The 144,179-nt window shown below is 35.1% G+C and overlaps 6 protein-coding genes across 16 annotated transcripts in view; 4 read left to right on the top strand and 2 right to left on the bottom strand.

Moving 5' to 3' along the window:
* Positions 1-8,830: 8,830 nt before the first annotated feature.
* LOC149773721 (putative inhibitor of apoptosis) lies at positions 8,831-56,488 on the top strand. 9 transcript variants are annotated; one of them, XM_089946119.1, is made up of 11 exons: positions 8,833-8,965; positions 14,943-15,117; positions 24,993-25,884; positions 28,847-28,998; positions 29,572-29,632; positions 40,156-40,302; positions 40,869-41,041; positions 41,954-42,044; positions 42,322-42,438; positions 42,975-43,190; positions 55,747-56,488. In XM_089946119.1, the coding sequence occupies exons 3-11, from the start codon at positions 25,611-25,613 to the stop codon at positions 55,941-55,943; spliced, it is 1,428 nt and encodes a 475-aa protein (XP_089802245.1). In that variant the 5' UTR covers positions 8,833-8,965; positions 14,943-15,117; positions 24,993-25,610; the 3' UTR covers positions 55,944-56,488. The 9 variants fall into 9 exon arrangements, with proteins under 9 accessions (XP_089802247.1, XP_089802245.1, XP_089802248.1 ...); XM_089946120.1 differs by lacking the exon at positions 8,833-8,965 and adding an exon at positions 14,630-14,767; XM_089946125.1 differs by lacking the exons at positions 8,833-8,965; positions 14,943-15,117 and adding exons at positions 17,148-17,315; positions 54,173-54,324 and having other exon boundaries at positions 55,747-55,885.
* Positions 56,489-70,269: 13,781 nt separating this feature from the next.
* On the top strand, positions 70,270-99,033 carry LOC149773722 (baculoviral IAP repeat-containing protein 2-like). 3 transcript variants are annotated; one of them, XR_016417335.1, is made up of 13 exons: positions 70,270-70,558; positions 70,848-71,110; positions 75,970-76,077; positions 81,005-81,076; positions 81,634-82,011; positions 82,538-82,689; positions 83,762-83,822; positions 84,194-84,340; positions 84,927-85,099; positions 85,507-85,597; positions 86,272-86,388; positions 86,813-87,028; positions 98,098-99,033. XR_016417335.1 is itself a non-coding variant. In XM_089946225.1 (12 exons), exons 5-12 carry the CDS (start codon positions 81,786-81,788, stop codon positions 86,902-86,904), a joined length of 1,059 nt encoding a protein of 352 aa, XP_089802351.1. In that variant the 5' UTR covers positions 70,270-70,558; positions 70,848-71,110; positions 75,970-76,077; positions 81,005-81,076; positions 81,634-81,785; the 3' UTR covers positions 86,905-93,085. The 3 variants fall into 3 exon arrangements, 1 of the variants encoding a protein (XP_089802351.1); XR_016417336.1 differs by lacking the exon at positions 98,098-99,033 and adding an exon at positions 87,716-93,085; XM_089946225.1 differs by lacking the exon at positions 98,098-99,033 and having other exon boundaries at positions 86,813-93,085.
* LOC149773723 (uncharacterized) lies at positions 96,575-107,028 on the bottom strand. The gene is made up of 2 exons (XM_089946257.1): positions 106,690-107,028; positions 96,575-96,637 (listed from the first exon to the last, which is right to left on the bottom strand). Exons 1-2 carry the CDS (start codon positions 107,026-107,028, stop codon positions 96,575-96,577), a joined length of 402 nt encoding a protein of 133 aa, XP_089802383.1.
* Positions 107,029-113,339: 6,311 nt separating this feature from the next.
* On the bottom strand, positions 113,340-113,711 carry LOC149773724 (ATP-dependent helicase wrn-1-like). The gene has a single exon (XM_089946258.1). It carries the CDS (start codon positions 113,709-113,711, stop codon positions 113,340-113,342), a length of 372 nt encoding a protein of 123 aa, XP_089802384.1.
* Positions 113,712-113,728: 17 nt separating this feature from the next.
* On the top strand, positions 113,729-118,984 carry LOC149773725 (uncharacterized). The gene is made up of 7 exons (XM_089946226.1): positions 113,729-114,148; positions 114,557-114,816; positions 115,207-115,515; positions 115,678-115,947; positions 116,120-116,398; positions 117,279-117,410; positions 117,641-118,984. The coding sequence occupies exons 5-7, from the start codon at positions 116,260-116,262 to the stop codon at positions 118,000-118,002; spliced, it is 633 nt and encodes a 210-aa protein (XP_089802352.1). The 5' UTR covers positions 113,729-114,148; positions 114,557-114,816; positions 115,207-115,515; positions 115,678-115,947; positions 116,120-116,259; the 3' UTR covers positions 118,003-118,984.
* An 18,451-nt stretch (positions 118,985-137,435) lies between these two features.
* LOC149773726 (baculoviral IAP repeat-containing protein 8-like) overlaps positions 137,436-144,179 on the top strand; it is a 19,903-nt gene continuing 13,159 nt past the window's right edge. Inside the window, exons 1-4 of the mRNA XM_089946174.1 lie at positions 137,436-137,526; positions 139,938-140,094; positions 142,603-142,673; positions 143,447-143,593. Of these exons, the coding sequence (XP_089802300.1) occupies positions 143,476-143,593 (118 nt within the window). The 5' untranslated portion in view covers positions 137,436-137,526; positions 139,938-140,094; positions 142,603-142,673; positions 143,447-143,475. The remainder of the gene's footprint in view (positions 137,527-139,937; positions 140,095-142,602; positions 142,674-143,446; positions 143,594-144,179) is intronic.

Raw genomic sequence — 144,179 nt, forward strand, 5'->3', positions numbered from 1 at the left:
GGATATTTTCCAGAGGTAGACACAAAAACACAGATGTAATTTATGCATCCCAGGGGTATACACAAATTCATAAAGTGATCAGGAATAACTGTAATATTCTTACTGTGTTTAACAGAGTTGATACTCACACGTTACGAAATGTTCATCAGACCTGGTGTAGCGGTGACATGGACATGAATACGTTTAGAAATTTCTTTAGTGTTGCTCAATCAACCCCGCACGGATTTATTACAATAAATTTACATGATCCTCGAGCACAATATCGAGTCGGTCTTGATACAATTTTTGGATAATAGCAGCAGAGAGGGCACGCCTCCAAATTGTCACCGACGATATCGCGTTTTTCCTTCAGGGCATCACTGGTAATCGCGATACCTCGATTAGTCAACGGTTTATCATGTATGTCCTGCTGTGTTTTGCGATTATTCTCACATAAAACATGAATAATTCTATAATTCTCATCAAAGTGAAATAGCCATTAAGAAATATAGAAAATAATTCGTTCCTTAAAGTATTTCAACAAATGTCATCTTTGACGGGAGGCGGTCATAATTACTGTTCGGGTACACTGTTGTTCTTCTTGGTTGAACGCCATTTTTCAGCACATTATATACTTTACATGGCAGCCAGTATAACTGGTGGAGGAAGAATACACGCTAGAACTCAGGCAAATGCCATGTGAATATGAATAATAATGTGAATAGCACTTGTATCTTAAAGTTGTGAAATCAACACTAAATAGTAGAAACGCATTATCCGTCAGCTTTTTTGTTCATCTGTTTCAATTTCATGAATTATTAGAACACACATCTTCAAATTAACGTCTGTGTATTAGATCTATAGGACTACTCAGTATGGTTCTGACACAGTATAAGAATTACATTTATATGTAAGGGAGAGAGAGAGAGAGAGAGAGGACCTCTTTAATCAGTTTAAGTTTATTCTGAATCCGATAGGGGCCATAATCGGACCTTATCGAATCTTGTCCTTTTAAGACAAAACTAGAAAAAGATACTGACAACTACTCGTCGTCATATTTTAATATTAGAAAATAAGGTGCCTATTTCAATTCCTATAATTTGCGATCATGAATGTGTACCTAAGTAACGTGTTGTGCTATTTTATGATTTCAAACTATGTTTTGTGTTCTCAATATTCCAACATTTTATATTCCATGTTTTTTTCTACGTTTTATCTTGGGTATACGAAAACGTCTGCTCTGCATCAGGTGAAAAGTAGTTTTTCATTACTTCGCAAAATTTTAATGAAATTCCTTTTGTTCGTCTCTCGCTGCTGTTGTAATCTTTTTACATGTTGATTTTGTAAAACCGATCTTTTACACTGGTCAACAGTGAAATCATTACTGACTTGAAAAGGCCCTAATCTGTAGTATTTTGGTGTGCCGAACACGAATATAACCGTGAAAAATTTGTATTGGCTCTCGTTTTGAAGATATTCATATACCTCATTTTCTATGTTTCACTGTGTAAATTTCTCCAGTAGGACTGCAGCAACATCCGGAATAATGATGTAACATTGCATAATACCATCATGCTCACATCATCCACAGTTGATTGCATCATTTTCTGATGCAATGCAATACTAATGCCATGCGGCTGCTGAAGTAAGTTGACGTCAGCAGTGTACTATACATGTGTAGGCCTATTATACTAATGCCAGGCGGCTGCTGAAGCTGACGTAAGCAGTGTACTATATAAAGCCCAATCAGATAGGTTCAGCATTTAAAATATTTTAGACGTTGTGCGAGACAGTTCAAGCTACTGTTACATAAAACTTATTATTTTATCCATTTACGTACAATAAAGAACAGTAATGCCTCGAAAGTGTGTTAATACCGCGGACAATTTTTGCTATATTTGTGGGGAAGTGACATTTGCCAACCAGAAGAAAAGTATCAATTCTCAAGTGAAGAAGGCATATCATCTTTACTTCGGATGCAAGGTTGGTGACCAAGACAAGCCTTGGGCTCCGCATATATGCTGTGCTACATGTACAACACAGCTTTCACAGTGGTTGAATTGCAAAAGGTCATCAATGCCGTTTGCAGTCCCAATGGTGTGGAGAGAGCCAAGCAACCACCTAAATGACTGTTACTTCTGCTTGGTTCCTCCTCTTTCCGGCGGAATAACGAAGCGAAAGAAGTCGAGAATAGTCTACCCAAACATTCCGTCTGCATTGAGACCAGTTCCACATGGTGAGGGACTTCCTATTCCAGAACCTCCAGCAGAATATTCTCTTGATTCATCTGACGAAGACAAAGGTGAGTCGACCTGTTCTTCTCCTGGTCCATCAGCATGCAGTGATCCAGATTTTCACTGTGGTGCATCATCAACCCCACACAGAATAACACAGGAAGAACTAAATGACCTGATTCGTGATTTGGACTTATCAAAGAACAAGGCAGAATTGCTAGGATCAAGACTCCAACAATGGAATCTTCTAGAAGAAGATGTCACAATTACTGCATATCGAAAGCGCCACCAGCAATTGGAGCCTTTCTTCAGAAAGGAAAGTAATCTGATATTCTGTTCCGATATTGAGGGCCTCATGAATGCTTTAAAAATCACTCATGACCCACAAGAATGGAGACTATTTGTGGACTCTTCGAAACTGAGTCTCAAGGCTGTGCTTTTGCACAATGGAAACGTTCTTCCATCTATTCCAGTAGCGTATGCTGTCCACATGAAAGAGACATACGATAACTTAAGGCAGCTACTGAATTCCATTGAGTATAACAAGTACAGCTGGCACCTCTGTGGTGATTTGAAGGTAGTTGCCCTTTTAATGGGACTGCAGCAAGGATATACAAAATACATGTGTTTCTTATGCGAGTGGGATAGCCGAGCAAGGGAAATGCACTACATGAGGAAGGAATGGACTCACAGGCAGAATGTAGCCATTGGAGAGAAGAATATCCAACACCCAGCTCTGGTTGAGGCTCAGAAAATCTTGCTACCACCCCTTCACATCAAACTAGGTTTGATGAAGAACTTCGTGAAAGCCATTGACCGGACTTTGCCAGCATTCCGATACCTGCATGAAAAATTCCCTCGACTCAGCGAAGCAAAGATTAAAGAGGGAGTTTTTGTGGGTCCTCAGATTCGAGAGCTTTTCAAAGATGACCGGTTCAACAACTTGCTGGAAGGTGACGCGAAACAAGCATGGAATGCTTTTCGCCTAGTTTCTACAAACTTCCTCGGAAATGTTAGGGCAGAAAACTATAAGGAACTAGTAGAAGACATGTTGATGAAGTATAAGAAACTTGGCTGCAATATGTCTCTAAAGATTCACTTCCTTCATTCCCATTTGGATTTCTTTCCTAGCAACTGTGGTATTGTTAGTGATGAACACGGCGAACGTTTTCATCAAGATATCGCAACAATGGAACAAAGATACCAGGGAAAATGGTCCACTACAATGATGGCTGACTACTGCTGGACACTCCTCAGAGATGCTCCCGAACAGCTGTACAAGAGACAGGCGAAGAAATCTAAGATGTAGTCAATGACTTGATTTTTTATAGGTAGGCTATTACAGTTGACCTTTTACTATTGGAATGCATTTCGTTATGTCAACATTAATTTCTTGCAGATTACAAAAAAACTAGAGCCAATTTTGCAATTTGACTGTCATATTCGTGTTCAGCACATAAAAATTGATAAGAATTGACTAATTTTATTTCAGTAACATGACTTTTGTAAAAATTTGTTGTCCAGTGTTATCATTTGCCACTAACTGCTAAGGAAGCTTACGATGAATCTCTTTAACTGGCCACTAAACACTGATTTTTATGAGTACAAACAGCATTCTCTCATTATGTCGTTTACAGGGCAGACAAGATTAACAGCTAATGGCATTCTTCAAGTGTTAATTTCATTTGAAGACAAAGGAATACAGTTGCCTTCCGATGATGACTTATGAAGTTAACGATCAAAGGATATATTATTGGAGTCAGCGAAAGTTTCCTCAAAGAATGTATCTCTAGACAATCAAATTACCTGGCAAAAAAACAATAATCTTTTTAATAAAGTACATAAATCTGTATTCCTTTCTTGCACAATGCAGGACAAATGCTGGAAGAAATGTATTGAAATGTACGTCCCGACCACAATAATATATTTCACTGATATCATTAATAGAGAACTCGAACTCTCTCTCTCTCTCTCTCTCTACAATCTCGCTAAAATATTGAGTATATCAAGGGATTCATATGTGTCAAAACTGTCTAATTAATTTGTTATTATTATACTTAAAACATGAAGTACTAATATACAGGTATAATATAGTGGCTCAAATAAAGTGGTGTGGAATTATTAAGTTCTTTTCTACAACACCCTCGACAAAAAGATATTTATGGATAGTTCATTGCAACATACTTCATCAAAAAGTGTATACTTTTTACACTTTCTAAACGTAATAACAAAAATGGGATGATGACTCTGAGTTTCACAAAAACACACCCACTCGTGTTACAGCAAAACATTTTAAATAGTCCATATATATATAATAGTCATTAACTGTGTATTACATAGGTTCCAAATATACTGATGCTGCAATATCGACCAAAACTTTCATGACACAGGCATTTCGTCTCGTGAACCATACTACGAACTTTATAATTGTTCATAAAGGATTTTAACTGGGTTTGAGTTTGATCTTGTTCTTTTATGCGCAACATATGTCTACTGCCATCTGAAACAGAATGAAAACGTCATGCTGAAGATGATATTACAAGCCATGTAAATAAAGACAAAATCTGGAAGAGAATGAAGACGAAACGTTGAAGATGATATTACAAGCGATGTAAATAAAGAAAAAGGTGAAGGAATATCATTTTACTTCCTAGTGCACATGTTTGTGTAAACTGTACACAATTGCGGTCTCTTTGCGTCCTGCGTGCTGGACACTGATCAAGGAAAGAGATAAGACAGGGAGTTCATAAGGAGTGCTACAGGTATGTCATTTGTTACACAATGTGAGCAAATCATCCATATGTGTTACTTATGGCCTTGTTTGGGTTTTAACCTTTCTTTTAATCGTTTTATTCAGAGTACTGGTATCTACGAGAACTGAATGCACTTGAAATTATGCAGTTGCGAATGGTTAAGGGACGGTTTCATTAATTTTAAAAACTCACATATTCGACAGTTATTATATATCGTAGTGCTGTTTCTATTGGTACAAAAAGCTGGTTATAAGCGGTTCTTAAAACTAAAGAATGTTATATAATGAACAAAACTTCTAGTGGATGCAAATAGGACTACAAGGGTAACCTTACGGAACAATCTGGCTTTCTCGTGTAGTTTTCAACTGATGAGGATTGCTCTAGATGTTGAAGACATGGGTTTGCTTCTTCTTGCTTTTGCACAAAGATTACAAGGTATATATAGCCTATGGCGATTTGTTTGGCAGAATTCAAGAAAAGTAATTATTTGAAGAAACAAATCTTGTTAGCAACATGGACCGTAACACCTATCATAAGTGTAGTACAAATGTATCAGTATGTTACGTGGCTATCAGGGTCGTTCAGGATCCTGGTAAAAATCATTACCTTACGTTGATATATGTAGGTATTTCGTCATTATAAAGATTATCTGCTTAATATTACCAAAAGCGATATATAAACTTTGTGTGTACAGTTAAAGTGCAGTACATGATCTATGAATGAGAATCAGGACTATTTCTGCCATACGCACATTGAGTAGATCAGTATCAAGAAATTATTTTTGTCTCATTTATTTCGTTTGAAAAATGTTAAATGGCTCATGTACCATTATCAGTGGTGTAAATAAATTGGTTTGGTTAAGTACGCTGTACCAGAAAATGGGGTCGAGGGGTCGGGTCTTCACCGGTAATAGTTAAAATATAATTGTACCATTGACCATTTTAAGAATGTTCGTTGCAAATCTTATGTTTGAATCAGTTTCTCCCCATTTTCTAAAATTACGAATTGCTTTAAAATGTCATTAAATATGCTTCATTGCTACATTCATGAAACATAGCATGAAATTTCCCCTTCATATAACATTCAATTCACATAATATCACGTGGTGTACAACATTCGTGCTATGACTTATTAACAGCACTGAAATAATGACAAAAATATGACAACATAAATTAGGTGTCTGGAAATGTGATTTCCGATTTTGTTTTTAAATTTTAGATCTTGAGTCAAAATGTTTAGGACTTTGGTTAGAATATTCATATAATAAACGCGCTATACAAGATACCGTCATTTTCTAATGCAGTTCTATATGTGTATAATTGCAAAAATATCCATATAAAGAGAGGGAATACAGGTTAACTGAGATGACCAAACTGAATGCCCGATATGTAGAATGCAGCTAACTATCATTCTAAATGTCATGCACTTCCTAACCATATCTCTGATTCATTCTCCGTCATTATGCTTTAAAAGATTAATATCGGGATGGAGCATGCCGACCCTGAAAAACCAAATTTCAGGTCATCTGATTTATACGTGAGCTTCCGTATGTGGCAGCATATCGATATCTTGTTTGAGTTGAATAACATCGTGAAAGTGAAAGTGAAAGATCTTTTGAAATCGATATTTACACTGATCCCATTGCCTCATATAAACGCTACAAAAGGGTGTGGAACAAAACCTTTGGTCTCTATAACGAAGCCCGTGAATAACCGCTCGATCGAAAAAGCCCATTCATTGGGAAGTCTGATGTTTTTCATTGTTAATGACAACATTCATTTTAGTAATCATAGAGGCACAAGTGATCAAGAATTGTCGTATAAGATATATTTTAGAATCATAGAGATACTATAGCAGTCAAAATTACAATATATGAACGTGATGTCTACCACAAGAGTGTGTGGGTTATGTGTTTGTCTGTGCGTCTTAGAAGCACACGATGTCTAAACTTATTCTTTTTATGTTATGATTATGGTGGTAAGATTACTGGTCGTACAAGATATAGGCGAATGAGATAAGACGGTCTACGGTATATGCATGCAATCATCTTCTCCACGAAAGTGCTTGCACGTGGATCGTTCACTAATTTGTAAGTGTGTCATTGTTCTTTGTGAACAGTGTAGTATGTCTTCGATTTAATCTCCGATTTCGTGCTGTTTGCATGATCCATAGCCGAGTTAAATTGAATCTATAGTCAATTATTCATTCTTCCAGCTGGATCGAATTAGTAACAAACGTATCACAGAATTCTCTAACAAATAGTCCAGTGTTACGGCGTTGTAAATTGTCGCCTGCATAGAAATACAAGATGGTAGTCATGTTCACCTCTCATAACGCTCTTCTCAGTTTGCGTATTTACTAGATCCAAAATTCTGTATTAATGCAAAACTTGTATAACGTTGTTGTTTTTTTTGTGTGTGTGTGTGTGAAAATTTTGTCTTAATGCAGTTATTCTATTTCAGCTTTCAAATAATTAGCAACGACACAGTGAACTGACGTCAGCACATTTTCTGTAAGCTGGAGCAACTCTGACATTCTATTTAATTAAATTATATCAAAATAAATATAACAAAGTAACATTTAACTTTAAGTACAGAGCAGACGAAGGATGAAAAGCCATAACAGCTTGTGTCGAAGTAAACCGTTCCTTCAATATCATAAACATTAAGCAAGTAGCAGCTACTGGTGGAAGGAATGGTGCTTGTTCTTGGGGGAAAATTAATATCTGCAACAAGGAGACGATATATTAGTCACTGAACCAAAAACATTGTGTCAACGTCCAGCGGCATGCCTTGGATATCTACGTGTTTGTGTTGAATATAACATTACATGCATTTTGTTTTTCTTTTTCTGTCGGTGGAGTGGCAAGTCGGTCTTATACTGGAATAAAGTTTATATCTCTTTCGATATTTTTGTGCCCTCAGAGGGAAGCATTTGGTTTATGTCGGCAAAATGGATCATAAGGCAGTCAAATTTAGGATCAAATATATTAGGCATGGTCCCGTTCCCACAAGGTAATTGTGATAAATTTACCTAAACTCTATCCAGTGTTATGGTTATATCATACATATTGTTGTTGTCTCTTCTTTAAGTGACTCATATCTTTGTAATACTAACTATATTCTTCAAAATACATACAAGCATACCTCCCACATTATGCCTGTTGTGGCATAATGTTACGCTTCGATTTTTATTCACTTACTTGTTTGATTCACCTGTTCATAACATTACTTTACTTTTATATGACCAAAAACATGCACATGTTTAGGTCTGTAAAGAAGACTGAACTTTGCATGGGCAAAGTGATTTCCAAACTATGGATTCTAATTGTTACAGTTAGTTTTACCTAAAATCTACAAGAGTAAAGTATCAAGAGGTTCCTTTGATGTGGATACTCTCTTAGATTTCTCGCGTCGTGGGCTCCGTCTTTTATGCTTCCAATGTAGGATGTTTCCACCAGTAGCAAAACCAAATTGGAAATGATTCATCTTATTCGTTAAAATTTTCATGAACTGAAAATGCAAATTTCAAATGATCGTGAAATATGTAATTATTACAAGGAATGCTCTTCTACTTACGTTTGTTGTTACTTCATATTGAAACCTGAGTGAAATCAAGACTTTTTCACTTGTCCACTGGAACAACTAAATTCAAACTTACCCTCATTGTCACTTGTCAAATTAAACAGTTTAAAGGCCAAAACTAATTGAGATCGTATCCACATAAGATGCATTGTTCAAAAAAAAAGTTTTGACTTTGAAGTGTTAAAGTTCACTTTATGTCGTGATTCGCGTGAATGAGTCAGTTTTGATGGAATGAATCATTGAAATACATCAGGATCTGAGTCATTTATTTTTCGCACAGGTAAACATTACCTTTATAGACTGATACGGTCGCTAGTACAAGGCTGCTGTAGAATTAGTGTTAGAACGGCCTTGTCGGAGCCAAAATATTGATTCAGTCTGCAGAGGAGGCCGGTTTGCAGAAAGATGTATGGAGGTAAGTTTCACTCTACCTGTCATAAATCAATCAGTGTATTAAAGTATGATTAATTGTGTATGCAGGGATATTGGAGAATTTTTAACATAACGGTTGATACTGAATGTTGGTAGATCATTTTCAGTGGTTTTGAATGAAAATAATATAACGTAGATGTATCCAAACGAGACTTTTGTCCAAATTATAGTAAGTCAGTAACGCTTTTCATGATAATATAAGTTTTCAGGTATTGGATGTGAAAATCTTTCAGTATAAAAATGTGAATTTTGTATCTTAAAAAACAAGCAACTAGCTTATTTGAAAAAGTCTATTTTCGGGTGAAGGGGGTTGGCATGTCGTACGTTAGATAATTATCATGCATGGACACAAGAAGAACATTAGGAAGGATTTATTTTTTGTAACAGACTTCCATGCCCACCATTGTAATCTATAAACAGTAATAAGATCGTTAAACATTTGTGTGCTTGATTTCGTGTGCTTGAGATTCCTCTAATAGGCACCCATTACGTGCGATTGGTGTGAAAGTGTCTATCGTTAAATTGTACGTGCGTTTGGTGTGAAACAGCATATATCTGTACAGTGTGCTTGCGATTTTTGTGGAAGAAGAAAACACGTGATTCGTTCATTAGCTTTCTGCAATACTGCTGGTATGAGGCATCCATCTGTTCCCTTCTTTTCCGTATATCGCTCTGCACTTCAACACTTCATATGACTGGCCATTTGTGAGGTCATCCAGGTGCACAATTCTTGGTTTCCCTCTTGGTCGCTTTCCATCCATTCTCTCGTCTATTACTTCTCTTAATAGGTTTTCGCCTCTCCTGATATGTCCTATCCATTACTTGCAACAATATTCTCTTTTCGTCTACTAAACTTAGTACCTCTTCATTTGTTTTTCTTATCACTCCAGCTGTCTTTCTTCATGCGTCTCCAAGTCTATATCTCAGAAGTTTCTTACCTTTCTCTTTCTTCCTTCCCGTGTGTCCAAGCATTTGATATTGGTTAAACTTTCTATATCAATGCTGTTCAGTATTTCAAAACAAATCTAGTTAGTACTTTAATAAACTATTCTCTTGGCGAGAGGTGTACTTACGATAATGAAACACTCTATTTCTCGTTAATATGCGTCTTATTTAAATTCGTAATTTTCACATTTACCCGGCTTAGGGAATTCTTCTGTCAATATTAAATGTATTTGCACATTCAACGAAATGTTTTGTTTTACATTCTAGCATTTTCTGATTGATACCTTTTGATGTCATTAATTTGATCAGTACAGTGTAAGCCAATTTAAAACGGACATCCTATAATTGACGCGGCGTCATAAGGCGTTATATCAATCAGAGTAGGGGATTCGTAGTTATTTAAAATGAAAACGTGAAGGCTCGATAAATAAGTTTCAAATAGTAACAAAGTACAGTTTGATAGGAAAGCTGGCGTGCTTCGCTTATTTATAGCTCTGAAAGCAGTAACACGTGACACTGTTATGCGAATACACATTCTTACATCATAAAGTTACTGTATCGAATTATTTTTTTGCTCAAGTTGTAACTATAAGAAAAGCCGCATGTGATTTTATTCTGAAAGCAAATAAACCGCTCAACCTATATCTGACAGACTTGATTTGTAATCCTGAGATAGCAGTATTTTTTGTAAGAATGTATCTTGTAGCTCTATGTTTGGCATCTGCATGTGCAGTGTTTAATATTGATTCCATATGATAATGGAAACATTTTGTATCCGTCATTGTTACAGTAATACAAAACAAGCCATTGGGGTAAGTTCCTAAATAAGATACCTTCCGTAAAGGTTCACCGACATATTTTCGATTCTATCAAACACATTAACACTTATGTTGTGCTCTCTGTGCTCATTTGTCCGACTTCTATAGCAAATCCCATCAAAGAGAGTACTGTTTATTGCATACATTTCAAGAATGTTCATTATACCTTTAAAACATGTTGTATGATACAATTTTTCTATTTGCTTTTGTTCTGTCCCTGTCTCTAAGAATTTCAGTTGCAAAAGTCTAGCATTTAAAGCGAGTGGGACAAGTACTGAGATAAAAATGTTCAGTTCCTGTTAATGACTTTCTTTGATCTCGATTGAGAACTTCCGCAAATGTGTGCTTGTTAAAGCCCGAATGCCGCCGTTTTTCATAAATTTCACCATTCTTCCAATATAACTAAAGTTTTGAAGGAAGGAAATGACTTGTTTAAGAAGATACTTTTGACATTAAACGTTTTTTGCAATAATCAAAATGTTAGGTTTAAACGATGTTCAAATATTCAGTTTAGAATTAATTTAAGCGATGTTCAAATATTCAGTTTAGAATTAAGAGGTGCTACCTCTTAATTCATTCCAGAAGTCGATCATAATTCCGGTTTGTTGGTGGGGGTTTTCGGGATTGCTCCAAAGGTAGTGATGTCATACATCGACAAATTGCATTAGAGACTATTCTAATAATAACTTCATTCGCAAATAATACATATTGATTCCAGAGAATGAAAAAAATAGATCCGCTTTTTTAAGTGGATAGTATAAGAAAATGCGTATAGTGGATACATATAAGTCTCGGGTGAATATTTATTATCAGCTATGGCTTTGGAATACTTTGAAGGGCGAATATGGACTGAAGACAACCCCAACTGTTACGGATTTCTATATTAATTGGTAAGCATACGACATGGACTTATAAATAACACTCTACGTCAGTTATACATTTGAAGGAAAAAATACTCAAATATTAGGCCAGTACTGCATCATATCAAACACGAAAAAGAAAATAGCGTACCACATGAGGTTCACCTACCGTATCTAACATACGTGAGCGTGGCATTGGCTTCTTATGTTTATAACGGTGACGTCATCAAATCCTGAGTTACATTTTTCGACTGAAATCGTTTGTCCCACACATGACGCCGATCAACATCGGATTCGTTCTTAGGCATGTGAAAAATCAGAGTCGTAGCTGGGGGGGGGGGGGGGGGCAGGGGGGTACATATGTCCCCGGGCGCCAAGGTACAGGGGCGCCAAAATGAGGCTTACAACGTTACATTATAATAAGTAAACAAGGGTAATATTCAAAAATGTGATTAAACGGGGAGGGTGCTGGGGCGCCAATTTTATAGTTCGTCCCCGGGCGCAAAATATCATAGCTACGCCTCTGTGAAAAATGTCGGGTTTCTCAGATCGATGGAGAAATTACATAGTTCATAATGTGATGAAATAAATAGTTCATAAGGTGATGAAACGTGGATACTGTGTAGTTTTAATGGCACCCAACGATGTTTAGGAGGAATGTCTTTCAAGATTCGTTATTATTCATATGATTTAGCGTATACGAATGATTGCACGTAACGGCGTTTTTGGTGTCTTGATAAACAAAGATAAATGATGTCCTTTGATCCTTATATCTTGCCTTCTTTGTCATGTGGTGGAATCTATCCTCCATATTTTGTGTTTGTAGCGCTCGTTATATCATACCTAGCGACCCCGTTTTTAAGCACCATCTCCTGTCTATTACTCAGAAGTTGCAACATCTTTCAAAGTTTGGATTTAGTCCGTTTTCCTTGACCAACTTTGACAATTGAATAATCAATTAAAACCAATAGCAGATCAACTTGAACCAGCCAGTTGTGTTCAATAAATCACTGAAGCATCCCTATCCCTGAAAACTCTTAGCTTGAAAAAAGTGTGTAATTTGTATCTATACGACGATCGATTATTAGAAACATCCAAAATGATGACTCAGTTGTTAAAATGGAATCAAACGTTGGCAGGCATGAAACCTTACTCGAAACCAAAAATAAGATTTTCCCCGAACTCAGCCCACTGAAAATCTAATGCCAGCGATAAGGATACCTGTTATGTTTTTGTCAGCAATACAAAAATAGATCTGCTAAATGAAATGGTATTTTTAACGAATCTTGACTAATAATAATAATAATAATAACAATAACAATAATAATAACAATAATAATAATTACGACTTTGTATAGTGCCTAATCTTTAGAAGCTCTAAGCGCTTTACAACAATATACAACACCTATAACATAAAAAAACATATCTAATGATATTATTACAAAATTTAAACACCATGAAATTAAATTTTTTTAAAAAAACACATGCTGAACATATTTAAGGTAGGGAACATTATTAGGTCTTTAAGTTTGTTCTTGCAGTCGATATAAGTGAGTTTTAAGAGCACTCTTGAATGGGATCGCTGTTGTTGTGTCTATGTTCAGTGAGCAATTCATTTCACGCTGCTGGGCCCTGGTATGCAAAAGAACATATGACTTCGTTTTGGTAGTGGGAATAATGAGTATACGAATGTCAGAAGAGGAGCGTAAGTATCTTGCTGGTGTATATACATGGGTGAGGTCAGATTGGTATGTTGGACAGGAGTCCGTCAGTGAAACGTAGCACAGAGAATAAATGTTGTGTTTGATTCTGGATCGAATGGATATGCAGTGTATGGTACAGAGCAGCGGGGAGGTGTGCTCTGATCGTGGTTCTCTAAGAATGATCCGAGCAGCTGTGTTTTGAACTTTTTGATGTTTCTGAAGTAGATATTTAAGACGAACCAGACATAATTGAGTTACAATAGTCCAGTCTTGAAAGTACTAATGAACATACAAGTGTTTTAGTGGCATCAACTGAAAGATATCTGCGATAATTGTGGAAAGGGAGTTGAGTGTACTGTTATTCTTTTAGGAGCAAACTACTATTAATGGAATAAACATGGCCCTTGTTCATCGCACAGTAATTATTATATTTACCTGTATGCAGTTTTTGTTTATATTCCATCAAAGCAGGTCTAATGGTTCCAACACCATATATATATATATATATATATATATATATATATATATATATATATATATATATATATATATATATATATATATATATATATATAATGAATTCCATCGAGATGTGGATAAGAAGCAATATTAACATTTGAAAGATAACAAGTACAATACAAGACTGAACTTTACAACATGAAAATGGCATTTTGAAAATTTCATTATGTTCTTATGTTACGTGTTTAGGCTCTAATAAGCAGTAACTAAGAAAGAGTGAAAACAACAAGCTTGAAAAATTTAACAAATAATTTATTTCGCTGGAATAACACTGTACAAATAAAACATAAGAACTAACTGTTTTAACAAATGAAATCCAGAAATAATCCAAGAATAATCCGCGAATTAAATTTTACAAGTCCTAGTAATGAAATGTTCTAATGAATTCAAGTTGGAGTTCCGAAAAAAATCCAAATGAAAGGCGATACTTTAGTCTGTATAGAGCTGATGTGTTTACAGTTCTTATGTGAACCACAGAGAATAATAATTCCGGTGTTTGAATTAAGAGGCGTTATGTAAGCTGTGTGAGTCGGCAACTGACAGTTTATATCACAACGAACTCAGAAAAAAACAACTTTAAACTCTTATAATTGAAATTTCAATTATTCGTTATGTTATTTTGTTTGCATCATTAAAAAACAAAATTCTTAATTGAGCGTAGTAATAGATGTTTGGGGATTTCTGTTTCGTAGCTATTTATAGCAGTTAGGATTGTCCTGCTTGATCGTAATAAGGTCATCATAATACCAGTCCTTCAACCAATGAAAGCCCATGTAAGGAATTATAACAATGCTGCCATGATTTTTGTGTTTTGCCTTAATGGACACGTGTATTCAAAGTGAGAGCTCAATATTTCCAGTCACGATGTCATGACTGTAAGAATGTATGCGTTCGTTGACTGACTCAATGTCATTTGGCAGATTCATCACTGTTCTGACACGTGAGTGATCTATTTCGCTATTCAAAACCTATTTTCGTGTTTATAAACAGGATGGACTAATACATGCATGTGTGTGAGGTTAGGTTATAGAAAGTGTGTGCTCAGTTTTGTTAGTTCAGACATACACATACACACACTGATCTAAAATAATTGAGTATTTATTTTATTCCTCTAGTTATTCCATGATTTGTTTATTGACAATGGTTCATAACCTGATCCCTCTCATCAAATGTGTGACATCAGTGTTGAAAATAGACACGCTAAAGGACAGATGCAAACAGAGGCAAATGCTGATATAGAATGCTCTTTGTGGAAGAAGCTATGACTTTTTAACTCGAGGATTTAAAACAGTAAGACAATTTAATTTGTTTAATTTTGTGTTTCTTTTCTAAGTATAGTGTAACAATAATTACATGACAACAATGTAATATCACTATGAAAAATGAAAAATTGTATGACACATTCATGTATTTACTACTTTAATATTTGTACTTGTATATAACTATTTGTTATGCATTTTCTTAAGTGTGTGTGTATGTGTGTGAGAGAGAGAGAGAAAGAGAGATCATCTATATTTATCACATGCTCTCACTGGCTACTGTCCGTAATTTCTTTCCCACATTTTTATAATTCCTTAACGTTCAGCGATTTCCATTTAAGACTAAATCGTGAAAGTGGACACAAAAAAAACAAACTGTACAAATAAAACTAGAATTCGTAATAGCTCAAAATAAAATAATGGAAATTCCACTACTGTAGACGATGCATGTATGCGTTAGGATTGTCTTACTTGGCTAACTGACACATAGAAGTTATAGAAGGTTCAACTATATTGTTTTCTGCTGGGGGCTTGTGTGCGTGGTCTTTTTTTTTTTTTTACCATTGCAGCAAGTATAAAGTTGGATTGCAGCTCCTAATTAATAAGTTTGAAGTAGCCTTTGCACATAATGTTGTGTAAACTAATAGAAATGTATATAATATGTGTGTTGACTAAATTTAGAGTTTTTCTTAGGATATTACAAAAATATTTTCATTTTCAGGATTCTAATTGACAATTTCCTAATCACAGAACGAATAGATGGTTTGAATGTTACTTATGGAGAACATAGACAACAAGGACAACAATTATGATTTCATTAGATGATTATGATAAACAATTTAAAAAATTAACAAATATTACACAATAATATGAAAAATAACTCAGTTTAAACGTTCTTAAATATTTTCTTTTCTTACAGTTCTTAAGGGCACTTTATGTTCGGATATATCTAGTAAAGCTACTATATTCTACCTATGAAAAACACTCAAATTTGGATAAACGTGTTTGATGTTGGCGTCGTATTTCTGTAGAGGTGGGTTTATTATTTTAAAATATTGTCAGTGAACTAAGGCTCACAATGGTAAATGGCGCCCGTGTGACGGTGACGATGATGGCACAAAGTTTTTTTTTTTTTTGGCTCTCCAAGACCTCTGGCGCCCAGGGCAAGCCCCCGTCCGCACCCACCCACCCCCAGCCACCGTTCGTACGCCACCGATTGCTCAGTACTACGAAAAAGCCGAAGATCATTCTTCGTTTAACTTCCCTATTTCTAATATTGAAATAGTAACGGTGATTTCATGGCGTTCAATCATCGGGGCCACATTAACAGAATCAGACAAGAGATTTTCAACTTTCTTTCTTATCTTTAGTTCTTTCTATAAAACAAGCACAAATTTCCAGGGGTTTTTTTCTTTATAAAATTGAACTTTATTTCGATTATTAATCTCCATGTCCGTTGTGTTTCTTACTACTCTAACTTTGGAGTTTTTTTTTTGTTTTTTTTTTTACTTGTACGGAAATAAGAACACATGAAGTTTAGCTAAATTATATTTATAGAAAAAAAACCTGAGTGCATAGTTCATTGTCAAAATTGTTAAACAAGAGTTGATTCGCTAATGTAATTGGGGGAAAAAAGCGCCTCAAGAAATCAGTTTAAAATTGAAAGTTGTCTCTCCATAAACGAGATTAATCAAATAGAGACGTGTGTACTCACAGTTCTCTCACCTGGCTACCTGCCATATCTTATTACGCACCTTGTGTCTTTGAATAAGTCCACCAAGACAATATTCAGGTGCATCTTTTGTAAGCATAAGATAGTATGATCCAAAATATTATTTTATCCTAATTAACAAATTAACCGTAAATTAATAATGTAGATGTAAGGCTAGAGATACCTCGTCTATAATTTAGGACATTACAGCGGGAATGACAGTATAGTTAAATTTAGCCGTAAATCATTATAATCAACATGTTTTCTGTTTATGTGTAAGCAAACTTGACCCGCTGTTTTGTTATTGCGTATTATGTCACATGTGAACTAGTTAACGGAATATATAACTGTTGACGGCTGGTCTAAAGTAGAACCAATATGCATCAATTAGTTTTGAGCTAACAGCCTTCGGAGTATTCCTATACATGAGAGGTGCTATGTTGTTCTTTGTTTCTTAATGTGTAACGCAGTGGTTATATGTGTAGATCTTTTAACTTGTCAGTTTCTTCTGCATCGACGTAAGTATTCCTTTGTGTGTCCCCTGCCCCCAATTTCTCTCTCTCTCTCTCTCTCTCTCTCTCTCTCTCTCTCTCTCTCACAAACACTCTAAATGGCGTAGCTACCTCGAAATGGCTATAGACTTGTATATACCTGGTCATGTACATGCAAAACTAAACAGCACAAGATCAACGACACAGAAGAAAGTATTCCAGTGATATAAGCTGAATTTAGTATTTGTGTCCGTCAGTGTTAATTTGGTGTGTTTTATTTAACTGCCACTTAGTAGTCTGTGGGACTAGCTCGCCTGTCTGAGGTTTTTGAGCGAATGCCTACTGTTTATTGTTTATAATAACATGGCGTCTATCAACTTCAACATTTGTCTCAAAATGTTATCCAATCCTTACTACAAAATTTACACACAAAAAAAAGCCGCGCAGAGATTAAGGATTACACTCAGCATCGGTTGGAAAGTTGCCATGACTATCTTTGGGGCTTTTAGCAGCCGTAGTGTAGGTTGAAATCAGCCTGTCGTGTAGGAGAGAGACGATTCGAATCTCGCAGGATTAATATTATTTCATTGGAGCTTCGAGCGACAGTAGCGTATTCGAATCTTTATATATATATATATATATATATATATATATATATATATATATATATATATATATATATATATATATATATATATATTTGTGTGTGTGTGTGTGTGTGTGTGTGTGTGTGTGTATAAGACTGTCGAAGACTGGACAGTGGGCAGGCATGTACTTGGTAAAGTCCCACAGAGCAGCGAAGAACAGGGTATAATGGAGGGGAGAGAATGTCGCTCGCAAAGTCTTCAGTGGCGCCTCTACGACCAGCCAAGTTAAGGGAGAAATGAAAATTAAGTTTTATATATATATATATATATATATATATATATATATATATATATATATATATATATATATATATAATTGCCTTCATCGTATGTCGTGTAGCTCTTCTTATTATATATCTTGAATGTTGTTTGCTCATGAAATTACTTGTTTACAAGAAAATGTAATGTCTATTTTAGTTATTGGCCCTTTCAACTATTGCATTTGTAGGTCAAACTGCTAGTCACCTGTAAAGTTAGTACACGCTAGGGCGAGACTGTGGCAATGGAAAACTCCAATGAAATGCGTTGTCATTTTACACTCTAAATAATAAGCATCTGCATCATTACTTAGAACCGGATATGCAAAAGGTGCAGGAATGAACTTGCTATTAACTTGATAGGAAACTACCTGTGTTACTCAATGTTATTCGTGGATGGTTTGTGACGAAAACGACTTAAAATTATTTATACACTGTCTTCCTGCGTGATGCTGCGGTTGTTCAGTGTTTAGGATATCGGACACGTAACCGACAAAGTGCAGGTTTAAATCATAGCATCGGACTATCCCTTACGGGTTACCGTTGTGCGTCATTAGGCGAGCCAGTATAATCCAATTGTCTCGGCACTAAAATACCAACGGTACTAACTATATAAAACAATGGGAGCCAGTCTATAAATGAGTGCAGATATATAAGAAAGAGCGCATATGGGTTTGGCTAGCCATGGCTGGTTGGTAACGAAAGTAAAACATTAGCAAAAAAGAATGTTTTGAGAGCTTATCCTATTTGTAACTGAAAAAGTAGAAACAGTTTTTATTGATGGGATTTAAGTCTATTTACAGACTTGACATTGGAACACTCATGACTAAAATTAACACTTGATCTTTACTTGCAGAATAGAAACACACATGATTCAAACACATGTTGATCAAAAAAACATTACGCGAGACGTATAGTTTTCTCCACACAGAAGCTTGTATTAAGGATGGGTCTATATAGAAGAAACAAAAAACAAAAACGATTTGATCATGAACATTCTTATATTTAATTTCATTCAGTTTTTTATGTCATGGTGTTTCTAATGGTTTACTATGGGAGCTGAACTAGTACCGTGGGTCCTAAATAACGTATCAGTGTTACTTTGCTTTAAAGCGCCAGACCAAACCAAAATTTTCTTGAGAATATAGTCTTTTTTGAATACCTTTGCTTGCACAAAAGTACTACACAGAAACCTGCATGGAGGACCTGCTTATTGCCACACCTATGTGTGTTTGTTTGTGTGCCTACAAATCTGGCCAAGTGAAATAAAGAAGAGAAAATCACAACGTAAACACAGTAACATACAAAAACTAAACAGCTGGGACTATAAGCGTATTGATTATTATCGTACGTTCTGAAATGGTTCAGTAGAAAACGTTGTTAGTTAATTAATCAAGATTGTCAACATCTGCTTCTGGTACTCACTATTTTCGTTTACTCTAATCTTGTAGACATTAAATCGAGTGTCACGAGTACCAGCTAACAATTATTCAAACAAGATAAAGAAGAAAAGAAAATAGTGATAAGTAATATGACAAATTCGCTAGTAATGCATTGATAAAAAGACAAATGGGTGGCTTGTATGGTGCATGTATATTGTGTTTATTGGTCAGACACTAACTGAGGCAGGGTTACGAAATTTGATAAGTTGTTGCATTTCCAGGGAAACTGTGCCATGCTATAAGCAGCAAGTCATTTTGAACAAAATTAACTTCATTAAGTTAGTTGCTCTCTCTCTCTCTCTCTCTCTCTCTCTCTCTCACGCACACACACACACACAGGAGTCTGACATTTTATCAATAGAGTACAATGAAATCTCTGACAACACGAAATCACCTTATGGTTTATATTAAAATAATTAAATTCATGTTCTCAGAGATTTCATTGTACTTCATTGATAAAACGTCAGACTTCTGTGCGCTCTCTCTCTCTCTCTCTCTCTCTCTCTCTCAACAAACTAGTTGGTGAAGCCCATATATATTTATTATCGCAATGACCTAATATATTGGACTCACCTGACCCTCAATCCATTGTTCATTTTACTATGTTTGTATTGGACAGTTTCGTCTTGAAATACTGAAACCATTAGCAGAGCTTTTTCCCACTCGGTTATAAACAAGATGAAAATAAATTTAATATCAAATTGACATCAAACATTGTGTACTATCATGACAATACAATCAGTTCTCAGAAGTATCCTAAATATATAGATCTTCATACAGAAAAATTTCTCTGAGGTGAATACACTGTCAACAGAATTTTGAAGTAAATTCCAGCTAAATGTTTCTCTGTAGAAAAAGGTATTGTTTATCACCAAACATTAGAAAACACATGATGTTCTGCTTTAATGCAGTGTTTTACAATTATTCATGTTCTTAGTTGTTTGCCAGAATTGATAAAAATCAAAAGAAAACAAAGCCCAGATTACTCGGAATTAAACAATAAGATTTTCATGTAATCTTAAGTCCAAAATAAACTTTAGACACTACAAGCTTGACAGTGTAGAAATGCTATTAAAAAAAAGAATTGAGTGGAAAAAAGAAATAAGTCATGCACATACTGTTGTTTAATGTGAACTATACATTTTACCTAAGCCAAGGATTTTTGTAATTTAGTGCTTAACACCATTTTGTAATTGGAGTGTTAAATTAAACTTTTTATTTGTGCTGGTCACCACTTTGTCATTAAAGTGCTAGAGTTCGTTTTATTTTAGTAAATGCTACGATTTTGACATTCAAGTGGTACATTTAATTGTATTCAACATATATTAGTAGTTTAGGTTAACTATTTTGCCCAGATTTATCAAGAACATTTCAGGTGGCAGTCATTTGAAAGTGGCTGGAAAAGTTTTACATTTTAAATTAAAGCAGATGTAGGTTACAGCGTTCAGTTCTATTGTAATGCTCAATTGTTTTTAAATGATATGTTTTTTTTCCTGAAATAACATTTAACATTTTAATACTAGAAAGTATTTTTCTAGTTTTGTCTAATTTAGGATATTCCATTTGCATTTGGTACCTTGCCTGAAGTACTTTCAGACCTCATTGGAAATAAACTTGCAATGATTTGTATGGGTCATTCTTGGTGGATCAACATATTTTCTTATTAACTTTTATTGAACATCAACTATTTTAACCTTACAACGTGGCATGGTGTCACTTCTAGTCTTGATAAATGTACACATGTGATGATATTTTGTCATACTGTTGGTGTAGGTGTTGTAGTATGTTTTTGATGTATTTCTTTTCTCTTACAATTGTTTAATATCATTTTGAATCATGGATAATTTATGTATGTGCTGTCTCAAATGTTATTTAACTTATTTAGGATTATATTATGTATTACTATTTGTGTTATATATTTATCCCACCTAAGCAAAATTATTATTATTTTTATCATTATTATTATTATTATTATTATTAGTTTGTTCCAGTTTCATTCTGAAAGGCACCAGCACATTCATAGAAAACATTTGGTGTCTAATTAACTACAAGTTACAACATTTACCATGCCAAACTCCTTATTACCGAATATATTTTAAAGACAGCTTTAATTAACAACATTTAAGCAACAGAAATTTTGAGGGAAAAAAGACTGTCACAAGTATATGTTTATTTATTATTATTATTATTATTAATTATTATTATATATATATATATATATATATATATATATATATATATATATATATATATATATATATATATATATATATATGGGGGAGGGGTCAACATAACAAGCCTTTTTTGAAGACTAATATGAGTTTTGAAAAGCTTCCCAAATTTTACTTTCTTAAATTATAGATCCAGTGATGCTCATAAGAGTCTACACTGTCAGTATGAATATTACCCTCACAGACTTGATATCCATATCAACAATCGCATAATCCTACGCTTCATAAACCTTAATTCCAGAACATTTATAAGAAGCTTGAATGCCCAAGTCATTGTGAGTGTTATCCTCATTGACTTGACATTCTCGGTTCAATTCAACTCAATACTTGATTAATTTAGCACTCCAAAAGCATCGAGTCTCAGATTGTTATTTTTTACTTTATAACTTACTTGTTGTTCAAGTCATTGTTGTGTTATTCAAACCACTTGACGCGTGATTTAATATCATTAACATAAAATCAATTCAAATAATTATAAGCTGTAGTTGAATGTAAAGCCAACCAAGTGTTCTACTTGCCGATTTTACACAGAACAAATTACAATCAAGTCATATTTTCTTTTCTTTAGTAAAGTTTATTGGAACTGAATGCAGAAATAATAAATCTGGTGCAATTTTCATTATCAAAGTGGTATTAATCTAACGAATTACAATATGGTACTAATATATACCATGACCTTGTGTGAGATTGTGGTATATAGACCTGAACCTCCAGATATATACCATGACCTTGTGTGAGATTGTGGTATATAGACCTGAACCTCCAGATATATACCATGACCTTGTGTGAGATTGTGGTATATAGACCTGAACCTCCAGATATATACCATGACCTTGTGTGAGATTGTGGTATATAGACCTGTACCTCCAGACACCGATCATATTCTGGCTTTGTATATAAACAAAAAGACCTTCGTGGTTATGAACTGCAACTCTGTCAGTGGTTTTTCATAATAAACGAATCATCTTGCGTTATGGTTGAGAAGAAATCAAACACTGAGTTTCATCAATTCTCTGCTTCTTAGTCAGTTGGTAAGAAGCATGTTCATCATCGGTGTCATGATCCAGCGTAGTTGTAACTATTAGGAACGAGCTCGAGTGTTACAGAAGATATATATATATATATATATATATATATATATATATATATATATATATATATATATATATATATATATATATATATATATAAGTAATAAACTAAACAAAAAGAAAGAAAGAAAAAAGATAGATAGAAAACGTCGCCATATAGTTGCAATGTGATTAGTTTTGAAAGCTGCTGAGCAGATCGCCCAACAGGTAGGTCACAACGACTTATATTACTTCTGATGAAACCCACACAAACCTACAACCCACTAAAAAACAGAGCCCTCAAAATCCACAAAGTTTGTTAGAATCTTCCAACAAACCTAAGCTATAATAGTAAGGCAACAGTACATACAGTAAGTTTGCACAAGGATTATATAAAGAACTACAAACTCAGTATTTTACAAATTATTACCTTACAATTATATAACATAAAATCGGTTCGTTTTTCGCAGCACTTGCCGTGTTTACGCTGTTGCTGATAGCGATGGTTCGGAACCTTTGTCAAGTCATGCTCTCTTTCAACATTACCGCGGCAGACTGCATGACAAAGTAAGGCTTCACGTGTGCATGCCAAGTTAAATAAAGACGAGAAAATCACAACTTAAAAAATGTAATGATTATTATCGTACATTCTGAAATGGTTAACTAGAAATATTTGTTTGCTAGATTATCAATGTGGACCTCTGATGATGATACTCCCTATTTTCGTTAGCTCTAAACACGTAGTCGTTAAATCGAGTGTCACGAGTACAAGCTAACTCTTATTCAAAGAAGATGAAACTTAAATTAATGATAAATAATGTGACAGATTTGCTGCTAATGCATTGATAAAGAGACTTAATTATGTGGCTTGTATGCATAGTGCATGTATATTGTGTTAATTCGTCAGACACTAATTGAGGCAGGGTCAGAAAATAGGATAAACTGTTACTTTTCCAGGGAATTATGCCATGCTATTAGCAGCAAGTCATTGTGACCAAAATTAACTTAATTAAGTTGCGCTCTCTCTCTCTCTCAAGACATCAGTATAAACAAGCATAAAATAAATTTAATATCAAATTTACATAAAAATTGTGTACCCTATAATGACAACACAATCAGTTCTCAAAAGTATCCTAAATATGTAGCTCTTCACATAGACAACTTTCTTTCAGTTGAATATACTGTCAACAGAATAATGAAAACAGTTAATGCCAGCTAAATGTTTCTCTGTGGATAAGGTCAGTATTTAATACCAAGAACTAGAAAACACAGTATATTCTGCTTTAATGTTTTATGTTATTCATGTTCTTTGTTGTTTGCTGGAATTGGTACAAATCAAAAGAAAACAAAACCCAAATAACACAGAATTAAACCATAAGATTTTAATGTAATCTTTAGTCCAAAATAAACTTTAGACACTACAAGCTTGATAGTGTAGAAATGTTTAAAAAACAGGATTGAGTGGAAAAAAGAAACAAGTCATGCACATACTCTTGTTTCATGAGAAATATCAATGTTACCTAAGCCACTGTCTGTAGCGGGGGGAGGTGGGGTTTCAACACAAGCCCTTTTTTGTAGACCAGTATGAGTAAAAAACTAAAGACAACATGCGCTTCCTGAATTTCATGACTAAAAAGGGAGCCAACTTAGGTAACTCATTTGGTGAAGGGTTGGACTTGTGATCCAAGGTCAAGGTTGATACCTGCCCAGCCTGTTTTATGTACATCAGAATGTCCTGCACTTCGATTTTGTTTCCTCTGCATAGTATAGCCAATTGTTTAGTACAAAAAAAAAAAAAATAAGATTTGCTTTTAAAGCCTAAGTAAGACATTTTAGCAAAATCAAATTCTTTATGGTTTAATGTATTTATTGTATCTCATTTTTTTCTTCAGTTTTCTGCTTACTGCTTTCTTCTTAAACTTTAAGTATACATGTACGAGAGTTGGTCATTCATATGTAACTTTTCAGCTTTAGGAAATAAAAACTGTATCATAGAATTTGGTGTCAGACGGTTTTTTTTATATAATAATTTTGATGTTTCTCTGTTTGTTTTTTAGATTGCATCCAAGGTCTACAGTCTTATCAACAGCACTTTTGGGGCTATATTCAGCATTCGCATTCACATGCAGATAGTATGGAACAGATAAGGTTTTACTGCACTGGAAATAATCAGTTCCATGAATCTATATGACTCCATCTTTTTCATGCTGTTAACGAAGCAGGACTACATGCATTATAAAGTGACGGAATTAAATTATTTAACATTATTATTTATTGGTTTGTGTCAATTTGACCACTGTTTTACTCCAGGATAGACGATTGACCTTGATATTAGTATCAAATATTGTATACAAATACTGTATAAAATAATATTGTTATCAAGGATAACAGATTTATCACTCCTCACATTTACTTGTTACTTACCTTTCAAGTCCTATTTCTTTGGGTGGATGCATACATCAGTGACTCAGCACAAAACTGTTTGTGTCAAAATTTGACTTATTTCCAGAGCAATTGCATTTTAACATTTGATATTCAAACTTAGGAAAAAGTTGCCTACAGGGTATTTTTGTGTTCGATGATGCCTATGTACAGAAAGTTACGATAGATAAAGTTGACCTTGTGAAAAGTAGCAGGACTGTACATGGTGGCCACACCGCCCATTTATGTAGATTATGACTTCATCGAAGAAAGAAAACAGTGGGAACGAAGAGGTTCACATCATAAAAACATCGGTGGTGTGTGATGAGGAACCTCACTATGAAAATCCCCTTGTCCCACATTATCGTCAGAATTCTTCAGCTTGTGGAAAAGAAATTGGCTGCACAACAAAGGAAAAAACTAGATACCCACAGTTCTTGAAGTACTCTACAAGACTTGCAACATTTGTTCATGGTCAGTTCTTTGCCAACCATCAGACTTTAGCCAGTCTTGGATTCTTCAGTAAAGGTCAAGTACATATGTTTTTGTATACATGTGATTGTTTTTCTCAGATAAATACATTCTGACTATTTGGACTGCACTGAATGAAAATTTGGATCTATCATACAAAACAGAAATAATTGCTAAATCTTTTTTCGATAACTTATTTGTTTGCATATCCAATTGTTTTATGAGTGACTTCACAGCAGAATGTAATGTTTGAAAAATAACAAAAAATACTCATGCCATGCTTAAAAGTGACAATGATAGTTACCTTCAATTACTGTACCACTTTAAGAAAAGAAACAGAAGGATTTAGTCTCAGTATGTAAATTTAAATAACACATGACATGTAAGCCCTAATGGTCACACATCTGGTCATAACACAGCAAAACTTAAGCTGCATAGTCATGTAAGCCATTAGGCTGCAGAAACATCAGTGTAGATTGGCTGAAAGTGTGATGAACTATATGGTTGGGGTGGGGTGCTCCCAGTATTTTATTTAAACTATTATAGAAGTCCCACCCAGTCTCTATTTTGTTGGACATTAAATTTAGTGAAAGACAGAGCTAAAGCTCTGAGCCCCCAGTCAGCAATGCCAATGGTTAGATCCTTAAATATACAGAAAAGGTTGAAATTCAATGAATAACAATTTAATAACCATTCAGTAATCAAATGACTCAAATTTCCAATTACACTCCTTCAGTTTGACCCTTTAATAAGCCTATTGCTTCACTTGAATAGCAGAGTGAGATTGATTTCCACCTGTCATTGTATTTCTATTCGTCTGTTGTGTCCTTTTTCTCCCCTATTTCTCCCAGTTCCTTCTCTTCATCCCTGACCTTCCTCCAAATTCCTTCTCCTCCTCTTCCTTGACTTTCTCTTGACTCCTCCTCCTCCACTTTCTCCCCCACAATTACACTTCTGTCAACTTCGACTGTCTCGGCTAGTCTCAATTCTGTCTCCAACTCTTGAAGACTTTGGACCCAGTGGAACTGGAAGTTCACTGTCCCCTAAAAAGCTTGTGAAAACACAAGGATGGTTCAGTCTTTTTCTTAGCCCTCTCTTCTCACACTACACACAGCCTATCATCAGATAACAGCTATTAAATTTCTTTGGTCACTCATTCGATCACATCGAGATACCCATACATACTTGTATGGTAAAACAAACGTCATAATGTAGCACAGTATCAATTACGTTTTATACACAGAATCACTAAATTCTGTCACATCAGTACATATTCCTAATCCTATTATACTAAACAATATCACAATGATCAGACACATTTCTTTACCTTACAACTCGTACAAAGTAAGCAAATTTTCAAATATCCATATTCTGATATGTGCAAGCATTCATAGTAACAAATCTTACATACTGCAACCATGTTTCCAAATTCAATCGTGTGTGAATTCTAACATAACACATTAATAAATGCACTGGTTTACTACGAAGTAACCTAAGAGTGAATCACAAAATGAATTCTGACCACAAGCTAACAATCTACATAATTCTGCCTTGCATCTAATAATTCTCTACATAAGGCTGAAGCCCATTTCTCAAATATGCATGTAAATGAAACACTACAAAGGTAATTCTACATACTAAACAATACTAGTAATTAAGTGTACATACTATAAATAGTTACAATTATGATGCCATCATATTCTGCACAAATCGAGCCAATAACTTACCAATCTTTTTGAAGCTTTGTCTTTCCTGAGAATCTACCTCTAAGTTCTGCTGCCAGATTACGAGTGGCTTCTTTCTTGGAGTAAACCTTATTGATCTGCAATCCTTCCAGGCGAATACTAAATAACCCTTTACGATTTTGGAAAGTATTATTCCGGTCTCAGTTGTAATCACGTCCTCTATCAATGTTTGATTGGATATCAATGTGGACAGATCCAATTAAACTTAGTGGACAATGTCCCTCTTGCTGTCATTATGGGGATGGATAAGAACACATGACGTTCACCCCATGGACTTTCCTTTTAATCCTTGCACTGACCTTTAACATACACTAGGTGTGATAATGGCAAGCCTTTGTTAAGTGATATGACGGGTCGCCTTTGCCGACTCAAGTTTCCAGTCTCTGGTAGCTCATGGTAACCTTGGGTAAGAGTTCAACACTAACCCTGCGGCAGTGTATTGAGATCAAACACAAGACCACAGTAATATTCCCAAGACAGGTAGATTATAGCTTATACATTCTTTAGCTGGGTGCTTAGTAAATGTGACAATGAAAAACTGAAAACTTAAACAATCTGAAAGAAAAGCCTGAAATTTTCTGATGCCCACACTCGGACCCATAGTCACAAAACTTTCTGAGCAGATAAATTGGACTACTACTGCGCATTAATACATTTTGATATAACTTCATTCGCAGTGAAAATGGTAACTTAAATTTGGAGTTATTATTTGCGCCTCTACATATATTCCAAATTTGATTGATTTTCAGAAAATTTAAGTATGGTGTTTATGTCATCTTGAGTGCAAGTTCACTTTATTTAGTTAGACCATTTTGTGACATCCAGTCCCAGATCTTTGTTCTCAGTTTTATTTGCAAATTTCAGTTATCCAGTCAGATATAATTTCAGATGTTCTTCTTGCACTTGTGTATTGCTTAATATACAAATGTCTTCAATCACTCCAGTGGCCTGGTGGTGAGAGCATCTGCCTCAGATGCAGGAGCTCACGGGTTCGATCCCTGGCCAAGTCATACCAAAGACTAACAAAAATGTTACTAACAGCTGCCTCACTTGGCACTCAGCATTAAGAGGTTAGTGTTAGGACTGGTCGGCCTGGTGTCTGGATGATGTGACTGGGTGGGACATCATGCTACATGTCTGTGGCATGATATCCCAGTGCTAGACATCATTATAAACTGCCACAATGCAGACACCATAGCGATGTGACTGAAAAGTTGTTAAAGCTACATTAAAAATCCAAATCATACTTAAATGTCTTCTTTTTCTCTTAACAGGGCAAGGGGACAGAGTGTGCTGTTTTGAATGTGGAGTTACTCTCTCTCGATGGAGCAGAGATGATGATCCATTGCTTGAACATGTCCGTTACTCTCCAGAATGTAGATATTTGTCTACCATAATTGATCCAAACACTCTGAAGGACTACAAGGTAAACATTGTGTTTATAAGTTAGATACTTTCCTCCAACAATATTCTTTCCGGATATCATTATGTTCCAGATCTTAACTGATGTTGTCATAGAGAATGATAGGGAAAATTTAGAAATACCTCAAAGCAGACATCTGGAAAGATGCATGATATAAACACTATATATATATATATATATATATATATATATATATATATATATATATATATATATATATATATATATATATATATATATATATATATGTGTGTGTGTGTGTGTGTGTGTGTGTGTGTATAGATATATATATGTGTGTGTGTGTATATATATATATATATATATATATTGATGTGGCATATTGACATATTTTCTTTCATATTAACCATTTTCTTGGCATAATTTTAACCATCTAACTGTAAAGAAAATTTTAGGTAATGTTCCACTTGTATCTTGCTTATATTTGGTATTTGGATACTGGTAGAAGGTGTTATCACCAGCTTGGTCCCCCCTGTTGTCCAGATTGCATTCTGAATAAGTTGGTTTCTTACAGAGTTCTAGCTTAAATGCAAGCATATATTTTCTTAAATCTTGTAGGCACAGCTGCAGATAATAAAAGCAAATGAGCCAAGACAAGGGGCAACAGGACTGAGACTAGGTAAGTCATTACAAGTATAAATCTGATCCCTTGGTTTTATACTTTATCGCACAAAATCATAATGCGATCTTGATCACAAGAAATACAAATAACCAGGCATCTTATTAATTTCAACAACAGAAATGCATGGTACCTAGTGCTAATGTAATGCAAGTAATCAGACAATCAATTTTAATAAACTGATGCTGTTGTATGGTAACTGATGTTATATTCAGTCTACATATTTATATATACTTAGATTTACTGTCTAAATTGTTGTTACCATTTTGTGAATGATGGCCTATGATTTACTAGTGCTTTTCTCTGATGATCTAATTATGTATTTCCATACAAATTGTGTATTTCCATACAAATTATGTATTTCCATACAAATTGTGTATTTCCATACAAATTGTGTGGGGCCCCGAGTGGACTAAAGCGCTCTTTGTTACGGATCACTGCCATCTCACCTCTGTCTGCATAGGTTCGAGTCTCAGATTCAGCTAATGTGGGTATGTGAGAAGCTTGCCAGTAGCTTCTTGTGGGTCGGTGGTTCTTTCTGGGGTATTCCCGGGTTCTTCCTCCACCATTAATACTGGCTGCCATGTATAGCCTATCGTGTGCTGAAAAATGGCGTTAAACCCTACAACAACAACAAAAATTGTGTATTACTTAGAAATCGTGTATTTCCATACAAATTGTGTATTTCCATACAAATTGTGTATTCCATCCTATCTGATGTACATTTGTAGGCGACTTGTCACCCACTTATGAATGACATTTTGTCTAAGTCTTAACATGTCTTGATTCTGAGCTCATGTGCACTGCTTATTCTGCTACATTCAGAAATGAACACAATAACAAAAGCTAAAGTTTATTTGATGTACTTTTATAATGACCACATGTACATCTCTGGGTCTTTCTGCCTCTGAATTCAGTCACTGTAAATATCTACATCTTTCCACACGACTGCCAGTCAAAGCCTTTGAACTTGCCGCCCAGCTATTGCATCATGTTCTTTTTTTAAGTACTCTTATAAAATGGCAACTTGTATGTATCTTGGGGTTTTTCAATCACTGAATTCTGTCATTGTAAATATCAACACAGCTAATTGATGAACACATTTTCCCACAAAGCAGGTGGCTGAAGCAGGACTAGCAGGTCTTTGAATTTTGCCGCACACCTATTACATGCGTACGGAGGACTCCTGCCTCAATGATTTTCTGCGTCCCAGATCAAAAATTGGCGTCAAATACGCATAATTAAGCGTTTCCGAGATCTCTGTTGTGTATTTTGTATGATTGAATGTAATATATGTAGAATGGAGGAAACAAGGTTATTAATCTGTCAGTCAGCTTTGCATTTTATGTTATTTTGAACAGGTGCCTAAAAATACAATGGTCTCGATTGGACAAACTTACTGGTCATTTGTCTGCCTTGCCAAAAGTTTAGATTTGGAGCTTACTTTAGTATCATGTCATCAATTTTATGCACAGTTGTTGATGGCATCCTTATAGTTGTCTTTGTTTTTGCTGTATTTTTGTTTTGCATCAAAATATTAATAGCAGATATATTGTGAAAGGTGTCATGGAAAATATTATATAATTGCCATTATCTTTTTTTATTCTACAATTAGCAATATTCGGATCATTTACATAGTACTAAATTAATATGAACTCATTGGGTCACAAAGTACATTCTGTAGTTTGCTGGTGATGCCAGGGTTTTAAATCTTTGTATATTTTGAGGGGAAGGTGGGGCAGAAATATGATGTCTTATTCCAAAACCAGATTGATATAAAACTTTTGTATATTAGATTGGCTTTCTGTTTATCATAGCATCATACACTAAAAGCCTATATTAGTATACAAGACCAAAAGTAACTTTATGCTGACCTATATATACAACGTCCTTACCCTATTTTCATACATGCCAACCATTACGCTTTTGACGTAATCATTAGGCTTTTTTCACTAAATTATGCCTTGCACGTAAATGTATTCGGATTATGCATTTTTGGTATATCCCCCTCCAAAAAAAAATTATTTTCTCATTTTTATTGACATCCTATTAATCCCACAGACTGTATTCTAGAAAACATGGCTTCTATGTAACTACATCAAAAGAGTATGTTTGTCCGTAGACTAACATGCACTTTCCTAACAGTATTATATTCTATTTATAGCAGCTGCCTTATTTCCAAGAAACATGCTGGCTTCTACTTTCAAACTTTAGACCTCAGATTCTATTTATAGCAGCTGTATGGCTTAGTTAGAAGAGAATGGGCTGGTTTTCTGTCTTTTAATCTTTGCTTGCAGATTCTTTGTTCTAATTCATATCTGGTATAGAACCAGTCTGTAGGTATTTGGCACCAAATGCCAAGTCAGATTTATTCTAGTCAATGCATGTGTTAGAGCAAAAATGTTTTTCAGATAATTTCACCGATGGATTAGGAAAAGACGAAAAACCAATTCAAAGATGAACAGACGAATTACACAATACAGCATTCCATTCTAGGGCAGCTTCACGCCCCTTGCAGGCTGTGTGGAAAGGATTTTAATATTGGTCATGGTGGTAAAACAAAGAAACCTAGAATTAGCTCGTTTTACTAACTCCAATACTAATGTAATTTTTTTTTACAGCAGAACTAAATTGTGGCCACAAATTTTATAAATGCAGAGGCATTATGTACTGAGTTCTTAATAGAACACAGACTACCCCTAGCAGTAGAAGACTACATTATTTCTTTGTACAAACAGATGTTTCCTGATGCCAGAATTACATAAAATATGCATGTACAAGAACAAAGTCATCTAATATTGTTAGGTGTTTAGCAGAAGATACTTCACTTAAAATTGCAGAAGCCATGAAAATTGGGCCATTTAGTATTACAACAGACAGGAGTAGTGATTATGATGTCAAAAAGTTGTACCCAGTCTGTGTAGGAGACTTTGGCAGAATTATCAGTAGATTTTACTGGAGAAAGGTTGGCAGAACTGTATGGGGTTTTAGGCTGACACTGCATCAGTGATGACTGAAATTCATAAAGGAGTTGCATTCTATATTTTGAAAAATGTCTCCATTGTACATATTAGGTTGTCTCTATCATATGATGCACCGTGCTGCAGGAAAGGCTGTTGATAAATTAGAAGGAGAACTCATGATGTTTCAAGTTGGCACTCTACCTGACAATGTACTTCATGCAGACAGAGTTGATTTTTTTCATCTTATTTCCCAGCTTAAAGACCCAATAACTGGAAGATGTAAATTTCCTCTTCTTTGTCAGGTTATGAAAGGAATATTGGTTCTTTACCATTCTAATGCTGACTGAGAGATTGTTCAGTATTGTTAACAAAAATAAAACTGAATTCAGATCCAGGCTCTGTAACCCAGCACTTAGAGCTCTACTGGTGTGCAAAACATTTATTGTCTCAGTGGTTCAAAGTATTTTGAAATGCATTATGAGAGTCTGTTGCTTTTTAAAGCTCAAAGTGTTGTATACAAAAACTTGAAGCCCTAATTTATGTTAAAAGACTAGAGGGATAAATAAACCATTTTGTACATATGCTCATTGAATTTTTGTCATGTTATATGTGGATTACTCTTTTTCTGCTTGGATTACTCTTTTTGTCCACTTGGATTACCCTATTTCCTCTCCAGGGGTTGGCATGTATGTATTCTTAACATTCATAGACACACTCTTTACACTGAACTGAAGATTTCTGTCCATACAATGTTGTCGGGCATTTCTGCACACGTAGGGTTTCCGTCTCCAATATTGAAGCAAAACGCTTACCGAATTCGACTGATTGACAAAAATAAAATACTGCAATGCTTACCATTTGAAAAGAGACAGTTGTCACCAGAATATTCTGTTCAAAATAATATTAATTTTGGACACACGGGATACCACGCCCGTGTTTTCATGACTTGTGATATGTCAGCCTATTCTGTACACAGCTTTGAAAAGATGTAACATTTGTCCATTGGGCTATAGAAATGAAATACTTTACTTTTGACTGTTTCTGTCAGCATTTCAGTCAAGTAATTAGATCATTTTTTATAGCTAGTTTTACAAAATTCAACATAACAATGCCAATAAATGGCAAGAGATATTAGGCAAACTAAACTTGTAAAAAATAAATAAAGTTCCATATTTTATTAAAAAAAATAAGTTCTTATGTGGAAGAGAAACAAAAATGAATAGGATGTAATGTGTTTACAATGTCTTGTTTATGGGGAAGAATTACTAAAGAATTTAGAAACAGACTATACGTTGGTGAATTTCTTGAGAATGCTGTTCTAGCGGCAAGTTGACACATTGGGTAGCAGACGTTATTATACGTGTGAGACAAGTTCTTGCAAAATTGGAAACTTGGATTAAGATTTTTTTTAAGGTATACATTTCCATCTTTTATATAATGTATTTATTTGTATGATTCTAAAAGATACATAGTAAATAGGATTTTCTGGGTTACAGGTTTAAGAAGGTCAGGAGTGGGTCTTCATGTTGACATTTAGAAATCATATTTTCATATGCCTTTTGAGTCGAAATTTGGGATATTTTTTTACACTTTATGAATAACACTTTTCTTAATTTATGATTGTTCTTTCTTGATACAAATTGGATTTTTTACCCCAATGTTTACAGAAATAACATAGCTTTGCGCAGAATTACATGACACGCAGAAATGGCTGACATGGTGGTACTTAAAATTCTTATAAGTCAATCTAACATTTCTTTTTACTTATTTGGATACCACTCTGTGAAACGCGATTCTACCTATGTCAAACATTCATCGCTTTTGCATTCATTTTAACAATGTTTTAAAAAGTTACTGAGGGATGATAAAACAAGGAACCCTTGGCGACAGTCAAGATAGAAATTATAAATTGATGAATGAAATTACTGTGTTTTGTGCATTTTTATATCCTTGCTGCATTTTGTTTTTAAAATGTACTGGAGTACAAATAAACGGGAGGGTGTGCGTATACTATAGATACATAACTGCAGTCGGATTTACTAGAAATGCCAAAATATACTCTGAAACTGAAATACACACATATTTACATGTTTTTTGTTTACATTTAAGTGACACATAGAAATTAAGATCTGTAATTGTTTTAATAGAAATAAAAACAAAATAAACATTTATTTAAGCGAATTTATTCAAATTATTTACTTTGTACCTATGTATAACACAATTCATGTAATGGTGTCATTCAATCATACTTGGTTTTACTTGAGTGGATCAATATGATAAAGGAAGAATAGATTTGAAATTAAAATATAACATAGTACATATACTTTAATATGTTTTAAAGTAAATAAAAATTTAAAATTTAGTTGACAAAATCACCAGATCAGAGCAGGGTTCCCACGCCGGGATAACAAGAAAAAGTCAGGAGAAATGATAATTTTTTCCCGACCATGAAAAGTCCTTGAATTTTGCAAATATTGATGAAAGTTAGGTAAGACCCGGGAATTTTCTGCCAACATATGATGCCAGAAACAATTATGTAATTGAGTTATAACTGAACTGATTAAAAGTTAAATTTATGGAGTTGTGACCAGAATATTCGGAGGTTGTACCATTTATGTGATTGCCATAAACAGATTACTTAATATAGCTCTTACAATTTGCAACCTGGCCAACATCAGTTTGTTATGATCCTCTGGTTGTCAACATCCTCAGGCCCAGTCAACATCTTCAGCGTGTATGCCCCAACCCTCTGCTCCACCCATGTGCAGAAAGACAAGTTTTATGATGCTCTGGATCAGGCAATATCCAATATCCCCAACACTGAAAGCCTCTACTTACTAGGAGACTTCAGTGCTAGAGTGGGTGCTGACCATGATGCCTGGTCCATCTGTCTTCGCTCTCACAGAAAGGGCAAGATCAACGAGAATGGTCGGTGACTGCTGGAGATGTGCAGCTCCTACAGCCAATGTGTGATCAACACTTTCTTCAAATGCAAGGAGATCCACCAGGTGTCATGGAGACACCCACGTTAACACCACTGGTACCAGCTAGGCCTCGTCATCACAAGGCATGTGGAACTGGCCTGTGTCCTCCTCACCCACAGTACCACGGTGCTGACTGTGACATGGACCATTCCCTCATGGCCAGCAAGGTGTGAATAATACCCAAGAAGTTGCACCACACCAAGAAGAAGGGTTGCCCACACGTCAACACCAGCTGTGCAAGCAACCCAGAGAAAACACAGCAGTTCATCCGCAAGCTGCAAAAAAACTGCAGGAAGCTCTCACCAAAGCGACACCTGATGACACCATCGACTCGAAGTGGTCCCACCTCTGTGACTGTACAATTCAGCCATCACTGCTTGCAGGAAGAAGGAGTGCAGAAATGCTGACTGGTATGAGGCCAGCTGGGAGGAGGTGGGGCCCGTGACTGAGGTAAAGAGGAAAGCCCCTCTGGCATACAAGGCTGCACCTAGCCCCAAAACACTACATGCCCTCAGGACAGCCAGGAACAATGCCCAGCAGACTGACTGCCGCTGTGCCAACACCTACTGGCTGAACCTTTGCACAAGTATACATATCTTATGTCACTTGTTTAGGCTCGAATAAAAGGTAACACAAGCAAGAGTGAAAACAACAAGCTTTGAAAAATATACATATTAATTTATTTCCCTGGAAAAATTCTGTAAAAATGAAAAAAATGTGAACCTACAGTTTTATAGAATCATATCCAAAAATAATCCAAGAATAGTTTTTTTTAGTAGTCCTAATAACAAAATGTTCTACTGATTTCACGTTCGAATCCTGACGAAGAATCCATAATGGAAGACGATGACATATGCTGCAATACGTAGTGTTGAAGTCTACAGTTCCTTGTAGAAACAAGAATTATAACTCTGGTTTCTGATAGCTGAATAAATTTTTATAAAAAACTGTCCTTGTTCCACAATATTACATGAACACACATATTTTCCAGAAAAATAATGGAATTAATCTTTTTGAATCCAAGTAATTTGAAATAACTCCAAACCGAGTAATTTGAAATAACTCCAAACAGCACAACATACAACTAACAGTTTAACAGCCCAGCTTCTATTGAGATTAATTCTCCAAAACATGGGTTAAACTGTCTTTCTAAAACATAAAGAAGGGGTCACGTGATCATCTTCTAGAAGGGTATAGAAGCAAGTTCTTGTTACAGATCACATTTACCCAGTGTGACTGACGAAAACCAACCATTTTACTCTGAGATACAAAATTTTAAAAAATTGTTTGCATCTTAAAGACAAAGTCCCATCATGACCTTGAAAACAACCAATCGTTTTAAAATAAAACGGAACTTGTTTATGAAGGTTGCTACAAATTCTGAAACAAGGTCAGGATTTAAATCAACACCTGATGTTTATAAACTAACAGTCAAGGTCAAACTGATTTTTAAAAAAAAGTATCATCTATAGTGAATAAATATACATTACAATATCATGTAATGAAAAATAAAATATAAATAAAAACTGACAAACAATTAAATTGAAATGGATATAATTAAATCAAATATACATAACACAGCTGCCTACACCAGGGATGCAAGAGGAATGTATGAGGGTATCAAGAAGGCGACAGGCCCCTCAACTTCCAAGATTGCCCCCCTGAAGTCCAAGACAGGCGAAGTCATCACAGACCAACGGAAACAACTGCAGTAATGGGTCGAGCACTATCTCAAGCTGTATGTAACCCAAAAGTTCGTCACTGACACTACCCTGGATGCCATCCCAGACCTGCCAGTCATGGAAGAACTAGACACACCACCCACCCTGGAAGAGCTCGGAAAAGCCATCGATTGCCTTGCCTGTGGGTAGTCTCCTGGAAATGACAGCATTCTGCCTGAAGTCCTCAAGAGTGGGAAATCAGCACTGCTTCAGCCCCTACACATACTCCTCTGCCTCTGCTGGGAACAGGGACACATCCCACAGGTCATGCTTGATGCCAACATCATCACTTTTTGCAAGAACAAAGGAGACCGTACCGACTGCAACAACTACCGGGACATCTCCCGCCTCATCATCATCAGAAAGGCTTTTGCCCATGTTGCCTTAGCACACTTGCAGATCCTAGCCTCCCGTGTCTACCCAGAGTCCCAATGTGGCTTTCAAGCTGGCAGGTCAAATGTAGACGTGATCTTCGCATTACGTCAGTTGCAGGAGAAGTGTTGTGAGCAGCAGATGCGCTCTTCAGACTCCTGCAGAAGATTGGCTGCCCCTCATGACTGCTCTCTGTTGTCACATCATTCCACGAGAACATGCACAGCACAGTGTGCTTCAGTGGCGCAACATCGGAGGCTTTCCTAGTCATCAGTGGAGTCAGACAAGGCCTTGTTCCAATGCTCTTCACCATCTTCTTCTCCATGCTTCTCCAGTACACCTTCAAAGACTGCAGCAAGGGAGTGTACATCCATACCAGGGCTGACGGCAAGCTGTTCATCGCCCGTCTCCATGCTAAGACTAAAGTCACAGAGGTCCTCGTTTGTGAACTACTCTTCGCCAACGATGCAGCCTTGACATCACACATGGAAGATGGACTGCAGCAGCTAGTATGCCACCTCTCCCATGCCTGTAAGGAGTTTGGACTGAGCAGCAGTTTGAAGAAAACAAATGTCATGGTGGAGGACACAGACTCCCCTCTTTCCGTCACCACCAACAAATTGGAAGTTGTTGAGAACTTCACATACCTCGGGTCCACCATCTCCAGCTCACTCTCCATTGATTCTGAGGTGAACGGCAGGATTGCCAAGGCAGCAGCAGTTATGGCCAAACATAACCAGAGGGTCTGGAACAACCCCAACCTCACTGAGAAGACCAAACTGCGTGTCTACCAGGCCATTCATGCTCAGCTCACTCCTCTACAGCAGTTAAACATGGACCACCTTTGCAAGACACGAGAAGAAACTCAGCAGTTTCCACCTGAGATGTCTGTGGCACATTCTGCACATCCAGTGGCAGGACTAAGTACTCAACACAGAGGTTCTGGAATGCACCAATATGAACAGCATGTTCTCCATCCTCAATGAGAGGCACCTTCACTGGCTCGGTTATGTCAAAAGAATGGACCCAGGCTACATTCCTAAGGACCTGTTATACGGGGAGTTAGCAGAAGGTGCACGACCGAATGGATGACCACATCTGCGCTACAAAGATGTTTGCAAGAAGGACATGAAGACGGCCAATATCAATGTCAATGACTGGAAGAGCTCTGCTAACGACCATTCCACCTGGTGCCTAATTAAAAAGCCAGGACGTTCAGAAAGCTGAGGAAGACAGAAACATAAAGCAAGCTGAAAAGAGAGCTAGAAAGAAGGAGAAACAACAATTTACTTCTGGAGCTACACCATGATCTCCTGTAGACGGACAGATGCCAAGAGGGATCCACAGGTACTATACTGGTTTATAAAGGATGATATCAAGGGTCACATGGCTGGATGAGGTGGTCTGGCAAGTAATTTGTTACAGGTCAAATATGCTGAGAAATTCCCAGGTTTTTCAAACAGCATGAAACTTGAAAAAGATGAGTTGAAAATATGGTGAACTGTCCCAGGATTTAGACAAATCTAAGACAAAGAAAAATATCACAAAGGACAGAAAAGCTCTAGGACACTCAAAACTGTTGTTGTACCAAGGACTGACAGATGACAAAGGAAATGAAAAATGTGTGCATGAAGTTTGACAGTTACTGTTAAAAATCCAAGCAAAAACCTTGAAATATACTTCACTACAGATATAATATCATAATATCGGTGAATACTTGGTGCTTTCGTAGTTTGACTTGCATTAGCAATTTACCATACCTGTCTAATCAAGTACAACTGTGACGTGTGATTTCATTAGATGAATTGTGCTAGAACTAGGTAAGTAAATAATTTGTATAAAAATCACTAAAAGTTTTGATCTGATGGACTTCAGAGCGTAATATCTTTGAACAAAAGATATTGATGACTGAGTTTTTTGTAAAGATTTTTGTTGTTCATTTTAAAATTGGTACTTGCTTTATTTGATCACAGATCCTTTTCCCTCCACTTGTGAAGTATTACAGGTATAATAATAATAATGATGAGGACTTTGTATAGTGCCTAATCTTTAGAAGCTCAAAGTGCTTTACAACATTAGACAACATCTATAACATTATTAGGTCTTTAAGTTTGTTCTTGCAGTCGAAATAAGTGAGTTTTAAAAGCACTCTTGAATGGGATCACTCTGTCTTTATGTCTAAGTTCAGTGGGCAATTCATTCCACGTTGCTGGGCCCTGGTATGCAAAAGAATGCTGTCCAAATGTAAGTCACTATGTCTTGAATAGCAGGTTCAGAATTAAATAATCATGTATAGTTAATAAAAACAATCAAGAACTGCTATCACATGATGGGACAAGAATCTTTTTCTTGAAATGTTATAGAATGAATAGAGTAGTCTCTGATCTGCATGCATGTTATACCACTAGAAACCTTAGTGTACCCTTTTGTCAGCTGGGTCCACCAAATATGGTGTTAATGATGTTTAATAAATTATTCTTCAGCGGTATCCTCATCTCAGGAGGAGAGCAGGAAGATAAGGTCTCCACAATATTTATCTTACAATGTGAGACTGTCAACGTTTGCAAGGTTTCCAGCCATCTCTGGACTTGATGTCAGCCAGATAGCAGCTGCTGGGTTTTACTACACAGGTGTGTGTGTTCACAATGGCATTACTGTCTGATATAACATAGGCAACATGAATTCATTATATAAAAAAACCTTAAAACTTTTTTTTGAACATTTCAATGTTCATTTTTACACAGTCACTTTTCCAGATTCACTTCTTTTAAAAAATGTGTATATGTAAGCTTAAAATGATTTTACTGCTTAAAAAATACTCAGAACTTTAAAACTAATTAACATCCTTGAGATAACAAAAAGGGAATTGGATAAATCGGTTGAACATATAGCAATCAGTTTTGAAAACTATTAGTAGGACAAAACAGTTAATGTGACACAAACAGCTAAGCTATTGTACTAACATATTATTATGTAGCAGTCTTGTACAGTTGTGTATATTGTGAAATGGAAATGAACCAAACTGTTTATCTCCAAAATGTCAATTCTCTGGCGTAGGATTATACACTGCATTCAACTAATTATTTAAATCTATCTGTAAGGATCAATTTCTATCAACTTGTGAACTTCATATTTGCTTACTTTCATGTAATACCAGATAATTTCATTGTCTTGTTTTCTGTTTAATTGTGCCCAGGTCATCAAGACATAGTCAGGTGCTATGCTTGTGATGGCGGCTTAAAGCGGTGGAAACTGGGAGATAACCCATGGGAGGAACACTCTAAATGGTTCCCAGACTGTCACCACCTTGAACAATCAAACTACCGGACACCAGAAAAGAAAACAAAAGCAGAGATTGGTGGTATAGCTGTTAGTAAAATTATATTTCCTTTGTGGGATATGTATCTGTAATTGGAATATTTATTTTATGTATGAATTTTCAGTCTGCACTGATTAATCTCTATTTCTTTATTGCAATAAATGTGCAAAATTTGTCATCATCAAATCTCAAAATCAGATGCACATGTGTGTGTGTGTGTGTGTGTGTGTGTGTGTGTGTGTGTGTGTATATATGTTAATATGTATTGTTACAACAAATATAGGGGCCCCGAGTGGTCTAAAGCGCTCTCCGTTACGGATCACTGCCATCTCACCTCTGTCTGCATGGGTTCGAGTCCAAGGCTCGGCTAACGTTGGTACATGGGAAAGCCTGCCGGTACCTTCTCATGGGTCAGTGGTTCTTCCCTGGGTTTTCCAGGGTTCTTCCTCCACCATGTATAGCCTATCTTGTGCTGAAAAATGGCGTTAAACCCTAGAACAACGACAACAAATATAAGTAACGGAAAAGAAGCCAAACCAGCAAGTTTTATAAAACTTAACAAACAATTTAATTATCAAAATTATGTATCAGGAGTTAAGAAAATATACATAACAACACACACACACACACACACACACATATATATATAATCTGAAGTTTGAGTGTGTAGTGAATTTTTAGTTTTAAATTTTATTTTGTTAAATTAAGTAAGTAAACAGTTGAATTTATTTATACATACTAAGCATCAAATATGTCTCTTTTAGTATTTTAGAGAAATTATAGTTATATTTATTGTCTTCACATTTACAACTTTATCTTATCTACTAACTATAATAAATGTATAGTATTGGATTTCAGCAAATATATATCAATAAATGTATAATAGTCCCTTAGGGTCATTGGGTTGGACTATTGATCAAAATCGACAAGTATTTAAGACATTATCATCATTTTGTATCTAGCCTGAGGAGAAGTCAGTTGCTTCTGTCGGAAATGCCGCTCTTTCTGAAGGTCTAGCCCAGAGACTGAAAGAACTAACTTTCAAAGAACAAGGTACATTTATAATATTTTTAAAAGACTGCAATGTGTTTTTAAAAAAAAATCTGCTCAGAAATCATGTGATTGCAGCTGTTGCAGTGTGAGCAGATGTTTGTATGTTGTCTATTGTGCCATCATCTCTGAGACGTTACAATGATATAACACAATTTTTTAAAGTGCAAGTGCTTATATCCACTGGCAATTAGTGGTTGCAATCACAACCTATGGATTTGTACTTTTTTTTTCTTCACACCTTTATCCTAGAAAATATGTTGTTTCTTTTAAAATTTAGAACTAAAGCAGCAGGAGGCCGAGCTGGATTTGAATACACCTGCAGCTTTGGCTGTTCTAGACTTTGGATACTCCAGAAATGCCGTGAGGATGGCTATCAACGAATTAAGGAAGAGAGGTTAGAAATATTGATATCACCCCAAGAATACATTTTGTATGCATCTTTTAGAAAATTTTGAATTTTAAATTTATAACAAGAAATAAGTACTAGCAACAAAGCTTCATCATAATTGAGTACAACAGAAGCAACATTTTAAGTTTCTATAACTAAACCCATAAAGCTGATTTTTTTTTCCTTTCATTTTCCTATATTTCAGGTTCCACTTTCTGTTTTCTGTTATCCCTGTTTCTGTCTTGTTATATTTTATATATGTTGATTTTTATTCTGCATCAAGAGACAATATTTCTTTTTATCACATGACTGAATGGTACTCCCAAACAATTTTGAAATCTTTGTAGATACTCATTCCAAGATGTTGATTTCATGACATTTTTTTTTCTCTGCAGTTCTATACCTGTTTCTTATTTTCTCAAAATTATTTGGGTTTTTTTAATAATTTGCTGCTAACAGGAAGGAGACCGAACGTGATATTTATTTTAAGCTGTATCTTTAAGTATCATAAATTGTATTAAGTCAGTACTCTTTGTTTACAGGGAAGACAACATTCACAGCTGATGGTATTCTGCAAGTGCTGGTTTCCTTTGAGGACAGAGGCATTAGTCTGCCTGCAAATGATGATGCTAAAGAAAACGATAGCAAAAACAATATCGTGTCAAATCTACAGAAAGTTTCCAAAAATATACCTTCAGACGAACAGTTAGCTAGGAGGAAAATAAATAAAGCTGTGACATCTGAGATGAGAGATGATGGTAGGCAAATCTTGTGCAAAACCAGTAGCAAGTTGTTGCTCAAATATCATTCGCAATTATGATCTACATAAATACGTAGATAATATTTTCTATTCCTATGTTAGCACTGGATTTATTGCGTCATTGGCAGAAATATGTGATATTTAAATTTATGGTGAGCCCACGAGTTGAAATATGTTGTTTCTGGTACAGCAGGATGCAATTTATCCAGTATTTGCATCAGAAAAGAAAAGTTTTATTTTGTTATATATAAAGCTGTACCGATGACACTTTTTGTCGATTATGCCAATACTGTGTATAGCCGATTATTAAAATTGTCGATGCAGATTATGAGACCAATTATTTCATTATTATTTGTTTTATAGCAATGACAGGTTAGAGACATAAACCTATTAGTGTAATGCAAGCATGTATTTTAACAAGTTATAACAAGGTTGTTTATGCGGCAAGTGAATTTGAACTTCTATACAAAAACAAACAGAAACCAGATAAGAAGTACATTGCTATTTATAGAAAACAGAGATCACACAAATATAAAACTTGAAAAACTTTAAAACTAACACTGATAAAACTCATGGATTGCCAATTCAAGATATAAATTAACGAAAAAGTATTAAGCTAGTCTTTTAACTTAAATGATGCAGGTCACCATTACTAGATTTAAATAAATGACTAAAAGATGGTAATAACGATAGCCCAATAATAATTAAAATTAATAATATGCATGCTTTAAGACTAAAGTTAGATGTCACTGTATGCTGGCTGCAGCTAATACTGAAAGCCTAGTTGAGGTAGTTTATATTTAAGCAAAAGTAACATTTCTTCCTTCTTGCCAAGCAACGATCCACGACGATCCAAAAAATCTGGCCCTCGCCATTAAACAGCTGCTCGCTCAGAACGCTTGAAGCTAGTGCAGACAAATAGCATCTAGCTAATTTGGCCAAGATGGGGAACTGAAACTTGTGAGCATTCCACCAGCCATATATGTCTTCTTGTGGCAACAGAGGGATGTCCAGATACAATTAAAGCATTGCGTCAATAGTGTCATCCATGTGGGTCATTTCATTGACGGTACGGACATGTTTGTCACAGGCCACAGAAAACAAATCCTAGAGATGCGACGTTGATGGCCCAGTGGCATTTGTTTCAGTTTCAGTCTTTCTTTTTTTGGTCAGGATTCCTTCTGCTTGTCAGCTGATGCAACTACGATGCATTCTGCTCTAAGCCATTCTTTGGATCTGGTCACAAGTAATTTTTCGCTGAATAGGCGATGTTTGAATTGTGGATCCAAGATGGTGGCCAAGACAAGCTTCTTGTTGCTGGCAACATAAGCAAAGTGTGTGTTCAGTGACATCACCATATCACGGTGCATTGTCTGAATACCTTGACTCGCTTCATGCTCTCGAGCCAGCAACATTCAGAGCATTTTCAGCATAGGAAGAATGATGGATGCTGATGTTGAGCTATCACTTACTTCCTTGGTAATGTCTGCAAATGGGCCTAACGTGTCCACAATATTGTTAATCAAGACCCACTGTTGAGCTGTTAGGCTAGGCAGGTCGCAGAGAGTATTGTAAGCCCCCAAGACTTGTTTTTGTTCATATAACGAAACCAACATATTGTATGTAGAATTCTAGCATGTCTGGACATCCTGGACGAGTTTCTTATGGGCAATGCCCAACTTTTCCTGTTGCTCTTCGAGCTGCTGTTGTGCCAGGATGGAGTGCCAGAACTTGCTGACTATGGATTGCGAGATCACTAAAACATCTTTGACAGCTCGTTGCGATAGAATGCCATCACTAACAATGAGCAGAAGAACATGGATATGAGTTTTGGAATGTTGTATTCCTCGCATAATTTGTCCAGTTTGCTTGCCAAATATTCTCCTGTATGTGATTCATGAAGAGGCGTTGCTGCTAAAATCACCTGTTTCAGCTGAAAGTCTTCCATCAGCCAGTGTGCCATAAGAGTCAAGAAGGCTATGCCGATTGACGGTTCTGACTCTGCTTCAGAGATTAAACTATGGTCAGATTGGGCAGAAACTAAATCATGCATCTTGCTTTGTATCGCCTTATGCATGTCAGGTATCAAAGATGTGGAAAAGTACTTCCGACTTGGAATTTTATAGCGTGTCTTCAATAACGGAAAATGGTTGCACTTCTATTACCATGAACTATAGCTTTGTGCCAACTAATAACTCTCGAGTCAAACGCAAATGGCTACTTCCAGTCTAGGACCGATGTCAATAGTCAGAGTATGAGGAGTTGCTGCAGCTGCTGAGGTTAACTGCGCAGCATCCTTTTCTTTTTTATCTGCCAGAAACAGGCCATGTTCGAAGATGTGCTTGCAGTGCAAGTGCTGGACAAGATTTGATGTATTGTTTTTCGAATCCTTTCCACTCCTGGAAATGGATGTTTTGCAAAGTGTGCAATTTGCTTTGGACTTGTCGACTGGATTTACTTTGAAATAATTCCAGGCTAAACTTGAGTGTTTATAGTTCAACTTTATACATAAGCTTAGTAGTATATTTAATAGTGTAAGCCGCTAGTCAGTATTAATAATCCAATTGATTTGCGCTCTTGAAACGATGTTTTGAATCAAGTAAGTTACTACTAAGTTATCCATGTGGCTGGATGCATGCACGCACAACACTGTGAGTCATGCGCTGAAGCAGCTCAGCAGCTGGGGTATGCAGGGGTAACATCGCTGGCGTTGACATGCCAATATCAATGCTGCATAATATTTGTATGTCAGTGTTCAGCTGCTTCAGTGTGCGACCGCTATTCGTTGATTAGCACCATTGCAGGACTGGCTAAAGATCAGATTAACTATAGTGAGTCATAGTTTTGTAGTAGTTGGAAATTTCGCTAGCTATCTAATCTGCCTAGCTATCTACTAATGTGTATGCTGGAAGTTCAACATCCACACGAGCCCTCATTGGCTGGTTGGCGGCTGTGATTGGGATGAGTGCATGAATTGATAATTTGTTGTGTACAGGCAATCAGCGGTAGTTTACAGCAAGTGTGTTAAAAAGTATTTACTTTTAAAAATATATTGTCTTTCAGTTAACCCTCAAATCAAATATTTATTCCTTAATTTCCACTATTGAATTCGGATTTAAAATTCAAGCCATGTCAAGATGAATGTTTGATTGAATTTATTTTTTGGAAATTTGTTTATATTGGCACCGATTATTTCTGCCGATACTGATTATACAATTGTTATAATAATCGGCCCGATTATGAGTTTGGCTGATTAATCAGTACAGCTTTAATTATATACCAGGCTTTCTCCAGAATCAATGTTTAGAATATTACTCTCGCTCTTCAGCACAACAACCCTTTTCACATATTCCTCACTTTCATATATAAATCATATAAGTAGCAATGACCTGAGAAAGCATTAGGATTGGGTTGACCTAATCTGTCACAGTAAATAATGTTTTGGACGTTTTGAAAAATATTTGCCCTTATCTTATTACGAAGCAAGTGAGCACAGTGGGTTTATTGTAAGGGGAAATAACTTAGCTAGACACAAAGATGCTTGAATGAAATGTCATAAGCAAAGATTAATTTCTCCTTCAAGTACGTTCTGCAGTCACATTACATTAGAGAATATTAGCCAGCTACCTCACAAATCTAGCCCTGCTAAAAGACAAAATGTTCGTCTTTTCCTATCACTGTCAATAGACAAAGGGCAATAGCTCTTGCCCATTATTTCCCCTTGATACCACCAGTTATTGCAAGTTTTTAGCTTCACTGCTGTATAGACTACATGTACAATTTTAACCTTCAAGAATCTAGCCCTTTTTTGTGTTCCTATGGACCCATCCAGTGTTCTTTTTGGATTTATTGTGCAGATTTATTTATCTGCTGCAGGTTGTTTGCTTTATTTTAGGGCTGTTCCATTAAATCATGCATGGTACCCAGGGAAGGCAGTTTTTAAAAAAATGTATGCCATGGTACTTTGATTTCACAAAGTTCATATTAAAATGATAAGAAAAATCTGAATTGCATCTACGGGTGAGTACCTCACTTTAAAAGTGCCTTCTCTGGGTCCCATGTATGTTTTAATGGAACAGTCCTTACAGTTTCTGCCAATTTTTTTAGTGATTTTTCATTCATCAGGACTTCATCTTATAAGACCACCATCCCACCACACTATCATTGATCTTATACAAGGTCATTACAAGTTGGCATACCTTTGTCATTTCAGGAGGAATATTATACGCATGACATGCAAGCTCACAGCAATCGTCTGTTTTGCATTGAAGGGTAGAAAAAAATGGAATATATCAAGGAAAACAACCTGCGGTTTGTTGTTGGCAATAGTGACTCATTGGGGGAGTATTCCCCAAGTTTAGTCAGCCCACAAGGCATGAATCCGAGCATGGTCTTCAGGTCTGTACGTCTGGGCACATGGGGATAATGCTGGATCCATTGGATCTGACTCTTAATACTGCTATGGTGGCGCTCTACAGTTTCTTATTTTGCATAGGGTTAGGACTTTAAAGAAAAAGAATTTCCCCGGCTTTCCTCACTGGTTATACTGGCTGTTTAAAAAAGACCTTGTATATCTTAGGTATAATTCAAAGAACCTTTAATTTCCTTTATTTTGGTGTATGATTGATGGGTGTACTGTGGATTATAGAGTATACAGCTTGGCCTTACTTCAGATGTGTACCTTTCAAAAAAGTGCTAGCTCTACTTGGTCATTTTCACTTCCTGAACTTCAGAGGTAAATTGTATAAAAAAAAGAGGCGATAACTTTTTTTTACATTTTTTATATTTGGTAATTCATTCATTGCACTTTCAGAAGCTGGTATTGTCTAGTCTGGCAAAATTCATTTTCCCTATTTTCATAGCAGCTATGTAATGTATACTTTAGACTAATTCAGGCTGATTTTCTTAACACAAGGGAGCAGTCATTTTAGTTAGCAGTGTGCTTAAATCATGTAAAATTTCCAATAGTACAATATCCAAAGAAATATCATCCACATTACATTAATGTAGCATAGAGGTATGCCAACATTCTCTCCATTGTGCATATTTTAAATGCAAACTACTTCACCTTACATACGTCACTCTTTCAAAAGTACATATTAACTGGTGAGCACCCCCATAAAGAGAATATAGGTATTATTATTGTATGATTTAATTAAATTTATATGGCTGAAACATTTAAATCGCAAGCATCAAAACAATCCTTTTGAATAATTCTCCTGCCTTTCCCCCACAGAACAGTATTTATGAGTGTCGGAGTCTCTAACAAGTGTAGGCCCCCCCCAATGATAAAAATTGAGCTATTTTAAGAATGCACATTACATTTTGTAAACATAGCAACTAATGTTATGCTGAATGACAGGAACATGAAACTAGCCAGAATTATTTCTGAGATATCAACAACGAATTTTACAATTTGAAATGGAAGGTAACTCATCAGGTTCATAAAGGTCAAAGTGTAAAATATTTGCCTAATGTTTAATATGGAAGAAGCGAATTCACTTTCTCATAATTTATTTTGATATTTCATTGCAAATAAATGAAAGGAAACATTTTCACCATATATTTCTTTTACTTATTGCAACAGTTTTAAATTTAAGTTGACTCTTCTTATATTCTAAGACTTCTAATTTCCCCATAATTAAGGTCACTACTCACACAAACATGCCTCATGGCAAATTATGTAAGCAAGAGCAAAATGAGCATAATTAGCTTATTTTCATGCTTAACATCAATATGAATGTACCATTTTATTCAGAACATCATACATAATTATATGAAAATAAAAAAATAATTGCAAACATTTTTATATTTGCTTTAAAGTGACGCTCTACAGTTTTGTATTTTGCATAGGGTTAGGATTTTAAAGAAAAAGAATTTCCCGGGCTTTCCTCACTGGTTATACTGGCTATTTAAAAAAGACCTTGTATATCTTAGGTATAATTCAAAGAACCTTTAATTCCCTTTATTTTGGAATATGATTGATGGGTGTACTATGGGTTATAGAGTATACAGCTTACCCCTTACTTCAGATGTGCACCTTTCAAAAAAGTGCTAGCTCTGCTTGGTCATTCTCACTTCCTGAACTTCAGAGGTAAATTGTATAAAAAGAGCCGATAACTTTTTTTACATTTTATATTTTGGTAATTCATTCATTGCACTTTCAGAAGCTGGTATTGTCTAGTCTGGCAAAATTCATTTTCCCTATTTTCATAGCTGCTATGTATAGTGTACTTTAGTCTAATTGAGGCTGATTTTTTTAACACAAGGGAGCAGTCATTTTAGTTAGCAGTGTGCTTAAATCATGTAAAATTTCCAATAGTACAATATCCAAAGAAATATCATCCACATTACATTAATGTAGCATTGAGGTATGCCAACATTCTCTCCATTGTGCATATTTTAAATGCAAACTACTTCACCTTACATACGTCACTCTTTCAAAAGTACATATTAACTGGTGAGCACCCCCATAAAGAGAATATAGGTATTATTATTGTATGATTTAATTAAATTTATATGGCTGAAACATTTAAATCGCAAGCATCAAAACAATCCTTTTGAATAATTCTCCTGCCTTTCCCCCCACAGAACAGTATTTATGAGTGTCAGAGTCTCTAACAAGTCCAGCCCCGCCCCCAATAAAAAGTGAGCTATTTTAAGAATGCACATTACATTTTGTAAACATAGCAACTAATGTTATGCTGAATGACAGGAACATGAAACTAGCCAGAATTATTTCTGAGATATCAACAACGAATTTTACAATTTGAAATGGGATGTAACTCGTCAGGTTCATAAAGGTCAAAGTGTAAAATATTTGCCTAATGTTTAATATGGAAGAAGCGAATTCACTTTCTCATAATTTATTTTGATATTTCATTGCAAATAAATGAAAGGAAACATTTTCACCATATATTTCTTTTACTTATTGCAACAGTTTTAAATTTAAGTTGACTCTTCTTATATTCTAAGACTTCTAATTTCCCCATAATTAAGGTCACTACTCACACAAACATGCCTCATGGTAAATTATGTAAGCAAGAGCAAAATGAGCATAATTAGCTTATTTTCATCCTTAACATCAATATGAATGTACCATTTTATTCAGAACATCATACATAATTATATGAAAATAAAAAAAATAATTGCAAACATTTTTATATTTGCTTTAAAGTGGCACTCTACAGTTTTGTATTTTGCATAGGGTTAGGATTTTAAAGAAAAAGAATTTCCCAGGCTTTCCTCACTGGTTATACTGGCTATTTAAAAAAGACCTTGTATATCTTAGGTATAATTCAAAGAACCTTTAATTCCCTTTATTTTGGAACATGATTGATGGGTGTACTATGGGTTATAGAGTATACAGCTTACCCCTTACTTCAGATGTGCACCTTTCAAAAAAGTGCTAGCTCTACTTGGTCATCCTCACTTCCTGAACTTCAGAGGTAAATTGTATAAAAAAGAGCCGATAACTTTTTTTACATTTTATATTTTGGTAATTCATTCATTGCACTTTCAGAAGCTGGTATTGTCTAGTCTGGCAGAATTCATTTTCCCTATTTTCGTAGCTGCTATGTATAGTATACTTTAGATTAATTCAGGCTGATTTTTTTAACACAAGGGAGCAGTCATTTTAGTTAGCAGTGTGCTTAAATCATGTAAAATTTCTAAAAGTACAATATCCAAAGAAATATCATCCACATTACATTAATGTGGCATTCTCTCCATTGTGCATGTTTTAAATGTGGACTGCTTCACATTGCATACGTCACTGTCTCAAAAGTACATATTAACTGGTTAGCGCCCCCTATACCATTACTGACTGTCCAGCAGTCACCGTCCATCCCAACATCACCAACCATCCAGCCAACACTGGCAATCCAGCTGTCCCAGCATGTGGACCTTCCTTTCTTTAAAATGATCCAGCCAAATAGTTCATATGGAGATCTTAGTGATAGATCCAGCCATCTAGCCATGCCATCGGCATCTTATCATTACTATACCAGAGATTTCAATGAGAAATCAATCTGTTCAACTGGCCTTTGGTGCAGCCAATACAGGTGATTTCTGAACCGTTTGTAAACCACCAGCATCCAGGCCGACCACATGCTTTTCAGACCCCATTAATTGGATATAATCCAGCCATTCCAACATGGGGTCCAGCCAACTATGATTTTCAGGGATCTGACAGATCTGACCATCCAGTGTGCTGTCAGTGACATGCCCTTTCAATGACGGTTATTTCAGTGAGAAATCTGTCTGTCTAGTCAGGCCATTGGAGTGGCTGGTTTACCAGTGATAGCCAGACCTTTCTCTATACTGCTAGCTTCCAAGCTGACCATTCACCGGGCAAACCAGCCAGCTTTGGGGGTAGTGCCGGACTTCCATTTGTTCCTTGTTCACAAGGGTGAGCTAGTGAAGTTTTACTGAGGATGAAATTGAGTCTTCATACCACCTAGTGTGTCTTCTTTAGTGCTGCAAGTAGACACATTTAGGCCTGAACGCACAGTGCAAGCAACAGAACTCTTTCAGATCAACCAGGGAATTGAGAGAAGTTAGCTTTCAAGCTGGTGTTGAGGAAAATGTCTTTTTCGGGTGTTGGCTACTTCAGAATGCCCCCACCCTTACCACTGCTCGAAAGAATCAAAAGATCGCATTAAAGAGGAATAAGCAGACTTATGGAGACAGACTCCTTCAGAACTGATCTCCTGGCACTTGACAAGAATGTAGTAGCAGATCAGATGTATGCTTTTCTGTTTTTAGAGTGGACAAATCTGATCCATGCCTGTCACAGCTGTGTAGGGATGTTTTTGCAGTCACCCAGCAACAGCCACACTTGGGAGGCGAAGGCCAGGATTGCTAGGGTCATTGACTAGGGCTGCTTGCCATACCATGGCCAACTCTTTGACGTGTTCGGCCAGCCTACTCTTGATGCAGTATATCACATGTGCAATCCGGGTCGCTCCTAACTTATCATACCCTCCCTTTCCAGATGACCCTGTTCAGGCCACCATTTCTTTGGAGAAAGAATAGAGGAAGCTCAGTGGTAGGCAGCTCAGGAACTCCCCTCTACCTTGCCATTTGGAACTACTCACTCTCTGTCAGTGTGAAGAGATGTTCAGCACCCTCAAGACAGTGGAGGTCCTTAGTCACACATGTACCAACATCGATACCTAGGATAGTCATCCGTATGAAACCAGTTTTTAAGCTTACTAGACCTCTCTATTCCCTCAGTGGGGGAAGCTGATCCAGGTCATTCAGAGGGTCTTTGGGTTTAGTTTATCAACAATCCCCTCCCCTCTTCACAAATACACCATCAGATCTGAAAATGGATGCCTTTTACAGCAGAAGATATGGTCGCTCATCCAATATAAGGCCAGCATTTTACTAAGGTTGTTTCCTTTTCAGAATGCAAACAGCAGGTTGAGGCCCATCATTGACTGGAGTTGCCTCACCCAATTTTATATGGAGATGGCAAGGTCATTCCACCTATCCATCAAACAGAGTGAGTATACTTTCATTCAGTCTGACAGATGCATACTTTAACATCCCTATCCAGCCTGTTTCTCACAGGTTTCTCTATTTTGCTTACTGCCGCACCATTTATCAATTCACTGTTCGTCCCTTCAGCCTCAACATTGGCCCCTGAGCTTTCACTCAGACTACGGATTACATCATCTCCCTGTTCTTGCCGATGTCATCTACATCGATGGAGGCGTACCGGGTTGGCATACTACATAGCCACCTGGTAGGTTCTATTATACTCCAAGGCAGAAACAATCTTCCTTCTCTTCTAGATCACCTTTTAAAGAACTAGGAAGGTCAGACCTTCGTCCATCCAAGAACTTCGTCCATCTGGGTATGGAGTTCTTAAGGAACTGGAATCTGGCATGCCCCTTGTTTTCACATGTACCAGAATCGTTAAACTCATTGAGTTCATTGGATTTCATCAGGTGAGTAATTTTAACTCCTTTGGTTTATTACACCACAGTGGATTTGATCATGCTTGGCCATCTATTTCAGCAGGCCTTCCCAGCACATTGGCGCCCCATTTTATGTTCTTTTAACTAAACAATCATAATCACACCCGAGATTTGATCAATCCCACATGAGTGGGGACGTTCAGGATTGTCGATCATTAGAATCTTGCTGAAGAAGCCCTAGATGGAAATAATGGTAGGTACCACTGCCAGTATGCACGGTGTGGGGTACCCACCTGTTGCTGACCATCACGACCATCACCAACACCTGGGAGCCAGGGGAACAGGCTAAACACATCAACACAACAACATCCTAGAATGCTTTCATCAATACCTTTCATTTCTGAAAACAGCCTCTGAGGTGAGAATGGTCCTCATTTGGTCCAACTACTCCATGGTGATGACCAACCTCCTCAAACAGGGAGGCACCAAATCACTCAACCTGTGTATTCTGATTAGACAGTCACTGGGTGCAACAATCTCCACATCAACATACAAATCAGACTCATTCCTGGCAGCATTTGTGTCCTTGCCGAGAATCAGTTCCAGAATTGGTCACGTCCTTTACATAGAATGGTCTCTCCATCAGTTGGTCTTTACTCAGATTTGTGCACTTTGAGGGCATCCAATGATTGACCTCTTGCTGATCAGGTAGAATAAAAAACTACCCACCTTTGTCTATCCAGTTGTAGACTCCAAAGCCTGGGCCACGGATGTACTGTCAATCCTGTGTTTTAACATGGTTCGATTTGAATCCCTTTGAACTTCTATCCTACATGTCGCTAAAGTCACTATCATACAGATCCTGTTTCCTGATAGCTTTAGCTTCTGCATGCAGGGTAAGTGAGTTTCATGCCCTTTTATGTCAGCCTAAATTCAGATCAGTTCAGAAGGGAGTGTTCGGTGGTTCTCATGACACCATTGGGCTTTGTAAACAAACATAAGTAACCATCTGGAGATAGTCAGACAGTAATCACTTGCTCGCTTTCTTCCACAGGCAGGTTGAGAACAGCAGCCATGAAAGATCCTGTTTGCACTCTCAAGCACTAACTTGAAGTGCACAGAAAAAAGTCATGGCACATGCAAATGCTTTTTCCCTCTGGTGTGAGCCTGTTAGCTTCGCTGGATTCACTGATGAAGGTTTTGTAGGTAAGATTTCTATAATCATTTTCTTAACTGTATGTTAGGGTCACAGGTCAAGTGACCCCAGGCTGTGTTGCTTATGTGGCTGAGAGAACGCGTTATCGTTTGCATGGAGAATTCAGCCATTCTTCCCTAATAGGATACCTGAGGTAGAGATCAGATGTTTATCATCCCCTCCTACTGTTCACTTAGTAAAATGTGGTTGGGGAACATATTTAAGGAGAAAGCAAATTATTAAACAAATTATTTTTTCTCCGAAGATACTTACCCAATCTCTTTACTTAAACACCCTCTCAACCACCCCATCATGCAAGCATTTTCATAACTATCTCGCTCAGCTAAAATCTGGCTACACCTGGCCTGGTGGTATCAAGGGGAAGTAATGTGCAAGAGTTATTGCCCTTTGTCAATCGATGTAGATAGAGAAAGAAAACAGTTCTTGTTTTAGTAGGGCTGGATTCACGAGGTAGCAGTTTAATAATCTCTAATTTAATATGATTGAGTAAGTATTTATTTAAAATTTGCTTTCAGTGTAACAAATCTGATGATGTTTCTTTCTAGCTCACAAAGTGATTGGTTTTGTTGCTGCAGTTATAATTTATATAGGCACACACACAATCAAGCATCACATGGTATAATGGGAAATCTTATATCTAGAAATGTGAAAATATAAGGATATATTTTTCACATGTAAAAATATAGAAATGAAAAATACATGAAAAGTCTAATTTATATATTAAAGTATGCAATTACTTTTCACATGAAAAATATAAAGAAATTTAAGTAAACTTTCATTTAAAAGGAGAATTACAACTGTCAATTTCTACCAGATTTCATATTAAATGAAAGGAAGACTTCTGATTCGACCCCAAAAATTGAACAGATTTTGGATGAGTACGCCAACTAGATTTTGACCAATCAGCTGTTGTTTTGACGTTTGTGCTATATAAATAGATTACATCAGCATGCATTGTGTGAAAGTTGGTGGAAATTGACCAAGAGACTTGAAAGGCTCAATTCATAAGCAAACTGGGAATATATTTCTTGCAAAAAGTAATTACCCACAAATATCTGCTTGTATCTTCCATTTGACATGTGTCAAGCAAGCTACAGTCTTGAAAATATCTTGAAAATACTGGATTACCTGTGTCAATAAAGTTCAGTCATGAAAATACTGATTACCTGTGTCCTGTTGAACTCTGACTTTTGTTTAAGGACTAAGGACGAGTACATAACAAAGTGTTACTCAGCCTATTTTTACCTGGTCAGGAGAGAGGAAGAATGGTTTTCCTGAGCCCTGAATTTTCAAGCAGAGCACTGTTAAAGGGTAACTGCATTCTGACTTTCATGTAATGAAGAACTCATTTCAGTTTTAAGGGTGCATAAAATCATTTTGGAATTTGATCTCTTCTTTTTTCTCCACTACAGAGGTCTGCTATCTTCAGGAAGAAAATGAAAAACTAACCAAGCAGATGATGTGCAAACGATGTAAAGCAAGACAAAGAAATATCCTTGTACTTCCCTGCACACACTTTTGTTTGTGTGAACAATGTTCCAAAGAGGTTTCCCTCTGCCCTGAATGCTGGAAACCTATCAAAGAGAGAGTCAAGACATATGTTTCTTAAGGAATTACTTAAAGGTTTACCATGGCATGATAAAGATAACTTCATAGTGTTTTTCTGTTGCAAATTATGTTCAGTTTCTATTATATTTGTAAGAGTCAAAACTAGTAACATCTAAGGTTCGTTTGGCAATGTAACAGAGGCCTCATAAAGTTTTATCGTATTTTAAGGGAACAGGTGCTATATATTTAAGATGTGGAATGGGCATGTCACACTGTAGCAGTTGCCAAGATGGCATGAACCATTCCTCATTGGATAATGGTGTGACTGCAACGGGATCGTACAAAATTAGTGTTCAATCATATTTTTTTTATCATTATGAGCATTGTTTAAATTCAGTGTAATCCCATAAATTTAAAATCCTTCTATATTCACCATTGTTTACAATGAGATTATTTATTGTGACATTTATATTGATTTGAAATATATTACATTTGCTATATTTTTTTACCTATCTCTTATGTACGTGTATGCGAGTTGTGATATTATTTTTTACCAAGTATATTGTGTTTTGCAAGGTAATTAAAATAAAGCTTTTATTATCATCATTTTAAAGCCTTATGTTTCAGATTTTTTTAAACAATTTTATATTTTATTTTCCATTCTGACTGATGCTGATCCAAATTTTCTAAGGCATGCTATTACCTTCCTCTCCATTGTGATACAGATTATATATGATTTATAATCTATGATATCATTTAAAGGGAAATAACTGTTAATTTTGATTGAAGCTATATGATGCATTTGAAAACCAGGCACGAAAATTACCATATTATAAAAATACACACACACACACACACATATATATATAGAGAGAGAGAGAGAGAGAGAGAGAGAGAGATTTAGTCTAGCACCTCACCTTTAGCTGCTCTAAGCACTTTACAGTATTAGATAACACATAAAAACAAGAACAATGACAAGATTACAAAAACAAACACCATGAAATTGCAAATCAAAAACATGACAATAATTAAGGAAGTAAACATTATTAAGTCTTTAAGTCTGTTCTTGTAGTGAAAAAAGGTCAGTTTTAAGAGCACTCTTGAATGAGATAATGGTGTCCTGGTGTCTAAGATGTGTAGGCAATTTGTTCCACACATGGGTGAGGTATATTGTTCTGGAGCCATTCAGTGAAGTGTAGCATAGTGAACAGATTTTGAGTTTGGTTATGGATCTAATGGGTAGCCAGTAAAGGTTAACAAACAGGGGTGTGAATGCTCAATTCTGCATGCTCCAAGGATGATCTAAGCAGTTTTGTACTTTTTTAAGTTTCAGTAATAGATACTGAGATGAACCAGACAGATCATCTGCCTTGATGCGGAAGTTGTGGTTCAAACCCCAGCTGAGTCATACCAAAGACTTGTAAAAATGGTACTAACAGTTGCCTTGCTTGGTGCACAGCATTAAGAGATTAGTGTTAAAACTGGTCAGCCTGGTGTCAGGAAAATGTGAGTGTTTGGGACATCATGCTACATGTCTATGGCATGATGTCCTAGTGCTAGGCATCACTATAAACTGTCACTCTGTAGACATCATAGCAATATGACTGAAATTTTTTTAACGCTTTGTTAAAAATCCAAATCACACACACACACATACATGAAGCAAATAGAAGTGAATTACAGTAGTCCAGTCTTGAAAGCACAAGAACACACAAGTGCTGTAGTGGCATTAACTGAAAGAAAATTGTGAATGGAACTGATATGTCTCAGCTCCAGATATCCAGCATTGGATAAATTCATTATATTTTGTAATGAGAGTACTGTCAAGAGTGTAATCTAGGCTTCATACTGACTGTAAATTTAATATTGATATTGCTGATATGTATTTAGAGGTAAAGAATGTGAATGATAAAGTCCTTGCATGGTGATCAAGATTGATTTAGCTTTATCATCATTCATCTGCAGCTTGTTATTTGTCATCCATGATTTCACATTGGAAATGCACCCCCCACTAGGCATTGGACAGTAGCCTCTGCTTCACTAGATCAGCTAGATTGTCCATTTGAATGTCATCAGCATACAATTGGTGCAACTCAGCATGTCAATCTATGACACTTGAGAGCAAATAAGTGTATATAAAGAGAATGGGTTCAAGAACAGAGCCTTGTGGAACAGCAAACCATGGATCAACTGAGCTGGAATGTTTTCCATTTATAGACACAATTTGTGTCCCATTGGCTAAGTAGGATTTGAACCACAGTGGTGCTGTATCATGAATACCAAATACATGCAGGGAATGGTGAATTAATACTGCAGACAAGTCAGAAATGGCAATAACCTTAAATTTTCCACTATCCAAAGCAGAAACAAGGTCATTAACTACTCTCAGAAGGGCAATTTCAGTGTTAAGGTGATATTTATATTATGGGGAAGGGATGCAAATAGTGTCAGCTGCCACTGTAATAGAAAAATAAAACATTGGAAATTGGTGTTACATGAGATATTGGCAGGTAGTAGGATTTGCCTCCACTTCCAGCACTCCCAATGACAGTTGTTGTTGTTGTTGTTGTTGTGGGGTTTAACGCCATTTTTCAGCACACGATAGGCTATACATGGCGGCCAGTATTAATGGTGGAGGAAGAACCACCGACCCTCAAGAAGCTACTGGCAAGCTTTCTCACATACCCACATTGGCTGAATCTTAGACTCAAACCGCCGCAGACAGAGGTGAGATGGCAGTGATCCGTAACGAAGAGCGCTTTAGACCACTTGGCCACTCGGGGCCCCCCCCCCCCCATGACAGAAGTTCATCTTTCCTCTCCAGATTATATGGAAAAAGGGCAAAAAACTCGTATCATCTCCCCTAGCCACTTGCAGATGGCATTAGTTTTATGTTTTCTCTTGTGAACTGACAAAGTCACTGAATTCACTTGCTAAAATCTATTTGGAATTTGTGCAACTTTTCATCCCCTCCATTGGTGATTTTGTTCTTTTCAGATCTATTATGGATTATTCTGCTGGTGGAATACATTATATTTTATTTTGAGTGTAATTATGTGACTTGTTTATGTATGCAAAGTTTCTTTGTTCTAGAACTACATAGCTCCACATGACCTCATTGTAACTGAATGCGTTGAAGGTCAATTTGTTTATTACCCAGTATATAGAGGGTGCCTATGGCTTTGTAATGCATTTAACAATGTATCCTTTTATTTTGTTGTTACTTTGACATTTCATGATCAACTAAGACAAGTGTGTTAGCTAATTGCAAGAATGCAAGCAAGAAATCTCATGATTCATATCTTGTACATAAACTGTGTACATTGTCAACTACATGCAGCATGTGTGCCAGTTGGTCAAAGTATACATGGTCAACAGTTCATGAGATACCTGCAAGAAATGGTGTGATGTAGGAAATCAGAAGACTGAGAATACTGTAGTTTTGAATATTTAAAATCAAAAGACTGAGTAGCGATGTTTTAAACATTTACCTTTTACTGAGTGAGTCTTTGGCCAGCTTTGTTGGGGATTTTGTTACATCTGGAAAATTTTGATACTTTGAGAAGGAAGTCACCTAATTCTGGGCAGTCCAAGTGGCCTTATACCCCCTGCATGTTAGAACTTGGCCATTTGGCCTGTAAGTCTTGGCACATGGACTTTATGAATTACTTGAATGAGCCATAATATCAAGGAACACCTGAGTTTTGTGCCATTTCATCTGCTGACCATACCATCCAGCTGGCTGTGGTTCTCAATCCAAGGCATCTGACCTCACCTCAGTTTTGATGTTGTCATTGTTACTGTTCAGCCGTCGAACTCTGAATCCATACCGTCCAGCTGCACCTCGGTTTTGATACTGTATCAGCAGCCGATTATACTGTCCAGCCATCCAGCTCTCAATCCATATCGTTCATTGAATGTATGGCTTTCATTACATATTCATCCTCTGCTTCATCAAGTTGAACCATGGAACATTAACATTACCAGGGCTCTTATTGAGGCCTGCTGCCTAACATTACCATTACTCCAGGAGTACAGGCCAGATCTTCTCAGCTTAGAACCCACATCTTCCATCCTTGCCTGCCTGTACCATCTTTTCCGTTACAATTAGTTCTTGTCCAGAGTGCCTTGTAGCAGAAACAGTTCAATTCTTAATCATGTAATTCATTGCATGAGTTAAAAGGCCCTCTAAGATGAATGTCGATTTTTCAGAAAATTGTTTCTTCATGAATACTTACCTAATCTCATTTCTTGAATACCCTCCCATCCTAACTGCAATGCGAGTATCCCATTACACATTGTTCCGCTCATCCTAAAACTAGTGCTACATGTAGGTATCAAGGAAAAGTAATTGGCAAGAGTTATTGCCCTTGGTCTATATAATATTGACAACGGTAGACAAACGTTTGTCTTTAGGAAGGCTGGGTTTGGGAGATAGTAGGACTTGTATTACTGATGTTGATCTTATCCTGTGAATATTCTATGAGAAAATAATTTACTGAAAAATTACCCTTCTCCATCTGCTTGCTTTTCTCTCTTTGTTTATAATAACCTATAAACCAAATTAGCAACAGTATTAAAGCTCCACTAACACACACACATACACAAACACACACTGATATATATATATATATATATATATATATATATATATATATATATATATATATATATATATACACACACACACATACATACATGCATACATACAGCTGACTTGGGCATGTGAAACAGCTTCCCGTGGGTCAGTTAAACTAATTTAATGGGAAATACTAGGCATACCTTATTCTGACAAGTTTGCATATTAAGATGATGCTATTGGCATAAAATAAGCATTCATTACTGTCATGTCATTAATAGTGTCTACACCCTATTTAATGTAATAAATTACAAACCAAAATAATATTAGAAACTCGTTTTCTCAATTGCTGAATATTACAGTAATATAACATGAGTCATAATTTCTTCACGATGTCCTTGCAAAATATATGTGGCCAGTATGCAAAAGATGTGGACTTTCATATATATATATATATATATATATATATATATATATATATATATATATATATATATATATATATATAAAGACCAGAATATCCTATTTTATTTATGAAAAACCTTCCCTACAAGCGTATAATAATATTGAGCTTCTTGTGTTAAGAATAAACAATATTGGAACTAATGCAAACCCCTCTCTTCCAAGAAATAATAGATTTTAGTGCAAATGATGCTTAATCGTCATCAGTATCATCTAAAATTCTAAATCAACACTTGCATTAAAATCTGGAAGTATGTTTCTCACGCATTTACTTCAAAGTAAGTTTAGTAACTATACTAGGCACACTATTCAGATGGCAATTTCCTGAAGCACAGATGGTTTTCGCATTGGCGGATTTTGGACTACCTCTATGTATGCTATTGGTAACAGGCACCTCTTTGAAGTAATGTTGATTACTTGTTTTCTTCACTTTGCTAACTTCAATCCTTATTATCTTTAACCAGTTTTCTCTTTAAATGTTTATTTGATCAAGTTTCACTCTTATATTTTTCTTTTTTTAATATCTTTAAATCCTTGAAGCTCCTAAATTTCAATTGTATCACAACATAAGGTTTAACCTTCCTTGCAAGTGATACCAAAGTTTCTTTCTTTGATAAAAACATCCCCGGTGGGCTTATTTGCATTTTAAATCATAGCATTACTTGAATCACATGTAATTTCTGAATGTCCACTTTATACAAGTCCTATGAATGCAGTATAGAAATGCAATGATACAACTTTATTTACGTTTCTAAATTCACAAGTATAGGAAAAATAAACGATTTTCTTGTTATCTGATTTGTTCTGATAATAGGAATGTTTAGATGCACGATAATACAAGGTTTAATTTCAGAGGACACTCCATCTCCATTGCAATCAAGTTTATAGTGAAAAGCGAGATGTTACATAATTACAACGAAGATTTACTTTAATAATATAATTCTCTTACTAAGCAACAAGAAGTTCTAAGAAGAGCTTGCAAATATATTATTATTCCACAATTTCTATTACAATTACAGCTCATGAAATTATATTTTCCCATAATCATTGCAAATTGTATTTTACATAATAGCAATTTAAATTAAGCATATATATTTAAATACGAATCTTAAAAATGCAATCATAAGATCACGAAGACGTGTTACATTAATAAAGATGGCTGTCCAGGAGACGGACATGGTGATGGTAAAGGATGTATTTAGATGACAAAAGGCAGCAACAATAACGAACATAAATGAGAAAAATTATAACTTCACATGCATTTCAACTGACGATACCTTTGTTGCAAAGTTACTAGAAAATTGAAAGATAAATATAAAGCATTAAGGAAACATCACAATTCTCCAGCTACATAAAACTTACAAAATAATGGTTACACGTCAAATTTTGTATACAAAATTACAAGACTGGAAGACCTTCCTATACGTAATGTAGAGGTTGGTGTTTTTTGACGTGGTCACATTTACCTGAACACTGGGGGTTCGATAATAATAATAAAACATCAAATTGTGTTGCCTCTTTTTTCATGTAACTGACTTAATACATTATAAGGTGATAATTAAGCCATTTATTTCAAATGGACATCAACCAGATACCGACGTGTCAGTTTGCACAGGTGAGCACTTTGTTTCACCTAAACGTTGCCGGTATCAATATGCAAAGTATATTTTGTTATAACTTTGGGTTGAGATAAAGGTGTTCTCAGTGCTGCATGTATTACTAAAGAGTATACCATATGATTTTTTTTTCTTCTCAAATATAAAACCTGCTATTCGGCAATGTCGTTGAAAAGATGCAGATTTACATATTTGAATGGATGATGGAAAAAATGGGATACACATCCGTGATTGTTATTTTTACAAGGTCAATGTATAATGTTTCCACATATAGGTTTAGAATTTATGGAGTGCAACGTTAGATTTACAACAATATATTGCGGCTCGGTATATGAAATAGTTATTTTAGTAATTATCCGAAGGAAATGTCTGACAAATCTAGAATCAATGGATTGAGCAATATGTTTCAGCTTCATGAAATGTAAGGTACGTGCTTTAGATGGATAACCAGTAGGCTGTTGAAAACACCTAAATTAAATGTAGTATTCATTAACTTGATGTTTTGTTCTATTTTAAATGATATATCAAAGGTACACAATTCCATCACTACACAAGCAATCTAAAGAAGAAGATTTACCAAGAAGAATTTTTATCTTACTAATGACAGGTCGGGATTGTTCACATTCAAGTATACAAACCACCTAACAAGTATTGCAGTTCCAAGACCGCCGATCATTTCAAGATAATATCCGCCCCCTACATTATTTGACTAAGTGACTAGTATCAGATTGTTTTGCCCCACTTTCCTCCAGTGGCATCAAAACAACAACAACAACAACAATAAAATTAATAATAATAATTGAAGTATTAGTATTAGCATTTTAGGACGTTTTTTCATCACTTTTCTCACTTTCTCGTGTAACAAAATGTAACGTAAATATATTTTGTATCCTTTAATTTCATACTGCTAAGTATATCAGGAATGTAAAGGACAAAAAGGAACAAAATGGAAAGCCACAAATAGCATCCCCTATCGTAGTGAAAGTTCGGAGTCACCATATCATTTTCTTCTGATGATATACCAAGCCAATTGGGGCCCCGAGTGGCCGAGTGGTCTAAAGCGCTCTCCGTTACGGATCATTGGTATCTCACCTCTGTCTTCGTGGGTTCGAGTCTAGGATTCGGCTAACGTGGGTATGTGAGAAAGCTCGCCAGTAGCTTCTCGTGGGTCAGTGGTTCTTCCCGGGGTTTTCCAGGGTTCTTCCTCCTCCATTAATACTGGCCGCCATGCATAGCCTATCGTGTGCTGAAAAATGGCGTTAAACCCCACAACAACAACAACAACCACGCCAATTCGTCTGGTTTCCTGCTTCCGTTGTCCCAGTTACGCACGGTGAATTCACTACTATCTAATAGTGACACATATTTTACTTTCCACCTACTTTACAACTGGTAGCAGCGAATGAGCCGAATACAACGTAATGACTTAGATAAAGATGTCAAACAGAAAAATAGTGCAATCGCTATTTCAGATTACCTTGAGCAAGTTATTTCAGTACAGGTTTTATACATATACCATGTACCTTTCTTTCTTTCTTTTTATATTAATCGCTAGATTTGACCTAACATCAACAACCTGGATATATTCACCTTTCTGTACAAAATGTAATTATAATTTTCTACCTGCATAGTTCTGTATGCCTGTGCCATCTTTGTGTAATTTTTAACTTGTTCCGTTGTTTACGTCGGAATGTATTGAATGTCTGGTAACGTTTCGCTCCGTACTATTTGTACAACTTGTGCAGCACAGTAGAGTATAGGTAGGAAAATAGAAAGTAATTGATCCTATTGAGTTTACTTCTGCCTTATTTATGAATGGAATCACTGGAATTCAACATACTACTGAACTCGATCGATACTAGACGAATGGATTCGTTTAGACCATTCACGTATGTCAGGGCAAATTCCGAATGAATTCGAGTGGCCACCGTGTCTACAAACACAACATTCTGATAAATATAACGGGTATTTTCAACTTGAATGATCAATAAAAACGAAGACTATATATATATATATATATATATATATATATATATATATATATATATATATATATATATATATATATATATATATATATTGAAACGTCTCAAAGAAGCAATGATTATTAAAGGAAGTTTTGCATCGTGTGTGCGTGTAGCTAAAAGACGAGATATTAATGAAAAGAAATGTATGCGACGATATTTCAAGATGACAATCGCAAATATAACAGACATATCTTAAAACGTTATTCCAATAAATATTTTTTATACATTTACACAAAATATCGTAAATACCCATTCGTACAAATAATAAGGTGTGTTTAAAAATAATACAGGTTGAAATGTTGCATATTATAAATCTGTCCAGTGAGTTATCACTGGTCATGTCATAGTTTTCCAGATTAGCTCCAAACATATTTGGAATATCGCAATCATTCATACTTGCCTATAGGAATTAGTTTAAAGTCAGTGACTTATCCTTTGTCACAATGATTTCCTAGATTAAACTTTAGTATTAAATTGCAACATTCATTAGAATATTCAAGATCAGGACAAAATCTCTGTCTGTCTGTCTTTCTCTCTCTCTCTCTCTCTCTCTCTCTCTCTCTCGCAACACACACACACACACACACACATATATATATATATATATATATATATATATATATATATATATATATATATATATATATATATATATATATATATATATCGAAGTATCATTGACTAATTGCCGAGGAAAATATTGCCTGTTAATACATTAATACATTATTGGTATTCGCACTTTGATATATACATGTAGTTCATGCAAGATATGCAGAGCGCAATAAAACTATATATATGAATATGAATCATATATATAGACATGACACATTTGCATGTTGTATCTTCATATATGGAGTTGATAGACGCTCTCTATATATAGACATGCCATTCTTTTTATCGATTCATACTTCCTGATTTATGTAGCTGCATGCTAATATATAAAGGTGAATGGAATTAACACACAGTTCAGTTACATATATGGTGTTGTATCATCCTATATGATAATGTATTTTGTATAAAAGAAAACAAACCGCAACTCCAAATACCCATTTCACATTGCCGTCCCATTACATTCCATATATATATATATATATATATATATATATATATATATATATATATATATATATATATATATATATATATATATATATATATATATATATATTTATGTTTTATATATAATATATATATATATATATATATATATATATATATATATATATATATATATATATATATATATAGCGTGTGTGGTTATGTTTGTCTTTGTGTGTGTACCTGTCGCAAATGGAAAGTGCAAGATACTTCCTTATCATACATGAGCGATAGCAGTAATGTTAATTAGTCTAGTGACTTAACACTTTTCGCCTAGGCTTTCTAAATCCCCCTCCCATATAAAAAACATAAATAAATACCAAAATTAAGACAAAACTAAATAAATAATTTAGAATACTCCAGTATTATGCAGTCGTTACATATGAACGAGATAGAAGACATGATTAAAATCCAACGACTTCTCATTTGATGCATACATTTTCTAGAATAAATCATGCACTGGAACGAAATCACACCATGAATGTATGTTTCTGTTTTTCTTACCTTGTGTTACCAAATATGATTGATACATTACCACTTTAATGCTCTTGCTGATGGGCATTTCCTTTCTTTAAATTTCATTTCTCTATAATTGTGTTTGTAGAAGAGAGCGGCATGATTGAATTCACAAATGACATTAGCATTCAGTGACAGCATCCACTGGAATATGCAAGACATGGACTTAGATATATGTAGATGTCATAGCGCCACTGTCGACGGATAAAGTTCAGAGAGATAATATATAAATATCCTACTTTGATACATCAAATGACAACTTAAATATACACTTATATCTATCTATTAATATCTATATATATATATATATATATATATATATATATATATATATATATATATATATATATATATATATTGAATTTTATATTAAAATCAGCAATTTAGGATATAAATAACATTAATGGCCTAATATTAACAGGAGTTCCATATATTGGATTGCATAGCCTTATACAGACGCTCATTAAATTACATACCACAAGGTCTAGCGTCACCTATGGGATTTGTAGGTATGTGTGTTAATACATCGTAGCGCGATGTCATTATCTGCACATGTATTTTACTCCTCTGTAGCCGTACTAGGACGGTTGTTGTTGTTGTAGGGTTTAACACCATTGTTCGCACACGATAGGCTATACATGTCGGCCAGTATTAATGGTGGAGGAAGAATACCCGGAAAAACCCCGAAAAGAGCCACCGCCCCACGTGTACTAGGACGGTACCACTGTAAAGGAAAGGAAGTAAAACACTCAGATCTTGAGCTTGATAAGCTTAATTGTTATTACTCATTGTTATGCATACAGAGCAAACACGATACGTGAAGTTCCGAAATATTTATGTGAAGACTTAATCTGGCAAATAAATCGAATATAAATCATAGACTGATTCAGTGTTGCGTGTATTTATGTATACCTTTAGCACGTGACAAGGGATCATATGTGTTCAGGTGAATAGAGCGTCGCTTACAGATTGCTACACAGTAAGATCTCATCTGACATCCTTCATACAGCAGTTCCACCCTTGATGATCCGTAGTCCACTTTGCATCACCTTTGTAATGATAAGTAGCAGAAATCGTAAATTACACACTGTAAGTAAACATTGCAAATCTACGAGGCGTTTGCTAACATGAGAGATAATTCTTTATCACGAGTTTTTAAAGGGGAATAATTGACTGCTGCATACGCTGGATATGTTCTTTTTGTTTGCAGTCTCTCTTAGACTCTTGCAGAGTAATACCAATTATATATTGTTATTTTTGTCCACTTTCTGTCTTCACTTTAATAGCAGAACATTTTTGCTAACGCACAACAAAGGCCACGAGTCATGTATAAATACTAAATATTTTTCTCTCCATAATCGCTTTCCCTCATTACGGTGTTTTCAGGCGCGAACGTTTCCTTCCTATGGTAAATATATACGGTCTGTTGTGTGGAGAAACGTCTGAGATCCAAGATCAATCTCAGCTTAGGTCTCACTGGACAGTTTATTTGGTGAATTTTCATCCGACAATGACCTGTTGCAGAAAAATTAGAATAGTTTTACACTGAAGATACAAATAAAAACAAACTAATGATTTTCGTAAAAGCATACGTGTGAGATTTCGACTGCGGCAATCAGGTTAATTCCTGATGCAACTGGTTGCTTTTATACTGAACCAACACTGCCACTGACCCCTAAATTGTACATTCATTTTTGACAGCAAAGAGCTATTTTGAATATTTTCATGTGACAAGGCAGCTAAAAGAATCAGTATGTGCCTTATGCATCAATAATGTTCACTAGTACTATAACCTATTAGCATACATTTCATCACCCCTCAACCATCCAGAGTTTTAGAAGGGATCGTATATGTTTAGTTGAATAGAGCGTCGCGTACAGATTGCTGCACAGTAAGATGTCATCTCATATTCTTTAGGAGAAACGCTTCTCAGTTTCAAAATTGAGGGCAGTTCTGAATAAAACGCAACCTCAACATGTGTAAAATTCACAATATTCTGATTCCTAGGATGTGTGGCAGTTGTCGATGATCGAGAGCCATGATACAGAGTATCAGCTATGAGACCATACTTTGATTTTACTTCCCAAGCTTAAACATACAAGTTCCTTATAACAAGTCAATGTCATCATTTTTCATAGCTATTATTGCCTGTAGTGATACAGACTGTGAGACCTTATCTGATGACAGACATTTACTTTCAGGATAACGAGAAATGTGAAGGGGAAACTTTGAATTTGCCAAAATTAGGCGTCTCCCTCTAACGGAAGTATTCTCTGATTTTTTATATAGATGTTTCGCCTAATTGGCTTGATATCTAATAATACAAAAATTCAAACACTACTTCCTCTCGAATTTCTTCCTCGTCTTTTGTCGCTATAATGTAATAGCTTTCGACAAAGATTCAGCGAGAGTCGACAGCGCTTAGGAAAGTACAAATCTATTTTTGTACTCTTTGCCGCATAGTTTTTCTTTTCCATTTTGTCTTCCTTAAATTATAGATATATATGCGGGTGTGTCGCAAATGCAATGTAAAAGAAACACGTCTGTCATAAGATTTACCTTTAATATTATATATGGTGACTTTGTCCAAACACTTGTCATCTAGACTTCCTAAATATCTCCACTGACAAGAGCCATAAATGAAAACCAAAATAGGAGACCATTAAATTAAATTAAATAATTTTGTGCAATACATTATTATACAAACTTTACATTAGATTGAGATAGATTCATCGTTAAAATCCAATGACTTCTCATTTGTTACATTTTATTCTAAAATTAAAATATAATTTCGCACCAATGCAGAATATTTAGAAATGGAGGGTAGGTAATGAGGCTTTGGGATGGATCATAAATTCATACAATATTATCCTTTCAAATCTATGGTTATTGAGTTTTGTTTGTTTTAAAATGTGTAGCATGCAACGGCTGTAAATATAACTTTCCAAGATTATTTCGGATAAGAAACAGTGTGTCATTATCAGACAACAACTGACAATCATTTAAAAGTGTTGGTCTGCCTGGTATAATGGATATTTTATTTCACCATAGGCAGGATATTTAAGTTAAACATATTTTCTATAAGATTAACATCATGCAAACAAATTTATATGCGTTTCTTTACGTTTTTGTCTATGCGTTTCTATAAGGTTTTGTCTATGCGTTTCTATACGTTTTTGTATATGTATTTCAATTTCAATTTCAAAACTGATGGATGTCATATTCCAAAGAAGCTCAATAATGATAATCTTGAATTGGAACCAAAGCATATCTTGAATGAGTGCTTCTCTATACGATGAAATTGTATGACCAAATATAATTCTTTTTAGTTTGTCATTTTAAATGATTCCACTACCAATGACGATTTCCTTTCTTTAAATTACACTATTCTGTAGTTCAGCGTGTACAAGAAAGATATATTATTTAATACTCAGACGAAATTAGTATCCAATGCCTAGATTAATTTGAATATACAGGAAATATACTAATATAGTATTTTGCAAGCCTCATTTCGCAACTGCTCAAGAATAAGATGCCGGTGAATAATATTTTATATCGTACTTTAATAGATCAAACGACAACTTAAGATATACACTTGTATTTCCCATATATGGAGTTCTAACTTGAGATGTAGAGTTAAATAAAACGCTGGATATAAATATAAATCCTATATATGAACATAAATCCTTATCTGGAGCTCTATCTCCATATATGGAGTTGATGAACGCTCGTTATATATAGAATTGTCATTCTTTATATGGATTGTGTATACAAAGATTCGATCACATGTATGCTGTTGATATTGCTCTTTAATACTGACGTTTATATAAAAGAAAACAATCTGTAACTCTAAATATGCACTTCGCAATACGTTCATTTAATTTCCATGTATGGAGAGGCGCTCCATATATGGGACTGCATAACCATATATAGACTTTCTTTCAACTCCATATATTAGGTAGAACTCCAAATATGGGCAATGTAGGTCGGTGTATTAAATTTTTCGCTGAAATACCCCACTGCGATATTTTTATGTACACAGGTATTTTTCTATATCGGTATTTGTAGTAGGACATAACTTCCTTGTAGGAAAGTAGATATAGCACATGATAAAAGCTTGAATTCTATTCTTATCACACCAGTATGCATAGGAATACGATCTGCGAAGACCTGAGGTGTTTGTCAGGACTTGCAATTGGACAAGGAGCAAACATATTATGATACAGTGAAGTGTATAAATGCTTAGACCATCATCACACGAAACGGGATTAATATGTGCAGCATCAGTTAACATTATGTAGCCGTTAAACGTGGGTGTCTTCGTTGACTATCTGAAGTTACATTTACATCAAGTAGCAGGAAACGTAAACAACACACGGTAAGTACGCACTGTAAATCAGCGGAGTGTGTTGTTAATATGTAAGATAATAATTTAAAATGACTTGTTCTAGTGTGTAATCGATTGCAGTATTGTGATAATCTGGCCAGTCTACTCGTTCCTTTCATTCTCATTTACACTCTTGCAAAGTAATGTAGACACAGCTTCATGTATGCTTCGACATTCTGTCTGTATTTCAACGCAAAGGGAACAACATGTTTGTTACCGCCAGATAAAAGCTAGAAATGTTCTATGTACAATATTAATAGTTTCTTTTCCTTGCCTGCAGTTTTCTCCATGACGCTGGTGTCAGACGCATATGTTTTCTTGCTGTTGTTAATAGATGCTGACATTTATGTGATGAAAGGCTCAGAGAAGATCAAGATCAACTTATTTGATGATAGAGACACACGTTCATGATAACTGGAAGCACGCTTACGAGACAAATACCCTTGTGTTTCGGTCTTCACAGAATATTGCATGTGTGAAAATGCTGGAAAGATTAAACGACTCAGAGAGAAATTCCTTTGTTTTGTATTTTTTGTGGTGATGGTAAGTAATTGTATCTTTTCCCGTTTTCATATCCTTGACTACTTCGCTTAATTTGATTTTTTGGCAATTAAGAGCGACTTATAACGTATTCATGTTTCATATATATTGATTTGAACTTAACGTATTCATTTATATTGATTTGAACTTATACCATATTCATGTATATTGATTTGAACTTCTACCGTATTCATGTATATTGATTTGATGACACTTGTAGTCGTGATAAGTGTGTTTGTAGTAGTAGTATTTGTAGTAGTAGTGACTGTGACACCAACGATGCAGAGACAGTTTAGCAAGGGTATCATCTTAAAATATATGGATAATAGAATCTATCGAGTCAGTGTAAACACAGTAAATACATTAGTCAAGCAGATAAACAATTAAACAAAGTTTGGTTAGAGACAGGAAACACTTTACAAGTTAGCCAACTAGAACAGTTAGGCAACCATAATCAATCCCACTATTCGTTGATAAAATGTCACTTCAACTGGTCATAATTAAGACGTTTGCAAAACTCCAGATTATAAGGTTAAACTCATACACAAAACTGAAAAGAATTTCATAGTATTCTGCAAGGATGTCACATGCTGATAGGGTTCTTGATATACACTAACGTTATTGCTGGCATGAGATAATATTGCCCTTTGTGAATAAATAATAATAACAATAATTATAATGAGGACTTTGTATAGCACCTAATCTTTAGAAGATCTAAGCGCTTTACAATATTAGACAACACCTTTAAGATATAAAAAAACATAGAATAATATTATTACAAAAACAAACACCTTGAAACTAGACAAACATTAAAAATTTTAAAAAAGCTGAGAATATTTCAGGTAGGAAATATTATTAGGTCTTTAAGTTTGTTCTTGCAGTCGAAATAAGCGAGTTTTGAGAGCTCTCTTGAATGTGATCTCTGTGTCTTTGTGTCTAAGTTCAGTGGGCAATTCATTCCACGTTGCTGGGCCCTGGTATGCAAAAGAACGCTGGTCATATGATTTTGTTTTCATAGCGGGAATAATTAGTATACGATTGTCAGTAGAGGAGCGTTAAGTATCTTGCTGGTATATACACATGGGTGAGATCGGATAGGTATGTTGGACTAGAGTCCGACAGTGAAAAGTAACACAGAGAACAAATTTTTTGTTTGATTCTGGATCGAATGGATAGCCAGTATAGGGTACAGAGCAGCGGAGAGGTGTGCTCTGATCGTGGTACTCTAAGTATGATCCAAGCAGCTGTGTTTTGAACATTTTGAAGCTTCTGGAGTAGATATTGAGATGAACCAGACATAATTGAGTTACAATAGTCCAGCCTTGAAAGTACTAATGAACACACAAGTGTTTTAGTGGCATCAACTGAAAGATATTTGCGAATTGAGCTGATGCGTCTCAACTCAACATATGCAGCCTTGCATATGTTCATGACATGTTGGTGCAATGTGAGAGTACTGTCCAGAGTAACACCTAGGTTTCGTACTGATTGTGTGAATATAATGTTGGTGTTGCTGATATTTATTGTTTGAAGAAAAGGATGTGAATGGGAAAGTCTTTGTGTTGTAATCAGAATGGCCACAGTTTTATCATCATTCATCTGCAGCTTGTTACATGTCATCCTTGATTTCACATCAGAAATGCACCTCTCTACACCTTGGATGGTAGCATCAACTTCAGTTGGGTGGCTAGATTTGTATATTTGGGTCTCATCAGCGTACAATTGGTGAGACACTGGATGATGATCTATGACACTTGAAAGCGGCTGAGTGTACAGAATGAAGGGAACAGGTCCAAGAACAGACCCCTGTGGAACACCACAACATAGATCAACTGGGCTGGAGTGTATTCCATCTACAGATACAATTTGTGTTCTGTTGACCTAGTAGGACTTGAACCACAGTAAGGCTGTATCATGAATGCCAAATACATGCTGAAGACGGTGAAGTAATATATCATGGTCTATTGTGTCAAATGCTGCAGACAAATCAAGGAGGGTTAGGACTATAATCTTTCCGCTATCCAACGCCGAGAGATTGTCATTAACTACTTTTAAAAGAGTAGTTTCAGTACTGTGGCAAGGGCGATATGCAGACTGTACATTGCTGAAAAGACTGTTTCAATTTAGATGAGATACAAGCTGAGAAATAACAACCTTTTCTAAGTTTTTTGTATATGAATTGGAGAGTAGAAACTGGGCGGTAGTTTTTTAAATCGTTATGGTCTAGTGTTGGTTTCTTCAGCAGAGGCTTTATAATGGCAGTTTTGAAAAATGATGGGAATTCCCCGGATGAGAGAGAGGTATTAATAACATCAGTTAGTGAAGGCAATACTGAATCAAAGTGATCTTGGAACTGGATCAAGTACACATGACTTTGGTGCACTCTTCATCAGTATTGTACGTACGAAATCCATAGAGACAGGTTCAAATGCTGCTAATGGTTGCCGCTCAAATTCTGTATCCCAACTGTATGGTGACGACGAGTCATTTGAAATTGTGGAAGAAATTTTCAAACATGTCCGGAAGGTCGACTGGAGAGAAGGTAGTTGGAAGTGGTGTTGAGTTGTTCCTTGACATTAGCTTGTTAGCAATCTCCAAGATCTCTTTGCAGCTGAAACGTTCCATGATCTTAGTAGTGTTGTGGGCTGATTTCGCTGCATGGACTATATCTGAGACATTCTTCTTAGCAGATTCATAGATTTGCTTATGAATAGTGAGTCTGGTGGAAAGCCAGAGCCCCTCAGCTTTACGGCGGTCTCTTTAGCAGTGCGAAGCTGGTCCCTAACACTGCTATACCATGGAGAACACGTTTGAATTGATACTCTGCACTTGGTAGCTGGAGCATGTTTGTCGAGCAATGGACGCATGCAGCTATCGAGTTGTTCTGCTGTAGGAGGCAAGCACGTTGTTAGGTTAGCTTGGATGTCGTGCATTAGTTTGGTTCTATTTATCATACGGAGGTTTCTCTTAGTAGCAGATAAAGGTGGCTGATAGGGACTGATACGTCAAGATGGCATATAATGCAGAGGTGATCTGATGCAAGGTCATGGGATACCAGGGAGGACTGTAGAATGTTATCATCGAGTCTATGAAGAATCGAGTCTAAAATGTGACCATGTTTATGGGTGGGTTGGTTAACTGACTATTTGAGGTTGAAAACATTAATGGAATCTATGAGGTGTTATGTATTTTAGTTTATGGGACAGTCAACGTGAAAGTTGAAATCTCCAAGAATAATCAGGTTGTCACCTATCGAATGAATTTCCATAGTCCAGGAGATTAGGAAACTGCTCCAAAAAAGAGAGAGTCAGCCAGCTTGTTTTTCTACTAAGAGGAGAGCGGTATAGGCAGAAAAAAATGGACTGACCTTTGCTCCAGTGTGAGTGTGGTTTGGACTAGTTCAAACGATGTGTGGTCGAAATTGAATGTTGTGGTGTAGTTAAGACATTTTATCATGGAGTTATTTGTGATGACAGCAATTCCACCTCAGCGAGAATTACGGGGGAACGACTTGATGGAGTAACCAGTGGGTGTAAGATCCTCACACTTGGACTCATCGCCTGATGTTTTAGCCATGTTTCTGTCAGGAAAAATATGTCAACATTTTGGTCGTTGATAAAATTAACTATTTCTGTGCGCTTTTCCGGTGGTACTACTGACTGCATTGAATAATGCAATGCGCAGAGGTATTTCTTGGATAGTTGACACAAAGGTTGACGAATTAATAGGAATTTGAATTAGGTTATCTAAATTAACGGTCGAATTTTTGTTAAATGGGTGTGCCGAAATAAGGGAGATAACTGTGATTCTTCTTCCTGTTCTACGCAGGCCAGCTTTAAAACAACGTTTATTTTTTCGCTTCTGTTTACATTTAGATAATGATGAATGTAGTCCCAGTTCATTTAGTCTAGAGCACAATGTAGTGTGGAGAGCCAAGGAGTGATCATGTAAAGCAATTAATGAGGGTCCATCATAGCATAAACGGGTTGACTGGCGAGTATCACGTGATGGCCGTTTGTTCAAAAACAGTGGAGCAAGACAGCTGAGAAAATGTCTAATTGTTCTCGTTTCCAAAACAAGGAGATGAAGAAACACATACGAATTTAATAGCCAATACATAATGAACACAGTAACGAATATGAAAACAGGCAACAAGCACAAATATCATGAAAACGGCACTAAAAAACGGAACAGCTGCTTCAAGCCGGTTAAGCGATAGCGGCCATCTTGTACATCTATATATGGATAACGTTGGCAGATTTAGCACAACAGATATGCCATACAAATTAAATTTTACTCAATCCTAGTGCTCCGAATATATCAGACAGTAATTACCATCATGTGAACGATGTGGTACGACACTTCAAATTGAAAATAAGTGTTACAACAGATGCAGCGATCGTCAGTGTTAACAGGAACATCACTCATATACGTATGATTTTGGTATTCATACAAATAAGTCACGTTTAGTCGATTCTGAAATTGTGTTTCTTTAGTTTAATCCGTTGAAATAATAATCCATATTTGGCACATCTATCATAATCACCGACCTCTTTTCTATTGCCGACAGTTACGGCTTCTCGAACCATTTTCTCTAATGTTTTGTCACAGTATCAATACGCTAGTTAAGTCCATATTTCGTGAATCAAGAAAGATGTTAGGTAAGGCTGTTACGCCGATAATTCTCTCTCCGCCTCTCTTTGTGTCTCATTATCTCTGTCTCTCTCTCTCTTTCTATGTCTGTCTGTTTCTCTCTCTCTCTCTCTCTCTCTCTCTCTCTCTCTCTCTCTCTCTTTATTTACTAATATATTTAAAAATAATTGTATTGTACTGGAGACAGATTTTTTATTTCATCCGTCTAGTTACCACCAGCGATAGTTACAACAACCTTCGTGACGTTAATGGCATAGCTACAATTATAAGGAAGAGCACGTAGATGCTGGAAACAACGAGCTATCAGAATTGGAAAGGCAAGTAGTATCTTAAAGTGATTTATATACAGTATGAATCATACAACTTTGGTACCAATCGTTGGCACGTTATCATCTCATGCTCTTAACATCCAACATTTGTCACTCATGATATCTTGCTTAATTATGTTTGTCCTAACTGAGATTCTTAACTTGAAAAGAACCGTGCTCGTGTCTATGGCTATGTGTTTTACTAGCATTCAGCTTTAAGTATTTACCACTGCATTGTCTGCATTCTCCTTAATTTTCATGTTAAATAGCAGGTACAAAAAGGATGATTGAGCTGAGCTTTCGCTATACAATCGTTTGTGTTTCCTCTGTTTTACTTTTACGCTAACATACATCACAATTACAATGGAAATCTGTTCGTATTTTATTATTCATTTACATGTTGGTTAAAATCACTCATTCTATCGTGCCTTTGTTTTGTTTAAATTGTTGGATCATGTTAACAATGTTTGTCGTCATCGCTAAGAGCTGATGAATACAGAAGAAAAGCATTGCTAACGTTCAAGTACCGCGTGATCAAACCTTACTTTCTCAATCTTTCATTCGGGTAGTCAAGCGCTCTAGCGATGATTTCATTAGTCTTTGGTTTATATTGTATTCTGTATTGCATTTGCCATGCTTATTTTGCTCTTCATTTATTATCCAATTACTTTAGCTGATAATTGCTTTATGCGATCGCTAAGCCTCTAGTCGTTTTCTTCAATCAAAATTGCTGCAGTAGCCAATTATTATACTGAGGCTGAGCATAATAGATTTTGATACTGCTTCCAGTATTGTCTTGCTACGAACATTTACAATTTCTAATATTTACCCACTGAATAATGTATTTGTCTCTTCCAGATAGTAATTGTGTGTTTGTATTACACTGTGCAATGTATATATTGTTCAACTTACTTAATCTGTAAATTGCAACTGCCGCGCATTGGCTATGTACCTTTAACACGATGCAACCACAATACGTTTACTTAAAAATTGAATTCTCTTTCAGATTGTGCGATGACAAAACTTGTGTAAAAGCCCAGCTCTTTGATTTGTTTGCCTTGATCCTGTGAAACATTTATTGTGTTTAACGTGCATGCAAACACGAGTAAGAAAGCATATTTAAGTCCAGAAATATCAGTTAATTTATGAGGTGTAGTTTGCAGTCCTAAACACTTTTAATAACCCTTTAACAAAGTCTCTTTTGGCTACTTAGTCCAACGCTGAAAACACTATCTTCTCCAAAACGTACTGCAGTGTCATCTGAATGGAGCGAGTCATGACTTGGTAGAATCAGCTAATCGTAGAGCAACATACATTCATTTAGTTTGTTCGTTTTCTCTTTAAACTACTGTTTCCTCAAGCTACTGTTTCTTCTAATCGATTTCATTTATCAATTCATGTATTCTAAAATATAATTAAATGCCATTTACAACCATTTCCTCTTTCAGTTCGTTTCTGAATGACCCTGTTTGTATTTCCATCTCTTAAACATTTTATCTTATACTCATCTTAACGCATTTGTTTGCAAACTTCAGTGTTAACAGTCTCTATGTTAAGCATAACACTACCAATGCTACCACATAACTCTCATGTATTTGTATCTACTCCAGTTTTAGAAAAAACGTCGCTAGTGTATACGTTTTTCTTCTTCTTCTTCTTCTTCTTCAAATCAATTATTTTCCCAGGTTCTTAATGTTTTTTGTATATCATAGTGAAATCTGTTGTAAGAATCTGAACATGACATCTTGTTTCATTTTTAGTGGATAGATTTTAAACTAGAGTAGCTGATCTAAGATTGCTTTCATTTACACTAATGTCTTTCTTAACGTCATATATTACTTACTTATCTCTGCTAGATCATTCTTTTCTGCAATTCTGACCATGCATTTGTATTAGTTGCTATCGTATCATTTGTGCCGTTAATTACTATGTTGCATTCATCCAGTAGCATCTTATCTCTTCATGGTTCTGTTTGATTTCGTTATTTGAGCCTTTCTGCAACCTGGTTCATTGGAATGTTTTCTTTTTCTTTATGTCACTCTATAATGTATCCATCTCACTGCTTGTCTTTTTTTTTCTGTCAGTTGTAAAAAAGTAGGTAAATAATGTGCTTTTTCCTGTGATTTTATAGTCTGCATGTCATTATATACAGTACTGACTAAATATTGAGATTTTATAATCATTGTTTATATTATCAAAATCTGTTGTTTTTTAGCACGGAGATTTTGTTATGTACTATGTTTATATTCTGTTCAAAAGCAACTAATTCCAGTGAAACATGAAATTATATTGGATATAATATTCAGTCATCTTTCAATTTATGTCTCAAAAACGACTGTTGTCAATAGGGAAGAATTTTTATCAAAGATGTTAATGTTTACATTACAAGATGAGAAAGTGAAAAGGACATACTTTCTGCTATGACATTAACAAGTATTTCCTTCGTCTTTTTTACTGTTTGTTCATCCATATTTTAAAACTCCCTCAGTCCAGGTTTTACGGGATAATGCTATCTACGTTCCATTTGGTATTACTAAGCTTAGTTCCTATTTATACTTATCAGTTCCCTGTTCTGTTTTAAGATACAGGAATCTATTTGTCTTCAGTAAATCGAGAAGCGGCAGCTGAATGGAATCCGAGTTAAACTTTCAAGTGTGATTTATCAATTTTCTTCCATTTTAACATAACCAAATATTGGCTGAAGGTTGCGAGCCTTTTAAGATAGATTAACTTTTAAATCTTATAACTGAAAATGAAGATGTTGTAGATATTGCTGTTGGTTCTGAACCTAACAATATCAGTCATATGCCACAAGTATTAGTCATATGCCACAAAAATACAACGTAACACTATGCACATAATATATTCGAAGGCCTATAAAGAAACTACACTTTCAAGGTACGCTGAGACATTGCGAGAAAATGTTCGTATACTATGTCCTGAGGTAGAAATGGTGAATATTACATTGAATCCATGAATAGATGCGATAATGTAGTGGAATTCAAGGTCATTCGAAGGTCGGGATGAACAATTAAATGCTTTATCACCTACTGCAAGTAGACAGAAATCGCGGGTGATCAAGATTTGTTAGGGAAGAAGAAATTCCTGGTTTAGATAATAAAATATATGATCATTCTAAAAGGGAACCATTAAACTACAAAATCAGATAAGTACTGGGGAGATCCAATTTGGATTGATGATATGCCCTATCATTATTTAGGAAAATATCTGAAAGATGGGAAATTTAAATTACTTCCGCTCATTAAACTGTTCCTTATATTTATAGATCTAACATTACAGCTCAATTTAACAATAGATGAAATTGGCCTAGTGGCACAGGAGAAACATGAGAATCTTAGCAAAGTCATTTGTTTAGCAAAAGTGAAGGTGAGTATCCAGTTGATCAATCGGTAACTATCAGGCAATCAATGCAAATTCAGAAATGGAAAGATCAGTTTGAAAGGGATGGAGACAACTGGGCGCTAGCATAAACATTTGTTCAAAGAAAATGGAACATCAATTATAGCAGTCTATAATTAAATTGGTAAGACGTACAGTATGTCCAAATCAACATATTCTTTTACTTACCGAAGCATACTTACAACAGGTTGACACATTTTTGAAGTGATCAAAGCTGACTTGAAAAAAATCTTCTCCAAGCTTTGCTTAATTGGACGGGACGAGCAGCTGCTATATGTTAATTATTGAATAGTGCTGTAAAGACGTGTTCGCTCCCTTCTGAACTCGGTATGGTACTTGCCATGTGATTAGATGGTTTACTGATTGCATGTTAGGACTGCAATCTACACCAAGCAACCAGAAAAAAAAAAACAAAGAAAGAAAGTCATTCTAGCTGAAGGCAAGGTGTCGCGAATGGGTTATACTGTATGGGAAAAAAGCAGAGAATACCAATTTCCCCAATGAAGATTAACAAAAGAAACCGGTTGTTTAGTTATTTCTTGATTAATGCTGCTTTTCTTATGTTTCTTTTTGGAGTTGGCAAATATTGGACTTGTTATCCTGCTGTGCGAGATTAAAATATGACTCCTAAATGTCAGAGAACTTTTTATGTATATCATTGCTATTAATTTTGGTTCATGTTTGTCCAAAGGAGTGTCTAGTCGTACATTTAAGATTTATTTTATTAGCTCCGCTTTAAACAGGACACTTGATTTCTATCGATTGTTGTTACATCCAACGACACTACTCATTCTAATTACCATGCAAATCAGTTGCAAAACGATACCGCATCTTTAAGATCATAGTCCAAGTTCATGATTGAATCTGTCATGTTACTAATTCAACGCCCCATTAACATTTTACCAGCGTTGGAATCGACTGAGCAATAAATGTTATGTTTTGTTTCAGTGGACCCATATTGCTGATTAATTATCACCTGATTATATATATATATATATATATATATATATATATATATATATATATATATATATATATATTACCAAGATATGCCCATCTGGTTGGCTGTTGCTTGTCTGCATTACAATTTACTTCATCAGTATTGATTTTTCTCCAATCGTTTCGAGGTGAAAGCTTGAACTGTCCCATATCAACGTGCACTATTTTATTGCCATGTTATTGTCCTTTCATTTGAATGCATTGTCACCAGACAGAGGCAAATTGCATGGAAACAGACGTCTTCCTATCTGGAAGTAAACGTCAAATTTGTATACCGATTCCGCTCTTGTATAACATAAGCCAGAGGAAAGTTATCAGGTCCATCCTGGCCTAATTGTGCAGCTTTATTATTTAAAAAAATAATAATCTTCTGCCTCTGTTTTCCAGCGCTAACTGCTATCGCAGTACATTGTTTAATACATATATGTGTTGCTCGTACCTAGAATTTCATATTAAGATGAAGTAATCATCCACATAATTGCTCTAATTTTATTTTCAAATCCATTTCTACCTACAGATACTTTTCAACAGTATTTTCAAACTGCTTGCTGTGTCCAGATCTATGAAGTACGAAAATAATACAGTTCAGGTAATCAAAAATATTCACTTTCATGGGTTACTTTCATATTGTTTTTACAAGCAAGACTGGTTCATGCATTATTAATTGACGGCATTGTATCAACCAGAATTAAAATTTAAAAGTGTAATATGAGTTTGTAATTTGTGTAAATTTATCCCTTGCTTCACTCAGAGAGAGAGAGAGAGAGAGAGAGAGGGGAGGGAAAAATGACAATAATAATCCAAATATCAATATTGAATACGATGCAAAATAGTAGTATCATGTGTTTTGGAGAGGTAGTAGCTATCACAGAAGTGTGGTGAACACCCGTTTCCAATCTTTACCACGAAGCGACCCAAATATCCTCAGCTGACGTTTCGAAACTCAAGAGGAAAGGTTATGTATTTGTTTTCAAAAAAGAGACCTAACACAATTGTATGGACGGATCCTTACACTAGTCAAGTACTTAAAACCTACGTGTATCGAAAATTGTACTTTACCTAAAGACAGTTCCTTTTTTTAAGTTTTATTCGTCAAAGTTAACTCTGCAAAATATCGGTCATTACGATAATTTTATTTCTACGAAGGGAATTGATGGACTAAAGGTTTTGGACACATCCAGTTTGTATAAATTCTGCATTTAGACAACGGGTTCGACCATTACCGGTGACGAAATTCTGCCAGTCTACGTATCTGACATCACAGAAGAAAGACGAAATCATTGTGAGAAAACTTCGTCATGCAAAACATTTTGGTTTGTGATGAGGAATCACACTATCATTCACCTCTTCTTTCAAACTGTGGTCGACATTCTTCGGATTGTAGAAATGGATGTAGAAGTGCAAAAATGGAGAAAACTAGATACCCACAGTTTTCTACGGAGTCTACAAGATTGGCGACGTTTGTTCACAGACAGTTTTTTACTAACCACCGAACCATGGCCAGTCTTGGATTCTTTTCTAAAGGTAACAATATCACTGTTCGTTGTTTAACATGATTATTATGATCATAAAATACGTAGTGTATGCAGTTGTGCCAATGAATGGGCTATTCGAAGAGTTCAAAAGCAATGCTAGCATGCGATGCACATAACAAGCCGTTGATATTATAGTACACTATTCATCCTCTGTATCACTTTAAACGCGAAACAATTAGTTTCCTTTCTCATTTTAAAACAGAACCAGCTTCATATATAAGTCCTTAGTATATAGGAATTCAGCATTTACATTACAAAATTTCTGAGCTGTAAAGTTTCTTTAAACCAATGAAAGATAACTTTACTTTAGTACAAACTTCTTTGACTGGCTAAAGTTGAAGCTCAATCTCAATGTTTAGCCAGACGTTTTACGTTATATGTATCCTGGATGCACATTCTTAATCATATTCACTAATTAAACAGATAATATAACTTAAAGTGTACTTCTTCCACTTATGTATTGCTTAATATGCAAACGTCCTGTGTGATAAACAACCGCTACTTAATCGGAACAGGACAGGGGGACAGTGTGTGCTGTTATGAATGTGGAGTCACCTTGTCTGGATGGACAAAAGACAACGATCCGTTACTGGAACATATCCGTTACTCTCCAGAATGTAGGTACCTGGCTACTATAATTGATGCGACCGCTCTGAAAGACTATCAGGTAAAGAACATCTTCTAAGTTAGATAGTATCCTCTACGATTACGTCATCTGAAAATGAGTGCGTAAATGAGTGTGACGGGTCTTGTTAAGGAATAATAAGAGATAACAAAGTTCTTGTAAAGAACAGCCAACATTATAATATTTTCTTCAACAAGTATGATACAGTTTGAAGATTAAATATATGCCTTTGATTTATGTAAAGGTCGTTCTATCTAAAAGGAAATGCAGAGTTCCTAATTAGCTTAATAAGATAGATGTAAAAACCGCTGTGACAAGTCGACTAATATTGTAAGATGCTGACTGACATTTCACGTTAAAGTTGTTGTCCATAGATTTACTTAAGACGTTAATCGTGAAGGCGGAAAATATGCATATTTTAATACAGACATTAGCGATTTTGTACGAAACAAAAGGAAAATATTTGTCCTTTATCCGATGTATACTTCGTATTGCGTTGCCTTTTGTGTCATTTACCCAATATTTAATAACTGGGCTACATAAAGAGACCTGAAACATAAAATTGCAGATTAAAAGCAATGCGAAGAATCGGAAAAAGACACTGAAATCAATGGATCTGAAGACACCCGTAAATATCATTATAATACGGAATAACAGTCGATAGAGCGTATGACAGTTAATATTATTGTAGGATCATTTGACAAAGGAGATTCCGCCTGTTTACATCAGAAAAGCAAACTTATTCCTTTTATTTTAGAAACGAATTATCCAGATATTAGGAACCTTTAAACTGTTATGGCCAATTAAAATGTTCAAGATTGATCAATATAAAAGTAAATTATTTTTGTAGTCTTAAAATGCGGCCATTATTTCATCAAAGGAAAACGTTATATGTCTTATGTCAAGAGGAACTGAATATTCCATAGCTGCTTTTTTACTATTTACCACCCACTACCGATGCCCACATTTGCTTTTCTATGGTCGTTGGAAAGAACGTTAACCTTGCTATCCCAGCGAGCTAGCGAAAGTACGAGACAATACTTCGAAGCCTCGAACAATGGATATACTAAGGAAAAATATAATGCAGTATATCTTTTGGTCGTCATTCTTACAGGCACAGCTCCTGCAAAGAAGACCGAATCAGGAAAGACAAAGAACAACTGCTGAGAGATTGGGTAAGGCTCTAAAAGTATAATTCCTATTTCTTGATTTCTCACTTTATCATTTAAAATCGTGAAAACAATGAACATAATTGGATATTATCAATTTTAAGAAATTACCATAAGTTTATGGTTAATAAAATAACCTATATAAAACGTGCACAACACAGTGAGTCACTCTTTATCATTAGCATAATGCCTATTCGATTCTTTACCTTAATCGCAGATATCAGGGTCTGCGCTCTTTTCTCTTATTGTTAGATATAAAAGGAACAGAGTAGACACTGATATACGAAAACGTTATGCCACATGAATCCCTAGTCAACGATGTGTGTAGCTGGGTTCACCGTACGTGGTACTAAAACGCTTAATAAACTATTCTCCAGAGATTCCCTCGTTCCAAGAGGAGATAAGCCAGGTTAGGTCTCCAGAATATTCCTCCTATAAAGTGAGATTGTCAACTTTCGCAAGGTTTCCAGTCATTTATGGATTAGATGTTCACAGGATAGCGGCCGCCGGATTTTACTACAGAGGTGGGCATATTTGCAATATTGTTAACATTTGTCATGACGTGACAAAGTGAACTTATTCTTCAAATAAAAACATTAACCTTTTTCATGAAATTTAGTTACAAAGTAACAAGTGTTGTGACTGCAGTTATATAATTTTACACTGCAAAAGAATAAATAGATGGAGATTATTTGACTTTGTTCGATAAATAGTACAATCAATCGCGAAAAGAGGACAGAACGCTATCAGCATACCCACACTGTTACTCATTTTGAAATGGCGCATTCAGATAAGCCCTTTACAGAGGTAGAATGTACATAAGATCAGTGATAATATACTTTCATAACAGTCTGGCATTACTTATCAAAATTATGGATTCACATTATCGAGATGTCTTAAACGGTTTAATTCATCGGCATAAGGTTTATTGGCAAAAATGTATTTCTGCTCCCAAACACTTTAATAAATGTGTTGGTAATACTTAACTACTGTCAGCTTGCTAAATATAGATTTACTTCCTTTCTGGAGAAACGAGATAACAAATGGCAACAGCTGAAATTTATATTAAACGATTTTCAATGCCTTCTTCTGCTCTCAAACCATTATTAGGTGATAAGGATATCGTTAGGTGTTATGCATGTGATGGCGGTTTAAAGCAGTGGGTTGTGGGTGATGACCCATGGAATGAACACTACAGATGGTTTCCGAATTGTTTCTACCTTAAACAGTCCAACTTCGATCCGCAAAGGAGGAAGGCAACACCAGAGACTGGCGACATGATAGTTAGTAATGTTTTTCCCTTTTATGGCATATACATTTTGATTCATTTTTGAAGCATTTATATTTGTCATTCTTTTCTGGTGACATTTTACTTCATATTTATACATGATCAGGCGTTTGGATGTGAAATGGTACAGACTATTAAAATTTCAATTGCATGGTATTAATCAAATGATTTAGATGGCCATTCTGTGCGTATTCCTGTTGCTGTTTTCTTTTGTTTTTTCTCTTTTGAATTTAATCGCTATGTAAAGTAATGGGTTTTTCTAATGATGCATTCATTCCTAACATTAATAGCTATAGACAAATATACATCTCCCAAAATTCTATACTATGTCCTTAAAATATAATATGAAAATATGAAGGTATATTAAAAGACCATTACATTATTCTTTACTTGCATATATAGCCCGAGAAGAAACCACTGGCACCTGCCATAGGAGCAATTACTCTAAAGGTAGTTGCTAGCGATCCAAATGAATTGACTGTTGAAGAACAGAGTAAGTTTACAAGTGTCCTATCTAGTGTAACAAGAAACCCGTAAGAGGGAGCCAGATATAGTTGTTCCCCAGAAAAGATCGAAATCCATGTGGACATGATACTGACGCAAACAATTTGCTATTCACATTAATGATATAATAGACAGAATAAACACAAAACAACTTTGCGTTATATACCAACACCTAAGTAAGATATTTATCAAAGCTGGCTGGTAAACATACAACATACTTACTCAACAAACGAAAAAATGTTTAGTCGACCTCTCAAAACAATTGATCGCCAGAAATAATACATGTACTTAACTAGTGGTTATAAAAGGCAGCTTGCTCAGGGCTTACTGACTGGAAAATTAAACTAGCCTTTGAACTTTGAGCTTGTCCTGATCATAATATCTCAACATGATTAAAACAATAAGCTTTATTATAGCATAAGGAAATTGTAGATCCTCCAAAATATTGATACGTTTCAGTTTTGATAGAAAATATTAATCCTCCGCCCCAAGATATGTATACACGTAAATCATAGAAGCAACGACATTTTAAGAATGAGAAGAGTTCAATGAGGGCATCGGTTTGAGTTACCTCAATAGCCCTTTATGGTAAAGTATGTAGATGTTCTCAGCACTTATATTTAAAAAATATTTTTGTTTACATTTTACTTTATATATATTTAGAACGAGAAAAGATGGAAGCCGAGCTGGATTTGAATATACCTGCAGCTTTGGCAGCTCTAGATTTTGGATATTCTAGAAACGCCGTGAAGATGGCCGTCAAGGAATTCGAAGGAAAAGGTTAAAAATATTAAATTCACCCTAGGGATAAAATATTGCAGTAATTTACACTCCTGGGTCAGTAGCTAAGAATCTTGACTGTGCTATTTTATGAATTGAATATAAAAAAATTATTTTCATGTGTTTTCTTTTACATTTCAAACTTATCTTGCTGTTCTTCAATGTATATATATATATATATATTAAAGACAACGCAAATGCAAAGAACTTAATTTAGCTTTCAGGAAAATAAATGTTCTTTATTTCTGTTTGTGGTTTGTCTAGCTATTGTATCACTGATGCATGTTGATTTTATTCTGTAAATAATGTTTTGTCGTTCGCCAAAAACTATTAAGGATAAGGCTGACTAATTTCATTAGCACACTAATAAATATTTTTTTTATATGAGGATACAATGATTTCTTCATCATTTCGTTTATTACAGGGCAGACAAGATTAACAGCTAATGACATTCTTCAAGTGTTGATTTCATTTGAAGACAAAGGAATACAGTTGCCATCAGATGATAGCATATAGTCAATGCAAGTTTTTGCAGATAATATATCTTTTAAAGGAACCTTTGACCAAGAAAGAAATAAAGGAAACTCTGACATCTGAAACAAGAGACAAGATAGGTTTTATTTGGACAAAAGCAGTGGCGGTAAACAGCTTCAAGATTTCTCACTGTTACAACACACACGAATATGTATTCATTACATGCGCATCTGCAGAACAAATAATGCCACAAATATATTGAATTGATGGCGATGCACTGAAATTATATAACATTAAATTAATTCACTGATATTATCTCTCTTTCTCTCTCTCTCTCTCTCTCGATCGATCGATAGCTATATAATCTCGCTAAGCTATTGGATGTATCATGGACTGAGTATTTATCTGCGCTGTATACAATGATTGTTTTACTTTGCAAAAATTTGAAGTACTGATACACACGTAAAAGCCCATATCGCTATACAATATGTTATATTAAGTTCTAACCTTATTTAAAACTTTCTAGACAGCAGTGTCTTCATGGATATTTCATTGCAACCTACCTCATAAAAATATGTGTATTTGGTTTGTATAAACGTTTTAACAATAATTAGGTATCAAAGAGGAATCAAATTATTGCAGATGCACGGGATCATGTTTCATGGAAACATTAGTGTTATTCGCTAACTACCATTAAATATGTATTGCATAAACCCAATACAATTTAAAGTTACAAAGACCACAAAAACCTTCCTTAAATATATTTCTCATCCTATGAAGCATACAACAAATGTTTGAATTATTCTATAAAAGGTAATAAATTGTTTTTTAATGTGACCATTTATTTACAAAGGTTTCTGTCTTCTACTGAAAGAGAATAACAAAACTAACCTATAAGATGATATGCAAGCGATGTAAAAAAAAAAAAAAAAGATAGGAAATATCCTCGTACTCCATTGTACACATTTTTATTTGTGTGAACTGTGCTCGAAAGAGGTTATAATGTGCCCAGAATGTTGTACACCAATCAAGGACAGATATACATTTTGTGACGCAATACGAGGGAACGAACTAGATGTAATACCGATGGTCTTGTAAGATTCTTTTACTTTATTTTAATAGTGCATTCGGCATACTGGCACATATAAGAATAGAACGATATAAATATAACTGTAAAGGTCAATGTATAATGCATTATCTTTGAACATTGTTTAGTCTTTGTTATTTAATATTTTAAGTCTTGTATGTTAGACAGCAATAGTAATTTGCAGTCTGCTATTTATATTATTACAAGTAATTTATGATATCAATTTCCTGATACGGAAGACACTGAAGAGAAAGAGTGCTATATTATACGCTAAAGTCTTGATGATGCAAATTGGACCACGTTGATAACCTAAGTAAAAATCTTGTTCATTTCTATCGCTTTGAATACATGCGGATCGATCAAGATGTTGAGTATATATGCTTGGTTGTTCTTTATGTTGCATACATATTACAAGATAAGGCCAATCAAGTTTCGTGTAATTAAATGCAGGAAACATAAACACTGAGCATTACCATCATTATAAACGTTTAGTGGAACCAGACAAACAACTTTCTTTTTGACATATAGTATTATTTGTAGAAAGTCTCTGACAAAGTTTATATTCTCAAATCATGATTTGATGGAACACAAAAGCTTAAAAGAGGCGATCGATGCTGCCCTTTATTTTCAAATATACATGAAATATCATAGAAGCTGAATTTCATTATGTCTATATCGTCCTAGATTGTACAGTATTATGAAAGCAGTATATAAGATATATGTAATATGTTTCGTAGTAAAGAAACTCTTCTTTCCTTAATGATATGTAGCAATGTAGTAACAAGATTTCTTTCTCTATTAAAATTAATATCATTCATTTGCTCTCAAAACAAGGTCGATTGTTGGGATTGTTCTTATATGATGATAATAACATTCGATAATAACATATATAACTGCTTGCATGTACCTATATCTCATTGTAGAACTCTGCGATAATGTGAAATGGTTGAGACAAATTGTTATTATAGCATAGACCCGTGGCATAAATTAAAAATGAAACAGTCCGTTATTGCAGAGCAGGAATAAAAAGGAATGCCGTTTTAGACATATAATTTAATCAGTATTATTTAATCAGTATATACTAAACAATTATTTCGCAGGTCACATACTTTACAAATAAAGAAAATCGCATTTCTGTCGCATTAAAACTACACGAATAATGTATTTGAGTGGATAACCGTTTTCTCTGTAAACACTCAAATGAGATGGATATGAAACATAAAGTAAGTAGATATGATCTTGAACAAAAGGTGAATATGTGAAATATACATTTTTATTTTATGTCATTCATTGTGATGTTATGGTTTTGTTTCACATGGATTCGTGTTTTCTGATGAATTCATTTTTCATTCAGTAATTTAAGTTTTATCATAAAACATGTGTACATTGGATCAATCAAGAAACATTGAAGTCAAACCATCGATTTATTACCGTTTTATGAGCCATGAACGTCACAACTTTATGCCAGACTATACTACATTCTAGGACACTTTGTGAATTGGATGCAGTGAACAACGTAAGATAACAAACAAGTATCGATTAATCTATATATGACGTACATCTCAAAATTTCACACCAAAGATTTCAGGTTCATCAAATTACGTACAAAGCAGCTGACGCAATTGTAGGCGGAAATCAAGACTCCGAGAAGGTAAACAACAGAACCCAGTACGATACAATTAACTCTGAACCAGTTAAACAATCGGTTAGTGAAGTGTTCAGAAATGAAATTACAAGCTACGACTAGAGATAATAATCATCATATCAGCCAGAACAACGTAACAACGTACTCTTGATTCTTCCAGAATGAGCTTGACTGATCTTATGCTACTGTGAAGAAACCAAACAACAAAGAACAAAGAAACAAAACAAAAATAAATGGCAGAGAAAGTTATTCAGAAAGGTTTTCAATTCAGCAATAGAATAAATATAATTGGTTAGCTTAAAATGAAGTGCTCACTGTATGTATGTATGTATGTATGTATGTATGTATGTATGTGTGTGTGTGTGTGTGTGTGTGTGTGTGTGTGTGTGTATGTATGTATGTATGTATGAATCGCAAAATGATTTGATGCATGTATATATTTACTTATTGGAACTCGTAAGAAAATTATGTGTTTAGCAAGTAATTATGGGACAATGTTATTTGCAGTAAATCTGATAGAGACCGAATACAACTATATTTTCGTTTATATAGTTCTGATCCGTCATAATGATTAGTGCAACAAGATTTATTATAAAAATTGGTTCCTCAGAGGTGAAACTGACGTTTATCTATATCCTGAGGATAAATTAGATAAACGGTTAGATTTACTTCATGATATGTACCAAAGAACCATTAGTTTGTTTTTAACTGATGATTAGAAAATCTTAATGACGTACAAGGTAACGAATTAACCAAACTACGCTATATTTTAGTGCCAACATTTTTAAAAAGGTACCGTGCAAGTGTTCGTTCAAAAGAATTTAGAGCAAATGGATTTTTTCTTACATACCCAGGATAAAACTAGCAACGTAAATAATGTTTGAAGAGTACTGATATATTCCAGACGAAATGAAAGGATATGCTGTTGATACTTTAAAGAAAAGCAAAAGAACCAACTTTAAAATAGACTTTGTTTCTCTCTCGGTACAATGTCTAAAGTATCGGTACGGTAATGAGTTTATGTGATCCAAGAAATAGCGTTCATTATCGTAAGAACTGAATGTCATTTTCTTTCGCTTCACTGTGCACATGTGAATGTCTTTACCACTTGAGTAACATCCCTTTTTGGTAATTTTAATTGTGACTAAATAAGTAATCGTTGTACATCTCGAATTTTACATTAGTTTTGATCACCTATCATAAGTGCTAGTTACTTCTTTCTTGAATAATTCAACAATTTTTTGCTCGTGTGAGGGTTGACACAGATGATGTCCTTTTGATAGTCATTAGCCTTGTAAAAATTTGAGTGCAAAAATCATGTCTCAAGGAAACTTTCGTATTTTCTTCCTAGTTTTGGTCAGACTTCTTGTAGTAGAAAACTTGCATCAACCAGTGGAATAATTTGATCATTGAAAGTCCATTATAAATATGTTTGCTCTTGTTTTCATACTGACCAACAACAAGTAATCGTAAATACTTGTTCACCTTGCCAATTAAAACTCGTTGCGTCATTTAAACAGTTCTTTCAATCTGTACGTGTCGTCATGGTCGTCATATGTCTACTGCATTATGTTTGTATGCTGAATACAGTTTATAAAAGTCTTTCTCAAATCCATCAGTTGCTTTTGTTTTCAATCTCGTATTTAATTGAACTTACAGCATTGCCAAAGTTGCTATTCAAAACTACAACACTGTATTTTCGTTAATTCTACTTCCAGTGGTACATAGAACTTAGAAATCTGTATTGTAAAGTGTACTCATTTATTTTTAGTCAGTCATTTAGGTGCAATTGCTTTAGTTCCCTTGACATCGTTTAACAGTTTATTTTGCCGTTAAGATAATCGTTTTCATCTGGCTCAAGTTTTTGTCGCGTACAAGTAAAACTGGTGAGTAGATCAGTTGGCATTTCCACGTCCACTGCAACCATCAACTAGTATCATCTTTATCAGGTATCTGGAACATATATTTTCCAACTAACTTCCACTGCTAACAAGAAATGTTACAGAACAGCATTGAAGACAAGTCCAAATCATTACATATCTGCTCATATGGTCTTAAATTTCAAAGGAGAATAATCTACTAGAAAGCATTGTCAATATATTAGACCAGTTGGAACTCCTTGCATAGCAGAAAATATCTCTAATACTGTTATGTATATTTATTTCTGAATATATATATATATATATATATATATATATATATATATATATATATATATATATATATATATATATATATATATAGTCTGATTGTTTTTTTTTTTCGTAATTGGGGGTGGGAGTTAAGCCTACATGTTTATTGTCATGTAGGGTAAACATGTTTACTGTGTTTGAGTTCTAGATACAGCTTTGCTTCTGCTATTAAAATTTTCTAGAGTCAAAATTTGTTACACTTTGATGGAAATTACCATTTACAATAATCTCATCCTAATACTCAAATTGTGTCTTAGGTTTTCATATTAAGGATGTTAATATTAGAATTGCTCATTCCATATCTTAACATCAATCTTCGTGTAATGAATTTTATTTGTGTTTCAGTTCATTGTTTGAATATTACAAAATAAACATCACCAATATGTAAAATCAATATCCAGTTGTTAAATGCAAAAATAAGCTGGTTTAGAAAATAAATGACATTCATTAAAATATTAATTCAAAACGTGTGTCGCATTATCTTGTATTAATGTGTTCTTGTTTCTACTGAGAATTATGTTTCGCATATGTAAACCAAATTATTAATTATATAATTTTTATTTTATTTGAATGTAATTGTCAGTAATAGAAGTAAAGAAACAGTTCCCAAAATTTATAATTATGCTATAAGTTAAAGTTTTTATGTTAATAATATATTATCATGTTATTTTAAATAAATTATAATTTTTTTTTCTCTCACTTTGTCATATTTAAATTTATTCGATAAATTAGAACATTACTGAATCATTGTTCCATAATTGTACCAGGGATGTACTTCAAATTTCACTTTTTAAATTAGCAGTTTGCGTGTGTGTGTGTGGGGGGGGTAGTTTGGATTTTTAACATATCTTTAACAATTTTTCAGTCATATCGCTACGGTGTTTGCAGTGTGGCAGCTTACAGTGATGTCTAGCACTGGGGCATCATAACGCAGGCATGTAGCATGCTTTCCCACTAAGTTACATTATCCTGACACCAGGCCGACCAGTCCTAACACTAACCTCTTAATGCTAAGCGCCAAGCGAGGCAGCTGTTAGTACCATTTTTGTAAATCTTTGGTATGACTCGGCCGGGGATCGAACCCATGACCTTCTGCATGTAAGGCAGACGTTCTAACCATTAGAAAATTACCAGTTTATTTAAACATAACATATTTTGCAGTTACTAATTGGATATTGACAGATACATTTGAAAATTAAACTTTGAAATTTTAAAATGTATGTACAATCTTATGTATCAATTCAAACTATATTATAAATAAATGTAGTATACATAATAATAATAAAAAGTCATAACACTGTTCATATCTGTTTATTCATTAAGTTAATTTGTTTCGAGTGGATTTATTTAGTTAAATTTTTCACTGGGATTGCAATGTGTTCATTGACAATTTTCGGACTGAATCATTAATTTTGGATTTATGTGAATTAAGTCAAGGACAATTTGGATTATATCATGGTGATACATCAAGTCTGTTAGCACATAAACACTATTCCAGACTATTTGCACTTCACCACATTCAAAATTGGAATTCGTTCGGAACACCACATGAATTCAATTGGAATTCTATACTTTTGGACTTGTGATAAAACTGTTTTGACTATCTAGGATTTAATTCACCATACTGTAAGTTCTTTTAAAATTTTAATTTTGTATTCTTGATAAATAGATTATTTGCTGAAGGTTGCAAAACTTGTTGGTTTTCGCTGTTTTATATTTATATTGTTTAAGACGGTAGAGTCTTAACAAACATTGCATTCATTTTAGGTCTAGTCCAAGAAGTTCAATTCCCACTATAAGTACGCATGGTGCAAAACGTTCTCCCTGACGACATAGTGTCTCTAAATTAGGTTTTTTTTTATCAATCTGATTTCTTATTTAGCATATACATCGTGCCCGTGTCAGCCACACAAGTTAAATGTAACATAGTTTTCATACATAGGCTTATACTTTAATAGCATTTTGCACATTTTATGCGCACATATGTAAACATTTTCTATAAAGTCTGTTTTCTTTTGATAGCGAAGTATATTTGACCTGCATTTTACTTTTTGAGCATTTGCAAAAAGCGGTTGTTATCAAATTTGTAAAACGCCTGTGACGAGAGTAGAACATACACTATTCAAAAATGAAACAATAACTTTTCGAAACTGTTAGTTTTCAACTTTAATTTATGGAAATATTGGTATAGAAAAATATGAAATTTTTATTTTTTTATAAAACTTCTTAAAACATTAACATATCTTTATGGCACATCGAAGCCCAGCTTGGTTATTCGGTAGACGTTCTTAAAACATAATATGTGTATGATATGTTTGATACATTGATAATGATCTTTAGCTAACAAAATATTTTCTATATACAACTTTGTTTTTTAGGAATGCCCTGCATGCATTATGTCGTCGAGTTAAGATGACTTAGCATCTGTCATTTCTGTAAACTATTTAATATACCGAGACGATATTGACCATATTTCAATGACTTTTCCAAAGCAAATACACGCTTGATCTTTACTGTGTTTTCAGTGGAAGGGTTTTGATACTGCGGTAAATGATTACTGGCGTCAATTGAATTAGACATTAGCTAAGTGTATTAAATTCGGTTTTTCTTACTATTGCCAATACAATATTCCTTAATGAAACGTTCTTTTCAATGCACGTAAGATGTAAACTTTTTTTTAATCGATATTTGTTTGTTATATTACTTTGTCGATTGCCTGAAGATAGCTCACTGTCTCATAATATATATTTGACTGTCATCTAGTTCTGACGTTCATAACACAGAAAACAATATTAAATCGATGTTTTGACGTCAATGTTTCTTATCTGAGCCAATGTTCTGGTGTTATATTACGAGAGTGAAACTACTGAATAAAACATGAATTCAGCCAACAACACTAATCAACATAAAAAAACATGACATCCCATTGAATGACCAAGCACTAAATAAGTATAGCATACATTCACGATCGTCTCACCTTGCAATGAGGATACTTGACGATTTCATATGTAGACCATTTTAGTGGTTATAGTGAGACGTTTACCCACTACAACAAATCATTCCCGTGGTTATAATGAGAACTAACCTGCACGTTTCTACATGTTAATGTGGGTAGTTTGTTACCTACGTGTTTGGTATATGTTTATGAAGTATTATTTCTCTAAGGTATTTCATTTTATTCCCGCTCAGTAATGATTGATTGTCTGTTTAATTTGCAATACATGCCAACTAACTATACAATATTAACATTTTGCCTCTACCTTTTTACAGAAGCTTTACACATATAGAATTACTACATGTTATTATCGAATGTGTAGCTCATCATGTACAAACAGATTCAGCAATCGATTTTGTTCGAGAAAATGAATTATATAAATTCTAAGGGAGAATCCATTTTTGTTACTTTATTTTCTTATGTCAAAAGGGAAAGAAGATTTTTCCTTGCAACAAACTACAGAATACATATTTCTTACATACTGCTTGCATATTCTACTAATGTGTGATTAGATAAGGACGCAGTGAAATTCAGTTTGTATCATATTTCAATTCTTCTTTAAAATTACAGGACAGTGCGTGTTAAGCTTGTGTTTTCGAATCTCTATCTCTAAATCATGACTTAAGAATCTAAACGTTGTCAGATAAATTCAACAAAGTATGTGCTATATCAAAGAAAGAGTTGTTTGCTGGTCCCAACAAACGTTTATTAATACTGTAATCGTTTATGTTTCTGAGTTCAGCTACACCAATTTGTATAGGAAGTATTTTGTAATATTCGTGAGAAAGTAAGAAAAAGCAAATACATGTCTTCAACAACCTGCACGATTCGTATATATTCATATCCATAAGAAAGAACAATTATTCATTTTTGCACCGTCAAGACTTTAGCGCATTATATACCATTCTTTCTCTTATATGACCCCTATCTGATTTTGTTATATCATTAACTAATTTTAATAATAGAAACAGCATACTTGGATTTATTTATGCTGCCTATAATGAATGCACACGAGCAAACATTTATGAAAGATATTTGAAATGAGTTTTACCGTGAGCCATTCGCTCTTACATTAATTTAAGGTGCTTCCAATTTTCCTCGATACCAGTCTTCAGCATGCCAAAAATAAAACCACGTACAAGACCCTTACAAAGCTATCTGTACCGTATTTAGGTCATTTTCTCAAATTGTGTAACGAAATGTATATCTGTAGAACCCCTTACGAAACATGTGTCAACTCTTTTCTTGATCGGTTCCCATCATTCACGGCACATGGGGGCCACTTTCGAGCAATGTTGATAAAACTATGTGTAAAAATAAATACAAGGACATTACTTTATCATTGTCTACATCACTTGCATATGATATTTAAGGCTCATTTTACATTTCCATCCAGCAGACGACATAAATCTGTTTTGAATGCAACAACATGATCACATTCAGAACTCAGTTTGTCACCTTTCTGAGTAATTTAAAAATCGTTATTATGGTTCATGGGATGAGAAATCTACTTTGTGAAAGTTTTTTGTTGACATTGTAACATTATAAAATACGGAATCTACCTAATACAATTGTATATTTGTGAAACGCTGAACCCCCATCACCTTATTAGTGTTATTAAAATTGTTTTGTTTTTTTAAAAAAAAAAAAAAAGATTATTTCACAAATTTGTGCCTACATCGAAATGGCATGGGATATTAGATGTTTATGTAGAACAGTTGCCCTACAACTCTTTAGAAGTTTTTGGAGGTCGTGTTGCATCATAAAGGAACCTTTGCAGCTTACTTTGTTTTTCAATAGTCAATTATGGTCAATTCATCTGTTTCTCTGGCAGCTGACGGTGATTTCCCATCGAACTATATAATACAAGTATAGAATAATATAACGTCTTATTGTATCGAATGTACAATATATGTGTGTTCAAATCTCAATGTGTGTACAAATAATTAGCAACGTTAGGATAAACCATATCACTAACCAAATCGTTAGTGAATCGACTGAAAATCAGGAAAACACAAAAGCACCATCAGCAACAATAAATAAAGAAGCAAATACGAGAGAGCAAGATTTGTTTGTACCATCTAATACAAACAATGATAGTCTGCATCATTTCACACCCAAACATACCATCTTTAATCGCACCAGAAAATACCGAACATTCAAATTCCTTCAATAATGAAGTCTAATGTGTATATCCTACGTGTGATAAAAAGGTTTCACCAACTTTCATGTGGGTAGACACCTGTTTTGTCTTCCTCCTTCACGGATTGTAGTTGAACAGTTTAAAGTAGGAACAATGCGGGAGCGATCTGCAAATTTCATCTCACGGGTCATCACACCACACCCATTGTTTTAACCGCCATCGTGTACATAACACCTTACTATATCCTTTTTTTCCTAATTGTCAGTTGGTTGGGATTACAAAAATTACACTTGAAAGAGTTTAATATAAATTTAGTTTGAATATAAATTTAGTTTGTTGCGATCCTCCATAGTTTCTCAAGACTAGAGGTGCATCTGTATTCAATAAGTCAGACGAGGTAATCTCTCAAGAATAGTGTATTAAACATTATTACATTTTGGATCTGTTATTCTGATAAATCCGTCATGTTTATAATATTCCTTACAACATTCTGGTCAGTTTTGTCTTGCCTCATAGTTAAAATTGTGCCAATAAGACTCTTTATCAAACACACCTGCCGTGTTATATTTAAAAAAATATATAATAATCATTTTCCAATGCGTCAAGGTATTGTTTCGATTTACACTAGGTCAGCAAGGGTCACATATACGACCATAGATGCGTACCTGTATGTTTCTTTGGTAAATAATCAAAAACGCAATGGAGATAAGTATTTTTCTCTTATCATAACACAACTTCAGCCTTTACATTGAAATACTGGCTGCATTATACGTCTATAAATCCGAATTACGTTTATCTTTATATGCCTTAAGCTGTGTAAGAATCTTAATACTTTTATAAATGAATTCTATGATATGAATAATATGTCTGACTTGCATGTTGTAAACCCGCTAATAAAACGGCCATATGATTCATTTTCGGCTGCAATTCGTTATTAAAAGGTAATCTGCAGATGCACAGCTTTCGGTGTCTTTTTTAATTTGCGCGCATTGCCGTTATCCCCAGCTACATGTTTCACTTCTATTTATATAGTCAAAATAATTATCAGCTATGGATAATTGACCCAAAAGACATAATATGAAGTGGTGTTTTAAACATGGCACATGACTAAAACGAGGATTTCAGCTTCAAAACCACTAGCAATATTTGTCACATGCTCATTTTCATTTTCAGGGTTTTCAAGTTCTTCCAGTTCAAGATCCTTCAAACGTTCAGTGATTATATGGATACATTACAGTTGCAAAGTAAGCTGCAAACTAAGTTTGTATTCCACTCATGTGCCACTCATGTGCCGCGTTGCTATTTTGTTAAGACAAGTATAGATCAATTTCTCCTAAAACAAAACAGGAAATGGACGAAGACAAACATAAACTAAAAATGACAATAGCGAATGGAACATACAATGTAATATCCGGTAAAACCTTGACCGAAAACGATTTGAAAAATATGGATGAGCAAACAGACAAAAAGACGTAGGAAATATCTTTACGTGCGAGGGAGGCAAGAGTCTCCAGTTCACTGTACACGTTGTGATGTAGAGGTTGCATAATTGATGGAGCAAATTCTGCGTGTTCACAACGGTGTATTTTGAAGAAAAGTAATTAAAGATAAATGTCATCTAGTAGAATTCTTCTTTCACTGGATATGTGTTTTTAAAAGCCAGGCTTTAATCTATCTGTGTAAAGCAATATTTTGGTAAAATTTACAAATGCACAATTTAACAAATCTGTAGAAAATTCTTTGATAGAAAATATTAACAAATGGTTGATAATTAAGATATTCGCCGGATGCTTTGATGTATATACATCTATACCTTTACTCGCGTTGATTAGAATAGTTAAATCTGTTCCGGATTTCAACAATCATGAAGTAGCCTATTTGTTAAGTGTCTCGAATTTTAAAATATTTGAACAGATAACTGTAACGAGCATTTGTTCAATGGATACATCTCCTTTGTAGCCGCAGATGTGACATATCGAAATATGAACGCGAATATAGTGATCAACATGAAGTGAAACTTTCGCAGATATTTAAAAACGACAAAGTCGAAATTTTAAAGCAAGACTTAAAATGATGGAGTAGTACCTTACTAACACAGCAATAAACACTTGAGAAGTTCACAGAATATTATTAAAGACGTTTTAATCAAAACTGAGAGTTATTGTATCATTTGCCCTCTGTGCTATATACGCCCCGATTGCCAATTTTCCTGTACCAGACAAATGTAATACACAATATGCAGATTTTGTTGCTGGTAAACGCGCATGAGATGAGTACAATCGTAACAAAATTTATGGAAAAATTAACGAGATCTAAAATGTTTTTGTCAAGGACATCGCGTTCACGAAGTCAAAATATAAAATGCTAAATGTCATACAAAACTTTGAAAAGGGTAAGAGACACGTATGGAAATATTTCCAGCTGGAGCACGTATTTGAACACCTTTCAAAAGGGTAAGAGTCAAGTATGGAAATATTTTCAGCTGGAACGTGTTAATCTGAAATACTTAGTGCCATATTTGTTCAAGTGACACTTACATGATTTAACACACTAGTAATATGAATGGACAAAACAAATTTCGATATTAAAGATCTTCTGCTTTGAATGTTTGATACATGACGTAATAGTAACATCAGGCATAAATAATTTGAACAGTATTAAACTGCTAAGCGACGTGGATCGTTACAAAGTGTTAAACAAAGCGATCATTAATAGTAAGATGAACCAGAGTTCATATTCATTCTCAGCTACTACATATAGAACAACGAGAGCAAATTCAATCAGATCAATGATAAAATTAAGAAATCTAAATGAGATACCTCTAAAGGAATGAACCATTGAAATCAAGTGAGCTAAATTGCAGCTGAGTGCCTGATAAATGAAATAGTTTTCAACAATCAAATTTATTAAGGACCTCGCAGGCTATCCGTGTCGTAGAAGTGAGTGAGTGTAGTTGTCGAATAAAAATAGGACTCTCGTTATTCCCATTGTGCATTACAACTTCGAAGTGTACTTGAAAACATTCAAAGAGGGAATGATTGCAAATATTGACAATGACGTAAATACTGATCTTGCCAGAAAAACTAATTTGCGAGGATGCTATAGACCGACAAACAAACACATTTGCTGAATCTGAATAGTTTTCTGGCTTTATCATACATCAAACATCTACACATTTCTAGTTAATAATATGTTTCACTGCGATGCCCGAAGAGAACTCAAAAACACCAGACACACAACAGGGGCAATGGAGTACCAAGAAATAAACAAGAATATCAGAAAAAACTTCAGCAAAGCAAAAGAAAATTGGATTGGACAAAAGTACACAGAAATGGAGAACAGTCTGATAAAGAATAACAGCAAAAAGGCATTCCAAATTGTGAAAGACCTCACCAGACAGAAACAACCAAGAGTCAGTACCATTCAAGTCAAAAATGGAAAATGCCTCACAGAGGCGAGTAACATTGCAGAAAGATGGATTGAGTATTGCAAAGAACTCTAAAACCATCATTCCACAATAGACCCAGAGGTGCTTGAAGTTCCAAACTCCTCAAATGATGATGACTTCCCCATTCTCAAAGAAGAGGTGGAGTCAGCAATAAGAGCACTGAAGAATGGGAAGGCAGCTGGAGTAGACAACATCCCACCTGAACTTATCAAGAATGGGGGAGAATCAGTGAAAGAGCTACTAACAAAATTCTGCAACAAGATCTGGCAGACAGGTGAATGGCCAACACAATGGACCCAGTCACTAATTATAACACTCCCCAAGAAAGGCAATCTCCAGCTGTGCCAAAATTAAAGAACTATCAGTTTGATCAGCCATGCTAGTAAGGTAATGCTGAAGATCATCTTGAACAGACTGAAACCACAAGCAGAAGAAATAATCGCTGAAGAACAGACCGGGTTCCGGAGTGGAAGAAGCACAACATAACAAATATTCAATCTCAGAGTTCTGTGCGAAAAGTACTCGCAGCACCAACAAGACATCTATTATGTGTTCATATATTTCAAAAAGGCCTTTGACAGAGTGTGGCATGAGGCATTGTGGGCCACAATGAAGAAGTATAACATGGATCAAAAGTTAACCAATACCATCAAGCAGCTGTATACCAAGGATACCAGTGCAGTAATTGCCCAAGTTTCTGTGGGGGACTGGTTCCAGACAACAGTGGGAATGCGTCAAGGCTGTCTCCTGTCACCCACGCTTTTCAACATCTACTTAGAGCGCATCATGAGCGAAGCCCTGGAAAACCACTGTGGGACAGTCAGCATTGGAGGGCGAAACATCACCAACCTCCGCTTTGCAGAAGACGTTGATGGGCTGGCAGGCAGTGAAGACGAGCTTGCCACCTTAGTGAAGAACCTGGATAAAACATCTTCCAGATTTGACATGGAGATAAACGCTGAGAAGACAAAGCTGATGACAAATAGTGGCAAACAAATTTCAGCCAAAATTAAAGTCAGAGGACATGAACTGGAAACAGTGAGCCAGTTCAAATATCTTGGTTCCATAATCACTGAAGAGGGATCAAGAGCAGAAAATTTTTCAAGAGCAGCACAAACAATGGCAGCTATGTCAAAGCTAAAACCCATCTGGAGAGACAAGAATATCTGTCTGAAAAACTAAAATTAGACTACTGCGAGCTCTAGTCATCTCAGTCGTTTTGTACACATGTGAGGCATGGACCCTAACAGCAGAATTGCAACGAAGAATCCAGTCACTTGAAATGAGACGCTACAGAACCATCCTTGGCATTTCTTACATGGACCACATCACAAATGAAGAAGTGCGTAAGACCATCAGGCGCGAAGTAGGCCAATATGAGGACCTCCTCACCACCGTCAAAAAGAGAAAGCTGAAACGGTATGGCCATGTCACTAGAGCCAACAGTCTATCCACAACATTCCTGAAGGGCAGCGTCCAGGGTGGCAGAAGGAAAGGTAGACAGAGAAAAAAGTGGACTGACAACATCACATAATGGACCAGGAAAGTTTTGCGGAGACACAGGCATTGGCACATGATCGAGACAAGTGGAGGGAACTGGTCAGATGTTCTGCAGCACAGTGCCTCGACGACCACACTAGGTCATGAGACTGATGATGATGATGATTCACTGCGACGTTGTTTTGTACAATGCTTATGGCAGTTAAAAACAATTAGAGTATGTTAATATTAACAGATTGATTATCAGCATAAGAGATGATGATAGATAAGTAATAGATTCTCGTGGTATGCTTGTAACGTTTGCTTTCCACATAAAGGTTGTAGAAAACCTTTAAACACTTGTTAAGTATATCTGATTTAATATATATTTATTTTGATTTAATTGTTTGTCAGTTTTAATTTTTTTTTGTTATATTATAATGTAACTTTTTTCACTAGAGATGATACTTTTTCAGAAAATTGTTTGACCTTGACTGTTGTTTATAAACACCAGGTGTTGATCTTAATTCTGAACTTGATTCAATATTAGTAAACAAATATATATATATATATATATATATATATATATATATATATATATATATATATATATATATATATATATATATATATATTGAAATGGATATGTTATCAGCAGGTTAAAACTAGTCGCGGTATGTGCATTGGCTGCTCTCTAAAACAGCACAATAATTGGCTTCAACAGCAGTCATGATTGAATGAATATTAACTACTGGCATAGCAATTACAAGGGCACTTATCTTGCCAAGCTTTTTGACCCTATTGCGACCGATAAGAAGCGAAATAAACATTGCAAACGCTTTATAAAATACAATTTATTAACTTAAGAATTCAAAGAACTCATCGCCACGACACTATACTACTCGACGGTATGATTGAGAGATTAAGGTTTGGTCCCTCAGTAATTGAATTTATTTGATGTGTTTTTTATATCTGTATTCATCAGCTCGTAGTGATCATCAAAAACATGGTTAACATGATCAAAAAGCCAACAGTACTTAGCTTAAAATTAATTACTTTAAAATCAACATTTAAATGAATAAGTAAAATGCGAATACATTTTTACTGCAGTTGTGATGGATGTTAGTTTGTCTGTTATTTAGTTGTGATGGATGTTAGTTTGTCTGTTATTTAGTTGTGATGGATGTTAGCTTGTCTGTTATTTACAGAGTGTAGGTCTTGCTTTGCAAGATAACTAACGAAGTTGTAAAGTAAATATAAAGCTTGAATCAAGTAAAATAAGACAATTGAAGGAGCTAAATAGCTCAGTTATACCACTGTATTCTCAAACACACAGCAGCAGTAAACACCGAGGAAACGTTGCAAGTTTGTATACCACAATTGCAGCCCAAATATAATTGGCGTACCTGTTATATTATTGTGTCGTATAACACGAACGTTAAAGAAGATGCATATAATGCAGTGGTAAATACTTAGAGATGAAAATTAGTGAGCGAAACTGCAATGTAAAGAACCAAAGATATTTCCAGGTTAAAACATACCGGATAGAACAAACAGAATGTTTGCAAGATATCATATGCGAAACATTTAGGAAATTAAGATCAAAGCCTGATAACGTGCAAAATACTGGTACCAAGGTTGTATGGTTTATCTTGTACGGAAATGAGATCAGGATACCACTTGACTTTCCAATACTAAGAAATTATTGTCACAAGCGTCCAGGTGCATCTCCTCGTCATTTTAGGTTTAACATTACATTCGTGAAAGCGTCTAAGGCGATCGTGGGAGGCACTCGGGATGATGAAAAGCTCTCGCTTTTCATAGTACTAAAACAAGAGAGAGAGAGAGAGAGAGAATGATAGAGAGAGAGCATAAACGTCGTAGTTTAAACTATCATCCCTCGTGATTCTCACAGAACAAGATTAGTTTGTAGGGTGGTGGTGGTTTTGATACTGTGACTAAAATGAAATGGTAATCCCGAAACGTTGTACACATGGGAAATAGTAAACGATTGTGTTTATTATAGTAGTACCTAAGACAACATATTACAGAATCAACTAGAAGTGTTTGGGGTCTTTATTATTTGTTTGCATTTCATGGACAACAAGATGACACATATATGAAGGCTGTTAGTGTCCACAATTAAAACACTGACATTTATTGCATGACTTGATATATTCTTATGAAATAATATTACATGTTAAAAATATTAAATTATCTAATCTGAATTAAGGTATTCACTTTTACATCCACAGAAAATAAACTGCTGATCCTCACAAAATGTATATCTATTTCGTTTCAGAAGGCTAAATTAAAATTTATACCTATAATCTGAAATTAAATCTCTTGTATGCATTAATCAAACATCAATCGCATATCATGATAATTTGTGGATTAATCAACCGTGGAAAAAATGTGCTTCCAATCAGTTAATTGACTGACTAAATAGAAATGGTTTTAATCACATCTGTATTGTCGGTTTATCTTTAGCGTGCAGCAAAGCGTGATATTGGACGTGGATATTCAACAATGAAAACGTGATTGTGATAGATCCAACTGAAACAGTGGCTATAGTTACAAGTCGATATGCACCAAGGTAAACAAACATTTTGTTTCTCATTGATAATTGTGGGAATCTTGACGACGTTAGAAAGCCCGCAGCTCATTTTAATATAGTTGTGATAAGATAGATGTTAGTGATATATATGTTGAAAATGTATCATTAGGTACTTGTGCATGAGTACAAATCTGGTATGAAGAAGAATACACGTTGCGGAATGTTTAATTGTACGCCATAGACAAGAAGGCATATCAAGCGGCGTATCATGATAAAGCACTTAATTCTAGATGAAAATATAAGGAGATATTGTACATATTTTCAAAATACAAAGAAACAGACCTTCGTAAGATCTGAGTCTACTTTACAATTGATGGTATTTGTGTGATCTTAAAGTATTGTGTTTACATTCAGACAAGAACATCTTGTCATAATAGACAGGAAATGCATCTGTATTCATTGTAATCCTGTATATGTGCTTATTGTATAACCTGTGTAAATTAACTACTTATCATTATTGGGGCGGTGGTGCTGCTAAATAGGCAGCCTTTGTTGAACTCTTATTGAAATATTTAACAAGCATGGTTTGTTACAACGTTCTATTACTCTTTATCAATCAAGTATTAATAACGGTTTGCCCTCAGAATTATCTTTAACTGTTCCTTGAAAGACTTGGGTTCTTTCTTATTCACTTGTGGCATGTTGATCATACTGATTTTTGGTCCATGACAGTCAGCAGTGGCGTAATAATTGATGCCATCCTTCATCTCACTGTAAACAGTTCCTGTCTCGCATGAACGGACGACAAATAGTAGTCAAATTATATCACCGTATTTCTGCGCAATTTGGTGTAATATAAATTCATTTATAAGCCATTCTTATCGATTAATCACAGTGTATATATAGTACTTTTAATTGGTCAGATCATTTTGGTTTTGATATTTACTAGTACAAAGATACTACCTGTTATTGTTTTCCTGGAAAATATATATTTTTGTAACATTTGAAACATATGTTCATCAGCACTTTATTTAATTGTTGTTATTTTGCTACATCTTCCATTTGCGCACCAAACACTGAATTATTCATCAATTCCGAAGGTTCGTTTTGAACTCATTGGTCACCTTTCGTTAAAACCCTGAATACATCTATATATACGATCTTATCCGTGATGGATATTCAAATAAGATAACTATGTGTATGTTTGTTTTAGTTTTGAAACCAAATGTTCGTAATTCTTCTTGTTTATATAAAGTTCCACGTATTTCTAAATAGATTTTCAATGCATACACATACATTTTAAACCAGTTGTTCTAGTACTTTTGGAATTATTAATCAGTTTATTTTCAAAGGGAATCAATAATTGTTTACTAGAATTCTTTACGTTAAAAAAAAGGAATGAGTATGGTCATGCAAATATATTGGTATTTGCAAACAAGGTTCTAAAATCACCTATGTGATATTGTAATCACAGATTACTCCTTAATGTTGTCTTCCCGCCTCTTTTTCTGTCTGTCTCTTCTTCCGCATCATCGCAATGTGCCTTGCAAGATTGTTTTTGTCAATCCAGATGATCTTGACACATGACCGTCCCACTTCAGTTTGCGCTTTTTACAGTGGTTAGAAGGTCTTCATAGGTTCCAATGGCTCGTTGGATCATGTTGCAGACCTCCTTTTTGGTAAAATGGTCAGTGTTTGATATGCCCAAGATCTTGCGTCAGCATCTCATTTCGAAGGTTTGAATCCTTCTTTGTAGATCTGATGTGAGTGTTAATGTTTCACAAGCATACAGAGCAATGGATATGACAATCGAGCACATCAGCCTTATTTTGGAACAAAGAGCAGTGTTTGCATCTTTCCATATTGGTGTCAACCTTGTTATTGCTGCTGTTGTCTGGGCCATCCTGCAAAGTATTTCTGGTTTGCAGTCCTCATCTGTGATAATTGACCCCAAGTACATGAAACGTGTGACCCTTTCCAGGTTATGTCCACTGACCTAGTTTTCTGCACTGATGCCATTGGTGTTGTTTGTCATCAGTTTGGTTGTTTCTGCGCTAATTTCCATACCGTATGCTGTGGAGGTTACGTTGAGGCACTCAACCAAGTCAGCCAGTTCTTTTTCATCTCCTGAAAAGCCATCAATATCATCTGCGAATCGACGTTTATTGATTGTTCTTTCTCCGATTCTGACAGTGCCCTTGTGGTCATGCAAGGCATCCTCCATGGTCCTTTCCAGGAAAATGTTGAAGAGTGTAGATGACATTATACATCCATGTCTGACTCCAACTGTTGTTCGGAACCAATCTTCTCCACTGTCATTGATGAGGACAGCGCTGGTGCCTGTGTCATTGAGTTCCTGAACATCCCTCACCAGGTCTGAGCTGATGCTGTACTTCTTCATAGTTTCCCATAAGGCCGCATGCCATACCCTATCAAAAGCCTTTTTGAAATCTATAAAGACGTGGTATAGATTTTGCTGATGCTGAAGATATTTGTCGCAAGGGGGTCTGAGATTGAAGATTAGTACTGTGGTGCCACATCCTGCTGGGTAGCTTGCCTGGTCTTCAACAATACTTTTCTCTGCTTGAGGCTTTAGTCTCTGGGGAATTATCTTCGGCATGACTTTGCTCGGGTGACTGATCAGACTAATGGTTCTTTAGTTTTGGCATAACCGTAGGTTTTTATTCTTGGGGAGCACGATGACCAAAGATTGCGTCAATGTGGTGGGCCATTGTACTGTCTGTCATATATTGTTGCAGATTGTTGTTAGGACTGTGACTGTCTCTTTGAATGTTTTCGATGCAGTGTATAAAGTATGGACTGTGACTAAAGAGATAGTCACAGTCCATAATTTATATGCTGTATCGAAAACATTCGGGTATTGTTTTTACAGATTATATGGTATCTCCATGTCTGATTTCGCCTGATGGTGACGTTCTTGATAAATCATTTATGTCAACATAAAGGGAACTTTAAATTCTTCAAATAGAAAAAGCACGGTAACATGCTAGCAGTTTCCTTTATATGTTACTCTAACGGCTCTGATATATTTATTTTCAATTGTTGAATAAATTTATCGGGAGATTCATATGTAAATTCTTATTCAAGTTGAAACCCTTTTTAGTGCACTATAATTGATAAAGCAACTCTTCACCAAATCAATATAAGTACACATAAAAGAAGTCGTTCTAACTTGCCGAAAAAAGACCAAATTACACGAAAATGTCCAGGAGAAAGATAAAAAAGGACTAAATTGTTTATTATCACCGTCTACTAAAACACAAATCAAACAAATTTGTATCTTGGTATTTAATCTTTTCTGTATGCAATATCATGTGATGACCCAAACAGCCTAGTATAATACTATATAACAAAAAAATTAATCATGATAAACCATTACTTTACATGTTAGTAACAAACCCTATCAGTTTGCGTGCATGTGTGTGTGTGCTTGGGATTTTTTAACGTAGTTTTAACAATTTTCCAGTCATATCGCTATAATGTCTACAGTGTGGTAATTTATAGTGATGTTAATACTGGGGCATCATGCCGCAGACATGTAGCATCATGTCCCACCCAGTCATATTATCATGATAACAAACAGACCAGTCATAACACTAACCTCTTAATGCTGAGCGCCAAGCGAGGCAGCTGCGAGTACCAATTTAAATAAGTCTTTAGTATGACTCGGACGGGATTCAAACCGGCGACCTCCTGCTTCCGAGGCTGACGCTCTAACCACTAAAGCCACCTATCAGTTTGCAATGCGTATGTACAGTGTGTTACATACGTTTCCTGTTACTTATCCATACAAAAGTGAAATAAACTGAAGTAGGGATCATCAAGGCAGGCACTGGTGTATAACATTTAGCAGATGATATTTTACTGCGTATCACGTTCTAAGTGATGCTATTTCAAACATGACATATTTATCCCTTTCATGTCCTGAAGGTAGACACCATGACATATTTCACAGAATCAGAGTACGATTATGTTTGTTCTCTGTGCAATAATTAGTCCTGCTATAACACTTCAAGACCTCGCAGACCTAAATGAAGTGTAAATAATGGCGTTCAAGTTTTTAAAGCCCAAAATTCATGTATGCTACTTGATTTCCTACAAGGAAGTAACGTCCTAGTACAACTGTTAAGTAGAAAAAATACCTATATATCCCATAACATCCCATATATGGACTTCCACCTATTTATAGAAATAAGTGAAGGTCTATAAATGGCCGTTCAACCCTATATAACTAGTTCCTGTCCCTACATGGATATTAATGGAACGTATGCGTGCAGTACGTATTTGGAGTTGCATTTTAATATCGTATGACAAGACACAACAAAGATCGACTGTATTTATTAACTTCATTCACTAATGTGTGTTTGTATGAATGTATATATATGTGTATGTGTGTGTGTTGGCAACTATGTCTACATGTATAGAATGGCATGTTTTTATTTAGAGAGCGTATATCAACTCCATATCTGACCATATATGTATTAAAGGTACGCCTTCCTTCAAAAGCAATGGTGCCATCATTGAGCTTATTGGCACCCATCCGTTTTGAAAATGGAGTATATAAAAAAAAAACGTACAGGTTAAACATATAATCTGGGGTTTTTTCAGTGTTAATCTTAATAAAGAAAATGTCTAACTTAAATATCCTGCAAATACAAAAACAAGTAAACTTAAAGAGTTATACAAGCTAGGCTAACCCGTCCAAACTGAATCTCATTTTTGTTTGACTGAAATTGACAAAACATGTTTTATCCTTGGTAATCACGAAATGTTACACTTACAGCCTTCATCTGCCACAGTAACACAAAAATGTGTTCGTAAAATATTCGTAGATCACGGACCCAAGGGGAAGAAACACCCTTGGGTCTCCTAGTTCTTGTTCAAACCAAAGCCACCTTACGGGCCGGGGCCCCAGGGATATATCCAATGATGCCCCCACCCTCTTGTCACAGAGAGAGAGAGAGAAGGGGGTTAGAAGGAATAAAGCATGAATGTATTTTTGATCTTCTGTTACATTAACTAATTTGTCAATACGTTATCACATGGACAGATTAATTGCAAATTATATCCCGGCTATTTCATTTTTATAGTAGTCATTATAGGCTATTTAGCAAATTTAGATAATTATTTAAACGAAAATGTGTCTGCTGCAGAAGATAAAAAGAAGACTAGAAAAAGACAGCCTTGCACAAATAAAATTATATTTTGTTCAGTGCTGTCTGCACAAGGTAATCCAACTACCGCATTTCTGAAAATCAGTCCATATAAAACAGAAGGCCGAACTTGATGCTTGTTTGTGTTACGCAATACGATTAAGGAGCTGGTAGTGTGGTTATTTAGTCAATCGTCTTCTCAATCGCTAGTTTTCTAAAGATATAATTGGACCCCATCCCACGTGACCGAATATCCACCCCACCACCGTGTGTGGGTCATCCGCCTCACCCTTTCAATATGTGTTAGGCAGTTTATATGCATCTGGCTTTCATTGAATGCTCAAGGTGATACGTCGCTGATGGTTTATAACGTTTGTTTGTTTTTTAATTCAAATTGACTTCATTGTAGAGTCTGTCAATCAACTATTGTATAACATAGAGTCCGGTTAAAAGCTAACCGATTGACCACCTCCACTGCGCCCACCTGCTCACCATCGCAAGTAAATGGTCAGTTGAAGGCAAACACGTGGGATAAAATTTGATTAACTACATGTCTTAGATGCTAAGACAACCGATGGTGATTTAGTTGCACTATATCAGGGGTGCATAACCCGCGGCCCGCCCAGGCCTGCGAACGTGCTCTGTCCGGCCCTCAAGGCAAATTAAAACAGCACATAAATCTGGCCCGTGAACAGTAATTATATTAAAGAAATTTGTTTGTGGCCCTCGAATGGTATTAGAAAATGTAATCTGGCCCTTGGCCGAAAAAGGTTGTTCACCCCTGACTTAAAGCGACCTTTATTCCCTTGCTGCTCATTACAAAAATGACGGTGAAGTCAAACTTTGTATTAACAAGAGAGGCACTGATTTAAAGGTAAAATATCGGACGAAAGTATATGTTTGTTTGGCACCAGTCGAGAGATCATAGTCATACATATTTTAGTTTGTTCCAGTTCGCTTCCTGTGTTAATGATGACTACTCATTCATGTGACACTTTTAAATTCATGTGACGATTACCTATTTTTCTACTATAGCGTTGTATTTAGGCTGTTGAATATATGTTATTTCAATAACCCACATCTAATTAAGTGGGAATTTCGTCAAAGAACGAAGGAAAGAAGAAGATGTATTATTGTATTCATTAAACCTTTGACTGAGTCATTCGTTCACAAATAAAAAGAAAAAAGACATTTCCAACGGATTGAGGAAGAAGTCGTTGAAGTATGCTTGAAACTTTCAATAGTTTCTTACCAGAAACATGTATGACGGTATTGGTACTTGTGATATTGACATTAAACCATACATTACACAAACGTCGTCTCTTTCTATTTATATATTGGTGGTGATAATGTGACATTGTAATGCAGGAGTTCACAAACTTTTATGACCAAGGGACAGATTGCATTTTCTAAGACCACTCGAGAGCTGCAAACACATTTCTTTAATATAATTACGGTTCAAGGTCCATATTTCTGTGTTGTTTTAATTTGCCCTGAGGGCCGGATAGAACACTTTTGCTTGCCGCAGGTTGTGTACCCCTGCTATAAGTACTATTATCGTCTTCTTCCGTTGCAGGAGGGATGGATTCTTTGAGATGAGAGGTTATAAATGTGTTGTAATTATGCTAGAATGTACTTAAGTGTTATATTATGAAGGCATCCTCTCTACATAAGTTGTGAAGATGGGTTATTGCTAGACCAGTACATGAGCACTGAACTCGATATTTTAAAAAATACTATATCACTCATATTTTTGTTTATCACAATTAAAAATAGCAAAGCCAGTCAAACTAAACTACCAAATATTAATTTGAAAATAGTCACACCTAATAAACTATGCTACATTGTATTGATTTCAACAGTGTTCAGACGAGTGATGAAAATATGTCATGAGTTTAGCATAAAGAAACATTGTCCGTATCAAGACATAATTTCCAATTTGTTTACACGTTTGGATACGTTTAAAGTGTGATCATGTCTAGCTGTGTTAAAAATAACATAAGTAACAATAACAATTTAGATTTTTTTATACATCATATAATGTATGCTACAACCCTTTAGAAAAGCTGTTTATTTACATATTGTATGTAATATTGTAATCATGAGATCAACAGCATTTACCCTGGCAGTTTCTTAAGAGTTTAATGGGTTTTTCTGAGTTTTTCGTGGAATAAACTGTCAGTTACCAAATCACACAGCAAATAACGCCAGAAGGGCGTTATGTAAGCTCTGCGAGTTAGCCACTGACAGTTTATACCACGATAAACTCAGAAAAAAAATATATTAACTCTTATAATTGCAATTAGTTATAATTTTATTTATTTATTATTGTTATTTTATTGTTTAGAGACTTTTACTGTCAGTTTTAGATCCTGTTTAAGCGTATGAATTCTTGTTGAGGCGTCTGCTACGTAGCTATTTATAGAACAGGGAATTCTCCATCTGAAATGTAATAGCTACGTCATTATTAGACCAGCAAGTTGTTCTCCACCTTTCCTTTTTTTTTTTTTGTTTGACTGGCGGCGGAGACCAACGTTATTCTGCACCACTCGTGCTGAGACGTCCGCGCTATGTAACTTCGGATGATCGGACCGCGCGCTATTAATTAATAAATGTATTTAGAATAACCTTCGTATCCAGAAGATAAGTGTAATCCCTCTTCTAATGATCCACAGCGTTAAATCATTTAGAACACACACTTTTTTAGTATAAATCCCTGTCAGAACAGAACACCTGTGTATTCATCGGCTGTTGACCTCAGATTTGAATTACCCACGCATGCGTGTAAAGCAGCATCACCACGAGGTAAGAGTAACGCGTGAAAACCGTCTAGCGAGGCATAGATCACTCGAAATTTACTGATGCTTGGGTGGGAACTGTGTCGTTACGGCAGAAATTTAGGAGACAGACAGAGAGAGGGAGATGTCTTGTCAGAAATATGAGATAAAGTGAATGATAAATAAATTGTAAAAAGACCACAAACTGTATTCAAATGTGAAAACATGATACACAATAATAATAATAATAATAATAATAATAATAATAATTTATTATTATTACTAGTGGTAGTATCTTCAATCATATTTAATAACATTTACAATGGTATAAATGGATTTTATAACATACATACATATCTACATATTAATACTTTACATTACTTATAAGAAGAACATGATTATTATGATGAATATTATTAATAACATTTGCAATGGTATTAATGAATACATACACACATGCATACATACATACATACATACATACATACATACATTACTTAACATTACTTATAACATGATTAGTATGATGAACTTTATTAATAACATTTGCAATGGTATTAATGAATACATACACACATGCATACATACATACATACATACACACATTACTTAACATTACTTATAACATGATTAGTATGATGAACTTTATTAATAACATTTGCAATGGTATTTATGAATACATACATACATACATAAATACATACATTACTTAACATTACTTATAACATGATTAGCATGATGAACTTTATTAATAACATTTACAATGGTATTTATGAATACAAACATACATGCATACATACATATATACGTCTGTTATAATTTTACACCATAACTTATAACATATGGATAATGTTATATTTTAATCAAAAACAATAGTTCCTTCTTCCCTTCTGACCACTGCATTGACAAGTGTTGCAACAATTTACACAACAATTACATTTGCTGCAACAGCATATATTGCAACTTCCCGCGGAACATTCTTATAGGCCAGCGGGAAGTTTATCCATTTCTGGGATCCACAATGCCTCAAGAATTTTTCTTCTTAAACAGACTTGACGATTTTTCGCAACTTCTGTCATGTTTTCATCTGTTGTTGTCTTCATCATGCTTGTCCTGTAAGGTAGGAGACAAGCATAACCTTTTCTCCCATCTCTGGCACATCTCCCAATCTCTTGCCAATAGCTCAGAATGCTCTTTGGGCATCCCCAAAGAATAACGATATCTACATCGCTGATTTGGATCCCCATTCCAAATGCTACCGTAGCAACGAGACAGCGAATTATGCTTTCGGGTCTTTGAAATTCCTTGATAATTCTGTCCTGTGTCTCTTTATCCGTGGAAGAATGATACATTTCAATACTGACTATAAATCATAGTACAGTGAATCACAGACATATATTAAACACAGCATTTAATTAGTTTCTTAAATTTCACACCATAAATAGGCTATACTATTTGCTGGGACAGTGTTGGTCGACAGTTAAAGGCAAGGCATCATACTTGGAACCATGGCAACAAGTACATGATTTGGGCCTTAGCATATATAGCAAAGAACAGAGTGAACACCATAATGTACAAGGAGGCCTCTGATGTGAGAAGAGCTGTAGATCTACCAATGTCCACTTATTTTCCTTCTCGAGAGGAGATACAAGCGACCAGGGATAGAATGGAAACTGTGGTGTCTCGAATCCTGACTGAAAATGTCCCATGCCTCTATCCACTGGCGGACCTTGTTTGTCATCATATTGATCACAAACATTGGTCCGAATCAAGACGGAAAAGTGAAGTAGTATGTACTTGCCTGATATTTATACTAAATGCCATTCTCTTATCACGATAATAACAATAATCTCATTCAAACGATGTACTGTTCATTTGTATTGATGTATGTTCAACATTGCTATGCTAGTGCCTACGATTTGTCCATGTTTTGGATTAAAAGTTTACATGAAGCAGTTTAAACAAATGTACTTTTACGATCTGAGGATATATGTGTGCACTTAGTTTTAGATTTGCAAATGTTTTTCTTTTCTTACTCTGATAGGTTGAAAGTAAGAGAGTGTGCGTATTTATTTTGTGGCAAAAATACAACAATAGCAAGTGGAGAAAATTATTTTTATCTCAAACGCTTTAACTGCATACTCTGTTATAAAGGCTTGGTATAAGTACAGTAATAAAACTGTGTTCCATTGCACAGTTTAATATTGGTGTGATCCCAGGAAATCCTTCAACAACCGCAGGTGTTATTAGGATACTGGAGCGGCTGCATGATTATGTTCCAAGAAGAGATGATAATCATGTGTATCCCATAGTGTGCTGGGGGGATGGGGTGGCCTGTCTTGTGAAAAACATATAGATGCTCAAAATGCAAGATCCAGTGCTGGGAATCCTGTACAAAGATTGGAAGGCTTGGTGCCATCACCTGGAGAATTTCACAAAAGAATGCTACTGCTTCAGGTAAAATAATACACATCTATAGCTTGTTTTGTACAGCTTTATGATGGAGATTCTATTGTTTCAAAATTATCCGTATTCTATTTTTTTGCACAAGTGATAAACGACAGTACCAATGTGCTTCACTTAGTCAAAATCAGTATCAATGTACATCATTGTTAAACTAATAACAGTTTTGGTCTTATCGAATACAAAGATATCTCCTGACAAACTCAAAACCGATAAACGTGGATGCTTAAGTTTATGTGGTACCATCGTGGATTAAAGCACACACACACACACACAATAATTATATATATATATATATATATATATATATATATATATATATATATATATATATATATATATATATATATATATATATATATACTCTCATTCTCTATCAACTAGGACACAAAGGAGATGCTCTTTGATGGGAAGAGTGCAGCTGACACGTGGGATCCTGTTTCAATTAGGCTAGTGAGTTCCTCAACTTCGTGACAGATGGGTATTTAGTGCTGGCAGCAATGCAGGTTATAGGGTTGGACAATCTTCACGATGACATGGATGACTTGGATAATGAGGACAAAACGTCATATCTTAAAGAAATATGCAAGAAAGTGGTGGACATATTTTGGGAATCAATACCAGAATGTTTGGAGCAGACCACAGCTCAAGAGACTGGGCGAGATAGTTACCAATATTGCATATGCAAAGAGGGTAAGTAGATTTTGTTTGAGCTAGTGAACTAACATTTTGGATCTTAAGATAAAACTTAAATTGGTTTAAAATTAGGGACATTACATGACCAACTGTTTTATGCTCGTTCAATATTTTCTTGAGTTTGGTTTATGGTTAAATACGAAGATATATTATTTCCAGATCTGGGAGAAGATGAACCGATGATACAATGCCTGAATAGATCCTGCCCTAGAGGCTCCTTTTTCCATCTATGTTGTTTTAACCTAGAGGAAGACAATCTGCCAGATGAGTGGGTGTGCGGTGACACATGCAGGAAAACTGTAGATGAGAAGATTTATTGTGTGTGCCAGTCGGTCAAAGAAGAACCAATGGTCGAATGTTCCAATCAGCAATGTGACCATCAGTGGTTTCATGTTTCATGCAAAGGGATTAAAGAGCTTCCAGATAGTGGTAATAACATAATGTATCTCTTCATTAATGTTCATCTCATGGAACTTTATCAATAGAAAGGATATGGCATTATCTAAAATCATACCCCAACTGTTAATGGTCATATTGACGTACTTAGAATTTTTTTTCATATTCTCATTTTTATGTAAAATACATGTGTTTTCATTTCCAGACGAAGAATGGTTTTGCTCTGAAAATTGCAAAAAGATATCAAGAAGAAAATGTTAGAAAGGGAAGAGCAAGAAAGACTCTGTAAGTGAAAAGGCTGTCGACCGTAAATTCGAGTATAAAAAGAAAATTCTCATCAGAGGGATGGAAGATCAAGTAAGAAGAGATGCTGTCAGAGAAAATGATGGCCCATCAATGGTGCCCTTTTGGAAGCAAGACATGGTCAAATTCCACAACAATAACCACAGAAAATACTTTATCCTGGGGCACAATCTAATTACAAGTAAGCCATGTTATATTTGTTTCAGAGCATTAATGTATTTATATGTTAATTAGGTCAAGCTAACTCCATCTAACATCTATGAAGGAACAACCTATATTGAAGCCTTTTATTACTGTAATTATTCTATATTAGTTCATTATCCCAGCGACTATAAAGAACAAAATGGATATCCATGATAAAACACATACAAGAAAAATCCACTAAATGCTTACTTGTTCATAAAGTAATTTTAAAAAAATTCCTGCATTATATTTTTGGGGTCCTTTTCTTGCGGTACTTAGTGTTTGCTTTAGGGTTACTGTACAAAAAATATTAAAAAGTCATGAGAAAATAAATTATAAAAGTTATGACAAGTGTTTAATTGGATGTTACAAAAGTTCCACAGTAAAGATTCTATCGGTTCATTTATTTAAAAACAAGTCACCTATATTTAATATAATTTTGGAACATCAAGGAAGTGACAGCTGAATACCCATTAGGACCAGGGCCGGCGCCAAACCCAACCAGACTATCTGGCGCCCTAGGCAAGGTTAGATTCTGGCGGTCCCCGCCCGCACCCCCCCCCCCCCCGAAAATATCAATTTGAACATTTATAAACAATTGAAAAGAAATTAAAAAATGCGCCCCCTGAAATCAGCGCCCTAGGCGGCTGCCTAGTTTGCCTATATGGTTGCGCCGGCCCTGATTAGGACTATATCAGAATCATCAGATGCATATATCAAATATTCTGAAGAAAATAGTTTTAATTTAGTGTGATCATTCTGCGGTGGTATATAACATCTTTATTTCATTTGTGGGTCAGTAACAGTAAATTTGTATAAGAATCAGTTAAACGATGAGAAAACAGTCCTAAGCAACAAAGCAAATTAAATTCTTGCAGACTTATCTGGGTGCGTATCAGAGAGAATGCAGCAAGACTTGATGTGGAACAGAACAGTTAATCTTCGAGGAGGTGCCGGAAACAATGATGAGGTTGACCTAGTCAATGAATTTTTGAACAAGGAGTTCAAAGGTAAATCATTTGATAACGGAATTATTATTAATCGTTTTAAATTGGAAGAATTGTGTTTTATAAATATATGAAGTCTTTGTATATGCAGTATTTTGTAATTCGTGGAAATACGACTTTAACATGATGTTCTTGGTGTCTAATATATTATGTGTTCATTAATTTGAAAACTACCACATAATGTTAATTTTGGAGGTTAAAATATTAATGCTGACTTTTTATTATCTTTATAGAAAGCTTACGATCGGCCGGTCATCAGCTGAGTGACGCCACTTTGGACAGGCATAGCAAGTTGGCTGTTGGGGTTGGCCATGCTCTAGATAAAATATACTCTACAACAGTCTCCGAATTGGAAAGTTTCCAGACAGGAAAATCAAAGTTTTCACGAAGAAAGGATATTGAAACTTTTGTCAGAGTACTGAAGGACGAGGAACTCTTAAGAGAAATCCCTGGAAGATATCACAGAGCTTATCAGAATTTCCGCTCATTAGCAAGAATAAAGAACCCAGACATATACATCTCGCACATAAACAAATTATCACGCAAATTTGACAAAAGAAACAAAATTATCGCTAACTCACATGTCAATTTATAATGTATGTATGTATGTATGTATTAATAAAGTTCATCATACTAATCATGTTATAAGTAACGATTTGTTGCGCGAGGGATTAAAGTATGAAGGAGGAAGTTTATATTTGCAGTCAAAACAGGAAATGGGGAAGTGAATCGGATGTACATGGTCTGATACCAGCAGTGCGGGGGAATATTTCATATGAAAAGGATCGTTATTATTATTATTATTATTATTATTTTATTTTAGAACATACAGTGCTGTATTTAATGTTTGGTCATGGTTGGTTGAAGAAATGGGAGACAAGTATACAGAGGCGCAAAATCAGCAAAGACACGTTTGATTGAAATGTATCATTCCTCCACGGATAAAGAGACATAGGACATAATTATCAAGGGGTTTTGAAGACCAGTGGTCAGAAGGGAAGAAGAAACTATTGTTTTTGATTAAAATATAACATTATCCATGTTATAAGTTATGGTGCAAAATTATAACAGACATATATATGTATGTATGCATGTATGTTTGTATTCTTAAATACCATTGTAAATGTTATTAATAAAGTTCATCATACTAATCATGTTATAAGTAATGTTAAGTAATGTATGTATGTATGTATGTATGTATGCATGTGTGTATGTATTCATTAATACTATTGCAAATGTTATTAATAATATTCATCATAATAATCATGTTCTTCTTATAAGTAATGTAAAGTATTAATATGTAGATATGTATGTATGTCATCAAATCCATTTATACCATTGTAAATGTTATTAAATATGATTGAAGATACTACCACTAGTAGCAGCAGAGAGGGCGAACAGACCATAGAATTCCGACAAACAAATAAAACAAACAAAATAAAATCATCTCGTAGAAAGGTCCAGATTTTTACAAATAAACGTTTCCTAGAGATGATTTTATTTTTGTTGAAACCAACCCCATCAATAAAACCTTAGTTCGAAAAGGTAGCTGAAAAATAAAGTACTCTACGTGTTTATTTACTTTTTGTTTATTTACTGGACGACCAACATTGGTAGACGCCCTCTCTGCTGCTATTAATTAAAAAATTGTTATATTAAAAATAATTTTACATCCAGAATCTCATACTGCAAGAATAGCACGAGAGAGACTAGAAGCAATTAAAAAATTTCTTCCCGTGCGAGATTCATTTAGAAAAAATCTACAAGCGCAGCAAGAAGCACAAGTTGAATACGAAGAGGACACTAAAAAACTGTTTAAGCCCGTCACTGCAGCTACAGAAAGTTACAACAGTCATCAAAGAGGATCTTCTTCCGGTATCAAAACAAACAGCAGAACAAACCGAAAAAATAGCAAGAAGAACTAAACAGACAAGAAAGATTTTACGAGATCTTCCACCTGGCATAGTTAGGGAAATAGCTGCGGCTCAGCCTCCACCTGTTGGTGAGGAAATACTTGAAGAAATTGGAAAACTTCGTACTGAAGTCGCCGACGTGCAAAAAGAACATGCACCTGAACCTGAACTAGTAGAAAAAAACGTAGAATTGATTGCAAAATTCAAAGAAGGAGTTGTTGAAGAAATTAGAAATACTAAAAAAGAACAATTACCCGAGGTAATATTAAATAGTATATTTAATAAATCTAGTATTTTAAAACCCCGTCATGAAAAAGTAGATGATGATAATCTTATTAAATATATATATCGCGTATATTACAACAAAAAACAAGCTAGAGGTCAAAAATATGAAATTATTAAAGAAGAAGTAAAAAGACTTTATAAAGAGAGACTGAAACAACTAGAACAAGAACAACTCTCCCAGTATCAACTTCCTCCACCTCTGCAACAAACACAACAAAAACAATCTTATTCAGCGGTGATGTCGAAAATTAAAGAAATGTTTGGAGCGACACCACCTAAAAAATCAGAAAAAGAAAAAGAAGTATGCGGGAGTAGTCTGGGAGATGATTTTGTTTGTCCTGATAACATCATTAATGATGTGTCACGGTTAGAAGTTCTCATAGGAGGAAAACGTGCCGGAAATAATTCACCAGAAATAATTAATGAAGCATCTGATATTTGTCGGCGATTATTTCAAGGTGGTATCATGGATATCGGCGTTTACCGAGAACTTATCGATGAACTTGTTGATGACTAGTTGTTAGATAAATAGCAAATTAAATAAGATGATCATACATGACAATCATCGTAAACCCGTACAGGTCAGAGCGGTAAACTCACGATTACCAATCTACAGAGCTACTTACGGAGATGGACTTGGTGATGTTATTCAGGGATTATTTACAAGGATAGCTCCAAAAGCAGTACCTGTTGAAAAACAATTATCGATGAAAGCTATCGATATTGTTCGTGATAAAGCTCCTGGAGCAATTGTCAATGTTGCTGGTAAGGCTTTCTCGGCAATCAAAGAAAGACTAGCACGATTATTGCGACGAAAACAACAACCGGTAAAATTACCAAGTACTGAGGTGATGCCAGCAGACGTAAGTAAAATAATAAATCAGGCTGCAAATCAAAAACTAGCGGCGATATCTGAAGAAGCAGAAAAAATATAACAGCAAATTTAATAGCAGGAAGCGGTCTTCGTCGACGATGATTTAGATCATCATTTGGAAAAATGGTAATTATAATAAAAATGTTCAAGCGCGAATCAGACCCAGCATTTGATATGGAGGCACCTGTCCTTAAGTATGAATCTGTACATGATTATCAGTTTTATTCTTATGACTCAATACAACCAAATCAGCGGGGGAGAATCGAATTACAGGTTCATGATACAAGTAGATATTTCTTGCCCGCTGAGGCGTTTATTGAAGTAGAAGGTAGACTTGTAACGAATGTTGTAGCTAATACGCCATATGCTGCTAATTTGCGTGTTGGTTTTGTCAACAACGGGATTATGGCGTTGTTTGATAGCGCCACATACATGATTGATGGAAAAAATATTGAATCAATTCAGAAGGATGTTGATGTTGCTACAACAATAATTGGTCTAGCGAGATATTCTGACGACTTTACAAGATCAGCCGGTCCAACAATGATGTTTGCTAAGGATATTACTAACCACGCTGATCATGTTCAGTATACTAAATTACTGACACCACAAAATACTGCAGTTAATCCACAACCAGGTGATTTTGAACACGCAGACAGACCAGGTGCTGATTTTGATATTATAAAAAGTGTTAATACGACTTACAACTTAGGATTTGCAACACGCCGAGCAGCGCTGTCAGGAAATAATAGAAATTTTTCATGTGCAATTCCATTATCTCACATCTTTGGATTTTGCAGAAATGTTAGAAAGGTCATCTTTGGAGCTAAACACACAATTGTGCTCGTAAGAAAAGGTGATGATAATGATGCAATCTGGCGAGGTGCTGGTGTTGCTGATGGTAAAGTGAATATATCAAAACTTTCATTGTGGATGCCAGTAATGACACCATCAATTACTGAGGAACAAAAATTACTTTCTTTTATGGATTCAGGCGGTAAATCATTGCTATCATGGTTAACAGTAACCACAGATGCTATTCAAAGTTCTGTTGTTGGTTTATTTACATGGCATATAGCATCACAGCAAGGTGTTTCTGCACCACGACATATTTTTATTGCGCTGCAAAATAATGCTCGGACGAATAATCAAGAACGTTCACATATGATATTTGACAGCCTTGGAGTTAATGAAGTTTCCTTACGGATAAATGGACATCAAGAACCAGCTGAAGATATATTGTTAAATTTTGATCAAAATCACGTAGCGCGTGCATATCGTCGTTTAATGTCATTCATGGGACGTGATCAAAATATAGATACTGGTTTGCAAATATCACAACTAGATTTTACAGGTCTATATCCGATTTATTATTTTTCACTAGAACATCTTGATTTATCCAAACAATCTGTCGTTGATATACACTTTCGAGCTCGTGTTAATGCCCTGCCAGAAATCGCGGCTGGTCCACCAGTTGTTCATGGTCCTTACAGAGCAATCGCGGTCATACTTAGCGATAAAGCCATGTTACTTGAAGGTGGTAGTGGTCGAATGAGAGTCGTTGATGCACCAGTGGAAAATATTTAATCATGTTATTTAGAAAAATATATTTTATATAAAAATGTCGTATGGTCATGTTAATGTTACTCTGACTCCTGGTCAGGTAAAAAAGCTTCAATCAAAAACCGCCAACAAATGCGGAACTAAAATATCACTAAAACGAGATCAGATTAGTGGTGGTCCAAACAAATTATCGTTGACAAATAATCAGATTAAACATTTCAATAAAGCTCTAGAATCAAAAACCGGAGTTCAATTTCATCTTTCTCCTAGTACCATCAAGGACATGATTAAAACGGGTGGTATATTTCCACTTCTTGCGGCTATTCCAGCGTTAATAGCTGCTGCTGCTCCAGCCGTAGCAAAAGCAGTTGCGTTAGGTTCTGCTGGAGCGGGTAAAAAAGTTTTTGATAAAATTACTGGTGGACGATATAACAAAAAAAGGGACGCGGTCTAAGATTACCCGGATCTCGCTGGGGAAGAGGTCTGAGGCTTCCACGTTAGATGTTTCAGCATCAAATTTTGATTTACTTGATGTTGCTAAAAAATTAAAAATAAAAAACTTTAGAGGTGTTTTTATGCGAGACCAATTACCAAAACAACCGAATAAACTTGAAACAGGTATTATTAATCTAGACTCGAATTCAGGACCCGGTACTCATTGGGTATCATACGCGGTTGATCCACGTGGAATCGTTTATTTTGATTCGTACGGGTTAGCTCCACCCGTTGAATTTATCAAGTATGTCGCACCACTTCACACAAGAACCTCTGGTTGTAAAGTTTGGTATTCAACGCTACCCACACAAACAATGACAGATCCGCCAATATGTGGCCGTGAAGTAATTAATGTACTTAACGCTATATCAAAATCATCCAAACCGCCACATAAAGTCGTGCATGATTATACAAGCAACCAATTCGTTGCGCGTAAAGCGTTTTAAACAGATCTTGGATCTTAAAATATAATGATTGATATTTACGGAAGAAGATCCTCACGCGTTAAGAGAACATCCGGCGATGTTGATCTGTCGAAGTATGCTACTAAAGATGAACTTGCTGATATCATGAACCTGGCTGGAGTTGACCCAGATGAGGTTGTTATTTTTCAAGATCGATATGGTAAACTAAAAACGAGCAATATCAGATGGAATGATATAGTTCGACGAGTACTCGGTGCAGTTACAGATAATATTCCTGTGTTTACTGACAGCGGCAAAATCAGGGATTCAAGTGTATCATTTACAACCATCAGAGATGAAATTGCAAGAAGCGTTGCTAATCGCGTGAAAAATACCGGTGACACAATGACGGGTGAACTCAGCATGAACGGAAATAAAATAGTAGTTTTAAGAGATCCAACCTCCGGTGAAGATGCTGCAACGAAAAAGTATGTTGACATTAGCTATGGTACCGTAGATAATAAATTATCCACGTTACGGGCTGAGTATGATGTTCACGTAGGTACATTTTCAAGATTTCGCAGAAACCATCAAAAAACCGCTAAAGATTTTTTTGGTTCTCCGCAAACTGTTGTCATAAAACTTTCTGATATCAAAACCAACATTGACACGATCAAACAAACACAGCAAGATATCAAGACCAACATTGACACGATCGAACAAACACAGCAAAACATCGTAGCGGGGATTCCTGAGATCGTTAACAAAACCAGTTTGATTAAAATTCCAACCGGAATAACTCCCGGACATATCACAAACATCGTATACACAGTATCATCGGGATTTGCAACGTGGTCGCAGCAAAATAAAACTATCAAATATACCGCAACAGTCACTGGCGTGTACAGGTTGTCTGTGTTTAGTGCTGCAAAATTTGAAATATTTACAACGTTTCCATGGCGTCATTCAACCGATAGGTTTTCCGGGGTTGTATCTGTTATATTAAATAGTGGAACCGAAGAAATATTTATTCTGGAAGCAGATGATAAGAAATTAACCGCAACATTTTACTGGTGGTGTTTGGAATTTGTAGCTGAAACACCTCAATTGGTTACTGCATAAAAATATATGGACGGTGCACAATACAGATACAATCAAGCGCGTCAATGGCAGGCGGCGCTAAAAGATCAAGTCGAACAATATACAGTAAAAGTAAAAAAATGTCGACGACGATTAGTTATCGATGATGTGATTGTTTATTCAGTATCCGCTGTTGTTGCTGGAACTGGTGTAATATTATCAGCGGTGACAATGATGGCACCAGTAGCCGTAACTATTTGTATTTCAGCAGCAACAACTATTGCAGGTGTGCTTAATATCATCGCAAAAAAAATTTGTTCTTGCACGAACGAAAAATTATCCGATTACATAATAAAATTACACACAGCGACGGTAGCATACTCGAAATTATCCTCGTTGTTATCAGCGAGTCTCAGTGATGGAATTATATCTGATTTCAAGTTTTCAATGATGACCAAAATATATCATGAAGGTATCGGTATTAAAGATACAAGTATTAATAATGACAGAATTACTCCAGCAGATCGTGACTAACACAACTCCGCCAAAGATAACGATGATCTCGGTAAGTTCATCTGATCCTGAATTTAGTATTAATTTTCCTACTGCAATTCCAGTAAAAGAAATAGCGTTAGCTCAATTACGGGTATATTACAGCTGGCCAAATATCAGATCAAAATCATTTAATGGTACACCAGCAAATAATTCGCTTGTATTTGCTAACAAGAACAAACCAGATGGTACTCCTGACTGGATAGATGTTGGAATACCCACTGGTAGTTATGAGATTGAAGATATCAATGAGGAATTTCAACGTAGAATAAAATCAATAACCGGAAAAGAAGCAAAAATATCAATTAACGTTCATGAACCTACGCTATCTTCGACGGTTGAGATACATTCTCCTGATTATGCCGTTGATATTTATCAATCCACGATAACATCCGTACTAGGTTGGCCGGATGTTCCCCCGGTGTATGAAGCACCACCAGAACCAAAATTAATTGAATTTCTCGCGGACGATGCCAGGTTTATAACAACTGCAAAATACCGAAATTTGTATCCATGGACTGACAAGGATAATTATTACATTTTGAAAGATGGTAAAAGATATCCTATAACACCGTTTTCTATCTATGATTTTGATAGAAAAACTTCAACTAATATCGTTTATGAAAGAGATTTCAGATCAATATCTGACAGAATTAAAACTGAATATACAACTGCATTAACGACACTAGCACAGTTGTTTAAAAACTATATCATGGAGTATCCTAATGACGATCAAGGACATCAGATCATTGCAACGATACAACATTTAAATCAAATTGTATTAGATCTTAAATATTTTAATCAGACCATTATTGAGGTAATAAATGCTAATAATTATATAGATACAGGAGAAAAAAACAGTATCAAACAAGCATACATTGATCATTATAAAATAACTGAAGCAGATTTATTAAATTTTACACTGCCAGGACTTGAAACTAGCGAATTGATAAGATCACTCAATGATCTTGTCGCGAAAAACTTTTCTGAAATACTAGCTGTGTGGAGAAAAATAGCACCACCGCCAACTGTTTTAAGACATAATAATGATCCACACGGCGGCGGCAGGCACGTTTCTCCGGAAATCGTTAATATAACCAGCACTATCGTGGTCAATCTGGTTTGTGACGTAGTCGATGGCAGCTATCAAATAGATCTCGGAAGATCAAATCAGGCTCAACAAGGATATATTTTATATACATTTACACCACAAGTTTCCCCTGGAAGTTTAATCGTGCAAGAACCAATTAATCCTGTGTATTTGCGGTGTCACAATAATATGTTAACACGAATAAATTTTAAGCTCACAGACCACATTAATCGCTTAATTGACATACGTGGAGAAGAGCTTGTAATAAATCTGTATGTGAAATCTTAATTAATCAAGTAAATATTATATAATGTACCAGCACGTGAGGGTTTTTATACATGACAAAGAAGTACTTGAAAACGCCATCAGAACAGTGTTTTCACAAAATACAGAACAATTTAACGTTAATTTAGTTATTGATGAATACGGAAGTGAGGATTTCTTATTAACACAAGAACAGTTAGATGAGCTCCGTCAAAAGCATATTATCGAGATCATTTGCAGCAGAGATCAGATTCTAAATTATGCACACTCCTGTATTAAAGTCGATCAACTTAAAAAAATAATATTCCAGAATAAATAAAATAAGGAGTGGATTAAGAAATATTTTATTTTATTTTATTTTATTTTATCAGAAATGTTTTATTTTATCAGAAATATTTTATTTTATTTTATTTTATCAGAAATATTTTATTTTATCAGAAATATTTTATTTTATCAGAAATATTTTATTTTATTTTATTTTATCAGAAATATTTTATTTTATCAGAAATATTTTATTTTATTTTATTTTATCAGAAATATTTTATTTTATTTTATTTTATTTTATCAGAAATATTTTATTTTATTTTATCAGAAATATTTTATTTTTTCTGAATTTCAGTGAAAAATCAACAATATTCGTGTTTTTTGAGGGGTATTTTATCCATCTTGGGTGATTTTGTCTATTAGATCGTCGGGTAAAGTTGCCTGATTCTCTAATTGATTTTAATTGAACAAAATATCAAAACCAGTAAAAACCAGTAAATCAGTAAAAAAATTACATATTTTTTGAGCTAATTTTACTGATATTTGAGCTAATTTTACTGATATTTGAGCTAATTTTACTGATTTTTTGTGATTTTTACTGGTTTTTACTGGTTTTGGTATTTTATTCAATTAAAATCAATTAGAGAATCAGGCAACTTTACCCGACGATCTAATGGATAATTCAGAAAATAAAATAAATAATAAATCTGAGTACCAACTAACCCATCGGAGTTATAAATTTGATCATTTTACATAAATCTGAGTACCAACTAACCCATCAGGGTTATAAATTTGATCGGTTTGTATGATTCTGAGTACCAACTAACCCATCAGAGTTATAAAATTGATTGATTTGCATGATTCTGAGTACCAACTAGCCTATCAATCTCAGAATAAATATATAATATTTCAGAATAAATATAATCTCAGAATAAATAAATAATAATTCAGAATAAATAATAATAATTCAGAAAAAATATAATAATTCTGAGTATCAACTAACCCATCAGTTATAAATTTGATCATTTTACATAAATCTGAGTACCAACTAACCGATCAATTTCAGAAATAAATAATAATTCAGAATAAATAATAATAATTCAGAAAAAATATAATAATTCTGAGTACCAACTAACCCATCAAAATTGCAAATTTGATCATTTTACATAATTCTGAGTACCAACTAACCCATCAATCTCAGAATAAATAAAATATTTCAGAATAAATAAAATATTTCAGAATGAATAAAATATTTCAGAATAAATAAAATATTTCAGAATGAATAAAATATCTCAGAATGAATAAAATATCTCAGAATAAATAAAATATTTCAGAATAAATAAAATATTTCACAATGAATAAAATATTTCAGAATAAATATAATCTCAGAATAAATAAAATATTTCAGAATAAATATAATCTCAGAATAAATATAATCTCAGAATAAATAAAATATTTCAGAATAAATAAAATATTTCAGAATAAATATAATCTCAGAATAAATAAAATATTTCAGAATAAATATAATCTCAGAATAAATAAAATATTTCAGAATAAATATAATCTCAGAATAAATATAATCTCAGAATAAATAAAATATTTCAGAATAAATAAAATATTTCAGAATAAATATAATCTCAGAATAAATAAAATATTTCAGAATAAATATAATCTCAGAATGAATATAATCTCAGAATAAATAAAATATTTCAAAATAAATATAATCTCAGAATAAATATAATCTCAGAAAAAATAAAATATTTCAGAATAAATATATGATATTTTAGACAGGGTTGCTTTGGTCGTTACCTGCTGACATAATTTTTCTTAAGTATCTTATGCGGGTACTGATTGTTTTTTTCGTTTGATACTCGCTGGATGATCCCGATCTGACCTTTTCTACTGCGACAGAAAGAGGAACAAATTCATTTACTTGATCATCGTTCACCATAGCCAGTGATTGAAACATAGCTGCCTGAATCCGCTTTATGAACTTATATTGAGATGATAGAACGTACTTATTTTCATTCTTAAGCTCTTCTTACGTTTCAAAATCAGATATTATTTTTCAGGATTTAGTTCATCAGATATATTAATTTTGTTTTCTTCTAGTTTTTTAATAGCAGAAATAATGTCTTTGATATTTTCATGGTTCATTATATAATATATAAATCTTTAAAATAAAAAAAATTATCCCATAGCGAGTTCGTCGGGACGGCACAACACGTATTTACAGCCTCATTAAACTCGCAGATTGCCACCGCATTCTACTAAGTTTAGAGGATACACATAACACAACATATATTTACAACCCAGAACTCGTAGAATGCCACCGCATTCTATCAAGTTCAACGGGTATACGAAACACTACCGCCTGTGAGAGCCCCTAACCCGTCAAACAACGGTCTAGAGGCCCAAGAGGGTAAAGATAATCCTCATTAAACTCGTAGATTGCCACCGCATTCCACTAAGTTTAGAGGACACACAGAACATATATTTACAACCCAGAACTCGTAGCTTGCCACCGCACTCTACCAAGTTCAACGGGCATATAAATCCCATAACTCCTAGTCTGCCACCGCAGCCTAGCAAGTTCAGGGATACATATAAAGACAGCACAACCTCATAACTCCTAGTCTGCCACCGCACACTAGCAAGTTTAGAGGCGGCTCCATAACTCCTAGTCTGCCACCGCAGCCTAGCAAGTTTAGAGGCAAAACACAACATTAAACCTCATAACTCCTAGTCTGCCACCGCAAACTAGCAAGTTTAGAGGCGGCCCCATAACTCCTAGTGTGCCACCGCACACTAGCATGTTTAGAGGCAAAACACAGCGTATGAGGCCAGTATATATAGTGGAGAAACCTGGAAAAACCCATGATTGGGGGATTTTTCTTGGGTTTTCCCCTGCAACGGATCTACTATTACACAATGAACACGGTCAAGGGGAAGTAACTCAGTTACATGAATATGCTCAACGGAGTTATCCCCCTTCAGGTAAGTAGTCTGCTCGTATACTATAGACTCAAATATTAAATAATGTGGTGATGATAATTATTGATATCGGAAGGTGATTTTCTGCTTATATTTTTTTGAGAAAGCGGTTTTATATATATTTTCTGCTACTTTTTGTACTGAATACGGGTGAATATCAAAGTATTTCGCAGCAGAACATATCGAACGAAATACAATTACTTCGCCAGTTTCTGTGTTTTTGGAATTTACCGCCCTCTTTCCGATTGTTTTACATCTTCCAGTATTACCACATGCAGAGTTCACGCTTTGCGTGACAACACGAAGGTTGGATAAATTATTGTTTTGAGGATCTCCATCAATATGATCGACCACTAGACCATCTTTGATCACATCGAAGAAACATTCGTACGTAAATCTATGACAGAGATAATGTTTCTTTCCTCCCCCCTCATATGTGAACCTTAGATAACCAGAATTACTAACATTACCAACTGGTCTCTTCAACCTGCAGTGTCTGATGACACCATTAATATCTGATTCATAGTTTGTTATTGTGGGATGTGGGACAAATATATTTTGCTCCATTTATACAATAATATTATTTGTTTAAATCATTGTTTGTCTGAAATCTTGATATATAATCCTCCACGGATTTTATAGCGTTTTCACCATTATTATATTTTTTGTCATAATATCTTTTAAGTTCTCTGAACCGTTTTCCACCGCACTTTCCACATAATTCTGTTTTTTCCTCGCACCCCAATACCACATCGCAGACACGGTATTGGTCCTAGACTTCCTCGTCGTATACTTTGTAAGTGCATCCAACAAAATTCACCTCTACAGGATTTATTGCATCAATTTACTGAACCGATCATCAACCATCTGCATTGAGACATTGTATATATAATATTTTTTATTTAAATATTTGTTTTAATTATATGAACGAGTTTGAGAAATTATCCCAAACTAGGCCTGTTAAATATAAATTCAACCTCGACAGATTATCTCCAGACTTACCAGTACGAGATCTGGTTGATCCGAAAAATAAACGTTTGATCTCGAAAATTCACGACGCCAAGAAAGAATTTTACACGGATGGTGCATCTCATGTATGGTCAACGTTCAAGATTATTCGCAATACTGTCAAGGACGCCACAATGAATGACAAGCGAGCGGAAACTATCATTAACTACATCACTAAATACGAGGGTAATCAAAAATATTTCTTCAAAGTAAAATTTATTGTATTAACAGAAACAGGTAGTTGGATTATCCGTGACAAATATGATCCTATCCTTGGTAATAATAAAATTGCCATATTAAGTAAAAATTCCAGACCGGGTCTGTTGACGGGTATTGACAAACCGTATTATTAGCGAGCGTATCCTGTAACAGCGGTTATTTATGGAATCTATGAGATAAATAAAAAAAACCAACGTTGATAAACTGGCACCCATGAAATTTTCAAAAATAAATTGTGTAGCCGAACGAGTAATAGAACACTTTACAAACGCGATGCGTGTAAATGGATTAACTGATTTAAGGCGTGAAAAAATAAACTCATGGGCTGATTCAGTTAAGGATACCGGTGCTACAATAAAAGATGTTGCTGAGTTAGGAAAAATATTAAAATTTCCAATAGCAGTATCAACATAATCATAAAAGACATCACGCACGATTAATTCTAGATGATGCCGAGTACGATTTTATAATCGCTGATACAACAGCGAGAAATATATTTGTAAATCGAGAAAGTGTTTATTTATCCAACGGAACAAAATTGGGCACGATCGTTACTTACATAAATGATATCTCCCCACAGTATACTCATCTAAGATCTTCCATGTTGGCTTATGTTTGTATAAATTTATTATCGATGATTAATAGATTTCTTGAGACCGCAGTCAGAGTCGCAACAGATTCGTTTTATATTTCGAGTAAATATTTAGAATTTGTTATGAAATTTACAAGTAATGATGAACGATGGAGTTCGTGGAGAATAAAAAGGGAAATATTACACAATTATACAGAATCAGCAGATGTTCCAATGAGAGATTTTTATCGTAAGTGTAATAAAATATCAGAAATGTCGAAAGGGCCATCGTTGAGTGATCAAATAACTAGATATAAGACAGTATATCTCAATGGACCTGGTGGATGCGGCAAAACGACTCGAGTGATTAATGTTTTTAGAAATTCAGATATGATCGTGCTGACACCCACACATAGACTTGCACGCGAGATGAAACAACGGCAAGTACAATCGTGCACGTATCATGGTTTCTTTCGATGGCGCGGGGATACATGGACTCCTGAACGAATGGGAGAAAAATATATACCTAAAATAATTATTTGGGATGAGATATGTACGGTGTCATTGGATACATTAAAAATGTTTCTTGATTGGTTGTTGACGAAAAATACCGCTATAATAATGTGTGGCGATCATGGTCAACCGCCGCCTTTTGTTGGACCATCTCCACATGATTGGTTAAAAAATTTCGTTGATTATTACGAAGAAATAGATGATGATCATAGAGCTCTCGATGCAAATTTAAAGGAATTTAAAAAATTAATCAGATTACAATCAAATAAAATTCAGTGTGAAATAATACGTGGAGTGATCTCAGAGACCTCATTGAGTAATTTTTAAATTTATGGAGACCCAACGATTTGATAGTAGCAAGCAGAAAAATAATCACAGACGCTTTACAACAGCAGTTATTTCAGCTGCATAAAGAAAAATATTCAAAATTACCCGTACCGTTGTGTTATAGACCATCAGATATACAAAAACAGAATATTAATGTTGATATTCCAGGACAGACTGAAAAACAGAATCTCGTATTAAATGATATTGTCGCCGTTGATATCAGTGTGGTCGAAGATGCATTACGCGCTGACAAATCTCCATGGGTGTTGGGATACGCTATGACGAACCACTCGTCTCAGGGATTAACTATTTCTGATACACGAGTTTGGATTGTGGACGACCGCATCGAGTGGTCAAATTTAGTTTATTTAGCGGTATCGAGGGTCAGAAAGATATCTCAATTACGTAGAATCATAATTCCTGAAATCGTTGATAAATTTAACATCGAGATATAATAAGAAAAAAATTAATCGGATACAAACAATCTGATAAAAAAAATAAACGTGACTTTGATCTTGATGTTGAATTTATTACTGAGTTAAAACAGCAGCACAATAATCATTGCGCAAGTTGCAATTGTATAATGTTATGGCGGTATTCGAGTAATGATTCAAGACAATTTACCGTAGATAGAAAAGATAATAGTCGCGGTCATACACGAGAAAATACCATGTTGACCTGTCTCGAATGTAATCGACGTAGAGGCGCCAGCGCCTTGGGTGCTAGTTAAGTGATCGCGGTAGTAGTTGTGTATCCTCGGGGATTATTTGTAGTTGTTCACGTGTAAATCCACGTTGAGGAGCAGCCGAATCTAATCTGTAGATTGCAGGTCTACCTGAGGATCTTGTCACGGTGGATATTTTGTGTGTGGTAACACTCCAAATAGGATCAGTCGCTCTTTTTTTACCACCTTCAAGTTCACCTGGCTCATATAAATATCTAACTGTAACATCACCCAATATTTTTTGTTTTTCAACATCTTTTCGTTGTGTTGGTATATTTTTTTTTGTAATTGCATTAATGGGTTTCATGTTGGTTGTTCGTGTAATCTCATTATTTAATGCAGCTATCACGCTTGATAATCTTACAACCCATTCGCGAGATCTTTTATCTTGAATAAATTCCTTCGCGTATTGATATCCAAATAACCGCTCAGCGAGTGTTCGATTAAATCGCTCAACAATTGCCTGATCACGATGAATTGCAGTATGACCTCGTCGTATTTTGGTATTATGTTGTTTCATCAACGATGATACTGGACCAACAAATTCCTTACCAGGATCAACTTGTAATAATTGTGGCCATCGTAATGGTCCTCGTTGATAAATTCGTTCAAACGCATCGGCTACTTCAGATGATGTTTTCGTTGATAGCGGCTCTGCCTCTTTATACCTACTTGCAACAACAACTACTGTTAACGCGTACTTGTACGTTTTTGTACGTACAGTATCATGCGGTAAAAACAGAATATCTGCTTGATGAACTTCATTAGGAACACTGACATCGAAATACGCGTACTGAATTCGTTTCGGTGGTGGTAGATAAATTTGCCATATTGCTTGTTTGGATAACTACGTTTTAGCAGTAGAATGTTTAACCGCTGCTGCATCAGCAAGTTTACTAATTACTGCTTTGCCTCTCCAGTATCCTCTTGGTGAATAATAAATTAATTCCATTATATATTACCAGACCCTAATACGAGTTTACTTTTCATCGCGGATCTTACTAACCAATTAGCTAATTTTCTTTGATATTTTTATTTTTTATAGAATCTAGCGCGTGAATTAATTTCACATCCGCAATATGTCTATCTTGTAGATTTTTACTTTTATAAGCTACATCATGAGCGTGACAAGCTCGATCAATAGCGTTTATTGGTTCCTCGCCTGGTTTTGGTTGATCTTGATTATCGAGCCTGATATCAAGTCTGGTACCAGGACCGCAATAATTATATCCTGGTAGATGTTTTTCTCCGCTGTATTTAGCCCATGGAGTACCTGGAATCTTTGACATCAAATTAGCAATATCACCACCGCGCCTAATAGGTAAAAACGAAAATTTCTTCCTACCGCATACAGAACATTTTCCACCATACGCTATTTTTTATTTTTTGTTGTAACCGTAGCTAAATCAGTAGTTGGAGTTTTAAATCTACAGCGTAAGCAATATAAATTCATGTTATAATATATATGGATATAATTGATTTCTCAGCGACAAGAAAACGAGAACCTGTTAAGCATCATCCTGCGCTACCGAATTCCATCAGAATGATTATCATAGGACCATCTGGATCGGGTAAGACGCAGTTATTACTTAATTTGATAATGAGATGGTTAAAATGGGATAAATTGTATTTAGTAGCACCATCCGCTGATGATCAACGATGTCATGATGTACTTAAAGATTTCAATAAAAACGCAAGATTACTGGATGAAGCACCGTCCGTAGATGTTTTAGACGGATTTATTAATAATTTAGTTGTATACGACGATGTGATGCTAGATAAACAATAAAATCCAGCCAGAATATTTTCTCGCGGCAGACATAAAAATACAGATGTGATCTATGTTACTCAACGATGTACACAAATTCCGAAGGTGATTAGAGACAACTGCAATATTTTAGTTGTGTTTAATGGTGTAGACACACGCACGCTGCGAAATATTCATCAAACTTGGTGTGGTGGTGACATGGATATAATTAAATTCAGAAATTTCTTCTCACGAGCGCAAGCTACTCCACATGGATTTATAACAATAAATCTACATGATCCAAGAACAAGATATCGTGTGGGTCTTGATAAAAAAAATTTTTATTAATAGCAGCAGAGAGGGCGTCTACCAATGTTGGTCGTCCAGTAAATAAACAAAAAGTAAATAAACACGTAGAGTACTTTATTTTTCAGCTACCTTTTCGAACTAAGGTTTTATTGAATGGGTTGGTTTCAACAAAAATAAAATCATCTCTAGGAAACGTTTATTTGTAAAAATCTGGACCTTTCTACGAGATGATTTTATTTTGTTTGTTTTATTTGTTTGTCGGAATTCTATGGTCTGTTCGCCCTCTCTGCTGCTCTAGTAATAATAATAAGTTATTATTATCATTATTATTATTATTATTATTATTATTATTATTGTGTATCATGTTTTCACATTTGAATACAGTTTGTGGTCTTTTTACAATTTATTTATCATTCACTCTATCTCACATTTCTGACATGACGTCTCTCTCTCTCTCTCTCTGCCTATCTCCTAAATTTCTGCCGTAACGACACAGTTCCCACCCAAGCATCAGTACATTCCCAGTGATCTATGCCTCGCTAGACGGTTTTCACGCGTTACTCTTACCTCGTGGTGATGCTGCTTTACACGCATGCGTGGGTAATTCAAATCTGAGGTCAACAGCCGATGAATACACAGGTGTTCTGTTCTGACAGGGATTTATACTAAAAAAGTGTGTGTTCTAAATGATTTAACGCTGTGGATCATTAGAAGAGGGATTATACTTACCGTCTGGGTACAAAGGTTAGTCTAAATAAATTTATTAATTAACAGCGCGCGGTCCGATCATCCGAAGTTACATAGTGCGGACGTCTCAGCACGAGTGGTGCAGAATAACGTTGGTCTCCGCCGCCAGTCAAACAAAAAAAAACATGGTGGAGAATAACTTGCTGGTCTACGTCATTATCAAACAAACATTTATACCAATGGTAGTCGATCTAAGGTTTTAAATATTACACAGCATGGTCTTAATCTTTTATCTAAATTGGCATATATTTTCTGAGTAGATGTTCAATATTCAAAGCAAGACCATCGGATAATGGTTATATTGATGGGGCGGGGTGGAGGGGGAGGGCTCCAATAGTCAAACAGTGCATGACATCGATACTCACAGTTACGATGGCGGTGGAGTGATGTAGTGGATCTCCCACCCAACCCATATCGTAACTATCAAGGTCGGCGTCTTACATTGTAGGACTGTGAATAAATTTGTTGCAGTGTTAGTCTTTGAACCCCCTTACCCCAATCTTTGTATTCGTTTACCTATAATTTTAAATTCATTTATAACGAGCTGCAATGAAAGTGCAGTAGTGGCAATGTTTTGGAAGATTTTGAGTTTCCCAGCTTTTCTTTTTCAAATCTAGTCCAATAAATAATTAGTTACATTCAGAAAAACAGCAAAGATGTTTTATTTGATTCTATCAAATCAATTTATTATGTTTTGTAAATATATTAAGAGATATGAGCGGTCATTACGTGATGGTCTTTCGGTTGAATATATAACATTCATTTACATTTAAAAATGGGGCTCCGAGTGGCCGAGTGATATAAAGCGCTCTCCTTTACCAATCACTGCCATCTCACCTATGGTTGCGTGGGTTTAAGTCTCTGTCCCTACCAATGTGGGAACGCGAGTTAACATGTTAGTAGCTTCCCATGGTTAGGTGGTTCTTTTACCCACAGGGGTTCGTTACAAAGAAAATTAGGAGTATCCGTCTATGAATCAAGGGATGGGGGTTCTAACCTGTAACAATATAACACATGCTATATTGTTACAGGTTAGAACCCCCATCCCTTGATTCATGGACGGATACTCCTAATTTTCTTTGTAACGAACCCCTGTGCTTTTACCTGGTTCTTTCTTCAGCACTTATACTGGCCGCCACGTATTGCCATCATCTAATGAAAATGGCGTTAAACACAAACACCAACATATGAAACTCTTTGCGGACGACACTGAAATAGTCTCTCTGTCTGTCTGTCTGTCTGTCTCTCTCTCTCTCTCTCCAACTTATTCTCCCTATCCTCCCCTTTCCCTCTCTTCCTCTCATCCTCTCCATCTCTTCCTACCTTTCTCTAGCTATGTATGTATGTATGTATGTATGTATGTACATATGTATGTATGTATGTATGTATGTATGTATGTATGTATGTACGCACGCTGATATTTTATGTTAGTCTAGTTCTTCTCTCTTATTAAGTTATGCCTCTTCCTTCTACTTTCCTTTAAGCGAAACGAATCTATCACTGAGCATTATAACAATGATGAAAATGGGCAAGAATACAAGTTGTAGTGAAAAAGCTTTGTTGACATTGTTTTAAATACCTATTGTTGTAATACTTTATGCTAAATTCCGAGAATAGATTTAACAACCATGTAGCATAGGGGCAGAACCCAGAATGTTCGGGATCAGTAACAAATGGTATGTCGAGTTTTTTCCATCAGAGATCCTACCGTCTGGCACATTGCTTTCTATTGTGCCTCCCATGCATTAGCACTTGTAGTTGTTGTTATTTTTGTTAATGTTATTTTTTATTCTTGTATGTACTTCGATGTATACATGGTGCTCTAAATTTGGCGGTCAATTCAACAAATGACCACTGCGATCTTTTCGATTTAAAAAAAAAAAAAAAAATCTATCAGGTTATGTGTACAACTGCAGTTCAACGAAAACAGTACATTTAGAATGAAAGATTAGTAACAGTTTTAAAAGGAAAAGTGGAAACCCCATTACATCGTTAAAGGATGATATTGATATTTTGTACCTGGCTGAATGCCATTGTAGTTATATTCGATGCAGCTATTGATTGATTAACATCTCCTGACTCATCGTCGAATTTTGCCTGATAATACATAGCTTGCGAGATTGTGGTATGTAGTCATTACAAATTGGGGCGAGGATATAGACCAATTATTCTGCACGTAAGTACGATAATTCTGCTTTCTAGTTTTCCTTCACTACAATACCATCCAGGGCCATTTCTAGCGCTGTATACAGTCTAATTATGAATGGTTACAATGTATGCATATGTACGTTGTTTACATTCATTTCAATCTCTTGAGACGGTCCAACGTCGAAATTACGCGACTGCTTTCGACTCGATCGATCGACAGTCAATTCAAGTTAGTGAGCTGATTTGTGTAACCCACCACTAAGTTGCGATTAGCTCTTAGGTAGCTTGTTTTGTGTTGTTTTGTTGGGGGTTGTCCCACAGTAACACGATATTCTATACTGCTTTGAGTTTTTAATGTATTTTGTCGCCTATTACTACCACCCAATACAGAACACACTTGCGTCTTCAGTCTTAAATTATCGATTTCGGCCGCATATCAAAATTCGGAATTAAAACACAATTTAGATGTTGACTGTATAAACATTGAACAACTATTACAAATTGTACTCAAGAAAATCATTTCCGAAATTTGTTATTTTGATATTTATAGTAACTGTTTTATTATGGTGGCGCTCTACAGTTATGTATTTTACGTAGGGTTAGAATTTTAAAGAAAAAGAATTTCCCCGGGTTTCCTCACTGGTTTTACTGACTATTTACAAAAGACCTTGTATATCTTATGCATAGTTCAAAGAACCTTTAATTCCCTTTATTTTAGTGTATGATTGATGGGTGTAATATGGTTATAGACTATACAGCTTTACCTTACTTTAGATGTGCACCTTTCGAAAACTGCTAGCTCCTTTTGGTCATTTTCACTACCTGGACTTCAGAGGTAAATTATATTTAAAAAAGAGCCGGTAACTTTTTTTAATATTTTGTTTATGTAGCAATTCATCTGTTGTACTTTCAGAAGCTGATATTTTCTAGTTGGGCAAAATTTATTTTCCCTATTTTAATAGGTGCTATAGATAGTGTATTTTAGACTAATTCAGGCTGATTTTTTTAGCATAAGAGAGCAGTCAGTTTAGTTAGCAGTGTGTTTAGATCATGTACGCTTTCCATAAGTGCAATAGCCAAAGAAATGTCAGCCACTTTACATCAAAGTAGCATAGAGGTATGCCAACATTCTCTCCACTGTGTATGTTTCAAATGCAAACAACTTCACCTTACATACGTCACTTTCTCAAAAGTACATAATAACTGGTGAGCGCCCCTTATTCCAGATTTTTGGGTTTGTGCAAAGTTTGAATTTGTCCACATTTTGGATTTTGCCCAAGATTTGGATTTGTCCAGATTTTGAGTCACATAAGTTCTAAATTGTACAAAATGATTCTAAGAAATATTATTGTAAAAATAATTACAGAAATATCCGTTATATTTCTTTAAAATGATATATACCTCTGGTTTGAAAGGATTTGTATATGTTATAAGTATACCAAATGTTAGCTTACCATATTATTATCTGCACCGATCCATCTGGAAGGGCCAAATGCCTTTTCTATAGTCTTAGTACAGGTCAAAAGTACGAATCTCCATTTATTGAATGAGAATTAGTTACACTCGGATTAAATATATATAAGTCAAGAGAATTAATTGCACTCTTATAATACAAACCGTGTTATTCATTTCCCAAAATTTAATTTAGAAAAGATAAATTTGGTATACATTTTGCAAACTTATTTTAATCCCCTTATAATATTTATAATAAGAACATTATTTTTAGGCACATATGAATTTTTTTTTGTATTTTGAAAGCCTTATTTTTAAGAAGCTTGTAATCTAGTAATGAATTAAAATCATTCTGGTTCTATGTGAATAGAATCGTGAATATGTACATGATAAAAAGAAGAGAAAACACAATACAAGGTAAAATATAATTTATTATTTATTTTTATAACATAATAAATAACATACATTTCTTCTTTCCTCTCTGATCTCTTCTATCTTACCTCATGTCAGTACCAGACGAACAGAAAATGTGTTGTGACTGGATAACTCCATATATGACGACACTAGTATTAGTAGAAAAATCTGAAATCTAGGCCGCTTCAATATTCTTGTGTATGATGATACGATGAATACGAGAAACTGTTAATGTTTACCTTCTTGTTACTTGCTAAATCTCTCTCTCTCTCTCTCTCTCTCTCTCTCTTTCTCTCTCTCTGATATAGCCATGGCAATATAGATCTGTTCGACTGCATACGGCAATCTGACGTCATTAATCAATAATCTCCTTAGTAACACACAGCTACCAGAATTTCGAACACGGGGAATATACTGATGAAAAAGGTGTTGTCATACAGTAGAAAGTTTTATCCGTGTTTGCCACTGTATTGGCTTTTTGAACGATTCTTTGTTTAAAATAACTCAGTTCTTAAAATACAGCATTCAATTGAGACCTGCAGGATTTGTTTTACTTTCGCTTTCTTTTTACAGGACAAGGAGATATATTGTGATGTTGTGAATGCAGAGTTACCCTGTCTTGGTGGACACAAGATGATCCATTGCTAGAATGTATCATTACCTCTCCTGAACGTAGACATCTTCATGGAACAGTTCATCCAACCACTGTCAAAAACCACAAGCAGACGAGGTCTATGCGAGTTACATACTATCTTTTAATAGTATTTATCAGAAATCGTCCATGTACTGCTGTCTCAAAGGTTGAACTTATTTTCAACGAAATGTTGAAAGACTGTAGGGCTCTTGCAACTCTTTAAAAAAATTAATGAACTTGAAACTTAGCTACTTACGTTTGATGTACAGAACAGACCTTTGGATTTCAAAGATAAACAAAACAGTCGTTTATTTTCGTGTTCTACTTAATACATTGAAAGCGAATAACATTATATGAGAAAACCATTATTTAATTCTAATTCCTCTTTAATTCATAATTCTTTTGCCTATTTTATACATGCGAACATACTCCTTTTGGTCCCGTATACAGGTTATTGCTGAAGAAATTAATTGGTTTAATGGGAAGATTATTCCAAATGTCACATAAAGACCCATATTAAAGTGCGGCTTAAAAAGATCATACGATATAAATAGTAACGTCCCTGTAGGATAATGACATCGTCAACTGAATGTCCCTTTGACTTACTTTTGTTATGAACCACCTAAGAATATATATATATATATATATATATATATATATATATATATATATATATATATATATATATATATATATATATATATATATATATATATATATAAAGAGAGACAGAGAGACACCAAGAGAGAATGTATGTTTCAAGCAAATTAATCTAAGAAATAAGATTCATACAGTCTATTAAGCAAGACTGTGTGTCATCAGGGGATGAATAACTGTGGCTGACTGAGACTATTTAACAAATACATGGCTACTTATATTAAGATCGTCACAGGGCTTTAAGGATGAAGTTAGAAAAGGGTGTGATCCTACTTATCCATCTGTGACGCACAAGTCGCCCTTTTTAAGCGACGTCTAAGTGGCAGGATGATGGATGTAGGGTTGGAACGGAATTCAGTCATGACACGGAAAACGATTTCATGTCCAATGTCGAGTTTTGAGATTGTATCTTCGGAAGAACACGGCGGTTGTTGAAATTTTAATGTCATATGTCGAGAATTTGAATTTAACATGTTGAATCACATTGATTCATATTGTATGTTGAGTTGTATGATTGTAACTGTTGAATTACACATCAGTGGTTAGACATCTTATTGTGCTTGCTAGAATTGATATTTTTTATGGTGAAATGATGCATTGGTGTTAAATGTAATATTACACAATGTCCGCTTGAACAATTCAAAATAATATCAAGTATTAAGATACAACATTCGTGTATTCAGTTTTGAGGCGCCATTACATTTCATGCATTTACAGTTTGAAAATTACCATTCACAGGTCGAGAATTACTATGGATTTCTTCGCTAGAGGTCGCTTTCGTGAACTGACCGCGTTATTGTTTTAAAAAAGGAGGCTGTTCCTCGTTGCTGTGAAATTCAACAGATGACATCTAAATACTCGCCATATGAAATGGAACATTCATCACAAACAGTTAAATTCATCGTGTGACGTAGGGATTCTCGGCATATGATATTTGAAATTTCAATCACAGCTGTGTAATTCAAAATATACACTGTAAAACATCGACATAGGAAATAGAACTTTAAACCATAATTCAACATATAAAATAGAAAATTTCGATCTAGAAAATGGAACCTTAAGGACATGCAATTTCATCCAACACGTGATTATGGATTTCTCGACATACAACATCGAATTTCAACTGCAAATTTCTCAAGTCTCACTGGATAGTTTATCCGGTGAATTTTCATCCAAAAATGATCTATTGCAGAAAAATAAGAATAATTTTACACTGAAGATACAAATCAAAACAAACTAATGATTTTTGTCGAAAGCATGCATGTGAGATTTTGACCGTGGCAATTCCTTATACAACTGGAGGTTTTTATACTCTACCAACACTGCCATCAACCCCTCAATGTTACGTTCATTTTTGACAGCAAAGAGCTCTTTTTAATATTTTCCTGGGACTAGGCAGCTAAAAGAAGCAGTATGTGCCTTACGCAATAATAAAATTCACTAGTACTATAACAAATTAGCATACTTTTCATCACCCCTCAGCCTTCTTGATTTTCAGATATTTACCTCTGTAGCAGACATATGTAAATACGTAAGCCATGTGGGCTGCTCAGTTGCAGCCCAAGTTACGCATTTGATCTCTAGTGCTAGTCTAAGTGTGACAGGCAGTCACCAAACAAGCCAACCCAGCTCAAAGTAAATCTAAACCAAATTACAGATTTAGCTTCTGTGTGAACTTATAAATGCTAGGCTTATGATAATTAGATTCATGCCTTCTACCTTAAAAATTAGGTGTCAAAATACGAAACTATCCAGTTAGACCTTATAAGACCAGCTTTTGTCCACTACAATGTCTCATAGAATTACAAACTTTCGTGATTGATTTTTGCAATATATTGACAAAAAGGCGCTTCGATGAGCATGGGGAACGTGCGTCCGAAGTACAGCTTTCTGCTGCAAAAAATTTTTTTAATGCATCAAGATGATTTCATATTATTTTATGCACAGATCCAGCCAATAAGAGCAAATGAATCGAAACACGGAGCAACCAGAGTTTGACATGTTAAGGCATAACTAAGGTAACTCAGAGAATTAGTTCTTTTTTACTTCCTTTTAGAATGTTCTTATGAGAATCCTCATCCAAACAAAATGGTAGATACTAAATAACGTTTCAGATAATAACTTGAAAACCACCGTATGTAACTCGACATGAACCGAATACAATAAGATATGCTACAGTTTTAGACTAGTCGATATATAAAATTGCTAAATATACCCACGTGAATAGAAATTGTCGATCTCCGTAAGTGAGTATCAATGGGCTTTAATATTTTCAAGCAATTTCCATGTCTAAAGGTTTTTTCTTGCGACTAATGGTTGTATCCAGTTATTTATTAAGGACATTGTTGTTGTTGTTTACATTGAAATAAATTTATTTATTGAAAGACCTACTGCAAATTCACCCAAAAAAATGTGTATTACAAGCATCATTCGATTCCAGAATTTGCCTTTTCCACGTTATTAAAATGATAATAATTCTGAATTTATTGTGCGCGATCGCACTCCTTGAAATTAATTGGTGACGCATTAATTTTAATTGTGAGCTTTGCTATTAATCCCTAGTAGGAAAACCAACTGTAAATACTTTCTCACCCAAACATAAAGCACGTGCAACTTCATCACGCACCAGCAGATCATGGTCTGCACTCTTTGTTCGAATGTTTGATACAGAACGAACAGAGTTTAAGGTGATATTCATGTACTTTATGCGACGGCTGGACTAAATCTATGCCATTTGTTGTTTTAGTGTTCGTTATACGATATCAATTATGTGTAATAACATATTATTCAGATATAAGCTTGTCGCAGGGAGAGACGAAGATGTTTCGGTTCCCAGAATATTCATCATATCATGTGAGATTGTCAACATTTGCAAACTTTCCTGCCATCTATGGGGTTGATGTTCACAGGATAGCGGCCGCTGGGTTGTACTATACAGGTGCGCATGCATGTAATAGCACTATTGTACTTCACTATATGTGCCGAATGAACATATTACAGAAACATATAACGTAAAACAAAATTTCATTAACAATTTTGGGTGCGTGGTATATATTCCTTTACTTAGATATATTTTTCTTTTAAAAAAAAGTGGAAAGATTTTGATATTAAAAAGATAACTGTTCACAAAATAGAATGGCAACTAAAACAATGAGTAAGAAACTTAAGCAGTTCCAGATAGTTAGTGGAATGTGGAGTCCATATGAGCCGATGTACCAGCAGATTTTAGCAAAGTAACATAATTTAATATGTAGCTGTGTGTGTGAGAGAGAGAAAGAGAGAGAGTGTATTGCTCAACTTTATAACAAAAGTACAACCCCTCAAAAGCGAAAACCCTTGGGACCAAAACTTTTCTTTGGTTTTGAAAGGTTTTCGCTTTACTGTCGTTTTCACAGATTTGACAAAACGTGCTTTTCCTAAGCCTTTATGTTACGAGTTTGAAAGAGACAGAGAGATTAAAAATATGACAGAACATTGGTATCTGTTCTGTATGAGAGTGAACGAAATTAAGAAAAATGATGTTA

Source organism: Sinohyriopsis cumingii, unplaced genomic scaffold (genome assembly GCF_028554795.1).
Source record: "Sinohyriopsis cumingii isolate HCF-2022 unplaced genomic scaffold, ASM2855479v2 utg000622l, whole genome shotgun sequence".
Taxonomy (NCBI): Eukaryota; Metazoa; Mollusca; class Bivalvia; order Unionida; family Unionidae; genus Sinohyriopsis; species Sinohyriopsis cumingii.

Excerpts from the sequence above, each read along its gene's own strand:
- LOC149773723 (XM_089946257.1), bottom strand. The coding sequence starts at position 107,028 with ATGCCGAAGATAATTCCCCAGAGACTAAAGCCTCAAGCAGAGAAAAGT. Across the intron at positions 96,638-106,689 it reads GGTTCCGAACAACAGTTGGA|TTCGATGGGAAATCACCGTC; the intron begins GTCAGACATGGA and ends TGTATTATATAG.
- LOC149773724 (XM_089946258.1), bottom strand. The coding sequence starts at position 113,711 with ATGTATCATTCTTCCACGGATAAAGAGACACAGGACAGAATTATCAAG.
- LOC149773722 (XM_089946225.1), top strand. The coding sequence starts at position 81,786 with ATGCAAAACATTTTGGTTTGTGATGAGGAATCACACTATCATTCACCT. Across the intron at positions 84,341-84,926 it reads CGCCGGATTTTACTACAGAG|GTGATAAGGATATCGTTAGG; the intron begins GTGGGCATATTT and ends AACCATTATTAG. Across the intron at positions 85,100-85,506 it reads CAGAGACTGGCGACATGATA|CCCGAGAAGAAACCACTGGC; the intron begins GTTAGTAATGTT and ends TTGCATATATAG.
- LOC149773721 (XM_089946121.1), top strand. The coding sequence starts at position 25,611 with ATGACTTCATCGAAGAAAGAAAACAGTGGGAACGAAGAGGTTCACATC. Across the intron at positions 42,045-42,321 it reads ACTAACTTTCAAAGAACAAG|AACTAAAGCAGCAGGAGGCC; the intron begins GTACATTTATAA and ends TTTAAAATTTAG. Across the intron at positions 42,439-42,974 it reads CAACGAATTAAGGAAGAGAG|GGAAGACAACATTCACAGCT; the intron begins GTTAGAAATATT and ends CTTTGTTTACAG.
- LOC149773725 (XM_089946226.1), top strand. The coding sequence starts at position 116,260 with ATGGAAGATCAAGTAAGAAGAGATGCTGTCAGAGAAAATGATGGCCCA. Across the intron at positions 116,399-117,278 it reads GGGGCACAATCTAATTACAA|ACTTATCTGGGTGCGTATCA; the intron begins GTAAGCCATGTT and ends AAATTCTTGCAG. Across the intron at positions 117,411-117,640 it reads TTTGAACAAGGAGTTCAAAG|AAAGCTTACGATCGGCCGGT; the intron begins GTAAATCATTTG and ends TTATCTTTATAG.